The sequence below is a fragment of the Marmota marmota genome, unplaced genomic scaffold (assembly GCF_001458135.2).
Source record: "Marmota marmota marmota unplaced genomic scaffold, marMar, whole genome shotgun sequence".
In the NCBI taxonomy this organism is placed as follows: Eukaryota; Metazoa; Chordata; class Mammalia; order Rodentia; family Sciuridae; genus Marmota; species Marmota marmota.
Genome location: NW_025999932.1, coordinates 2,986,633 through 3,130,128, shown reverse-complemented (window position 1 = coordinate 3,130,128; position 143,496 = coordinate 2,986,633). Strand labels below are relative to the sequence as shown.

General features: G+C 49.4%; 5 long non-coding RNA genes across 7 annotated transcripts; 1 reads left to right on the top strand and 4 right to left on the bottom strand.

The window, feature by feature from the left end:
* Positions 1-59,862: 59,862 nt before the first annotated feature.
* On the bottom strand, positions 59,863-75,020 carry LOC125616031. 3 transcript variants are annotated; one of them, XR_007346635.1, is made up of 5 exons: positions 72,406-75,020; positions 68,130-71,015; positions 67,716-67,892; positions 66,182-66,185; positions 59,863-65,220 (listed from the first exon to the last, which is right to left on the bottom strand). It is a non-coding gene; the product is annotated as an uncharacterized LOC125616031 (long non-coding RNA). The 3 variants fall into 3 exon arrangements; XR_007346636.1 differs by having other exon boundaries at positions 68,130-72,491; positions 72,584-75,020; XR_007346634.1 differs by having other exon boundaries at positions 68,130-75,020.
* A 1,338-nt stretch (positions 75,021-76,358) lies between these two features.
* On the bottom strand, positions 76,359-81,671 carry LOC107140902. Its single transcript, XR_001503349.2, has 2 exons — positions 78,062-81,671; positions 76,359-77,781 (listed from the first exon to the last, which is right to left on the bottom strand). It is a non-coding gene; the product is annotated as an uncharacterized LOC107140902 (long non-coding RNA).
* A 9,908-nt stretch (positions 81,672-91,579) lies between these two features.
* On the top strand, positions 91,580-92,903 carry LOC125616030. The gene is made up of 2 exons (XR_007346633.1): positions 91,580-91,665; positions 91,962-92,903. It is a non-coding gene; the product is annotated as an uncharacterized LOC125616030 (long non-coding RNA).
* Positions 92,904-93,076: 173 nt separating this feature from the next.
* LOC125610350 lies at positions 93,077-97,119 on the bottom strand. Its single transcript, XR_001503347.2, has 2 exons — positions 95,580-97,119; positions 93,077-94,199 (listed from the first exon to the last, which is right to left on the bottom strand). It is a non-coding gene; the product is annotated as an uncharacterized LOC125610350 (long non-coding RNA).
* Positions 97,120-111,394: 14,275 nt separating this feature from the next.
* LOC107140901 lies at positions 111,395-122,054 on the bottom strand. The gene is made up of 3 exons (XR_001503345.2): positions 121,896-122,054; positions 114,208-114,372; positions 111,395-113,909 (listed from the first exon to the last, which is right to left on the bottom strand). It is a non-coding gene; the product is annotated as an uncharacterized LOC107140901 (long non-coding RNA).
* Between the last annotated feature and the right edge of the window lie 21,442 nt (positions 122,055-143,496).

Below are 143,496 nucleotides of genomic sequence, written 5' to 3'. Positions count from 1 at the left end.
AGTCATCAGCAGCAATCCCACCACGAGTCCTCAAAATGGTGCCCCCGTCAGATGTGCCCTGGGTGGCCAAAACCTCCCCTACAGAGCCACCGTGATGCTCTTCATCAAGACCCTTGAGCACTCTGTTCCCCCCACATCTTTGCTCAAATGTCACTGTGGGTGAGGACCCACCTGGTCAACTGGACTGCACACATTGTCCACCCCCACCCCACATTTCCTCCTTTATCTCCTTTCTTTGTCCCCCTAGATGTTGTCACAACATATTTTGTTTCTTTTATTTGTTTAGTGTCTGTCACTCCTCCTCCATTGATAAAGTAAGCCCTGCTTCTGTCTCTGTTTTTTGTGATTTGCCTGCATGTGATTTGCCCTCATGTCGGCAGGGACACCTTAGCCATGTCTCGGCTTTGGCAGCCCCTCTCTCCCGTTCCTTCAGTCTAACTCCCAAGTGCCAAAATGACCTAGTCACTCTACACCATGAAAACCTGCAGCTGTCATGGACAGAGTACAGTCGGAAGCCAACCACACGACCAGTCCTGTTGGCCTCAACTTCGGCCTCCCCTTCTGCAACCCGCGCTGCCAACCACGGCACAGTGGGACAGTCTCCTTTTCTCTGCCTGGGATGCGCTCATCCTGTCCTCACAGGTGCATGTGCTGTACCCTCACATCTCCCTGCACATGTCAGCTCTTAGACAAGGTCTTCCTGATGTCCCTGCAGGGTGGTTCGCCTCTCCCTGGGCTTCCAATACGTCCTTCCTACTGCCACAAAATGCCTCCACACACCTGTAAGGCGGTGGCCTGCATCCAGGGCTCTCAGGTGTGGTCTCATTAAGGGCCTCCAGGGTCGTGGTCCCAGTGGCTGTGTGTCTTGCAGCGTGGGCTGCCTGTGCAGCACTGCCCACAGAGAGGCACGGAGCGAGTGCTTGTTGAGGACAGGAAGGAACCATACTTAGCGTATGATCCGGTTTCATGGATTTTGATGAAATCAACATTATCATAGCGCTGTGACTCTCAAACCGTGTTGTGGTGCAGGGTGACCACAGAGTAATCCATGTATTTGAGGGAAATGCAGACCTCTGTTGGCCACTCATTGCCTGTTGAGGTGATTCAGTCTCAACCCTGGATCATGGTACACATGGCTCAAGGACATCAGATCTTAGTGAAGCTGAATCTTTGGCTGTTCCCGTGGCAAAAGCAAGTCTTACATGAGCATTCATGTGAGTAGGAAAACGAAGGCATCGTATTCAAAGTGACCCAAGGGTTGACAACTTGTACAGGGTGCAGGACTCTTAGTAAGTGATTTTGGTTATTTAAGAGTGAAAAAATGTCTTTTCTTTCAATGTATCTGTATGTATTCTTTTGTCAAATAATTACAAAGTGTTAGAATATATAAATACTTAAAATATGTAAGCCTAATGGCTTAAAAAAATATCAAATATAAATAAGTATTAAATAAGTGTCAGGATATATATGCTTAAGATTTGTTTAAACCTATTGCTCAATAAATACTAAGTGTAAGTGAGTAGCCAATGAGTACCGTGTCAGGCATGTCTTTTGGCCTGGGTATTCTAGGGAAAACCGCTGAGACAACTGAGGGCTTCAGGAGAAGAGAAAGTTGGGGAGCTCTTCCCCAGAGAGAGGACGGCTGCAGCCTCAACCAGAGATGCTGTTTCCTGCAGATGTCAGCACCAGACATGGATCCATTGAACTTCCCTGGTGAGGACCCGGGGTTTTCACAACCAGTGGATAGCTTCACACTGACGCACAGGGCGACAGCTCTCAGGAGCACGGCCAGAGCGCATCCCCCGGCTGGGCAAGGGCACAGCCGTCAACAGGCTCCCGGGCAGGGAGAGAGACTGCGGAGTGCAGGAGAGAGAGGAGGAAGGAAGGGAGAAGGAGAGAGAGGAAGAGAGAGAGAGGAAAAGAGAAGGAGGAGGAGAAGGAGATGGGGGAGAGAGATAAATACTGAGAGAGAGGAAGAACCGTAACAGGGTAAGCTGATATAAATATTTAACAATAGAGTTTCTTTTCTTTATAAAATAAACACCAGATTATTATAAAAATGATTACTACTTAAATATACCAACATCCTGAAACAAACTTTTCCTACATGAAAATAAAAATTTAAATGCTTTTTATATATACTGCCAAAATAACATCAATTACCTTTAAAGTAAAAGAGGAATAAAATTGTACTTTCAGTATTATAAATAACATCGATTGAAAATGCAAAATGAATAAAAGTCAAAGTATTTATGTAGATGATAAACATGATGGATTTTTTAAACTTTTTCTTTTTTCTTTTTCTTTTTCTCTTCATTAATGAAGATCAAGTTATACACATTTATGGAAAACCTGACTTAAAACTTTTGCAATATTTTAATCATGAGTAATCATTTAGCAATAATCATTTAAAGGCGGTACCTAAGGAACATAAAACAGGAAACAGTTTGTCATTTGAAGTGTTTCACTTTCACAAAGAAATTATGGGTTTTGTTGTTAGGACCAGAAACAAGTGTTCCGTGACAATCCAACTTACTAAAGAAATGCGTGGTCTACGCCAACACTGTCCCCTGAAAACTCTGCTGTGGCCCATGACCCTCCCTATCTGGCCAGCAGTGGCTGCCAGAGGAACTCTTAGAAGATGAAGAGGGAGCTTGGGGCAGCACTGCCCGCCTCCCAGGGAGAGCCAGGGGCCGTGAGTCCCTTAGGGCACTGCAGGGAGTCCTTCCAGACTGCTGAACAACACAGCGCTCCGAACAGGAGCTGATTCCGAGAGCTGGTCTACAGGGTGCTTCAAGGGAAGGAGCGGCTCTGCAGCACACAGCCCAGGTTCCCCGGGGATCAGCGGGGTCAGTGAAAGGTGTGGAGAGGCAGTGGTTAGGACAGCTCATGGGAAGGCTGGGGCCTGTTGGGGGCTCAGGAAGTGCTGAAATTGCAGGAGAACCAGCCTGTGGTTCATGCAGGGATGGAGCAGAGCCTGGTTGAGTCCTGGCTGAGTTCGGGGTCTGCCTTTCTCCTGCTCCATTATCCCAGGATAAAACTCCTGGCCTTTGGGCAAGTGAGGGGGGTTTTCTGAGCTTTGCTTTTCTAGGCCAAAGCAGGTGAGTCGTGCAGAAGCAGGCACGCTGGGCGTGGGCGCTGGGGCTCCTGTGGCCTGTGGCCCAACAGTCCCCGCGGTGCAGTGGACCCACCAGCTACAGGAAGGCTGTTTTCTGCACCAGGTCTGGCCTCTGCCACCTCTCTGGGGAGGCTCCAGGGAGCTGCTCCTTCCTCTGATGTCCTGGTGGCCGTAGTTGGCTGACTTCTGCTGGTGAACGCAGCAGTAGCTGCCTGAGGAGGCTAACTGCGTCCAGACGTTAAAACAACATTCGAGTTTTCCTCACAGTGGACATTTTCTTTGTTTATTCATCAACCACAGTCAGAATGTGGCTGGCCTGATGCAGCCTGGCTCTGACCATTGTCAAAATCGACACCCATTACCCAGACCAACCAATCGCATCAAGGCGGTCTTTGAGCCACAAGCTATTCTGAATTATTGGGATGATTTACTAAAGTTACCAAGACCCTGCTGGTTAGTATTTTTAGGGGAATAGGCTCCCCTAAACTAGTAAGTAGTTGTTTAGCATTAACTAACCTGTCTTACCAGATCTAGCACAAACTTAGCAACCTGGAGACTCGCCTTTGAATTGAATAAGATGCCTTCTGGTCAGATGACCTTAAAACATCTCTTAATCATTCAAAGTCTCAATTTTCCACCTGGAAGACAAAACCAATGTTTCCCAAGGCTCCCTTGCTGAGAATTTGAACACCTTAGAATCCCTGCCCAGAATGTTGCACTAGATCCCTTGACGTCCTCCGTCCTCTGCAGCTTGGCATCTCCCTGTCATTCTGTGCCATCTTCTCCAGTCTTATTGCAAAGCATTTCTGTGCTAGGTAGTATGTTCAGAGGGTTTTTCTCTTATTACTATGCAAATTAGAGATAACAAACTAGTAGCCGAATTAATTCCCAAATCAGAGTCTGCAAAATACAAAGCAATAATATCGGTTCCAGTGTTGAGGAGCGGTATGGCAGGTACTCAGGAGCTACGTAGAGTGTGTAGGGTGCAGATCACACAGAGGGACGTGAGCCTATCAGTGCACATTGAGAGACCACTAGAGACGTCCCCAGTGAAGTCCAGAGGAGAACTTCCACAGGGAAGGCTGCCCTCTTTAGTTTTGGCTGCCCTTCAGCACACTCTCTCTGTCTAACTTACCTGTCCTGGCACCGAGAGGTGGCCTTGGGAAGGAGGGCCCACTGGACTGAGTCGGAGGGAGCTGGCCTGGTGTCCAAGGGCACAATGGATGGGTCTCCCTCCCTGGCTGCCCACCAGGTGATCTATCTTCAGTTTCATTAGATGACTTGATTAAATCAAGCAGCTGGGTGCATCTGAACAGGAGAAAAACTCTTCTTTAATATTCCAAGTAGTTTTACCTATTTTAAGTTAACTTCATAAATTTAATTTGAGTTTGGATTTATTTGTGAGATATGTCTTGATTGAGTTTATGACCTGTTATTTATTTGCTTTTTTAGGCGCTATCTTGTTCCTGTTGGTCATCTTTGTTTCTGCCCAGGGCTTCTGAAGACACGCCCCTTCCTCTCTGTGGTCTTCAGGGGATGCTTCGCCAGGCAGTGGCCACAGTCGGGGCCAGGCTCGTCCACACTCAAGCCCCACAGACACTGCAGCAGTTTCCCTTCCACCCCTTTCATCTGGGTGCAGCCAAGCTGTGCACAGGCCTCCTGTCCTGCCCCCTGCCCTGCCCCCCCATGTCCAGCTTCAGACCTTACTGGGCTGTTTTTGGTTGAATAGTTTCAAATTAAATATGTTCATGAGGCAAACAATGCCAATGAGTTCAAAAAGGATAATGAGTCTCTTGGCAGCTCCCTGCTCTGCCCTCAGCCCTCCTAAACCCAGGCTCTCCCTCCTGGAGGCAATGTCTGACACAGTTCTCCAGAAATTTCCTTTGGGTATGCAGACAGGTATAGGTGTATTCCCACAAATGGGATAATATTTTAGATATTATCTATATCTTGGAACTTTCCCTTAACATACGCCAAAGGGGTTCCTATAAAGACTCATACAGATTCATCAATTTGTCTATAACGGGGACAGGGTATTCCTTAGCTGCACCATAATTTATTCAGCCAATCTGATGAACACATGGGGTGCTCCCTTTCCGGTCTCCATATTTATGTGTTTTCTATACTGGGAAACGCTCAGATTCTCAGTGTTGCAGTTGGACGAGCTCCACTACAGCAGAGCCCAGGAGCCCTCGCATGGAGTTGCAGATCACCTCCAGGGCGTCAAGTCCTTTAGGAGCTGACCTTTTCACCATGGGTCAGCTCTGCCTGCTCTGTGACTTTAAATACGTGTGAGCACGTCGTGCATGTGGCGTCTTTTGCCCTGCATAGTGTTGTGTTGCTAGGAGAGTCATCCTGGGGTCCAGCTAGTTTTATTTTTATGTAATGAGAGACTGTATGCTGTCACACGCACACACCACACTATGCTGTCTGCTCTCCTGGTTGGCTAGTGCGTTGTTCCCGGACCCAGGCCGTCCTGTGTGAGGTGACTGAGAACATTCTAGATGAGTCTTGGTGCAGCTATAGGCTTCATTTCTCTTGGTAGAATGCTAAGGTCACAGAGAGGGCGTGTGTTCCATTTTTTAAGTAACTACCAAGCCATTTTCCCCAGGGCTGCACCAGCCCGTGCTCATGCCAGCGATGCACGTGGTTCAGTCAGCCAACGTCCCCAGGCTCACTCACCGCTGACGGTCCTTTTGGTTTTAGCTATTTTAGTGGTTGGGAGGTGGTATTTCATTTATGAAGCAGAAAAGTGGTGATTCTGGAAAACTCTTATACATGATCACTTAGATAACACACCTGTAGACATCTTCAGCATTCAGGCCAAGACTCTCCAGACCCCTGTCTCCCACACCTGCAGAGTAGCCCAGCCTGCAGAGAACCGTGTGGCGCACCGCCAGTCTCCTACTTTTTTATATGACCTGGCATCTTGATCCTCCCAAGGTTCGTCTTGAAATCTGCCCCAAGGGGCCCTGGAGTGGCCCTTCTGCTGGGATGTGTTCTGTCCCAGGCTGTGACTTAGTGCCCCACGTGTGCTGGGAGAGGCTTCTCCGTGGCACAGCATCAAGCTGTGATGCTTGAGGCTTCTGCAGCTCACGGCCCCCCAGAGCTGTTCTTTCCCAGGTGCTGGAAGTCCCTTCCTGCCCACTCAGCGTAGTGTTGGGCCAAAGGTGGGAGAGGACTGCGTTTTTCCAGATGTCACTGCCCAGCCTCCTCTTCCCAGTGCCCTGCCCCAGCCCCGCCATTTCAGCAGACTCCAACCCCCCACTGGGACTCCAGTTCCCTACCCTGGGTCCACAAAGACCACTGGGCAGAAAGCTGGGGCTATCTGGGGCTACCCTGGGGCCAACTGAGCTCTCCTTCTCTCTGGGAACACAGCCCTCTACCTCCAGGGACCTGATGTATCCTGTGCAGTTTTATAGTCATATGAAGGGGCCACCTGAGTAGCTGCTATTCACCATGGCTGAAGTCACCAAAACAAATATTGTGGACCTGTGTATAGCTATCTACTGATACCCCAATTTTCTCTAATCCCAAATTCTGAAATCTGCTCCAAATTCTAAACTTTCTAAGCACCGACATGTTGCCACAAGTGGAACATTCTATACCTGATCTCATGTGACTGGTCGGTCATGACACAGGCTTGCTAAGAATATTGAATAAAATTCAATCCAGGCTATGTGTGGGACATATATATGAAACAACGTAAATGAGTTTCTTATTTAGACATGATGGCACCCTCAACATACTGATTATGGACATGTAAATATTTGAAAATCTGGAAATACTTCTGGTCTCAAGCATTTCAGAAAAGTGATTCTCAATCTGTGCTTATTAAAAATTATAACAGTAAGTTGATATGTACAGCTTTTAAAATTTGTCTTCTAACTACACTATGTTGCTTTTACTATGCCCTGGCACACTTCAACTGTAAGTAGGCAATTTAAGTAATACATTTACAATATTAAAAGGCATGCATTCACAATAGCTAAACTGTGGAACCAACCTAGATGTCCTTCAGTAGATGAATGGATAAATAAACTGTGGAATATATACACAATGGAATATTACTCAGCAATAAAAGAGAATAAAATCATGGCATTTGCAGGTAAATGGATGGAGTTGGAGAATATAATGCTAAGTGAAGTTAACCAATTTCAAAACACCAAATGCCGAACGTTTTCTCTGATATAAGGAAGCTGATTCATAGTGGGTTTTGGAGTGGGAGCATGGGAGGAATAGATGAACTCTAGATAGGGCAGAGGAGTGGGATGGAAAGACAGTGGAATGAGATGGACATCATTACCCTATGTATGAAGACACAAATGGTGTGAATATATTTTGTGTACAAACAGAGATATGAAAAACTGTACTCTATATGTGTAATATGAATTGTAATACATTCTGCTGTCATATATAACAAATTAGAATTCTAAAAAAAGACATACGTGTGCATTGTACAGTGTTTTTCCCAGGGACTAAAGTAAAAAATAGAAATATTTCTCCTAGATCAATATTCATCACCTTTAGAAGAAAACAATATTAACAGCTTTCTTATGTAAATTTCCACTGTATAAACACCTCATACATATGTTTCTCCCTTTCTTGTATTTTCTAAGACAAATGGAAATAAATTCTTTGCATTGTGCAGTTTTTACTAATAAACTGCAATGAATAAATTTCCATGTTAGCACAAACATATCTAACCCATTTTTAAAATAGTCTAAATGCGTAATATTTCTACATGTGCTGTACTTTAATTAGCTCCCTATTGACGGACATTTATGTTGTGCCTATTTTCTCTCAGTATTTCAAATAATCCCACCTAGAAAAATCCCTGTACAAGCCCTTCTGCAGATGATAATATGCTTTTAAAGAAAATTTCCAAAAGTAAAATCGGTAGATCAAAATAAATGTGAATTTTATTTTGTTAGATATTTGATAGGTATTGCCACAGGAGAATCTCCAAGGAGATTCACCAGCCCCCACACAGCCAGCAGCAGGTGAGACCACCTGTGGGCACATCCTCTGCGGGCTGGGCCAGCCCAGCAGGCAGTAGAGTCCAGTGTGCTGAATAGGCTGGGGCTTGGAGGGCAGGAGCCTGGGCAAGGGGCAGCTGGGCAGTGAGATCCAGCAGCGGCTGGCTGCAGGGTGGTGTCTGGTTGGGGTGAGGGCGCTCCTCCTTCTCTTCCTACCGCCATAGATTCCAGCTGCTGGTTCACGTCCTTTAACCCTTTAACAACATACTCTGGTGGGCCATGCTCGGCTGGGAGCTCCTGAGGAGGTCACTGAACTGTGGTGAGTGAATCTGAGCAAGAACCTCATCAATGTGGTACACCCCAAGGAGCCGTCTCCAAAGTTGTGTGGGTTTTGCTGTTTGTTACAGTTTTATTTTGACGAATTTCGTTCTCAATATTCTTAAATCATGGCGTGTGTCGGGGGGGGGGGTTGGGGGGGTGGGTGTGTACTCCATTACACCAGTGTTTCTGCTCACTATTATAAAATGTCTTTAGCATTTGGGTCAGGTCCTTTCTAATAAATCTGATGCAGACCCCTGGTCCTCAGTCTTCGCTGTCCCTCTTGTCACCACACAGTCCTAAGCCAACTTCGTCTCCAAGTCTTGGCAGTGCAGGGAGGTGCTGGCACAGGGAGTGTGACACCATGTGTAACTTCACACTGGAAAGTCCTGCTCTTCGTTGTGAACAAATGGCACCTCAAAGGGCTTTGTATTTGTGTGGCTTCTTCGGAGCTGACTCCTCCTGCTGCGGGATCTGAGTAAGAACGGACTCCCAGGGACTCCTCGGCAGGTTTCTTCCCAGGCTCAGTCTTGGCAGCTCTGGGATCTGGGGCAGTGCCACATGAACTTACGTGAGACCAAGTCTCAGTCAGAGGCTGCCTCCCACCTCTCGGCTGAGTCTTGGGCTTTGGATACCTTATTTGGAGCCAGTATAATCAACCTTCACATGATGTCAGAGGCAGAAACACTGTAACTGTCCCCAAGCTCCTGGTACGCAGTTGCCAAGGCCTGGGAACCGAAGCTGGAATGCTGGTGCAATCGTGGCTTCCAGAAAGGCAGTGGCGCAAAGGCCAGCTGCCCTGTGCTCAAATCCAAGACCTCACCTCATCCACAGGAGTGACGGGGACGCCAGATGTGACTCCCTCCTATGAACAGTTCCCCTTTGGTGAATTCTTAAGTCGCCTCCTGGCCCCCAGTGCACTCGGTAATTGTGACCTTCTCACAGTTACCATGGAAAGAATTTCTAGATTATAAATAATGACAATGTGCGTCTCCTAGTTACCAAGCATGTTTATAAAACGAATTCCAAAGGTACATGACATTTAATTCCAGCCTATTTTTAGAAACCAAAGGATAATAAAAGAAAATATCTTTTTATTTTCAGAAGAAAAAGAATTTTAACATTTTTCCAAATCTAGTTATAGAGCAGTTGATCTATATGGCTATTAGGAAAAAAACTGGTTTTTAGTAATATACTGTCCTTGAGCATTTAAAGAAAGCACTTATAAAAATGTAGACTTGGGTGTTAAACCAACCATTATGCTTGAGTTACAACCATCATGTTCTAAGTTAGAGTCATAAAAATTACTTTGGAAATAAAAATATAGAATGTCCCTTTCGAATCCTTGTCAGACACATAAATTGGAAGGACCATTATGCCTTCTATTTCGCAAAATATTTTTATAAAGAAAGTCATTATTTCTGATCAAGAAATTTTGGAAATAAAGGTCACCTCTATTGGTTTACCAAGAAGTGAAGTGGGGGTGAGGATTCCAAGGAATATATTTAAAAAGAAAGCCACGGAACAGACTTGGAATCATATTTTAATGTGCTGCAAAAATACCAGTTCAAAAAAGATATGAGAGCAGGGGGGGAGGGGGGGCAGGAACATTTACCTCCCGCCTGGCGCTGCGTTCTCTCCTGCTGCTGTTCCAGGGCCCAAGGCAGGACAGTCCTTCTGCGCAGCTGCGGCACCTCATCATTGGGAAAGAGTCTCCTCTCTGAACCTTAAACCACGTCCTACCTCTGATCCTCTGAAACATGAGACTCAAGAACTTAATAACTTGGCCTCTAGTATTGAGAGTCTTCCTACGTGTATGTAGCCTATCCTACGTACCTTTGCAGTTCTTCTCGTCGAATTTCAACAAATATTCATTCCACACCATATTTGTTTCCTGTGCTGCTGTTGCCACCGGCCACCGGTGCAGTGGCTTCAGACAATGCGGTGTATTCGCTTGCCGGTCCTGAATCCGAAGTCTGACTGGTCTCCTGGGCTGAAGTCGTGGTACCGGCTGGGAAGCATTCTTTTTTTTGGGGGGGTGGGGGTTCCAGGAGAATTGTTCCCTGTCCTTTCATCTTAACTCATTAGCCCAAAGGCGACAGCAGCAAACCGAGTCCTTCTCACATCACCCCTCCCTCTCCCACCCCAAGTCCCCTCAGACTTCTCCCCCGCCTCCCTCTGCCCCCTACACAGGCCTGCCCTTGGCACTGGTCCCTCCTGGGTGACGCAGGACAGTCTCGCACCTCATGGTGGCCAGCGTCATCCCATCTGCAGAGGCCTCTGCTGGGAAGGTAGCTCACACACAGGCCAGGGGTGAGCAGTGGACACCTTTGGGAGGGGGTGATTCTGCTCACGGGTGATGGCTTCTCTCTCAGCAAACATTTCTTGAATATCTGCTACCTGCTTCGCAAAGGGCTGAGCAGATGGCAAGAAGCATAATAGGTCCCCACACCGAAATAGCTCAAATGTCCATGAATAAAAGGCATCTATACGGGGAACCTGCCGCTGGGCATGGTCTCACTTGTTGAAACTGAAACACCCGGAGATCCCCCCCTTCCACTCACCCTTCATCCATGTTTCAATAAGAAACTGCAACTTAGCTGGGCACACCCTCATCCCAGCTGCCGGAAGGCTGAGGCAGGAGGAACACAATTCCAGGCCAGCCTCGGCCCTTAGTGAGCGCCTCTCTTCAGCCCCCTTCCTTTCTCTTCCTGCTTCTGTGGCGGGCTCACCTCTCACTTCTTGAACTTCGTGTCTTTTCAAACCTTCTCTCCACCAGTGGCCATCCCTCTCCCTCTGTGACGGGTAGTGGCATGGGAATGTGGCAGCAAGTGGTGGTGGATGCAGACAGATGGTCATCAGGTGTCTGGGCACAGTGGGGACAGGTACCCCAGGGCTAGATCGTGGGCCTCCTCCTTCCTAGTTTTTTCTATGCATTGCCATTTTGTTCTTTCCTTCTAAATCTATAGGAAGCCACACTGTCATGAAATTAAGAGTTATTTTCAACCAAGTCTGATAATGACATGAATTAGTTTAATTAATGGCAGGCAACTCATGATCCACACTCCAGCTCCATATTAGCTTCCTAGCTAGGGATAAATTAATATGAATTTTATAATGGTGCTGGTCAGAGGCCAGAGGTAGCTCCGGAGGAGGCGGCTGCCGCCATTGCATGCCCAGACGAGGCCGCGAGCTCTGACGTACAGCTGGGGCAGACCTGGAAGCTGACCCTTAGTGAAAAGGACATCACCCTGGAATTCTAAGAATTCAAAGTCAATTACCAGACTCCTGTGGAGGTGGGAGTCGTGGGAAAGGCATGATCCTTACATGTCAGGGCAAAGACATGCCACATTTGCCAAATGACCAAAGATTAGAGTCATCACCTAGAGCCACTCGGACCACAGGGCAAGGCCCGCGGAGGGGGCCTGAAGAACAGAGGCTGGACCTGGGGTAGCACAGACCCGGCCCCAGAGGCAGAGCAGCCACCTGGGCTGGATGGACGCCTCAGTCTGGGTGCCCGCGATTCTGTGAGGGGAAGCCCGAGCGGCCCTGGGTCACTCTAGGGCAGCTTTTCCATTTAAGCATTATGTCTTTGTGAATGCACCAGTTTTGGGCCTCAGCATCCCTTACCTCCTTAAACAGCTCCCCCGAAAAATCTTATCTCTGTGGGTGGTGTCTTGTGACATTCATTGTACTGGAAATTAGAGCTTAACGTTTTGATATGTGTTAATTTATCTATGATTGGTCAAGAAACTCATCACATGGCATTGAAAAATAGCATGTATTTATTTAAGAACAACTCAAAAACCAAAACACCGTGGAGAAAATGCCATGCTGTGCATTTTTGGAAAATCTGTCAAGTGTCTGGTTTCTCAAGGGAACAGGGTTCTCCTCTCTGCTCCCCAGTGCCAAGGTACTCACAGCCAGTGGAAAACCAACCCTGTGCCCTTGTCGGGCAGGAAAGTAGGGACCAGGGTTGGCTTAGGCTAGCACAGCCCCTGGAGAACTGCATCTGGGCCTTGGCAGGCCCAAATCCAGGGACACGTGAAGAGGTAAGAGCTTGCTTTCTTCTAAGGAGAGCTGGCTGGAGCTAGGAGGGAGCAGCTCAGAGGATTCCAGAAGGGCACGGCTGATATTGCAAGGAGCTCATAACGAGAAAACTGCAAACGCTGAGCCCTGAGAAGTCAGGGGACGGATCTCTTCACACCAGCCTCTGTCTAGATGGTTCAAAGAAAGCCCTCCCACACCGGGACTACACAACACCCATCAGCATGGAACACTGTTTCAAGTGTTAGTTTCAGCCATGAGGGTCCCAGGAGCCAAGATCTTCATTCCAAGGCCAATCTTTTAGCATTCACCAAATGTACTATTTCAGTACAAGTTAAACGTTTCAATAAAGAAACTGCAGTTCAGCTGGGCACAGTGGTGCATACCTGTCATCCCAGCTGCAGGAGGCTGAGGCAGGAGGATTGCAAGTTCCAGACCAGCCTTGCTCACTTAGTGAGAGCCCCTCAAAATTTAAAAAAGAAAGAAAGAATGAGACCTCAGCCTGGAGCCAGTTCACCTATTTATTTTTGTGTCCTGCTTATGTTTGGATTTATGCTTCAGTTGAGGCTGACTTTTGTAAATATGTTTATAGAACTCTGTAGTTCTTTATTATTTATAATTCAGGCTGAAAATTTGTGCCCCTGTCCCCAGGTATTGGATGCAAACAAGGCACTTTCAGCTTGAAAGAGTAATGGCAAATAGTTCCGGAGGCTTATTAGTGTTTTATTGTGGGCATAATTCTTCTTTCCAATCTACCCTGTGATTATCTATTCAGAGGAAGCACTTAGTCTCCACTTAAAACATAGGCAGACTTTCCATTAACATCCGCTAAGGCTGTGAGCAAAGCCACAGGAGCCCTTGCGAGCACAGTGCAGATGCCCCGAGGCGTGACACATGCAGCTGTGGCCACCCCAGTTAATGCAATAAGAAAAACCCACTTTTTTCCTGAATAATCAATTGCAAAAATCATTTTTGTACTATAAATGTGTGTGGCAGAATGGAAAGTTTCTGTTGCTGAAGAAGAGAGGGAGAAAAGGAAAAAAAAGTCAGCAAACAAAGAACAGAACCCCAGTCTCAGCTAAAAATGGCCCTTTACGCACCAAGGTCCATCTGCGGCCACTTAGGAATGATGAATTTTTCACAGACCCCACAGTGGAAGAGGGCAGCCTTGCCCTTTTGAAGTCAACAGCACAAGGATACCCACTTTCTCCAATCAGAGGGCACTTTGATCAGCTGTCAGCAGTCGGGCTGGACACGGCAAGGCCCAGAGCAGAGGTGGGTTTGCACAAATAATTCATGGAAGACTCGAGACCCATCATCAATTAAACAGTGGTTTGGGCTTATGTTTCCTATACTCACCCAGGAGGTATAGAACCATGTTCCGCATCACGGTTCTGGGAAAATTGTCCCTGAAGTTGCTGAGTTCATTAAGTTAAATCCTATAGGCCCTGCTGAATTTTTGTTGAGAAAATTATTATCATCGTCGTCACTTCTAAAGCTTTGATGCCTCTGATTTTGATGCCTGTTCTCTACACAGCCGCCCCTCCCTGTGCCCACAAAGACAAGAGGTTTCACCCTAGGAGGTGGGTGTGGTTGCCAGGAGAAGTGCCACTTGATCTCATGCTACAGGGACCACGATGGCCGGTGACCCCAACGGCTGCTGAATCCACCATCGCAATTCCTCGGCAGCGACATTCCCCACAGGATGTCCCCAAGTGGCCACTGAATACCTCAAGCTCTTCCCATAAAGCTGCAAGGGTCCTCCACTGAGCCTCACTGGCCTCCTGTGGTGTGAGGCCACCACGCCCAGCCCTCTTGCGTGCCCTCTCCTTCCACAGGTGTCACCGGGCCTCAGTCTGAAGCTCTCCCCTGTAACTTGGGCCACTCCAACCAATCTCCTGCACGTCCAATCCTGTCTTGGAATCGGTCTAGACAGACCTGAAAGAGTCCGTTTTCTTCCTGTAAGTTCACGGAAACACATCTCACTTGAACAGAATGGAAAGTCTCTGCTGAATGTTAAAAGCTAGAATATAAAGGTTCAAAATATGAATTATACGATTTCCCATGAGTGAAATTTATCATAGTCTAATAAGTGCCTTTAAAATCTAGGTGATGAGAACTTGTAAAAATTATAATCCATGTTTGGAATAAAATGTGTCGTCTCAGGGCGTGGGATGGGCCGAGCCACAGATCAGACTTGGCTCCACCAGGATGGCTCTGGGGACCTTTTCCGTAAGCACAGTTTCATAGTTTTCACCAGATAGTCCCCATCGTGTAAGAAGAGTGACGGGCCAAGCTAGGGTTTGAAGGCCTCCTGGGAAGGGGCAAGTGGTGTGGTACCTGGTCGGGAGCCTCTAAGAGAAAGACTGAAAGACACGGATAGGGAGGTCCAGGCCAGATACAAGAAGGCGTCTGTGGGGGTCCCAGGGCAAGCAAAGCTTCTTGTGGGACATGAATGCCACCAGAGGCTACTCTCCATAGAAGAAAGGCCGGACTGCTGTGTAGACAGAAAGACTCAGCAGGTGAGGTCAACCATCCTCTACCACAGGGCACACCAGGGCAGAGTAGCAACGAGGTGGGAACTGATACATGGAGCCCAGCAGCAAATGCGTCCTGTCTCTACAGCTGTTTCCCACTCTGCCAAGAGGACTCAGTCTCATGGCCCCACGGAACACAGCTGAGCCCCCAAGAGGCCAGCAAGTTGGGAGGAAGCCACCCAGTTTCGTGGTGGCAAGTTGGTTCCCTTGGAAGGGACAGGTTTCCTGGCTGTGAGTTCCCCTTTCCTATTTTGTGCAATCCACCAACATCGCTCTTCAAGATTTGCAGAAGTTCAGTCATCTGCCAGGTGCAGTGGCACACACCTATAACCCCAGTGACTCAGGAGGCTGAGGCAGGAGGATCACAAGTTCAAAGCCAGCCTCAGAAATTTATCCAGGCCCTAAGTAACTTAATGAGACACTGTCTCAAAATAAAAGATAAATAAATAAAAAGGGCTGGGATGGGCTTGGGTTGTACCTCAGTGGCAGAGCACTTGCCTCCCAAGTGTGAGGCCCTGGGTTTGATCCTCAGCACCACATAAAAATAAATAAATAAAAATAAAGATATTGTGTCCATAAAAAAAGGTGGGGAGGGGAGGCTGGGGATGTGGCTCAGTGGTGAAACATCCCTGGGTTCAATCCCTGGTTTCCAAAAAAACAGAACAAGTTCAGTCCTCTGACTGGTGTTTGATGGGCATTTGGTTAGAGAAGGGCAGGGGGAGTGGCCACGTGATCTGGGGTCCCCTTATTCTCACCACATCATGCAAAGCTGTTGGCCTACAGGGCCAACAGCAGTATTTTGAAGCCAGAGGTAAGGAACAAACTTGTGAGGCTCTGTGGCAGGTAGGGTTCCCCTCATATACCATGCACCCCAGGTCAATGCCCGTACAGGGTGGTGTGCAGCACTGTGCCCAGCGGGTGAATTTCATGGAGGGTGTGCACAAACGGGAATGTCCTCATTCCGCACTCACTCCTAGTGGCTCACCTGGAGAAATCCATTCCTCCCAGCCCTGAAACTCAACACCCCATCAAGAGGTGGAATGCTTCCCCCAGGGGACACAGCAAGTCCCCTGAGGTTGTTCATGTGCTTCCAGCTCGGGAACTTCAAGTTCCTTGTCGAGTCCCTTATCAGGCGAGGAAAAAGTCGACCCTCCTGGCAAAGTGAGTTGGCCAGGATCATCAGCTGCCACAGAAGGGGGCAGCAGAAAATGGACTTGCTACCCAGGTGGCGCACGGGGCCCATCTGAATCTGACGGTAGCTGGACAAACTCTCAGGTTGAAAAAGGAGTGCTCACAGGTGGGGCAGAGCCCTCAGGGGCGGCCCGTGAGGGAGACCAGGCTGGGAGGCGCTTGCATCATTTGAAGCCCTCTGCCCGCTGTCATGGTCTGCACTGTACAGTGACAGTGACCACAGGTTTCCAAACAGGACCCAGCAAGACTCTTGGAGGAGCCTCCAGGGCTGAGCTGCAGACCCATGTGACATAAGGAGTGGACCTGTGGGTGGCAGGTCTGCCCTCTAGGACAGGGGTGCTGCCAGAAGTGTTCCTGGCCAAGTTCCTCTCAGGAAAAGGTCGTGGCTAAAGGTGGGGGAGGACACCAGGGCCCAACAGGCCTGCCTTCAGGAAGACTGCTTAAGGGATCGTGGACCTGGAAACCAAGAGAGAGCTGTGCTGGCCCCTCCTCCTGAGAGCCTTGGTGCCCCTCTGAGGGCATCTGTGTGTCTGTTTGGGCACCTGTCCAGAGCATGCTGATGTCGTCCTCCAGCAACCCCACAAACTGCTCCTTCCCGCCTCCCACCTCTGTGGCCCTGCTCCCTGCAGCCAGACTATGTCAACAGCTGGTCCCAATGGCTTCCCCTGCTGTGAGGGCAAGAGGGTGACCTCCAGGTGACCTGCAGGTCGGAGGCCTGGCTCAAGGAGCACTGGGTAGGGTAGCCCAATCCCCTACCTGGGCCTCACCTGCTGAGCCCCTGGACCTGAAGCTCTCTCTTTCAGCCTCAGCAGTGTCCCTCTCTCAGATCACCTTCTGGAATGTTCTTTCTTCCTTGCCCTTCACCTAGCCACGCTCCACTCAGACTTCAGCTGGAGTTATAGTTGGTTGGTACCTTTTCTGAATCCCACAGAAGTGAAATCCCCTATAAAGAAGGTGCCCTGTGACCTGAGTGACCTCACATCGGTCTGGCATCTGGCCCCCCAACCTGTAGCCCACTCCTAGATGGGTTTATACCTTCCTCATCCTTCAGTTTCCAAAAGCCTCACCGTAATGCACCATACTGTGCCTCATGGGAATCAGCTATGTTAAATGCACATTTATTTAAAAACCCCATATCCTTAGAGAAGCTGAAGAATCACGAAGGCAACGATATAGCCATCACGTTCCTCATTGAACTGGCATGTGGTAGAGTCTTTGGCACATTGTAGATGCTCAACAAAGATTTTTTAAAGGAGGAGAGACTGAATGCAAAATGCTGGCGCTGAGACATCATCCCACAGACAGCATGCAATCAGCTTGTGCTACCACCTACTATTTGTGACACTTAACTAGTCCCAACAGCATGGAATGCTATCCTTTTAACAGCATTTTAACAGAGATGAGAATGTTGCAGGTCTTGCTTTGATTTGCATCTCTGGTAACTAGGAAGACAGACTTTCCTCCCTGCTCTTCCTATTCCATTGTGAAGTTTCCATTCAAACCCGAGATCTTTCATTTATTGTGTCTTTTAAATGTTATTATGTCTGGGAATATATTAACTTATTATAGGCATCGGCCCTCTATCTGGTTACTTGATGTAAATGTCTACTTATTGGTTGTTGTTTGTCCTCTTCTCTATGGTTAATATTTTATGGTCAGAAATCATAATCCATTTCTGTTATGAACTGAATATTTATATCCCTTAAAATTTGTATTTTGAAGTCCTAATCCCTTGAGTGACAGTATCAGGAGGGGACCTTTTGGGTGACTAGGTCATGAGGGTGGAGCCCTTGTGAATGGGATAAGACACAGGAACGCTTAACACTTCACGTCTCTGCTCTGTGCCAAGCAACAGACGACAGGTCCCCACAGACCAGGGAGCAGCTCCTCCAGGGAGCCCCATGGCCGCACCTTCGTCCCGGTGTCCAGCCTACAGAATTGTGGGAAAGACCGTTTTCAAGCCACAGTCTGTGGTGGTTCATCACAGTAGCCTGAACTAACGGAGATGATTTCTTTCTTAATTTCATCTTTCTTTTGCCACTTTTTTCAAAAGTTATAAAAATATTTTTTAAAAAGAATGTCTTCTGGTTTTTTAATAAGTTTTTGGTTTTTAATTCTTAGCCAAAGTTTCTTTTGGAATATGATATATAATGTGAATTTTAATAGTTTTCTCCCCATTCTCTCTTGCTACATAATAAACTTTTTAAAGTAACCAGTTAAGGATGAACTCAGTCCAGTTCATTGTAGTTCAGAATTGCTATGCACACACAGAGAACAGAGATGTTTTGTGTATACCAGCAGCATCAAGAGGAGGACAGGAGCATGATGGGACAGTCCCTGGGAATGCAGGAAGGGGCACGCACTCTTGTATCTCACTGGATTAGGTATGCATGTGACCACCTGTGGACCTGAGTGCCCCCTGTGCTCAAGACTGCAAGAAGTCCTTTATGGAACACGTTCTCCAGGCCACAAGAGGGTAGCATGAGGTTTATGTGAATGGTGCATGGATCTGGGGCAGCTCTTCCTCACACACAGAACAGTCACCCTACCACATGCAAGTATGAGGATGCAAGGATGAGCAGGGTTTGCCCTTTGACATTGATAGCACTGAAAGACAACTCTCAGTCAGGTACAGATAGACTGAGGGCTAGTGAGAAAGGGAACTGTAAATATGAAAACACACGTTTCTCCTCATCTGGACATCACGTGCAAGTCAACGATGACAACAGTCGTCTGACATTCTTAAGTCACATCTTTTCATTTATAGTTTTCTTTATATTTGCTGAGATCTTCCAGGACTCTCATGGATGCAGCCTGTGAGGACTTAACTTAAAGGAAGGCACATGGGTCTGGGTTGTGGTTCATGCTTATGAACACGTGCAAACCTGGGCCAAAGGGACACCAATCCTCACTCATTGATGATCGGACAGAATGAAAATGTTGGCTCGGAGCTGTTTGCAAGGTTGTATGTTAAAAACAGATGGGGGCCAGGAGCAAGGCAAGGCCACACGGACAGCGCTCCTACTGAGGATGCAGCTCTCTCTGCAGCAAGTGTCCACCTGCTCAGACCAGCCCGAGCCTCCACACAAGCTGGGGCTTTCCGCCAAGGGCATTGATGAGCCATATGCCATTGAGGAGTGCCTTCCTACGGCTGACTTGTGATCATTAGTTTCCCAAAGCCTCCAATAAGCCTCATTTGTATTCTTTCTTTTTCTCAGGGAACAAAGTAGATCTCAGCCCACTTCTTTTCTTGTATTTGAACTAATGATTAGGTCTCTCATTTGTTTTATTGCTTTCATTCTTGAAAGAAAAAATGATGACTGTATCCATGAGATATTTCAGCACAGAAAGAAGATGAGAACTCTCCAGGAGTCGCCATGCACCCGTGTAACTCCCCTTTCAGCCACTGGATTAGGTTTAGCTTCCCTGCATATTAACATCGCCACTTCCTTCTAAAAACATAGTTGTTCTGTTTTCTTTGTTCTGTTTTCTTGGTTCAACTGACCTTGTACTTTACATGTGATGGTGAATTCATTTGCATAGAGTTACAAAATGTCAGAATGGTAAATGAGAATAAAAACAGTGAAAAGAAAAAATTCAGTATTTGTTTGCTTTTTTTTTAAGATTTAAAAATATTGTTGAGCCACTAGTACATTAACAACCAGAAGGTCAAACCCAAATATTGAATCCTGCTTTTAAAAAAAGTCCTCAGGTTTTCCTTCCCCCTTTCTAAAGTCCATATTATTCATCCAAAAGATCTGTGTCTACTACCAGTCACCATAACAGCAGTATCATCTTGAACAAATCAGATAGAAATTTCTGACTCTTGGTTTTAGATCCTCAGCATGGAATCAGCCATATATTTCCATCCAATGTTCTGTTTCACAGATGGGAGGATCTTAGCATCTTTCTTATTTTCCCTCCCCCAGACATTTTTGAGAAAATTTTAATAGTGCATAAAATTGAAATAAGGTACAAATAACTTGAGACCAAGGGTATCGCCATGTTTAAAGTCCAGTTAAGCTGGGCCACTGGGCAAGTGTTCAGGACATTGTGGTGACTTCCTTGCTTCCACAAAAGGGAGAAAGCAATTTCATTTCGAACTTTCAAATCACAGTTAATGCTGAAGCAAGCAACTTCTTTTTGTTTGTTTTATTTTTTAAGAAAGTAAAACCTGTGAGACCCACTCACATGTTACCAAATATCATGACCTCCTTGGAGATCAGGCATTTGTGCACTTGAGGAGACTTTGCCAAACCCCACAGAGCTAGGTTCATCATGGTTTCCACAAGAACCACAAGAGCAAGGTCAGGAGGGGGAGGGTGGTGGCCTTGGGGGTCGCCCATGGGAAAGGCAGCCTCTCTCCCAAGGCCCAGGGAGGAGGCGAGCCTTTGCACACAACTCCATGGGACTGTCAGACTCAAAGCCAACCTCAGGCTCAGCTGTCGAAAGAAGACAGGACAGAAGCAGAGTGAGGAGGAGGGCCTCTCTGGAGTGGAGGGCACAACTGGAGAGAGCACAGCCCTTGGCTACAGGTGGGCCAGGACCAGGGCTCCTGCCCAGGATAGGCCCTGGCTCCGGAGCACCAGACGGACAGAGGACGCAAGCCCTGTGCCTGGGAGCGGGGAACCTTCTGTGGGTCTCCCAGGCACCAGAGCCCCAGACATGAAAGGAAAGAGTGTTTCCAAACCCAGCTTTCCTGGAGTGAACACCACCCTCCAGCCCTGGGCTCGGGCCTGAAGAGGACTGCCCCAGGTGACCTTGGTGACTACTGGCAGTGTGTGGAATGTGGCTGAGGCTGGGAAAGAACCAGAAGTTGCTAAATGTGGCCCCTACGTGAGACAGACACATGCTCAGCTTCTAACTGACTCAAGTGCGTTGAGGACAGACGTCCACCCAGCCAGAGCAGACGTCCAGAGCAGCCACCTCGGCCTGTGCTGGAACTGGCCCAGGTCATCCAAGGAGCCCTGGACATGGACCCAGCTGGTGTGTCTGGATCACGAGGGAGAAACATGGAGGCTGGGGAGGGAGGCCGGAATGTGACAGGTGTTCTGAGCTGTTTTCCCCACAGTTGATGCCAGATCTCTGCAGAAAGAGCCAAGAGTGAGGGGAGAAGGTTAAAGGGGCCCCTGGTGGCACGGCAGGGCAGGACACCTTCATGATCTGGAGTCCTGGTGCCCTTCCCACCCCTCAGCTTTGAAACCCTCTCTCTTCCCAGTGTAGCCTCCTCTATCCCAGGTGATTTTTTTTTTAATTAAAGTCCATTAACATACATTTTGGTGATAACAGATTGAGACGTTTACAATAAATATAATTACAAACGTAAGGTCTTTTGCAAAGCAAGAATGGAAAGCACCAATGAGCCAATTCACTCCTGCCGTGAATAAATAGAGAACTGTGAGCTGGAAGACCCTCACTCACATGAGAACAGTGTTGAAATAGAATTAAAATCTCCGCAGTAACTTGGTGCACTGTTTTCCCAGAAAAGCACTTTCTTTGCTGAAGGTCGCCTCTTTGCCGATCTTTCAGAAGGTGAACAACCCTGGCACCCCAGGTTTCTGGCCTCAATATTCCCCTTGTAAAGGAGCCTGTTCAGCGGGTGCGTGTGACATCATTTCTTAATTTCTGTGGCCTGATATTTGCTTTCCTGTTGACCTGTCCTTGTATTTCCCACTTGGGACCCCCACCCAAGGCCTTCTCCTGCACAGCACTGCAAGGGGAGGTGCTCAGGAAGAGGGCTTCTGTGGTCTCCTTGCTCTGGCCACCCTGAGCATGCCTGTGGTGCCCGGTGTGGGTCTGTCCAGTCCCACTGCATCTGGCTTTATTCTTCTCCAACCCAGCAGCCACGCCCATCTACAGGATCTGATCAGATGACTACAGGCTTCCAAGACAGGGACTCGGGCATGTATGGGGTGATGGCCTTTGAGGATCCATCACAAGGTCAATTTGTGTGAGATGCTGGCATTCAGGCAGCTGGCCATGTTAAGGGGTAGGCGGAAGGTCAGGCAATGGGGACAAGGAAACAGCACATTCAGTGATGAGGCATTGCCGTTTGTATCCACCTTCATGTGTCAACGCCTCAACTGCAGCAGCTGGAGGCCCAGGTGAAGATCCGGTCGAGCCAGTGACCACAGAGCAGTTTAGGGAGTCGGAAGAAGGAACGGACCGGAGCTGCAGTGCTAAGCCACACTGTCGTTTAGTCCAGACACAGAATAAAATGACGCTGATGGAGCAGGGTGGGGTGAGACAGAGAAGCGCAGCCTCACCAGGGTATGCCAGGCTCCAGCCTGACACCAGCACCTTCTGGTTCCGCATCAGAAGGGATCATCTGGATGGGCCAAGGTGCTGACCTGTCTCTTCGTTTTTCTGATTTTGCCTGAGTGGTCAGGTTCCCTGGGAGACCAGTGGCCCAGCTTTTGGTAGAGGGTTAGCACAACATACCACGGGCATTGTCTTGAAGCCTCTTGGTTTATATAGCCTCTTTTTTCATGTTTTTAACAAATATGTGTTGTGCCAAGCACTGTGCTTTATGTGGGAGATGGAGAGCGAGATCCTGGCGCTGCAGAGACCTGGGTCAACAGACCTGTCTTCAGCCGGCAGGAATGGATTTCCTTCATGTCCCCATCTGGACACCAGGAAGGCTCCTCGCTCTGCGGTCTGTGCATGGCTCTCTCGATGCCCAGCCTTGCCCATTGGTTGATGGTTTCATGGTCTTGGGCTGCAGAATCCCTCTGGTTCCTCGTCTACACATTTGGGAAAACGATCCTAAACTCTCAGGGTTAACCAATTTGGAATTTCAAAGGACTTGAAAATCTCTTTCGTGGTTTTCCATATCATTATACCAGCAGTGGATTGATAGCTCATGTGCAGTTTTGTTAATTATAACCAATAAGCTATTTGTCCTTTGTTACATTCACCACTGAGAATCTTTAGTCTTAATTAAATTCACTGTTAAGTGCCACGTGTTTCGCTCGTGAGGTTTTCCTTTCTATACCCAGGACTCCTCAGCATAGACAAGGCTGTTTCCACACGCCTGCTCCCAAAACACAGTGATTTTTCGTTTTTTTGTGGGTTTTTTTTGAGTTATCTGAATATTTCATATTAGCTCAACACAGAGGAAGGCAAATTTGCTTCAGAATGAGAGAGGGTGGTGGAGAGAGAATGAGAGAAGGAAGAGAGAGAGAGGGAGGATGTGAAGACAGTGCATTTAAACGCTCTGCACAGAAGCTGGGAGGCTAGTAGTGGACTTGTGAATATATATTGTTCAATGTACTCCTGTGTGTTAAAGATGAACAGAGTGATGAATAAAACAGTATAATAAAATTCATGGAGCCAAATATATATCTATTCTCTGTACACAGAAACATAAGCACCGTGAAGATGGTTCCTGAGCTATAGTAAGTAACAAGTTACACCACTGAGCTATTTTAAAGTAGTACTTTGTTTATAATAATGTCTTTTAATAATCCCAAATTTCTAATAAAAGCAAAATAAATCACCCACCTGGGATATCTATTATTACCAAATTCCCTGTGCTCGGAACCAAATCATTCTTAATTGCATGTTAAAATCTTAACTATATGAAAAGATCTTTCCAGAGAGTATTTTCCTAAGTTTACTAATTAGACCTATTTTTCTCATGATCCACAAGACTAAAATTTATTTAATCAGTGAAGCCAAAGCCTCATCTCCTTATGATGTGTGAATAGGGCTGTTCCCTTCTCTTAGACTGAAATGAGACCCACTTTTAACCAGCAATCCCCTGGCTCTTCCATTCCACTAAGACACGCATGATTTCCTCTGTAGCAGGCCCGGAATCCCAGGAGCAAGTCCCACGCCTGTTTTCTTATTTTTAAATGAATTTTACTTACTTATAAAATACTCAAAAGGGCAAGTGACAACCTCCTCCTAACACAGCCAGCACTTCTGTGCGTCCTGATGAGCACCTCATAAACATCACAACTCGGGGTGCAGGGTGAAGGGGGGCACAGGGTGAAGGGGACAGTCCCCAGCCAGCGACCTGTGCAGCAGCAGGAGGTGGCAAAACACTGACTCTGAGGAAGGAGGCGGACTCCAGCTTCCCCTCCCCTCCTCACTGATGACCCCACCATGTCCCCCCATCAGAGAAGAGAAGGCAACTCCGCCACCCCAAGACATGCAGGTCTGTGAAGGAGAGGACATTGCTGTGCAGGGCAGAACTCCTGGAGGCAGGAGGCCCTGTGACCTGAGGTGGGGACAGTGGACACTGCTGGCCCTGGAGAAGCAGAGGAGAGGTTTCCAGGGGAAGAAAACCAGACGCCAAGGTTTTCATGACATACAGCATGTGCTCTGGGGGACACTGGCCCCCGGCCCCCACCTGGGGTGTGGTAAGGGCAGCAGCCTTCACAGTGCTGCCGAACCCATCATTGGCCCAGAGCCAAGTGAGCCAGTCAGCACGCACATCTGGAGTGCCCATGGGGCCAACGGGAAGGGTCAGGGTGTACTTGCCCATCTCCAGCAAGCAGGAATCTTAGTGCAGCCCTGGGGGCTCTGATTATGGTGGCCAGAGCCAGGGTGCCCCAGGCAAGGACAAAAGCCAAAGAGAAGGAATGAGCAGCCTGGGCAGCCCAGAGACCCCACAGAGGCTGGGGAGGCTTGAGCTGCCTGGGCACATGTCTGGCAGATGGTTTGTGTTCAGCCAAGGGGAATGTGGGCACAGGGCAGACCAGGAGACCAAGTCCTGCAGCCAGTCATGAGTTCTTCACAGTGGGGTTAAGTAACCCAGGACAGCAAGGCCCTACTGAGAGCAAAATTAGAGCATCTGCCCCATGCCACGGCTTTGACCCTTCAGCGAAGAGCCACTTTGTGGAGCTGCATGATGAAGGCCCTCATTGCCACTGTCTTGGGTGTGTGTATGTGTGTGTGTATGTGTCTGTATTCCTGAACGTATCTTTGCACATTGATCTGAGACGCAGTTAAGGGACTTGCAAACAGTTTGATCCTTCAGGTTTTGCTTCTAGGCTCTGTTGCTTGGTGCCACAGCAACCATTAGTCCTGGGCTGAGCCTGCCGCTGCTGAAGCAGCATCCTGCACAATCTGCTGGGGCGCCACAGAGCACAGGCATTTCCTCTGTGGCTGGTGGGAATCTGTGACATTCCTGGGCTGTGTGAGCTCTAGGGACTATTCCTCCTGGCTGTTTTGAATAGTTCTTTCCCCAGCACAGGGTAATTTCCTTGTGTACATTCAGGTGAAGACCCAGGGGGGACTCTGTAGTCTCCAGAGTTCCCTCTCTGTGGCTCTCTCCTGCCTGGAGACCTCCCAGGAGGCACAAGCACCTGGTCTCTGTGGATTCTCAGTTCCATCTCCTCAACTCAGGGACTCGGGGCCTTCCTCCTGGGAATCCTCCCCCACCCCTGCATTGCAGCCTGGAGACTCACCTGGCAGGAAGTGTTGGCCACGACAGAGCTTGTGCTGTCTGTTTCCATCTCTGAGGATCGTTGTCCCATGCAGGGTGAAGACCAGTGCTTTGTACTTTCACCTGAGTGTTTCAGAGGTTTCAGGTAGGTGGGAAATCTAGGCCCTGCAACTTCATTTTGGTTAGAAAAAGAATGGGAATAACCAAGACCTGCTTTCCTAAAATTATGAAGACCCTTAGGTAAGTGTAAGGAGAAACAGGACGGAACAGCAAGTCAGTCAAAACCGTGTCCAACATGACAGAGAAGCAAGTTCAAACAGAGGAGTGGCTACTGTGTGTGAGGTGAGCAGAGGGCCAGGCTCTGTTCAAAGCCTTTGCAATTTGTTTTTCTTCTCTCTCTAAAATATCCTTTTAGTTACCTACTTTCAAAACCCTCATTTAGTAGCTGAGAAAACTAAGACCCAGAAAAAATTTGATAAATGGCCCAAGAAACAATAATTTGCCAGAGCTGGAGTTGAACTGAGGACATCTGACTTTGGGATTGTGCAGAAACACTTCAAAAGGAGCTCAGACCAAAGCAGAAGCATCGGGCCATCAAGCAAGAGAAGGACTGTGGATGGGACTGATGTCACAGCTGCAGGTTGTCTTGTGGCTCACCACAGCCTGTGTCCCCCCAAGGCCAGAGAGGCTAGGAAGAGGAGCTCCCACTGTGGCATGCTCAGGCCCACGACACAGCCCTCTCCTGCACCACACTGCTGTCACTTCTCTGAGGTCAGCCCAGGCTCCCTCTCTCCTGGCCCTAAAGAGCTCCGATGTTTTAAACAAGGAAAACAACAGCTTAAAGCATCCTCTCTTCCTAGTGTCTTGTGTGACGCTCAGCACACCTGTCTGCACACGCCCCACTATGTAGATGCCCAGGCTGATAAACACCACCCGCCGTGCACCTTACACAGCCGTGCAGCCAGAATAAGCTTTGTAGATGGCTGAGCGCGGGCCCTCCGGCCTTTCAGCACCCGAAGTGGCTCTCTTGAAGGTGGAGTGATGGTCATTTTCCACCAGGGTGATGGCACGGTGAGGCTCTTCTGGCTTTGGGTTTGAAGGCTCCGCAGACCCCAGGCTGGAGCTCTGAGCTCACCCAGCCTTGGTCCCTGCCTCTGCCTCAGCCGCCACCCAGCAAAGGCCTCCTCAGCCTCATGCCTTCCAAGGTGTCTGCCAGCCTCACTTCTGTGTCCCCATCCCTGGGCTTGATGTCAGAGACCTTTGCTGAAGTCATTGCACGGCTTTGCAGCCGCACATGGACATCAGAAGGGAAAGTAGAACTGGGAGCCTATGGTTTATGGGGCAAAAGAGAATAAGCTAAAGGTCTCCAGGTGAAAACCAGTGGCAAGGCTTTGGGACACACTCCCAGGTCAGAGAATGTCCCTGTCGGGCAGCCGTGGAGGCCCTGCCCACTAACAAGCAGCCCAGGTCTCAGAGGCTATGGCAGCACGAGTTTACTTCTGGCTCATGGAGCATCTGCTCGGAGACAGTCTGTGTCACTTTACATTGATGTACAATGACAGGTCAGCCACCAAAGTGGGTGTCAGACTTAAGGTTCCCCAATTCCCCTGTCAGAAGGGCACTTGAGCCGCATGACTAGGCCTGACATCCATGGGCACAGAAGCAGCAGCACCTCCCTTGGGAGAAAGGATGGACAATAAAATCTGCCACAGACCTCAAGTGGCAGAGCCAGCTGCAGCCCCCACAGCCTTGCCCAGAGGGAAGCCTAGGTGTAGATCAGTTTCCAGAACTGGCTCTGGGGCTGCCCCATCAGGGTTCAGACTATGGGAAACAGCTTCTGACACCAGGGGCCGTGCAGACAGCAGAGGGAGGACTCCGTTCCTGCTGGGCAAATCGCCATGCGGCCCAAGTTATTCAGAGGGGCCTCTCAGGAGAAAGCTCACCCCGCCCTGCCTTGTTCTTGGAAAGCAGGAGTGAAACTCAGAGCACAGATGCCAGTCAGCTAAAAGGACCAAAGACAAAGGGGCTGGCTTCAGAGACTTGGGCAAAGACATCCCTCAGGTGAAAGGCCTCCCAGCCCTGGGGGGACCAGGTGAAGTGCAGCTTAATCGTCTCATGTAAGAAGCAGATTACCTTATTCACGTAAGGATATTTTAGATAAAATAAAGGTAATTGCTGAGCCCATAGCCAACACCCAGGAGAGGAGCTCTCTGAGTCGGTAGCCAGCATAAAAGCTTTGTTTCCCTCTTCAGAATGTGAGACTGGAGGTCAATTTAGCCACAGAATTAGAGCAGTCATCGGCAAAGAAAATGACTCAACGGAACCGAGGAAAGGCTGACTTGGAGAAGAACCAGACGGTGTGGTAATGTCGGGAACACCGCACTGGAATGTTCTGACGGTGCTCGTGGCTGGGGCAGGCCACCGTGACCATGGTTCAGAACTCCCTGAGCCACGAGCACCAGACTCGGGCTGGCTGACCTTCAGGTCCAGAAACCACTGCTGCCTGGAAAGCCTTCCCACCGAAGTAGGTCATGCCTCGAAGGGCCAGGGGGACGGCTGCTGTAACTGCACGCGGGTTACAGGTCATCACAGACGGTGTCCTGGCACCTCTCCATGTGTTGAACAAATTGTTTTGATGATATTACTGTGTGTCATACTAACGAGAGAAAATCAGGAATCGCCTCTCCCATCTTCCTCCCTCCCTCTCCCTCTCTCTCTCTCTGTCTCTCTGATATCAGGTGCAAATTAGTGCAATACTTTAGAAACACAGATCAGGGAGAGGATCAGTCAGGAGTCTAGGGTACACTGCTCACCAGCACACACCCTCGGCTCCACATACCCACACGCAGCCGTCTCCACCAATTGTCTGAAGCTTAAAGCCGAGCTAAATGGAGAGGGTGGTAACAATGTGATCAAGAGACACCGTCATACTTCATGAAATTCACAGCATGAATCCCACTGGGGATTGTAATGGGAGGAGACCACCAACGGCCATTCGTGGGAGACAACTGTGTTGACAGAAGGGCACAAGACACCAGGTGAGGGAGCAATGACCCATGAAGGAGGAAGCCCAAGAGAGCAGGACCAGAGGGAGCCGCTCTCCGGGTGTCAAAGACAACGAAGTGTACTCTCAAAACAGGTCACTCTACTTGAGGTCCAAGGCCACCAGGGATTGTTCAAAAGTGGTTTGGGAAGAGTCACGAGGGAGGCAGCCTGGACAGTTCCATTCTAATGTCAAAGCACCCCAAGGGCGTTGCCAGGCAGGGTGCCAAGGCTGTGCTGCCTGCCCAGGCCTTATGGAGCCCCTGCGGAGCTCTGAGATCTCCTGCATCAGCAACCCCAGAGAAGAACTAACTGCATAGTCCACCGTGAATCCTCCTGCATGAGCATGTTCACACACACACACACACACACACACACACACACCACTCAAACAAAAGCTTAAGTCGCGCCTCTCTCTACCACATGTGACATTTGCTGGTTTCTACTCTAGTCTTCTGTCCATCCCATCCCATTATCCCATACCTGACTGCCCACTCAGACACACCCCCGTTAGCCCTCCACATGGGGTGGAGGCCTTGGTCCTCAGGAGACAGGAGACAAAGAAGAGGAGGCCTACCTTCCATGCACTTAGGCTCCAAAGAACTGCAGGTCTCAGGAGGGAAGAAAAAGAAAGAAGTGGAGGTGAGCGGGGTGCTGGGGGGAGGGCCTGCCCCCCGTGGGATCCTGTACCAACCCTGCAGCTGACGGACACGGTAAAGTCTGCCTCTCTACAAAGCCCCAGTTTGTAGGTACTAACAGCAGCCAAGGGCTCATTGCACAGGATGGGGTTGTGGCAGCCAGAGGGCAGGTAAGAGGAGAGGGACAGGCTTCTCTCCCTCCCTAGCTCCCTTATCTCTGGGCCACTTGGGAACACACTGCAGATACTGCTGGAAGCACACATGGAGTTTCTCAGGTTCCCCGTGGAGGCCAGGATTCCATGCTTCCTCCAGGACAGTCCCTGAGGTGGCAGGATGAAGATGGGGCAGTGCCATGGAGCTTGTCAGGGGCTTTCTGGGTGGAGGAAAGGAGGCCTCCTGCCCACTCACTTCCGTGGCTTCCCTACCCACTCTCCAAGGAGGGAGTGTCCATGGGCCCTGTGCACCTGGCGGGAGCATCACAGGCCCAGGGGCTTTCCTGGCCTCCTGAGCTCGGCCTGGCTTTTCCAACGTTCACAAGATACACAGAAGGAAGGGCAGTCGCCCTGAAGTCTGCAGAGGACACTGAGCACCCCACTGTCTCTGCAGCCTCCTGGGCACGCAGGGCCGCTTGCCACTCTCCCTCACAGGCCTGTGTCCTCGCCTCTCCCCACTTCCAGCTGACCTGGCATTGTACCCAGAGTCGGATCCCTGGGCCATTTTCTGCTTAGTATTCCATCCAGGTCTCTGCTTGGTCACTTCCCCTCCCGGTGGAGAACGCTCCTCAGAGAGAAGAGAGAGGGAGGCAGGGACCGCCTGGGAAAGGAGGCTGATGGAGAGCTCATCCCTCCCAGCTCGGCTTGGGCCAACCTGTTCTCTCTGCAGCATGAGCAAAGGCAAAGAGGAGGTGATTTTTTTTTAGCCACACAGATTCCAAAACAAATTTGCAGAACTCCTGGCCACAAATCCATAATGGAGTCAGCCACATCCTCTCCTCTGTAAGGAGTAGGGCTCAGGATTTTCCATTTCTAAAATGCTTCTCAAAGTAGATGATTCAAAGAACACTTTAATAAGATTAAAGGTTGATTTGCAAATGCAGGTTAGACACACTCAAATGTGCGATCCCTTGCACTGATAGAACTAAGCAAATTCTAGAAATAAAACCATTAGACTAGTGATTAAATAAGAATCCATTTTATGGAGATGCTGTGATGCTAAGCATGGAATTTCACGTAGATTCAAGTCACAACAGGGGAAAGATGTCAGTAGCTCCTTCTCATAAAGAGGAAATAGCCAAAGAGGCAGCTCCTCTGGAAACACAGGCAGTGTGGCAGATTCAGGAGGTGTCCCCAGTGTCTGCATGTCCTGTGAAGATGCTTCCTCACAGAACCGACTCCCAGACACTGAGGAGCTCAGAAAAGAGTCATGCTCTTATTGACCTGTGATTATCATCCTGTAAGGTGGCTTTGTGAACATAGTGAGTTAAGCATTGAGCTATCAAGAGCAGCCAGGTACTATTCCCCGGAAAAGAGCACATGAAAATGCAAAAGGAGTCACTTCAATGAAGTCCCCAAGCCAAAGGACCCAACTAGCTCTGAGGCTTAGGGAAAACCCCTGCACTCACAGACAGGGGCAGCGCTGCAGGTGTGAGCAAGCATCCCTCCTGGTGGGGACTGGTCGCCAGGTCCCGGCCAGCTGGTCCTGCTGAAGGGCACAGGGTCCCTCTGCTTAGCACCATTTTGGTGGGAGAGGGAAGCTGACTGGATTTTTCCATTTGTTTGCAACATTAGGGGTTAAATGAGGGAGATGGATGTGCTTTACTTGTGGGGAAAGTCAAACAACCCGGTGGGTTTCTCATCCCTTTCTCCCGCCATAGACTTTGATGTCAAAAATATGATCAATCTCCAAACAGTTCTGATAACAGCACACACACTTAGAAGGTTCAGTTTATAAGAAATAGATGTGTAGTCTTTTGAGGAAGAGAAAAGGGAAGTGTCTGATTTCCCTGGGATTATGTGGTCGGCACTGGATCCTTTCCCTCGGGAGCGTGCGTTCCCATCCCTGGGAGTTGCCTGTAAAATAGCTCCGCACAGGGGTCAAGTGCTGCCGACTCAGCACACTTCCCAGCCACCAGACCCTCTGCAGCCGTTACATGTCCTTTAAGATCAGACACCGAGAGACAGTCTTTAGGGTCTCACGGGGCACACAACCCAGAGCCACGTGGGCTCTGCCGGGATTATCTTAAAGCAATCCATCCACTTTGCTCCCCAGTCCCCCACCGGGGTTCAACGCAGCTAGGGGGATCCAAGGCTCTGCCATAGTGTTCTTTCTTCTCAGGGCCGTTAGGAAACGCTCTGGCTGAGTCTTCAGTCACCTTAGGTCTCCGAGGCTCCCACTTGGCCAGAGACCCTGGGCCCCTGCCTCACAGGTGTGGAGCATGCCGGGAGTGAGCTCTGTCACAGGGATGGACACCTCTGCACATTTAACCTGTCTCCAAAGGATGGAAAATGTGGAGACCCTTTAACTGGACATGAGCCCAGGTGTCTGAGATTCCCAAACCTATGACTTCCTTCAGCTTGCTCCTCCCTGCGGAGTCCCACCTGGAGCCAGTGCCTCGCACATCCTATGGGTCCATATCTGCTGGAAGAATAAAGACGTGGATGGATGCAAAAGTATTTTTATAGAAACTGCTCTTTGTTTATTCATCTTCTATGTGAAATTCTTTATTGTGAAATGAAACATACAAATAGGAAACACCCAAACAAAGGTCTAGCTGGGCGAGCCATGAGGAACTCTCGCGGGTCAGGTGAAGAGCTACTACCTTGACACGCTCCCTGGAAGCACTCCCCTGGTCTCTCCCTGCTAGTTCGCCTTTCCCTGGCTGAAGTTTGTGGTAGTTGCCTCTGGGCACTTCTTTATGGTTCAGTCTCCGGAGGGTACTTCCTTAGAAGGTACCTGTAGGTTTGCCCATTAAGAGGATTTTTTAAAAACCACATTTATCTTCAAAGTCTCTTAATCTGCACCACTTTCCACGTTGCTGTATTTACTTACTATGGGTCTGCGGGAGGGTGGGGACCCTGGGTCACTGGTCACTGCTCTTTGTGCAGCATGGCTCCGTTGTTTGCTTCAAGTCCCCTCAGATGGATGGATGGCCGTTTCCAGACCTGATCAGACCCGAGCTGAATGTCCACAACAAGCACACAACTGTAACATTTCATCACTTAGGGTGGTAGCTGCTGTCCATGTGTGAAGTCCAGGTCTATCCTTCACTGGGGCAGCAGAATGAACACTTCTTAATCCTGTCACTTTTTAATTAACTGGAATAATGTTAAAAGGAGAAATTTTCTCTCATTGCTCTCTTAGTTTTTAGTGCTATCTTTTATATTTAAAAAACCATGACAAATGCCTAATTTTCTCTTTACATTTGCCTAATTTTCAAGACACTGAATAAATGAATTATTTGATTATCTGCAAAGTGCAACCAGCTGGGTTTTTTCTTAATACTATAATTAACTCATGAATTTGACCCTGATCACTGCTTTTCAGATCATTATAATTCCTTTTTTTAAATATTTTTATTAGTTATTAATGGACCTTTATTTATTTATTGGCTTACATGTGGTGCTAGGAATAGAACCCAGGGCCTCACACATGCTAGGCAAGCGCTCTACCACTGAGCCACAGCCCTAGCCCCGTTATAAATTTTTTTGAAGCTCAAATAGTCCCATGTTTGACCATAGGGGTCTTTTTCAATTGATTCCTAAGTCTTGAAGTGACTCTGATCTTTGACAATCTTCTTGCTATGTCAGGATGCTCCAACTCTGTTCTTTCCATGGGAAATGGTAATTCAAGGACTCAGACTTGGCATTAGGGACATTCATTGCTCTCTGGATGGTCACTGCTGTTAGGTTATTCCAGGAGGAAGATCTAGGTAAAACAGGTAGGTAGGTAGATGATACATAGACAGACAGACACATAGATACTTACTTTGATATTTAAAGATGAATTCTACTTGAGAGCTTACCAATGTCTGCAGTTTAAATGCTGGTCTACAGGATTTGCATTTAACCTCTATGTTAAACCTGTCTCTTTCATGCTAAGAATTCCAAGCACACACAGATGATGATGCATTTAAAATATCCCATAACTACTCCTGCTTTCCCACATGACCCAAGTTTCAGAACAGCAATACTAAACTACCACCACCAAATCTGGATCAAAAATAGCTAAAATGTGTATCTGTACCCACATTCTCTTCCTGCAGTTTATCTGCATTTTTCACGCCATATTGCAATTTCATATGAAGCTCTCTTCTTTATTCTGCACTTCGTCTTGTTTCTATCTGTAATTAAACACTTATTTTTCCCTACTAGAACTATGTCCATTTCTTCTGTAGTTGTTCTGGTTTTCTGAAGATTGTTATCTAGTGGACTCTGTGGGCAGAATCAGAGAAGGAAATCTAGATTTTTAATAGTCCATAATAACTTGTGCTTTGATTACTTGATGGACAGTCGTTTTGGTAGATATAAAACCCTTCTCTCACATCTCCCACCTTGAGGGTTTTAAGCATATTGCTCCATTTTCTTCTGGCATAAATTATTGCTGTTTGAAAAATAAATCTGACAACCATCTCATTTCTTCCTGTGTAAGCCATTCCTTGTTTTCCAGATGCTCAAAGAACTGAACTTTTTTCCTCCAAGAGTTAGATAATTTTACTGGGATATGTCTTAATTTTGTTGATTCTAGTGGTATTCTAAAGTTCATGGAGTGCTATTTCAACTTACAGATTTGAAATAGACTTGAAATTCGTTTTTAATCGCAAACAAGTTTTTATCTATCCTAACTTTCAGTGTTTGTTACTGTCCCTTGCTTTAGACCCACAACTCAGAGACTCCTATTAGCACACTTTGGTCATCTCTGTCAGTCCTCGGCACTGGTAAATTTCATTCTTTCCTTTATCTTCGTTTCTTCTGTGATTTTCTCCTCCTTACCCTCCCTCTCTGTGTAAATTGTGGTCATTCAGGCTTGTGCTCTTTTTAGTTTAGTCTTTATGTCTTGAACTTTTATTTCATATTTGTAATTATTTCTTGAATTCTTCCACCTCCTTTATGAATTTTTATGATTCTGACTGATGTTCTTTGATGCCTTGTATCATTTTCTTAAACCCTTTATCTTATTTTGCAACTGTGCTTCCCAGTTTGGTTTCCTGTTTCTGTAAGGATCACTCTTTTTTACTTGAAGTAACTTGTGTGGAGTTGGGTCTCCATACTTTGCTGTTACTCCTTTAGTGTGGATTCACTTTTTCTGAATTTTTAGAAGGGTGCTTGCTTTGGATGATTGGTCTAACTTGTAAAACTCCCCTTCTGGTGTTCTGGGCAGTATTTAAGAATGAAGCTGCTTGCTCTGTTTGTTGGGGGTGGTGGACCAGGGGTTAGGACCAGAGGCATTTAACTGCTGAGTCACACTGCGGTCCTTTTATTTTTTATTTTGAGACAGGGTCTCACTAAAGTTGCTTAGGGCCTTGTTAAGTTGCTGAAGCTGATCTCAAACTTGTGATCCTCCTGCCTCAGCCTCCAGAGTCACTAGGATTTCAGGCTGCACCCCTGCTCCCAGCTCAGCTTACCTTTTGACCCTTGGTATCTCTGCCTCCCTGCACTTCAGTCTACACCCTCCTTCTTCCCTTTCTATTGCCATTATCCTTCTCAGTGAGGTTCCTCTGTTTCAGTGTTTTCTCAACCAGGGGCCTGGGAGGATGCTCCTGAGGACCAGCTCCAGGAGTTCACAGCTCTGGATCCAGACTCTCCAGTAACCTCGTGCCACAGGCCTCCTGCACCCAGAGTAGAAGGGTCTCCACCCTGCCGGTCCTTCCTGGTTGACATGCCTCCTTGCCTCTGTCGGGAGCTCTTGGGGGCTCCTTCTTCCTTTCTCCCTAGTGCTTTCTGACACTCCTTCTCACATAGATGTCGGCAACGTGCAGGTTTTGTGGATGTTGAGGGATCCTCCTGCGACTGGTATTTGGGTTTAGAGAGGACAACTTATGCATTTGAATGTACAGTTGTTGATGGTTTTGGGGGGAAGTAAAGGGCTTTAATTGCTGCTTTTATATAAGGGTTCCGGGACGATCCAATCCCATACGGACTCCACCAAACATCTTCCAGAATTCCTGATGACCATTTCCAGATTCCAATTCATCCAGATTCTAGATTCTTTTAGGGGTAAGGGACTCAATACAAAACTTTGCTTTCATGTACCTTAGTAAGCTTCATATACACAGTTCAATGACTATGAACTACATCATATCTATTTTAGGTGGTGGAAACTTAGAATTGAAAAAAAAAATTTAGAGGTTCATTAGTCTGATATTTTCATTTTATAGCCCTGAAATTTGTTTTGAGTATTTTTTTCTGAATATGTCATTTCTCAATTTTTTTAGCGCTTTTATTAATAAAGGATTTTCAAAAGTATAATGTGATCAATTTACCACCTTTTGAGGTTTCTGAGTTTTGGGTGATTATATAGAAGCTTTCTTCTGAGTTACTGAGAAAGACGTCTTTGTGTGAACCTGGATTATTTGTGTGTTCACAGGGGTTTATTTTTGTTGTTGTGTTTAGCATTAAAGTGTTTAATCCATCTGAAAGTTATTGCAGTGTTGGCAATGAGCAAGGAAATTTCACTTTCTTGTTTTTGCTGAAGATAATAACCATCTGCAGTGGTTCCAACACCACGTATTAAATAATCAAATCGGCGGTTCCCAAATAGTTATAGATGCCATCTTTATAATGTGTTAAATTCTTGTATACAAAACTCTGTAATTTATTTAATTTTTCCTGGGAACATCCCTCATAAGCAAGGTAACTGACCTCATAAGCGAGGTACTGTGTCGGATTTGGGGTGCTAAATAGAAATACTTGTATGTAGCTACAATCTACATATTCCTAGCTTATAAACCTTTTGTTAAATTGGAAATTGATGCAGATTTGTTTTTATAATGAAGCCTTCTAAGCCTCAATGGTGATAAATTTTTTTTCTTACTACTTTCATATAAAAATTGCATTGATAGAACTTCCACTAGAGGCATCCTGGTATTCCAAAAATAAATCACCCTGCTTCTTCATAGGGTGTTATTTTTTACCATAAATTTAGATTTTATAAGCTAATATTTTATTTTGCCTTTTTGCAACATAATCTGTGAATAAGATTAATCTAGACTTCTTTTAAAAATTGGAATCCCTTTTCTAGGCTTTCACATTTAAACAGTATCTGGGTGTGGAGCTTCCCCCGCACACCTCTCCCAGCCTCTGCGTTTCAGGTGAGTGCTCTGTAGCTTTAGTAACCTCTAAGATGATTTATCTGCTTTGTTTGTTCTTGTTACCTGCCATCTGTTTTGTAGCTGTTAGGATCATCTTGATTCTCAAATTTTTGTGCATATGCTTGATCAAAACATCTTCTTCTTTTTTTTTTTAAAGAGAGAGAGAGAAAGAATTTTATTATTTTTATTTTTTAGTTTTCAGCAAACACAACAACTTTGTTTGTATGTGGCCCTGAGGATGGAACCCGGGCCGCATGCATGCCAGGCGAGTGTGCTACCACTTGAGCCACATCCCCAGCCCATCAAAACATCTTCTATGTGATAATATTTTTACTTATTTTACTAATCATTTCAATATTTGTGCATGGATGCTGTAGCTATTTTACTCCTATAATTAAGTTAGCTTCCAGTGTATTCACATTTAAATTTTTCCCGTTTTTATTCAACAATTATTTCTCTGATTGATGAATTTCTATGTGTATTTATTAGTACCCTTCATCTGCAACTATTAGGTGGATATTTTTTCTTTTCTAATTTATTCAGTTATGTATGTATTTCTTTGGTTTACACTCTTCTTATTCACAAATATAGATATTTAAAGCTATTAATTAACTTCTAAGTACAGATTCTGATGGGTAATATTTCATTATCATTATTTGTCCTCATCATAAAAATCCAGTTTTTACCTTGGAGTTCAAAATTGTCATTTTATGTTTTAATATATATAAATAATTACACATGGTGATATTTTTTTGTAGGTTCAAAGATCAAGTTGTGATTCAGTTCTCCTGTGAGCAGGGCAATGATCACATGTCATCAATAGTTCTGAAAACACTGATGGATAAGATGGGAAAACTGCTCCTGGCCCACACGTCCCTCTCCCTCCCTCTCTTCTCTTCTTCTCACTCTTTTGAGTAAATGTTTAAATGATTTTCAATTCTAGACCAATGACATTTTAAAGCAGAGTAACTCTTTGAGATGTTTGTACAAAAAAACAAAAAGGAAAAGAATTGCTGTTATTTACTACATACTAACTTTTTAAAATCTGATGGGCTTACATACTTTGTACATAAAATTTTAAATTATCAGCAATGACTGTGCCGTGAACTTGCCATGGTATCTTGTGTGTCCATCACCAGCCCAATGGTTCTGTGGCCCAGAACTGGCTTCCTTTCATCTGCAGACTCTGCTCATAGCCAGAAGACCAACCAGAGCTGATGATGCTCATCAAGGAGAAGTGAACATAATGGCAAGCTGTTTTCCTTTGCTGAGATAAACTATTTGACTTGGAAACTGAGGTGTGCTGTTTAGTTACCTGTTAACCTGCCCCAGGAGAGGAAGGGTGCTCTCAGAAGACCACAGATTGTTCTGCTGAAGTGAAACACGGTGAAACATGTAATGTTTCCAACAGATGCATGGTCAGATGGGGGGCATATGGATGGAGGGGGACCCAGGGACCCAGCGGGGAGCAGAGGGTCCCAGGGCTGGACTCTGTGGTCCATGCTCTCACCCTGCACACACTTCTCTTCCAGAAGTCTGCTCCCAGTCCCAGCACCCCACCAGGTTCCTCTACATCTAGACTGTCTTAAGGCTGCATGAAGTGGAGTGACAGTGGTGTATCCCAGGCCCCTGCAGGAGGCTCAGCCGCAGCAGCACCTCAGTTAGCTGCTGCACTCTGGGCACCTTGCCTGCGTGCCCCCCCAGGTCCCATGACCACTCTCCAGGATAGTTATTTTATTATCCTAATTTTATAGATGAAGGAATGATAGATATTTATTATACTAAGTATTTCATACACATTGTCATTTAAATCCTACAGCAACACCAAGAGGCAGGTAGTTTAATTTTCTGCCTTTCACAAAGAAGGAAATGGACACAGAGATTATAACTTGGCTCATTTCATGGATGGAAGATAGAAAGCTGGGACCCAAGTCCAGTTAGATCTAAACACCTCCAAAGAGTCCCCTCAATTGAATTCTGTTACAAGATCCTTGCACTGGAGTTTGCTCTACTCGTTGGTCACACAATTCTAAGTGTCAGTGATGGGGGTGAGGAAGAGACCCCGCTTTGCGTTAAGACTGCTCCTTCACGCCCGCTGAAGCAGCCCCCCGGGAATGCCATGGACGCTGGATGTCCCGTTGATCTCCCACTGTCGGGGCTCTGTTCTTTTACTCTACAATGTCTCAACTGCAGAAAACATTGTTCTGACCTGTTTTCTCCCATCAGCACTGTGAACTTCTGAGTTCTCTCGTCGAGTTTCCTGACTGCCAGCCATCCCAGAGGGCATCTCCTGGCATGGGTCTTCCCCAGCTGTAGGGACGCCAACGTAATGCACAGAACCAGAGAACCACGCTGCTGTGATGGGTACATCCGTCAGGCAGCAGTATTGAAAGCATCAGGTGAAGGGTGTCAAGACTTTAGAACAATTGGCCCAGAAAATAGCATTGATTTAGTTACAAGCAAGGAAAATATCCACAACCAAGCAAGAGAGGACAGGAAGGGGGCTGAGCAAACAGCATGCCCGGGCGGTCCCTAAGGTAACTCCCATGGAATTAGGGGGAGGAAGGCGAATCCCACAGCTCTCCAAGGTCAGTGTCTACCCTTTTTCCTGCAGTTCGTTCATAGTGTGCCCAGGGAGGCCCCAGCATGTCCTCAGTAATTCATACAACCCGAGCTCCGCATTTAACCTCTGGTTTCCTCATCTGTAAAGACGGAGATTGGACCAGCTGGTCTTAGGGCCCCTTCCACCTCCTTAATTGGATGGAATTGGTACTGAAAGTCACTAGACCCCCTACACACACACTGCGTGTCTGGTGGCACTGTCCCCTTTATTCTGCACGGCAGAGCCTAAGGCACGGCTGAGGCCCTGGGCGAGCATCTGCTCAGCTGTGCCCTTCCAACACTCCAGTCCACAGACGCGGGGGACCTCACAGGCTCTCTGTCGAGGAGGCAGAACAGACCAAGCAGAAGGCCCTTGGTCTCACAGTAGGACTGCCATTCTCTCCCAACAGTGACCACGTGCAGTCAGGGCTGCAGCCAGTGGCCCTCCCCATCCCGGTGCGCCTCCTTCCCTCTCCTGGGAAGCGGTGTCTCTGTCAGGTGGGAAGCCACTCCTCTCCTGGTGTCGTGGTGCGCGGCCTGGTTGCCAGGGATCGCTTAGCAACAGATCCCAGCCTTCTGCCAGCTTTCCCTTCCTGCCGACAACCTGGATTTCACACAGCTGTGTTTTCTAGAAAGCTCTGTGGCCCGGGTGGGGGTGGCGAAGGGACGCCTCATGACAGACACACAAGGACTCTGGCACTGGCTGCCCCTGCTCGAGAGTCCTGGGAAACTGTAGGTGAGGGCCTGGCGCTCCACACAACTTACTCTTAATCATTGGCTATTAGTAGGCAATCAGTCAGTGTTCCCTAGAGAAGCTGATGACATGCGCCAGGCTCTTGTGAAGAGACGTCAAGTCCACCTAGCCACAGACGTAAAAACTGACAGTAACTCACACCAGTGGGCAGGGGTGGTGCATGAGGAGGTTCGCCCCCCCAATCCCCTACCCCCTGTAAAAAGGGAAGCCACATTGCTGTTTTGGAGAAACCTTCATTTCAAGGACGTGGGTCGGTCCCATGGGTGAAGGGTAAACTACGGCATCCAACAGGTTGTTTTAACTTAGCTCCTCACTGTCCTTACTTGTGCCCAGTGAGGGCAGGAGGCGAATATTGTCACAAAGTAGAGCAGCATCCCTGTCACAAATGTCCCTCATTTGACTACTTCCCTCCTTTGACTGTGGCCCTCATGAAATCATCTGACACATGTGACTCATCCTAATAGTGTCTAGTCACACAATGACCTCATGTACAGTGGACATGAGAGTCACTCCTGCGGAGGACCGCACTGCTTCTCATTTATTATTCTACCGACACACCATCACAATTAACATAATTAACATATAATAATGCCATTAAGTCCCTTCCTTGACATGACAGTTGATTGATTTCCTCCTCTTTCTTCATGAGATTATTATGTAGCGATAAGGAAGGTGACACTGCAGACAATACCTGGGGGTGGGCCTGAACTAACCGCAGGAGAATTGGTACAAAACCCTGCACCAGTTTCCACGATTCCTCACACCAGCCTTCAAATAAATGAACTGTATTTCCTCAGGTAAATTTGCAGATCAATTAAATTTTTTTCACACTTCTTTTCTGAATTAATGTGGGACTAAATTATGAAATGGCTTATTTCACGTTCAGACGGTGGGCAACTTCCCGTTAATTGGTGGATGGAGCGCGGCAGCCAGCTGACAGCTTGAAGAGCGCAGGGCACAGCCAGCCTGGGATAACCATTGAGTCCACCTGTACCTGCACAGGGTCCTGTACTCCACCTGCACCTCTACTCCACCTGCACTTGCACCTGTGCAGGGTCCTGTACTCCACCTGCACCTGCGCAGGGTCCTCTACTCCCCTGCACCTGCTCAGCCTCCTTTACTCCACCTGCACCTGGGCAGAGTCCTCTACTCCCACCTGCACCTCTTCAGCATCCTTTACTCCACCTGAACTTATGCAGTGTCCTTTACCCCACCTGCACCTGTTCAGCATCCTTTACTCCACCTGCACCTTCGAAGGGTCCTCTACTCCACCTGCACCTGCGCAGCATCCTTTACCCCAACTGCAACTATGCAGCATCCTTTACTCCACCTGCTCAGCGTCCTTTACTCCACCTGCACCTGCACAGGGTCCTCTACCCCACGTGCACCTGTGCAGGGTCCTTTACCCCACCTGCATCTGCAGCATCCTCTGCTCCACCTGCACCTGCACCTGCGCAGCATCCTTTACCTGCTGAACTTTAGACAGAGAGCTTGTGTCCTGGAGCAGAGGTTCCACTCAGTCAGGAAGGAGGGGTGCTGGCACTCCCACAGCGTGTGGGGGAGTGAACTCGGGTGACATCAGGGTGTCCAGGGGTGACAAGAAGGTGAAGAGCCACCTCAGCACTGCCCCACCACTGCGGAGGGCGCTCTGCGCGTGCCATCTGCAGGCTTCCAGAACGTGCCTCCTGGAGGCTTCCAGAATGTGCCTAGAGGAGGCTGTGTTCACGGTCATTGGCTTTAGCTCTGCAGCGCCTGAGCTGTGGGCGTGCTGGCTCCTACACGATCCCGAGGTATCCCGCTCACGTGAGGTGACACGGAGCGCAATGTCCTTTTCCTCTTTTTCTTTTAAAAACAGACAATGGCAAGAGTTCCTCCTCCACACCTTTCGAGGAACGGATCGCATTGTGAGGTACCGGGCTGACTGGGCAGCGTCGGTTTCCGTTTCCGCCCTGCGCTGGGGGTAAGGTCTCAACCTCGCTGCTCAGGTTTAGTAATGAGGTCTTTCTGGGTGTTTATTTCACATGTCAGCACTGAAGCAAAGAGCACTTAGCAGGAAGGAAGATGCTCAAAGCCGGGAAGGCCCCAGGGCCCCCCACTAGGCACAGGCAGTGGCCAAGGAGGCTGCAGGGGGGTGCACCTGCACAGGGTCCTCTACTCCCCTGCACCTACACAGGGTCCTCTACTCCACCTGCACGGCTCAGTGTCCTGAGCAGGTGCAGGTGGAGTAGAGGACCCTGAGGACCAACTGTCCTCCTGGGTCTCTCCCACTCCCCACGCCTGAGCAACAACTGGCCTGTGCAATTCCCACACATTTTTAAAATAAAGATAAGAATGAAGAGAAGAGAGAGAAAAGAGAAAGTTTCTCTCGTTATCTCACATGCACACATACACACCCTTTAACAGAATCCAGCCCACTAATCAAGCCCAAGTGGCTCAAATAGTTTCAATATGGAATGTTCCAGCTTGTCCAGTGGGAGGCTAGGCACAGGGCAGTACCATCCTGGGAAGGGGGTGTCTCCAGGATGGAAGCTGCTCTGCTCCCTTTATGACTGTGGAGGGCTGCGAGTGGCTTAGGGTGTGGACTTTGGAGTCAGGTCAAGGTGGGGAACCCAGCTCTGACATTCCCCACTATGTGGATCTGGAACTTCCCTGACCCCTTCAGTGTTTTCAAACCTGAGTCACCTCCCAGGGTCTCTGGGACCCTTACAGAGACAAAGTACCCATGGCCTCGTATGCAGGCCTAGGACAGTGCCCACTGGGCTGACGGCAGCTCCTTTTGTTCCACATCCTTGTTTGGACACAGGCTCTGGCCTTACCAGCTCGGACAGAAACTGGGCTGACTGTCTCGATTGTCTCACTTAAAGTCACTTTAATCTAGAAACATGATTAAAATTAAAAATTAAAAAGCAGTGTGCAACCACTATGGAAAGGAGTATGAAGATTCCTCAGAAAACTTAGAATGGAACCACCATTTGACCCAGCTATCCCACTCCTTGGTTTATACCCAAAGGACTTAAAATCAGCACACTACAGGGACACAGCCACATCAATGTTTATAGCAGCTGAATTCACAGTAGCCAGACTGTGGAACCAACCTAGATGTCCCTCAATAGATGAATGGTTAAAGAAACTGTGGATATATACTCAATGGAAAATTACTCCGCTTTAAAGAATAATGAAATTATGGCATTTGCCAGTAAATGGGTGGAGTTGGAGAATATCATGCTAAGTGAAATAAGCCAATCCCACAGAACCAGAGGCCAAATGTTTTCTCCAATATGTGGATGCTAGTTCACAGTAAGGTGGGGGCACTAGGAAAGAATAGCATTACCTTAGATTAGGTAGAGGAAAGTGATGGGAGGGGAGGGGAGGGGATGTGGGGATAGGAAAGATAGTAGAATGAAACAGACATTATTACTGCATATATATATATGTGACTGCATGACCAACATGATTCTGTACACTCAGAAAAGTGAGAAATTATATCCCATCTATGTATGATATATGAAAGTGCATAAATACTGTCATGAATAACTCATAAAAACAAATTTAAAAATTTTTTTAAAAAGCAGTGTGGAATGGGAGGGTCACATACCCATGTTTGCCTGTCAGTTCTTATTGTCTGTAGTGTTCTGAGTTAGCACTAGCCACACCACCTGGAGAGGAAGCACAGGCCGGGCTCCCATGGGCCTCTGTGCCCCTGTTTCCATCAGCCTTGTTCTGCATGGCTCTGTTGCAGACCCCTTGATTATCACGTAGTGTCAGCCCACCAATGTTGAACCCACAGCCCAAAGCACTTAACTTAGCCCGCACAGAGTTCGCCTAGCGCACTGGTCTTGTGAGTGTCTCACAGCCTTCTCGGGCCTAGGAGCCTGAGGCACCAATGCAGCCCCACCCATGCAGGCCATTTTAAATACCATGTCACCATGAGAAAGCACAGACCTTGTGAAATGTGGCCCTCACAGAGCCTGGAGAGGGCTCCTTAGTATTACCAAAGCTGAGACAAGCAGGAGAAGCACCGGTCCCACCACAGATGGAAATGCCAATGTGGGGCATCTCAAATATTCACCCACACTCTACCCAAGTCCACAAGGCACCAGGAGTCTAGAATTTGAGTTTACAAGTGAATTTTAGTGAGCAGGAAAATTTGCAAAAACATTGAGAGTCAATGCCTGTGACTCTTACAGCATGTACTCCAATGACAATCACAGAAGCCGTAGGACAGCCTAACAGAGCTGTACCCAGACAACCTAGGTGTCTGTTGGCCCAGAGAGCTGCTGCCCATGTGGACCTGGGCTCATGGACAAAGGCCACTGTTATGGTGTGGATGTGAGGTGTCTCCAAAAGCTCATGTGTGAGACAATGCAAAAAGGTTTAGAGGAGAAATGACAGGGTTATGAGAGCTTTAACCCAATCATTGAATTAATCCCCTGGCGGATTAGCTGAGTGGTAACTGAGTGGCAGGTGGGGTGTGGATGGAGGAGGTGGGCACTGGGGACATGCCTTTGTGCATATATTTTGTATCTGGTGAGTGGTGTCTCTGTTTCCTGAGATCCTGTGAGCTGCTTCCCTCCACCACACTCTTCCACCATGATTCTGCCTCACCTCCAGCCCTGAGGAATGGAGCCTGCTCTCTATGGATTGAGACTTCTGAAACTATGAGCCCTCAAATAAACATTTCCTCCCCTAAAATTGTTCTGGCCAGATCTTTTAGTCACAGCAGCAAAAAAGAAACCTGAAACAGCCACATGTTGGAAGCGTGAGAACAGAAGTCCCTTCAGCACACAGGGCTGACTTCAGCTTACACTGAGGTTCCAGATCGCTAGGACCCATACAAACAGTAGCTGAATTCCGACATGCTTGCAGCTCTTCAGGATGCGCTGTGAGGTGCTCACAAGAAGAAGATCCAGTTTCCGAGTTGCTGAGCTCAGGGCTGGGGTCCCACACTAGCTCTCACACCAGGATGCCTGGGGCTCATGCTCCTCCCACAGCAGGCTCGGAAGACTGGGGACCCAGCTGTGGGCTCTGAGAAGCAGGGGCAGCCGCAGCCTGGAGGCCACAGGGGTTTGTGGAGACCCATCATCCCCTCTCCGTCCTGCTGAGCAAGGGTGGTGTACCCTCACATGGGGCTTCTGGACAGTGAGATGTAAACTTCCCAGGCTCTGGCTTCCAAGCACCCTCCCTGCTCAATACACAGCCCTTGGAGAGTCTGGAAGATGCTGCCCCAGGGTCATTTGCTAGGGGCACTAGCAAGTGCTGAGGAAGGAAGGCCATCCAGGCTGAGGGTCCTAGATGCCAGAGCCCCATGCAGAGATTTGACAGGGGTTTAAGGTAGAGAAATGGAACTTCAGCAATTTTTCATGGACTATTTGTGGGACAGGAGCTGAGGACCAAGTTGTAGCCAGGGCAGTCCTGATTCTGCAGGGAGGTATAATTAACAGAGACTCGGACTTTCTATCAGCAACTGTGAATTAGATCCAGAGATAAAGCTGGAAGTCCCAGGCACAGTGGTTTGTGCTGGAGGAGAGGGTCTGGGAAGACTCTCTTCATTATGGTTTAGATATTAGGTGTCCCCAAAAGCTCCTGTATGAGAAATGCAAGAACAGTTCAGAGGTGAATGACTGGGTTATGAGCGCCTTAACTGGGTGGTCGCGCAGGGTGTAGTTGAAGGATGTGGGTCACTGAGGATGTGCCCTTGGGGTTTATATTTTGTCCTTGGTGAGTGAAGCACCCCCTCTTCTCTCTCTCTCTCTCTCTCTCTCTCTCTCTCTCTCTCTCTCTCTCCTTCCTGGCACCATGTTCTCAGCTGCTTTCCTTCTCCACACTCCTCTGCCATGATGTTCCGCCTCATCCCAGACCCTGAAGAATGGAACGGCCATCTTTGAAACCATGAGCCTCCAAAGAAAGTTTTCCACCTCTAAAACTGTTCTTGTCAGGTCTTTTGGTCACAGCAAGGGAAAAGCTGGATGAACCAGACTCAGAGCTGAAGAGGTGAATAGAGTGGAGGTGGGTGGATTCAAGGCTGGGGGAACAGGCGCTGTTCAGCCTTCAGTGAAGACTGTGAACTCCCAGAGCGAGGGGCCCTGTGCTTCTGAAGCCAGCCCATCAGACCAACTCCGCTACCACTGCTTTCTGTTTGATCAACAATCCAGCAGTCTTACTGGATTTGCGCTCCCTAATTCCCATGGACAAAATTATCCAAGGTGGATCCTGAAGAGCAGGAAAGAAGGGAGGTGCATTTGGCCAGGAAATGACCCAGGCGGATCCATGTTGCTCTCCTGAGGATTCATAAGGCCACCTTGATGAAGTGCAGCGTCGTGTTGACGAGTTCACTGACCAACGGGATCGATAGATATCATCCAAGAGTTCTTGACAGAGTCATCCACAGTGTTTCAGAGTCGTCCCAATCAAGATTTGCTCCACCAGGTGTCTGAAGCGAGAGGAAGTCTGGACATTTTTCCTGGCTCCACAAACACACTTCATTTCTGTAGGGCTCACACAGAAGCTGGGAAGAAGGCGATTGTTAAATGCTCATCTGATCCACAAAAGTCGGATGAGTGACAGGCCACAGCTGGGGCAAGATGTTCCTGAAATTGGTCCACTCGATACGCCTGTGCCGGATAATCTCTTTTCATTTCATTTCTCATTTTTCAGAAGACTGAGATAGTCTTCTGCCATTGAAAGCAAAGGATGTTTAACAAGATCCGAGTAAGATTTGCTTGTGTTCAGGAGTGCTACAGAGATGACCTCGGCCAGCTTTCTGCAAAAGGTTCCCTGTCCCACTGTGGAAAGGGTTAGATAAGGCTCAGAGAGGGAGCTCAATGGCTGGCATACCACCTCCTCATGCAGAGTGGCAAAGCCAGTCCTTTGCACCAGACACCTGCACAGGAGTTTAGGCACTTCATCACTAAGTGACAACATTGCACCCATGTGGCGCATCATTACTAAGGGACAACATTGCACCAGTGTTTTGTTTCTGCTTGTTTAGCTTTTTTTTTTTTTTTTTGGTCATCACTCATATTTGGTCTGTCAAAATTTATTGGTGCATCTCTATGTTCAGAGCTATGAAAATACAGTGCAGTATGAAGTCATGACAGCAACAAGAAAGTATAGATCTGGGACAAAGATTTCAATCAACAAGAGATTTTTACTCATTTGACTTAGTGAAGTCCAATGCTTTCCAAGAAATACTGGACTTTAATGGCTAATTCTGAACCAGTTGTGGTTGTTTTCTAAGTTTCTAATCTAGGCCTGTGGAAATCTGCCTTGACTTGGAGGAAGAAAAGGGTTAAGGCCAGCCAGTGGAGAGCCCTGCAGGAGGACAGACTATCCAGAGGTGGGGAGGTGACCTTGCTCACAGGCCTCAATGCTGGCCTGACCTCTGCACACTCCCAGAGCCTCCTGAGGCAGGTGGGTACCAGAAGACCGTCCACTAGTGAAAATGCTTCCCAGGAAGCAGGAAGGGAAAAGGTTGCAACAACCTTTTCCTAGCAAAAGGGCAACTTAGGTCCAAACCACACCCCTCTGTCTTCTACTTTTTAAACCAATGTGTGACTTATTCCCCTGCATCCTGGACTTGGACTGTGACATTCTTTGTAGCCTCCCGGTGGAGTGGTTCCTCCCATCACCACCTAAGCATCCCTAATCCCAGAGAACTGTCTGGAGCTGCTCACCTGAGCTTTCTTTAACATTCCATTCTTCTCCTGAGGAAGATGTTAAAGATTATTTCTCTTCCAAATGAGAACCTGTAACATATCTCCTGGCATCTTGTGAGATTTGGAGAGAGAAAGTAGTATAATAATTAGCATTGCAAAAATTTCCGTTCTCATTTCTATTTATTAAGCAAATGTTCTTGGAAAGGACCTTAAATTATAATTTATATGTTACATATACATATATATTCTTAGAATTCTACTCAGATTTTTTGCATAATTTTAAGCCTTAAAATGCTTACATTTGCATTTAAAGCTACTCTTCTGATTAATAGAACCAGAAAAAAATAATCAAATCATGAACAACTTAAATATAGAATTTTGAACATACATGCCCATTTTTTTCCTTTTTATTTTCCTAAACTATGGTTTGGCCTGGAGCCTTAAAGATTTGAGGAAATGAAACAAATTTAAATTGCAAAATATCTTATATCTTGATGTCTTAGTCTCTTTGTTCTTTATCCCTTCTGGGCCCTTGGTCTCACAATTTCTCTCATTCTCTCAGAGGGCAGCCCTGGAAGGGACACCTAGGAGAAAAAGGTAATAGCCTTGGGCTGGCCCCTGGAGGAAAGGGAAGGAGGACACCCTGACTACGAGGGACAGGGACCAGCCCCTGGGAAGTCAGGGAACATGCTTCACGCTGGTCAAGGATGCCTAGCAAAATGCATCTTCTGATTTCAACCTTTGTCGAAACCCTGTAAAGTGTACCCTACCTTATGAGCAAACATTTCAGGAGGCAAAGCACAGAGTAGAGGTTCTCAGTGTGGATCCTGGGACCAACGGCATCGCATGGCTTGAGGGGAGTTCCCAGTTCTGACAAAGGGTCAAGGGACCCAGCTAGGGAGGGAGAGAAGATGAAAACTGCATTTTAACAAATGTCTGATAGTTCTGGTTTTCACTCAACCAGAGACTGGATTTAATTATATAATAAGGAAAATGCAGCATAAAGAGACTCCAGCATGTAGCTTAGGGAACAAAACTGGAAGCTTCGACGTGCAGCGTGGAGCAGGGACACTGGGTTTCAGGCCTGGTCCTGAGCAGGGAGCTGCAGGCAGACTGTGCAGGGATTGGCTGAGCCTTTCGGTTCTAAAACCAACATGGAAAAGCCCCTGGGGGCCAGCTGGACCTCAGGGACTATCTGAGGCGGGGTGGCCGTCACCCACATTCCTGGATGAATTTTCTCCTTGACCGCTAATTCTCAACTGGAAACGAAGGAGCTATGTGAAAAGAAGAGGGAGGAAGTGGGTGATTCCTTCTCATTTATTTGGAATAGTAAACGCCCTCAGGAGGAGTGGGAAAGGGCTCGCGGTACCAGTGGCAGGGACCTGCCCTGAAAAGGCAGGGCTGGCCGAGGGCTCTCTGAGTTCCCCACTGTTCCTGCGACACTGCCACCTGGCTTCAGAATAGCCCCGGGAATCTCAGGGGGGCAGGCAGCTCCAGGTAGAGCAAGCATTTCCCAGTCCCCGGCTGCTCCGTCCACCCCGAGACCCAGCTCTCTTCTTTACGTTCCCTCTCCCCTGTCCCCCGGGGCACCACCTTCCTCTGGTTTTCCTTCCATTTCTCTGATGCTCCTTTTAACCCTCTGCCCCGTCTTCAGGGCTCCTCGAAGCCCTTCCCTTCACTCCTGGCTCTCTGCAGTGTCCTGCCTCGTGACATGGATGTGGTCAGGTTCCCACCTGTGCGCATGTCATGCTGCCCTCTGAGGTATGGACTCTTTCCCACCCCATTTCACGTCACCGGAGCACCCTCCTCTTCTCCTCACCTTGCCCCCTCTCTCCTGTGGCCTGTTGGTGAGGTGCCCGTCTCCCCAGTAATGCACCCTCCATTCCTTGGTTTTCCTGACACCAGCTGCGGTTGGCATGCAGTCGGCATGCGGTCGCCTCCATGGGTGTATGTGCTGGAGACTTGGTCCCCATGTGTCATGTGTCATGTGTCATGGGGGCTTTAAGAGGTGGGACCCAGTGGGAGGTGGGTAGGTCATTGTGGGCCTCTCCCTCAGAAGGGTTAGTGCTGGTCTCCTAGGTTCATTCTCATGTGCCACAGTCCGGCTGCAGCAAAATAACCGGGGGGTGACGAACAACTTGTGTACGTTGATAGAGCAGGAGTGGGAGCCGTTTTTTGTAGGACAGGAGGGGTATATATACATTCCACACAGCTTATCTAATTAACATAAACTAGATACAGCAGTCAACCAATAAGGAAGGAATCTCCACACTTAATGGCTCGCTGGCGTTACTTCATAAACCACTCCCTCTGGCAAAATGCCAGGCGCCATCCTGACTTGTTTACAGACCTTAACACTCATGAGAGTGAGTTGTTCCAAAAGAACAGCCTGGCCCCCGAATCTTTCTGTCTCCCTCTTGTACCGTGTCATCTCTCCCTCTTGCAAGTGTTCCTACCACAATGCCCTCCCCATGTTGTGACAATGCCATGGGGACCTCGCCAGATGCCAAACAGATGGGGCTGCCCAGTCTTAGACCTTCAGCCTCCAAACTGTGAGCTAAAGTAGCCTGTTCTTTGTAAGTACCTGGCTCCAGGGATTGTCTAATAGCCACAAAGTGAACTAATGCAGCTCCCCTGTGCAGATCTCCAGGTCTGCCCTTGCTTTCCTGAACATCAACCATTGATCTCTAATTCCACCCTTGTCCAAGCCACCGTGGACTCTCACTGGCAATGCTGGCCTGGTTGTTCCACTCACTCCTGCTGGACTCAACTCTACACCACAGACAGACAGGGCTCTAGAAAAAAAGACCAATTTGGTTGTGTCTCACCCTTTAGAGCCATAGGATACCCTTCCAGGCTCAAGTTCCCGCATCTGTAGCTGCTAGGCCTGGCTGCCTGGGCTCTGCTGCTTCTGAGCCTCCCTTTAAGGGGCTCTCTTCTCCCATAGACTCCAGGTTCTGGGAGTGCCCCCCCTGCCATGCAGGGCACGGGCATGCTCTTCCCTCTGCCTGGACTCATCTTTCTTTCTTTGCCTGGCTGACTCTTCATGCATGTTTAAACTCAGATAAAATATCACTTCCTTAGAGCATCCTTTGCTAGTCATCATGCAAAGCCAGCTTCCCCGTGATGGACTCTTCTAGAAGCCATCCTGCAGCCCTGGATGTCCTCCTTCTTACCATGTTTGCACAGTTCTTCTTATTTGTGTAGTTTTCGATTGTCTTGCTCAGGACATTGGAAGCTCTTTGGGGACAAGGACCAAAGTTGTTTGGCCTTGATTAGGGTGGCTGCAGACCACCTTCCCCCACTGGAGCTCACAGTGATTCATGGCAGGGAGGACACAAGAGACACAGCACCCAGGTAGGAAATGTCATGGGAACAGACTCTGCCCACCTCCTCAAGGTTTCTCCACGCCGGCTCCAGGCATGCCCAGGTCAAATGCTGACTCCTTCACCCAGACGGGCAATGACATCAGACTTGGAGGGAGGCCTGGGAGCTGACCGGGCCACAGGGACTTCTGCTGCTGCCGGCATTGGCCCTCGGGTCATCGTGTCTGAGAGTTTCCTATCTGCTCCTGGATGCCGTCAGCCCACGGTTTTCATCTTCTGTGCCGGGCTTGTCCTATTTGATGTTATACCAGCTACAGAGACAGCCAGGGTAGGTCTCCTCTCCACGTCTTTGAGAAAAGTTGTGTAAGTTTGATGTCTATGTGAGTCTGAGGTCTCTTTGTGGGAAGATCTAGAAATATCCGTTGAGTGTGTTGAATACTTATGACCAGCCTTCTAATTCAAACACAGAGAGTCTGTCTCCCAGTTTCAAAGGCCAGTTTGGGTACGATCTGCTATATTTGTCCATTTGTTCAGTTTTTAAAGACCGTCTCCTCTGCTCAGGCTCCCTTCCAGGTCCGGTTCTGAGCACTTTGCCCACCTATTTCTCTTGTGGCCACAGGGTTCTTCTGTGGTCTCTTCAGGAGCCAGTTTTGACATTTGTTGGATCTTGTCTCTCTTTCATTCCTGTCTGCTCTAGACTTCATTTTATCCTTCCTTCAACTTTCTGGTGCTTTGCTTTTTGTGACTCTAAGTGGAAAGAATAATTTGCTACTGTTTCATTCGTTTTATTTTCTAACACGTGTTCTCAGTTTCCTTTAATACAATGAATGCTCTGCATTCCCCCTTGAGCTTTGCATTACCTTCACATATTTTGGCGAGTGGAATTTTCATCATTATTTAGTTGTATTATTTTCATTTGTATTTTTAGTTTTTTCTTCAATGGGCGTTTGACATACGAATTAGAAGTTTAAAAAAATGTCTGAATATATGCATTTTTAAAGGATGTCTTTCTTTTATTGGTTTACAATTTGATCACATTGTCATCAAAGAATGTAGCCTGCTCTGATTTAATTCCTTAAAATTCATTTAGACTTATTTTGTGACACAGTACATGATATTTATGTAGATTTTCTTTGTAGTAATGAAAATAATGGCTCTCAAATTATTGAGCAGTTTTCATTGTGTGCCCATTAAATCCAGCTTGTTAATTGTATGGTTGAAATACTTTTATCTATACTAAATGTTTTCTGCCTGAACTATCAATCTCCACCCAAGTTTTATAAATATATTCAACTCTATTAATGGATTTGCCTATATTTCCATATACTTCTGTCATTTTTAAGAATATTTTGTGACTATTTTATTACATCCATAAATATTTAGGCTTTTTATGACCTTCTGGGCAATTTAAACTTAAATCAAGATATAATGACCTTCTTTATCTGTAATAATGGTTTTGCCTTTTGGCCTTTTTCTCTGCTATTAATATTCTTCTGCAAGATTCCCTTGGTTTCTATTTGCCAGGCGTACATTTTTTTCAGTTAATTACTTGAGCATTTCTACGCTCCCAGGCTTAGACTCTTGCAAAGGACAAAAAATTTGATTTTTTTAATTCCCATTTGGAAACCTTTATCTTTTACCCTGAAAATTTATTTCTCATCATTATTAGGACATTTGGACTTATTTCCACCACCTTGTTTGGTACTTTGTACTTCTGTTTTCTATGTCATGTTTGTTTATCTCTTTTACAAATTGACTGCATATGCAGGTGCACACATACAAACTACATGTTTCCAATTAGGACTGTGAGTCCGAAGTTGCTCAGTAGGCCCCTGCTCATGGAGAAGGTGGTGGCGTTAGGACTCTGTCTCAGGTCTGTCTCTTGGGTCCGCAGTCTCTTCCCCCTAGTTTCAGCCAGGTACATTTGAGATCCAGTTGCCATTCCAGAGACCAGTGTCCGTGTAGACCGCCCACTCCCCCAGTTCCCCAGGTGGCTGCTCCTCTCCTTGCTGCTTTCCATGCCTTCTGAGGCAAAGGCCCCCGGTGCCTGAGCAGTGGCTCACATTCTTCCAGTTTTTGCCCTTCCAATCCCCACCCTCCCTCAGGAGAGGCTGTTCGGCCAGCACAGCCGCTTAGATGGACATTTCCTTTCTCACTTTCTTTTGTGGGTATCTTTGGTTTGTTTTGTTGTGATTACTTCTGAGGGTTTTGTGGTCACTCTCTTCTCTCACTCCCACTGTCTCCATTTTCATGGTCAGTTTTACTCTAATTTTTGTACCATCTGAAGTATTTGAGAACAGAAATAAGTCACTGTGGCTTCTGCTTGTTCTCACTCACAGTGACTGTTTTCTTACTGCCTGCATTTCTGTGTGTGTGTGTGTGTGTGTGTGTGTGTGTAGCAGCAGGCATCTTTACAGTAATTTATTCAGCATGAGGACACTTTAGGAAACCTCATCTATTCTTCTTCTTCCATCACGAAATCTTGCAAAGTTCTGCTTTTCTGTAAAATGGGGGCTTTGTCAATTGGACTCCCTTCAATTTGTAGCTCAGCTTCTATGAAATGACTTGAAGCGGTTAGTGCTGAATGTGATGGGGTGTGTGTGTGTGTGTGTGTGTGTGTGCACGTGTGCGTGTGCAGAGACGGAGCTGCAGTGGTGGCAATACTTTAGTGCCCCCCTCACCCACCCAGGGAGAGCTGGGTGAGTCGGAGTGGTGCTGCTGGCCTGCCAAGGACGCCGGCCGTGCTGGGCATCCCTTTGTCATCTGCCTCTTTGTCATCCATCACTGATGGTGATCCCAGTTGTCCATTGTTGCTCTATGACTTGACCTTCCAATGTACTTGGCAGGGCGTACCCACCTCCTTCCTCAGGTAGCTTCTGCCTTTGTCTGTCAAGGCTCTGACTCCAAGGGTGTTCATTCAACATCCTTGGATACAAATGTATCCTTGAAAGACACAAGGTACAAAGGAGATCTGAAGCTACACAAATAGTCCTGTGCGGCAGATTCCATTTTTTCCATTCAATGCTGCCTTGAGGTCTTTCCATGATACTAAATTTTGCCTCTTGCGATGACATAGAATTGAACCATGTTCTCCCCACATTGCTTGTTTCTAGGTTTCTTCCAACTCTCTCCTGCCATAAACAATGCTGTGCATATACCTAATGGACCTGCTGGGTCTCTCTGAGTCACAGAATAGATGCACGCTTGCCTTTAGTAACTACTGCAGAATGCTCTGCCTGACTCCTCCCCTAGGGGGAATGAGTCCACCCATTTTCCAATTTTATAGCTAGTTGCAAGAAGATGGTCCAGATTTGGACCAAGTAGGCATAGTGAGAAAAGGATCAGGATCTAATTTGAAAGTAGATGCCAAGGTGTTTTGCGGTGGAATCCACAAGGATGTGAGAGAACAGGAGGAGCAGAGGCCACACCAACTGCTGAACGTGAGCAGCAGGGCTGGGGCCACCTGAATGGCACAGCTGCCTGAGCAGGAGCCTGGGAGTCAGGAGAAAGGACCAGGGCTCTTGAGTGGTGGGCTGGGTGTCCAGTTAGAGCCTCATGAGAGCAGGGAACAGCCAGCACATATGTAGCCTGAACCTCATGGGAGATGCCTGTGCTGGAGACAGAGCTCTGGGGCATGTCCACAAACAGGTGGTGACAAAAACCACAATGTGGATGAGATCCCCACATGCAGGAAAGCAGGAGAGGAGGGGGCAGATCCTGAGCCCTTGCATCTTACAAAATGATAAGGTTGGACAAGGGGAGGAAGCAGCAGAGGATGTAAGTAGGTCAGCCACCGATGGAAGGAAGACCAGTGAGGTGCAGAACCCTGGAAGAGAAAGGCAGAAGCTACACCCAGGGGGTGGGCGAACCTGCCAAGCACCTCGGCAGGTCCATAGAGAACCGTACTCTATATCTGGGCTCACTGGAAGGAGGCTGCCAGTAACCTGGGGGGGGGAGTGGCCGGGGGGCCACACCACCAACGCTGGACGGATTTGAGAAGCAGTAGCAACTGACCCACACAACATCTGTGAAGAGCATTTGTTTGCCAAGGAGATCAGAGAAGTATTCAGACACAGGAGAGGGCCTGGATTTGGATTTATTAAGAAAACTCATCACTTACAGATGTCATTCAGAAGTGGTCCAGGGCAGGAAAAAACAGATGACACAGAGGGAGGAGAGAATGGTGAGGACAGTGACCTAGAGCTGCCAGTGTGCCTGAGAGCTAAGGCAGGTGGAGACATGGCCCTGGACAGGAGCAGAGAGAGCTCACCTCCAGTAACAGGTGGGAGGCAGGGTGCTCAGCCGCCAGGTGGGGACGTGGGCTGAGCAGTGATGGAAGCACATGGGTACACACGATGACCAGGGGGCTGTGAGCGAGGAGGGGGACCTCACTGGAGGCGTGGGCAGAGAAGGGCAAGTGCGAAACTCCCCTACATGAGGAAAATGCAAATGGAGCCAGTGCAGCTGGCGTGGAGGCCTCCGTGAGGTCCATGCCCACTAAGTCAGCGAGGGCCCATGTGACTGCTGGATTTTCTCCAGCCAAGTTTCAGCTGAACTGATTCAGACATGCATTGGGCGGAGAGCTCCAATTAACCTGTGGCTTAGACAAGTGGACATCACAAGGCAAGGCAGGGACATGGAGGTCAAATGCACTCAAGAGCATCATGACCACGGGCTGTGGATTTGTGCGAGGACCTCATGGGCCGTGGAACCATGCAGACTCCACATGATCAACGATGTGCTTTGAGGTGGAAACAGCACTAGGGAAAGGAAGGTGGGACGTGGAGGGGCTGGCTAGGTGTGGGACTGGAGAATTGGACTCAAGGTCAATGGTATTTGTTGGTAATGACAAGGTGGGCTGTGACCTTGGGGGAGAAGGCTGTCATCAGGCCTGGGAGGAGACCAGTGGAGGGCGGGTGAGCACTCTCCCAGACTCTAGTCAGGCAGGGCCGGGCTGCCCTGTGGTTCTCCTGACCTGGGGCTCTCGGGGAACCTTCCTTCTTTCTTGAGTGAGAACTCTGTTCTTGAGAGTGTGTTGGAAAAGGCTGGACCTTGTGTCTGGGGAAGACTTTGACTCCCGTTCTGAATTCTTCACTGGTGTCACCTGCTAATTTTTCTGTCACCTCTGGTGATCCCTTTTAAGCTTTTATGATTGTTTTCCAGAAATTTATCATTTTGGTTAATATGTAAAAGGTATCGTGATTGTTCCCGATAGTATTTTACTCGTTTATCCAGTTACATCAATAGTATTGCATCTTCTCAGCCTTCCTGGTTCCTAATAAATGCAGCCAGCACCATCAATTTTTCCTGTGTACAATGGTAGAAGTCTCCCACAAACTTTGACATGTAGCACCCTCATTTTTATAAGCATTTCTCAAGTTCACTTCCTATTCCTTTGTCAGCACAAGGCTTGTTTATGCAGTTTTGCTTGTTTTCTCGTGTATGGTATTTCAAACATCCTCTTGTTATTTGGTTACAATGTTATTGGACTATGGTCCCAGAACCTTGTCCAGGACCCGTTTGTGACTCAGAATTCACGGAGGTTTCCTCGGGATCTGACACAGCCCATTTCCACGACTTTCATGTGTTCTTAGAGGAATGGAGTTTCTCTTTATTGGATTATGGATGCACCTGCTGCCACTAGTTTCTGTTTTGTCAATGTGATATGTAATCAGTATTGTCCCCTTTGAGACCTGTATGATCATGTGTCTTGTATTTTTTGTTACTTACCAAGTAATTACCATCTGAATTTTCTTATTGATTTATATTTGGTAGCATGTCTTTCTTAACCCCCTTCATTTAAATATATACAGCATATATTTGTTTGTGATGTGTCTCTTTATGACAAACTCTTGCTGAAGCTTTGCTTCTGTTCATCATCAACCAATTCTGAGACTGTCCTTGGTAAGCTTAGCATGTTTATATTAACTAGTGTTACTAATCCTTGTATTGTGTTTTATTTACTACACTTCATTTTAACTTTTTTCCTCCTTATTTCTAACTAGGTAGAGATTTTTCTCCTGGCTGGCTTAAAAAGCTATTCATTCTGCTTTTAGCTCTCTCTCGTTATCTTATTAAGACCTACAGTTTCACTTTTCTTCTTAATCCATGTCCATCCCTCTCCCGGACTCAACCATCTTCCTGGCTCACGTGGTCTTTCCCAGCAACCTCTGAGCCTGCTGCCCACTGGGCTGCCAATCACGTGCTGTCACCTGGAGTCTGTTTGGGATTCCTGTGGCTGTGCTGCTCTCTTGTCCTTGGTGGCTGTGTTTTGGTTTAGGTCACTGCCTGTAGAGAATGCGGGCATGTGTTTACTTACTCTTGTCCCCACATGTCCTGGTGTGTCCCTGGATTTCTTTCATTGCTGGTGGGCTCCTGTGCTCCCTGTATGCTTTTAGAGAGGAATAAACATTGCGTGACCCTTCACATCACAGAATGTGCTTCTTCATTCTCATACCTAATGTCAGTAGCACGGGCCAAGGCTGATACGTGGCTGTGTCTTCCTCTGTCTCCTTGGGAGCATGGATGGGGTCCATTCCTGAGTTGCCTGCTGCTGCCTGCTCTCCCACCCCTGAGTTGAAGCTCACAGGTGAGGGCTGCTTCTCTCGGGAACCCTCTGCGCTTGCCTTTGTTTCTGGTGTTCTAACATGGTGTGAGTTACCCCTTACCTGCTCTGCTTGGCATGCCACTAGCCAGCCTTCTCAGTCTTAAACTCTCTTTAATGCTAGAAGATTTTCTGGGTCATTGTTTAAGAAAATATACCTTCCCCTCTGCTTATTTCTCAACCTACTAAGTTTCTCACGTTAAGAAGATTAATCTTCTTAACTTTGCTCTTGAACTTTTCCATCACTTTATCCCTAGCTGGAGTATTTGGAGACTCCTCTCCTGGTTTTCCCATGGAGCTTGTTCTACTAGAGTCATTCAGCAGTGCTCAGCCACGGAGCCGCCTCTCCTGCCTCCCAGCCCTTCCTCTGTGCTGTTTGCCAGCCATCCTGGGGTCTGTGTAGGATAGTTCCCTGGGCTTTACGTGGCGACAGCCTCTTCTACCTGCCCCTTACCTCTTTGAGTTTAACTGTGGGCTGCAGACCTGCACTTCCTGCTGACCTGAAGCATTATTGCTCATGAGCACCTGCGATTTCCAGTGAGATGCCTCTTTCTTGCTTAGAGATTTTACAGATCCTTGGAGTTTTGTCTCTTCTTAGGTGCCCTCTCTCAACAGGTGCCACTTTGGGAAATATGATAATGTATCCTGTTTTCTCTCTTTCCCTCATTTGGTCTGTAAATAGCCATTTTATCTAGTATAAATTAATATATGTGTGTGCACAATATCAATCATATATATGCCATATCACTTATATATATAAAATCATTTATACACATGTGTACATGTATGTACAATGTCAAATAGATATTATACCATATCAACTTTATATATAAATCAATTATATCCATATATGTGTATCATGTGTGCGATCAATCATAGATCTCCCGCACATTAAATGTATATGAATCAGTTACACACTTACGTGTGTGTGGGTACAACTGCCTTTCTCAGGGGAAGCTCGTGGCCACTGAGAGTGCTGGATCAGACAGAACACAGAGGGAGGACCAATAGTCCAACAATTGCTGTAGCCACTTTGAGTATCCAGCCTACGTGTTAGCTTTAAGTAAGAGACAAACTAGGGAACAGAAACAGCAAAAGCAACCAGGAGAGAGTCACCCCAGCTGGACCCCAGCCCCGTGTGCGCTGCCGTTGCTGGCACTGCCCTACCAGCTTCTCCAAGGGCTGATCGCTCCACTTACGTGAGGAGCAATGGGAGCACAGAGAGGTGGGGTAACTTCCAAGGGCAGTCCAGCCAACGCGTGACTGATTCCGGACCTTGCATAATCTAAAAAGTGGAGGGCATGTAGACATGGAACTTTCTGGAAATTCTGAAGCTGTGAGAATGTCTTGTCTTCCCCTCACCAGGAGGCACATGTTGATGGAAGCCAAACTACCGGCCCTCTTGACTGCGCGGCCGTCCTTGCCGACCCTGCATCAGCGAGCTCTAACGTAAGGAAAGCAGCCACGTCGCTTTCACGTCGATTGTTCGCCTCTGTTTCTCTTAGATTCAGGAGAAAGTCATGGAGGAGCTCAGGGAAATAAAGAGAAACAGTCCTGGTTGTAGCATTGACTCAATCTCAACTAGCAAACTCCTTCACCCTATAGCAGCGCCAGCTTTTCCTGGAGAGTGGCTTTCCCACCTCACGCGGCGAGTGGTCTGCCTTAGGCTGCAGCACAGGTGCAGGGTGGTGCGTGGGAAGCCCCGGGCATGCTGACCTGGATGTGGATGTGGCTGTGTGACCCTGGAGACCACGTCTCCCCTAGTCTTCTTCATCAGTCACACACCAAAGGTGACAATGCCAGCTTCCTCGGACAGTGAGGTGAAATGCCTGGGAAAGATTTAAGGCAAAATCAGTTGCCCTTTCCTCTCTGTTTCCACATAATCTTGCTCATGTCTGCGCCAGAGGGGATTAGAGTGATCCACATTTATCTTCTTAAATTCACAACTCTAGTGTCTGCAGCAGTGCCAGTTCCAAACGTAGTTGATGCATGAACAACGAAGACTGTGGGTGAGAATTTCAGCACACCTTTGAGGGAGACATAGTTCAACCCATGATAGGAGGCTGGAGAGTATACTCACGATGCAGTGTTGTGTTTATGTTTTTAGCACATTTTGCATGTCTATCTGTGCAGGTCTGTGCTAGGTATTGAAATTCAGCAGGAGGTAGTCAGTACCTGCCTCAGTCCAGTTGGGAAAGACACACAACCACATTGACCATCTATAACTACATGATCACAACTGTTACACACTTACTAATGAGAAAATGGGGGGGGGAGGTCCTGGAAGTCTTCCTGGGGAGGGACACTTCTGTGTCTTCAAAGATGAGTCAGAGTCCACTGTGGGGGATGGTGTTCCTTGATTAATGCTGGGTCTACCTTGCAGGCCAGAGGGGATGGGATTCCAAGTCCCTGAGGTAGGTGCGCAGTATCAGAGATTGCTCAGAGAGCCTGGGGTTAGAAACAACGAGGAGGTACAGGAAGCCCAGCCTGCCACTGTCCCATGTACCTGTGCTTCTCAAACTCACCATGACTCAGCACCTGACACTCAGCTACGAGCCTGCAGAGCCCTCATTCGGGCAGCCTGGGCCTCTGTGTGGCTTCTGTGAAAACCTCTCGCCCACCACGTCATGGTGAAGACCCAGGAACCCTGCAAGAACTTCAAGAGGGGGCTGGAGGGGGCAGCTCTCTGGCCCCAGGAGCAGCATCCCTGGGAGGGAGTGCTGATCCTCACCTGTGCTCAGGCCAGTCCCTCGTCCGTCTCCTTCAGGGGCTCTCTGGAATGCCCTGCCATCGGGCTTTTCCTCCTCTTAGCTGAGAAATTCTTCGATGGTGCAGAACTAGCATTTGGAAGCATAGGCTTAGTTCCGCCCTTTGTGGCCTGTGTCTGTGGCTCGGCGGAGCCCCAGGCTAGAGCCGGAGCACAGGGCCCCCGTGGCACCCCAGACACGCATAGTAGGCCAGAGCCACAGGGCCACATGGTTCCAGATTCTGCACACAAAGCCAAGCAGTGGGACCCCCTGGCTTTTTCCTTCCTACTGGATACAGCTGGTCTGTGACAGTGGGGGAAACCAAGCCGCCTCAACTGAATGCCAAGCCACCTCAACTTAATAGGACAACTTAGTTGTCCCTATCTGTTCCCCAAATCGACCTCTTTGTGTAGGGAAGCCAACCCCAGGGCTTGGCCATCCTGAGCCCCACCCCGTCCACAGGTAGGAATCCCCCTGGGTGCTGTCTCATGGTGCCCCTTGCAACATCAGGAGCTGGAATGTGGCTGACAAATCAGACCCACCAGGTACGCGACCGCTTCACCTCTCCCTGCCGAGTCACTTCACATTCACCGTCAGTCATCTCGCTCCCAGCGAGAATCATCCCACCACTTCCAGCACCCGTCTCTCTGATGGAAGTTCCCGGGCCCGTGTCCATGGGTTTTCGCGGCTTTTGCCTGGCTGCCAGGTGATTGACCCAACCTGCAGTGGACGTGGACGAGCCATTCCCAAGAGGCCCTTAGAGAACCAAGTGGTGTCCCTCAAACCAACCTGAACTGCTTGGGTTTCAGCCCCTGTTTCCAGCTCCTGTTGCCAGAGGAGCCTGGAGGAGCCCTGGGCTGCACTGCACACGGCAAGCCAGGTCACCCTGCCTGCCTTAGCACCTGCTGCGTGCGGAAGCCGATGGCCTTGCCCAGAAACATCCACACTATACAGGGCGCAGGTGAGCAGTCAGAACAGCAAGGTCACCCAAGCCCAAAGCAGGGCACCAACTTTCAACCAGAGTCAGAGCTGGTTGCTACAACCTGTGTGCACTATGGACGGCCAGCTACAGAAAGGGGGACTGTGACCTTCTACGTTCGTGCTATATTTGCATTTTTCAAATCTCAATTTCTTGTCTCGTGCACCCTGATCAAGGCTGGGTCTCACGTCCACCTTCATGTCTGTCCCTCTCCTGCCTTCCTTCCTCAGGGCTGGCCTTCCTCGCTGCGTTTTTCCAGGTAATTATTTTCCATCCGTTTATTTTTAGACTTAGTGGCACTCGGTGGCAGTTTGATTTTGTGTTCTGTTTCCTTTCTTGGGCTCTTCTTTATCTCTTTCCCTTCCTGAATTTCTCTGAAACAGCCACTGTTCCTCCCACGCCTTCCAGGCTGGGAGTTCCATCACCTCCGCCAAGGCAGCCACTCCTTCCGGCCCTCTGCCTGGCCGCCCTCTTCCCCGCCCATCATCTGTCGGCCCTTGGCTGATTCTTACTCATTTTTGCTTCCTCCATTGAAGGACTTTGCCCTTAAAGTCCCTTCCTCAGCCCCGCTCTCCTGACTCCCTGGGCAACGGGCTTTAGAGGATTGCACATCGTCTTGATTTCCTGGCTACAGCATAAGCTCCCTGAGGTCAGGCACTGCCTTAGCCCACATGCCTAGCATGATTCCTGGACAAACTAGCCTTAAGGAAGAGTTGGCTGACCAGGTAGTCAGCTAGGGAATCCAGCAGCCCACAGATCCTTGATTCCTGGGAAGGAAGCAGTCTCTGCTGTAAGGGCTTCATCTCTGTGGAGCCTCAGCTTTTCTTGTGCCTGAAGTCAGCTCGTGGCCAATCTCCATGCCAGTTTCAGATTGGCCGTGGCCAGGGTGGTCCTGCATGGTGGCACAGCCTGGGTCAGACCATGAGCGAGACTGGGGTCTCTGAGCTCTGTGGGTTCTGGCTCTGTGTTTGGCTATTGGGGTGCTTACCTGTCCTTACCGCCTTCCCTGCCAGGTGAAGGGGAACAGCTGCGATTGTCCTTGACAATGGAAGTCCACAGTTCTGATTCCTACCAGAACCCAGGCAGATCATCAAGCGGGCCACGCTGCTTCAATGTTCCACAAAACTGCATTGATGGGTATTTTAAAACTTAGCCTCCTGAAACTTAGTATGTAGAAGTCCCCATAATTTCACACTTACTTTTTTGAGGACCCATAGGAGCATTCTACTCACATATAAAAGTTAGAGCACATGTGCACCTCTTATCTGGCTATTTACTACTGTCTGTTTAATGTTCTCCCACTGTGAATAGTGTGCAGATGCTCCTTGACCTTACAATCGTGAGCCCATCGTGAGATATATTTAATGCATTCAGCCAACCAAACTTCGTAGCTTAACCCAGCCTAACCGTAACACACTGAGAACACTTGCATTAGACCAAGTTGGGCGAATTCCTCCAAGGCAAAACCTGCTGCATAATGAAGTGCTGAAGAGCCCATGTATTCCTTTAATGTTGTACTAAGAGTGAAAACAATGGGACCCCTGGTGTGCTTTACACCATCATTAAGCAGAATAATCATTGATCAAAACTTGAGAGGTCGGGACTGCCTGTGTTCATCTTTTACTTGGCTGCTGGGAAGCCAGAGCAAAGCATGCTGCCCATGCCCACCTAGATGATTCACAGAGCATCTACTGACCTCTATGTGAGATGACATCTCTGAATATGTCACCATGATGCGTCTGAAAGCTGAGACTCCTGTTGTGGCTGCTCTGTCATATGGACTTACCCATCAGACCCTGGGCTGGGGAGAGTGTCCAAGTGCCTGCTGCGCCTTGGATGCCACAGTAGGGAGGCTCTGAGGATAGAGTCAAGTCCACCCTGGGCCTGTCTTGCCAACTCCCCTCTTCCCTACTTGTTAAACTAACAGATGACCTCGTAGTGGTCAGCCATGCTGTCAAGAACCTCTGCCTTTCTCCTGACCAGTATTTTCATGCCTGGAAATGGTCATTTTCCCCATGAGAAAAGGGACATTCTGCTGGGCATCTATGGCCAGTTTGTGACTTGCACAGAGCCATGCAGTTGGTCAGGGGCTGTTCAGTCATTGATGGTGAAGGACACTTCTGGAGGGAGTGGAACCAGTTCAGATCACAGCTTCTCCATTCCCTCTGAGCCGGACCTCTCACGCAGTGTCTTTCTACCTCCGTTTCCTCAGCAGTGAACGTGAAACCATGGCGGGTGGCCGTGAAGTCCAATGGGAGTGCAGGATGGCAGCCGGAGCCTAGTGGATGTTTGTCCAAAAGATCAGTGAGCCGGGATCTGAGTCTGGGGACTTTTACTGCAGACATGGTGCCCCTTTCCATTAAACCACATGCCCAGCAAGGCAGTCCAAGTCCACAGTAGCTCAGAAGGAAGCCTGGCCAGTCTTAACAAGCCACTGCTGAGGTGCCAAAGAGACTCTTCCACCCAGCGCCAAGTCTCGCCAGAGCCTGCGGTCTTCACAGACCCTTAGGTTGCCTCTCTGAGTGGGAAAGTGTCTGCCAAACAGTGATGTCCACCAAAAGAGGGGAAAATGGCCAGGCACGATAGCACAAGCCTATAATCCCAGTGGTTTGGGAGGCTGAGCCAGGAGCATCACAAGTTCAAAGCTAGCCTCAGCAACAGTGAGGTGCTAAGCAACTCAGTGAGACCCTGTCTCTAAATAAAATCCAAAGTAGGGCCAGGGTGTGGCTCAGTAGCTGAATGCCCCTGAGTTCAATCCCTAGTACATCTCCCACTCCCTCACCCCCCCAAAAAGGGGTAAAGCAAGAAGCCCTGGCCCCGGGCATCAAGCTCTTCCCTCCCAACCTGCTGGCTGAGTGTCTTCTGGAACTGGCAAGAGACTATCCTCCTTGTCCACCATGGCGCTGTACCTGGGTGGTGCCATACCACTGCAGCTCTTCCCGTGACTCAAGGACCTGAGCTGCGCAGAACTGTTCTCACTTCGAATAGAACACTCACTTTAGGAGCTTTTAAGTCTAAAAGCAAAACAATTTGTATTTGTTGAAAACATAATGTCACCTGTAATTGATGGGGTCACCCTGGCTCCAGAGGTGGAAACCACGTGTTTTGATGCTGGAATTCCAGTTCCTGAGATGAAGAATGCATTTACCTTTAAACTTTGGCTTTTGCATGGTAAAGGTCATTGCCAGTGACTAAACACTTTCTTTTCATTATGTTTTCAATAAGTGTCATTTACCATCAAGTGACAAGAGAAAGGTGGTAACCGGAACCCGCTTTTAAGTCATGGCCTGAGAGTTGGGGTGTCAGCCTGGTTACCACAGTTTCTCTTAGTGCCTTTCTCCATGCCGTAATTGGACCCTCCTGATGCAGTTTTTAAAGACGGACTTTTAAAAATCACTCAAAAGCCTTTCCCCCCATCTTTACATGCATTCAAAAATAAGAATTTACATTGTAAGCTGGGGCGGTCAGGAAACAAATGTTCCCGCATGATTTGTATGAAATACAGCAAAACAAAATGACGCTCATGTTTTTTGGATGGTCATGTCCCAGCAAAAGTCACCTTTCACCTGTGTGTGTGGAACTTGACAGAGAGCACAGGACAAGCAATTTTCTTATTTAATTGGTCTTTTAAAACTTTCTCTCTGCTTTGTGGCAGCCTGGCCTATGTAAGGCGCACGCTCTGAGCCGATTCGCCGGCGGGGGCTTTCCCAAGGAGCACCTGAGAGCGCCAGTGGACGGAACGTGTGGTGAGCGGCTTCACGGCCACCCAGGCCAGGAGCAGCCCTCCTGGTTCACAGTGGCCGGGGCTCAGGGAGCCTCCATAAAGAAGGTGGCTGCCTGCGTCACAGTTGAGAGGGCAGCAAAATTCTGACAGAAATCGATGAGAAGAGCAAGTGCATCCAGCAAGCAAAGAAGCCGAGCGAAGGCACATCTAGAAGGTGGCCCAAGGTAGTCAGCCGGTTCGCAGGTGGTCCTTCTCTTCCTCTATGTGCAGAAGAGAAGGGAGAAAGCTCGTAAAGAAGTAATGACTTAAGGCCCAAAGGAGATGTCAGGCTTAATTGCAGGGCTCTTAACTAACCCGCAAGGGGTGTGGACTGATGGTGGACAGGGGGCCCTCAGAGGCGTCGTGCCGTTGGCTTGTTGAGCTGAGGAGTCCTGATGGGTGCTGTGCTTCAGGTAGTACCTGGGTGAGCGTGCTGGTCTACATGAGAGGCACGACAGATGAGGTCAGGGCAGCTGGGACAGTCCATAATGAGCAAGAGGGGCAGCCAGCCTGGGCCAGGAGAGGGGCTGCCCTGCTCCCGGCAAAGCAGCCCGGAGGGGGCAGGAGCTCAGGGAGAAGAGACCCCAGGCTCAGTGACAACGCAAGTGCCCCAGAACAGGGACCGCCACGTGAGGGAAACCCCACAGGTGAGCAGGCTCGCCCTTGCTGGAAGGTTCTGGTGCCTTGCCCCCAGGGCAGGAGTCCCTTGGTCAGGCCTACCCTCCCCTGCCCCCAAGAAGGGCACCCACCCGCCCAGTGGTCTTCCTGACCTCCCTCGGCCCCGTCCTGAGGTCATCGATGTCCCCCTCGTGCTTTCTGTGCCTCTGGATCTTCTCCTCCTCCTGTGTTTCCAGTTGCCTTTTAAAGACCACTGAGCTTCTGCTACCAGCGCACCTGTCTGTCGGCCTTCATCAGAGATCCATCCTTGTCTCCCCGCCCCTCAGAGGCAGGTTTGGCCCACGCCCTTTGGCTCTGCTCCCCTCATTTGTGAGGTCCTCTTCCATGGGCCCAGGAGCCGGAGCCCTTCCTCTAATTTTTCCTCAGTGGTTTTTCAGTGATTGCATGAAAATTCTCCAAGGCTGGTGGCAATTCCCTCAGTGACCAGGACTGAGTCACTACTTGAGTGCAGTAGTGTTATTTGTTGAATTATTGCAGGAGAAAAGTGCTGAGGAAATATTCTACCTCTCTCTAGAGTTCATGAGCTGAAGACAATTTTCCTCTGCATTTTTACCTCCAATTGGGGAATTGAAACATAGAAATTCAGAATGTGGCTATTGATAATCTGGGAGGAATTTTTTTTTTTTAATTAAGAAGACAGTATCTAAATATTTGCAAATATGCAAATGTGGCGGCAGTTCATGTGACATGGACTAGCTTCCCAGGCACGGATACTAGGAAGCTGAGCAAAGATCTGTCCGGTCTTTCCTAACAGGAAGGAAAATACTGTCTTCAGTCTTAGCTTCAGGAATATAAACTCTCCGGCTTTCAGAACTGCCACCAGGCCATGACCAGGCGTCCCTGTTCTGTGTGGCTCTGGATTCCCTTTACCATTGGGCAGTCTTGTGAGAGGGACAGTGAATGCTCCAGGACGCACGTCGGTCGCAGCAGGGCAGCGGGGAAGGCTCTGCTGGTGGTAGGCCCTGCCGCTGGGCTGGAACCGGCAGGCATCCCCGGCACGGCTGCCCGCCGCCTGTGTGCTCCCGGCTGGGAGCACGGCAAGCTGGGAGGCGGCATGTCTCTGCAGTGGTGCGCTGAGGCAGGAGGGGGGAGTTGGTGACGAAGGAAGAGGAAAGAGGCTTGGCGGGGGGCTTCCTGGAGCAGAAGAGACGGGATGTGGCTGGGTGCCGGAGGGCAGGATGGTCTCAGAGGAGCTGAGCACGCAGCAAGGTGGGCGGTGGACCCAGACGCCAACCCAGTGTCCAGGTGCTACGGAGCCCCACTGAGGTCAAAGTCCTGCGTCCAAACAATACCAAAACTCACACGCATCCTCTGTTACTCTTGCCCACCCCGCCTGCTGTTCATCTTGTCATGCCATCTGTGACGCCACCTTATTTTGGTCTACAGCAGACATCACTGGCAGAGGTCTTCCTGCCGGGACGGCCCCCACCCCTGGGTGGCTCCATGGCTTCTGTGCCCACCTGGATGTGGTGACACTGGGCCTGATGTTGTGCCCCCAGGGAGACCACAGCCCTGTGTCCAGCACAGCAAGCCGGGGAAGCTGGCGTCTGTGAGCAGTGAAGGGGCTGCTCATCCTCCGGGTGCTGACGCTCCACAGGGAAGGGCACCTTTGTGGTCACCACTCCCACCTCACGGCCACTCATCCCCATTCACCAATTAACAGGGCTTTTCACGGGGCTCTTCCCAACACAAAACGCCCCACGCTTTGACTTAATTCTTAGTTCACAAGAAGTTTTGTTCTTCATCCCCAAATGGTGACCCTAAAGTCATCCTCTAGTAAGACATTTTTCACTTGGTGGTTTGAATGAAAGTCGAGCTGAAGCAGGGATATTCCGAGGTGAACTGACTGGACTGTGAGGGCTGTGACCTGGCAGTCCATCCTGGTTGGGAGGGACTGATGGGTGGCTCTTGTGGGCAGGTGGGGCATGACTGGAGGAGGTGGCCACTGGGGCGAGCCCCGGAAGGGGCATCTTCCAGGAGGCCCCCTCCTTCTCTGGCCGCCCTGAGCAGAGCAGCCTTCCCCCACCTGCCCTCCCACCTGGAGCTGCCGCATCCTGGATCCAGAGCCATGGAGTCGGCCTTCTGTGGACTGAGACCTCTGAACCATGAGCCAAAATGAACTCTCTCTCCTCCAACTTGTTCTTGTCAGGTATTCTGGTCACGGTCGTGAAAAGTTCACCAAGACAAAAGCAGACAAGTCCTCCAGCATTTCTCACTCAAGATTAAAAAAAAAAAAAAAAGACCACTTAGAGAGTTCTGCATCAGATTCATCTTTTTTTTTTTAGTTGTAGGTGGACACAATACCTTTTATTTATTTTTATGTGGTGCCAAGGATCAAACTCAGTGCTTCACAAGTGCTAGGCGAGCGCTCTACCACTGTGCCCCAGCCCCAGCCCTGCATCAGACCCATCTTAAGCCCAATTATTGTAATGACAAATTCATCAAGGCTTACCTCGAGAAAATATACCAACAGCATGATGAGAACTGGCGATTTCTCTATTTTTATCAAGGAACAAACACTATTGCTGCCGAATGCCATATCCCTTGAAGATGCTGGCAGCTGGAAGTTTGCTGGGGCCCCTTCGGCTGTGGCTCTCAACATGCCCTCCTTGACCTAACGTGAGCGAGAGTGTGAGTCAGGACGGAAGGAAGTGCAGAGGGCGGATGGATGGCAGGAGCTCTGGGGGGCCACCGGCCAGGGAGCCAGTGTCCATCCCTCCTCCAGGAGCCGGGTGTGAAGAGGGCACTGGGGTTAAAGAGCCCATTCAGCTCCTGCCTGGTGCCTCTGTGGGAAGCCACGCGGCCTCTCCACAGCCCTGAACTGGAAGTGCTCATGGTGCCCGCAGCTGTACACAGCTGGAGGAGGAGGAAGGCCAGCCTGCTTCACCACTCACTCTTCCACCCACAGGCAGTCAGGGCCCAGAGCCCTGGTGGTGTGGCACAACAGTGTGGGACAGACTGCAGACACCAGGACTCCAGTGACCTGAGCCACACCTGGAAACGGGCCCAGGAGATGCACCTGCTTCAAGTGACATGCATCCCCTTGGCTCCCCTGCTGCTGGGGATCTCACTGAACATTCCCAGTGCAAGGTGAGCTTTGGAAACTAAAGTTGTTAAAGACAAGAAAACTTGATTGTGGAGCTGCGAACACGGCTGCCATGATTCTAAAATGGTGAGTCATGAAATGAAAGAGGGGAGAGTTATTAAAAGCTGGCTTCTTGGTTTCTTCTGCCAAAGCTACATTTTTTTTAAAAAAAAATATTTTGTTTATATTTTAGCTGTTGTTGGACACACACCTTTATTTCACTTGTTTATTTTTGTATGTGGTGCTGAGGATCAAACCGAGGGTCCCACACGTGCGAGGCGAGTGCTCTACCGCTGAGCCACAACCCCAGCCCAAAAGCTACATTTTGTCTATAAAACAAATCAAAGTGTTTATGTGGAACCAAGAGGCTACTTGGTCATTGTCACCTCTTCCAAACCTTCAATCCTGAGAGCGGCTTAAAAGACCAAATTGGAAATGGAAGAGCTGACATGGTCTTGGCCTCACTGCCCACCCTGTCATCCGCGCTCTCTTTACTGAGCGGGGACCACCGGGCGTGGGTTAAACTCCTGACCCTGCTGGCAGCCCTTCCCCACCACGTTGTCCTGCCTCCTGCAGTGACACACCACACCTTACCACGCCTGTTAGTGTTCTGCTCTCATCCATATTCTAAGCTTCCAAAGGGCAAAATGACGTATTTAGAGAAATGCAAGTGTTTTCTCCACCCCCTTCATCTGCGTCCACAATGAGATGTGCAGAGGACTCATGGCTGCTCTTGTCAGTGTGCCAGAGGGGGAAGGGGCTTGGGCTCACACTGCCCTCTCTGTCCATATATGTATGATGTATAGGTACCCCCTACTGAGCACCCTGTCCATACCGCAGTGGGAGGAAACTGTCTTGATGGGCTACACTCTTGAGCCAGGTACTAGTGGTGGGCAGGTGACTGTCCCAATAGAACAAGCCACCATTAGCCTCACATTTGTTCCTCTATTCCCTGAAATTGTTCTGGAAGGTGGTATATTAGTCAGCTTTCCATTACTGTAACAAATATCTGAACTACTCAACTTAAAAAGAAGAAATGTTATTGGGGCCTATAGTTTCAGGTATTCCCATCTATTATTAATTGTTCCTTTTGTTTTGGGGCCCGTGGTGAGACAGCACCTTGGCAGCCACACAAGGTGGGTCAGGCTGTTCACCTCATATGGCCACAAGGCAGAGAGAGGAGGAGACCAGAACCCCTAATCCCATTCCAGGGCAGCCCCCAAAGACTTCCCACTAGGCCCTTCCCCTTAAAGGTTCTTCCACCTCCCAGTGAGCCACACTGAGGACCAAGGTTTCAACATGCAGGGCCTGGGGACATTCCAGATGCAATATCACAGGTGGCGTGTTCTGGCAGTGTTTTACAGATGAGATCTGCAGTGCACAGAATGTGTTTGGCCTCTTACCACTTATTCCCTCTGTGGCCAGAAGGTGGGGAGGAGGCACAGGAAGCAGAGGCTCGCTTAGGTCTCCCTCCTTGCTCATCGTTGTGGGTTCACCAGGTGTCAGGGGACATCCCGGGCTTGCCCCACTGCTTGAAAAACATCATCTCGTCTCATTTTCAGCTGCACACATTTGTGCCTGAAGCAACCTCTGCAGGGGTCATGCCAGGAAAGAAGGGTGAGGAGCACCCTAACACCAAAGCCACCCAACATGGATGGGATCTTAGATGCAGCAAATCCTGTCAATGTGAAGATCTGTGCGGAAGTTGCAAATGTCAGAAAGTGGCACGTCCCTGTAGGAGGGGTCCTGGGCAGCAGAGCAGGTGCGGCTGCTCAGTGGGTCCGGAATTCAGTAGGACAGGAAGATCCGCCGTCCAACATGGTGCCTGAAGGCCCAGAAACTCAGTGAGAGACTAGGTCTCATGTCATGTGACTTCTACACAGAAAGGAAAAGGAAACAGCACATTCTCTACTGACGTGTTTAAGCAGAGTCCATACCTAAAATTCCCGTCCTCTGAGTTCCTCTCCAGGGGAAACTCTGTCCTGGAGTCCCTCTACATTCCCCTTAAGGAGGGGCGGCAGGCTTGACCAACACTGGCCCATCTCCAAGGTCAAGCTAAGAGGCTCCTCTCTGTGAGTTCAGCAGAACTCCTCCTGGTGGACCCAAGCACCCCTGCATGGCTCCAGTGTCACAGGCTACGTTGTCTTCTGGCTTGGGTGACACATGCCACATGGGTCTTGTTAGTCCTTCTCTCACGAGGCTGGGGTTCTCAGAGGGTAGGACTGTGACTGATGCACTTTCACAGCCCAACACCTGTCCCAAAGTCAGAAATAGGGGACGTGGATGAGAGGACCACTGATGGCCACCAAGGCTGCCTTGCCCTGGAATGCACCACCACAGGAGGCACCTCAACTTTAAATATTTCTTGCATCCTGCAACATATGATATTGTTAAGGTCATTTACGTTTTGTGTTACTTCTGTGTTTTCCCTCACAGCACAAATGATGCCTATAAAAGGAGACCCACGGATTAAGATACAAACATCTTCCATAGACTTTTCCTCTTGATCCTCTTTCAGAACACTTAGCATATTGGACTGCAATTGAAATGTACAGATTTGTCCTCCCAGAGGTGAATTTCATGGTGCAGATGAGGTTCCCTTTGCTATGACTGGGGCCCTTGCGGAGCTCTGATGTCACCTGAGGGCTCAGGCAGTGCTGGAAGGATGAGGTCAAGCTCCCTCCCCCTGCTCCATCCCCATGTGGGATGAGTGGTGCCCATTCTCAGACAACCTTTGTTTCTGTGGACCTGCCCTCCTCCTGCCTCTTCCTCATTCTGCTCTCAGCCTGTGTGCAACTTGGGAAATTTCCAAGGTGAAGCACTAAACCTGAAAGAATGGAAGAGCACCTGTGCCCAGAGCACTTCCTCTGGGGGTGGCGGGTCCTAAGTCTCGGGAACCTGTGCCTCTTTCCAGTTCTTGTCAGTGGGACATGTGCTGCTCTGCACCACAAACGCATCTGACCTTTTTTGCTGGAAGATAAATCTAGACGCACAGCAATCAAATTGGGTGTCACATGGTCTCTCAGTCTGTTTGTGCTGCTGTAACAAAATACCACAGGTCGGGTAATTTACAAGAATGCAAACGTGTCTCTCATGGAACTGGAGGCTGAAGTCTGAGACCCAGGCAGCAGCAGCCCTCAACGCCTCGCCAACTCTCAGAGACCCCACCTCTTAATCCTATCGCATTGTCCATGCCTGAAACTTGGAAGGGACCCATTCAGATCCTAACGTGTGCTTGCCTTTAGTTATTTATATGTGTGTGAGAAACTTTATAGAAAGATCATGTGTCCAGGCTCTCACTGAGCAGGTTCAATTTCATTTTTTAACAGATTCCTTTATTTAAATTTACTTCCTCATATAGCTAGAAACTCTAGAGGAAGTTTATATACAGACACACACATACAAAACCTATGAAAATAATTATGTATTCATGTATATATATCCATCCTACACAGGATCAAATACAGGAAAACCAAACCCCCTGAGATTTTCCTACAGAGAAGCAAGTAAAGAAGACCAATTTGTGGGCATCGCTAACCTAGCATTGAGTCAGGAGTTGATGGCCACGGTGCTCAGACGCCACCAGATCCTCTCGGCCCCCACCAGATCCTCTTGGCCCCCACCGGATCCTCTCGGCCCCTACCTGGTTTGCCGGCTTTCTCGGCTTTCTGGCGTCTCTGGCTGGTCGGCTGTTGCTCTCCACCTTCGACAGCACACGTGAGATGGTTTCTTGGGTGAAAATATGCAGTGACTCAGGTCGCAGCACCAACTCTGAAATCACCCTGTCCCCTGTCCCCCGCCGGTACCTCTTCTCTTTTCACCTTTGACTGTTCTCCCGTCACACGGGGTCACCGACATGTTCCAAAGACGGGGCTCTTCCCGTCCAGCCTGGTCTCTCCCCAGGTCCCCCTTCTCTTTTCCTCAGCCTTCTCCTTCCTTCCCCGTCAGTCTGCGAGGCAGGGCCTGGGCATGCTCAGCCAAGACTCCCTGAGCAGGGGAGGCAAGCCGCAGGGGCACTGCGGGTGGAGAGGCCACCCGGGGAGCACGGCTACCTACATTCAGGTAGAAAAAGAGGAAGTGAAATAATAGGGAGCAGTAGGTCCAAGGACAGATGGGAAAGCAGGCGTGGGAAGCCGTGGACACCGGAGAGGGGGCCCAGCACCGTGCAACGGCCAATGCTCTGCTCCCTTGCCCGCCCCCAGGCCAGGACTTCTCTGGTTGGAAGTCTGTTGGATTCAGTCCCTGAATAGTTCGTTACCAAGCTGGCTGCAGACACTGGACAGAGCAGAGCCCGAAGGACAGAGGCCGGCAGGGAAGAGGGGGGAAAGCGCACCGAGGACTCTGAGAACACGAAAGGCCTTCCCAAGCAGCTTCAGCCCAAGCCGCGGCTAGGAGTCAGAGGCAGAGGGTGCGGAAGGCTTGTCCACCCAGCTTCCCACCAAGGGAAACGTGAGAGCTGCTTGGAGGTGACTCTGCGAGACAGAGACACACCCGGGGCCTGCGGGGAAGCTCCTGTGGAGGGCGCAACAGCCAGCAAGAGGAAAAGGGACGATCGGACGACCTGGCACCCCCCGGGCAGATGGCTGAGGGGCCATCTGTGGAGTGGCGGGGGTTTAGATGGGAACCTGGGGTCAGAAAGCTTTGGGTGCTGTCTCCGTGAGAGCACCCAGGAGCCTTCAGACCCAGGCTGTGCCCATCGAGCGTCGCTGCTGGATTCTGTACCTGCCCAAAGTGAGTCCACGGTGGCTCGCCAACTCAGACAGAGCCCACCACTCCCGATGATCTCCTTGCCGAAGAAGTACTTTGTCCAAGGAAGTGTGTGTGTGTGTGTGTGTGTGTGTGTGTGTTGTAACAGGACTTCATTAGATAAACCTCCTCACCTTCCAAACCCTCTCCCAAAAGAAAACACAAAAATGGGCCAGAGGCAAAGTTCCTGTTTGATGGAAAGGTCTGGTGATCTTCCCGTGAAACAGTGGGGCTGAAAGCATTTCCGCAACCCTGAGACCGGCCAGGCGCAAACACGTGCAGCCAAAGACCTCCCCTCCCTCCCCGTGCTGAGAGCTTTCCTCTAAGACCTTGGAGTTCCTCAGGAAAATAAAAGACGCAGTCTACCAAAAAGAATCAGAGAATTCTCGAGAAATCTATCCCAAGCAAACATGCTGGATGGTTCAGTTATGCTTATCAGAGTTGCTAGAAAAGCTGCTTTCTAGGGTCACTTTGAAGAACCTTCCTCCATGGGCACAAAGCAAACTTGAGAGAGTAGACTTAGTTGTCTATTTCTGGACCTTTGACCTGAAGTTCCAAAGACCTCTGCAAGCCCTTCTGCATGTGACAGTCTTAAGCATTGGGCTATCACTGCTTTTGGCTTCAAACTATTTTCAAGCTCTATAAATAGAAGGTATTGATGTTTTTAAAAAGGCTGGTTTTCAGTCTCTGGCATTTTCTCCTCTGAAAGGCTGAGTTCCAGGGTGTGTGTTTGTGCCGACAACTACAACTGCCCTTCCCCCGGGACCTCCTTCCATTCCCTCAAAAGAATAAACACAAGAGCCGTGTATCCTGCATCTGAAGTGGGGGCTCTTGAAAACCTTCTCCCGTTTATTTTAGAACCCTCTTTTCTTTCCTCCCCAGGGCAGGGTTGGGCTCCCGCACTGAGCTGCGTTTTGCAATATCACATAAGGTTTAAGAGCAGCGCAGGCCCAGAGGGGACAGAGGGTCTCGCATGGTGAGAACCAGGGCACAGGACCCGCTTCCTCCTGTCCCCCTGCCACCATGTGCTGCTGCCCAGCCTTTAGGAGGATTTATCAGCATGCATGGACACACGCACACCCACAGGGGGCGTAAACCCCCATTAGCAGTCACTATACAAAGAGGGAATTCCACGTGCTTACATGCAGGTCTGACTCCACTTCTCCACTTCAGCAATCTCACCTGCACTGAGCAGACCCGACCCTCTCCCTTCCCAGTCTGACTTTAGACCCCCAGAACCTTCTCTGGGTGACTGTCTCCAGTCTGAGGCCTGCCGACCTTCTCCAACATTCCTCCCACCCCGTCTAGAATGTTCCCCTGTAAAGCAGGGTGCCGGGGAGGGTTCTGAAGTGGTTACCTCCAGGGTCCACTTGAGAACACCTCTTCCTAGGGGGCAGTGCCGAGGAGCTCCGAAGTTGGCATCAGAGATGCAACAATCATACCTTTTCTCAAATGCAGATACGAAAGATAAATACAAGATGACATTTGCAAATGACATCTATGGTCAAAAAAGGGGAGGGCACTACCCACCCCCCTTTTCTCCATCCTCTCCAGATGCCCCCCTCCCCCGCCCGGCCATCTGTACTGGCGCCCAAGCCGCCTTCTCCATTAACAAAGCCCCACCTATTGATTCTGCTTTAATTTGCCCACCCTGCCCCCCACCTTTTGCCCCCAGAAAACACAATCCCCGATGGTAATGGCTTTGTCTACAGGGGTGTGGTCTGAAAAGGCACAGTCGCCTTTCTGGGGAGGGTTTCCAATGGCACAGGTTTTCAGATGTTCACTCGGGTTACAAATCAGGAAGAAAATTAAGAGTCTGTCCCTTCCGATGTCTTTTCAGCAGTTTCCGGAACCCACAGTGGAAGGAATTCAACTCAGATCGTATTTAGCCCAAGAAAATAGCAACGCCTTCCCCTGAAGGTGGAGCTGATTAGCACACAGTGTACCTCATCCGACAATCAGTACCTTATTAAAAAATTAATGCCTGTGAAATGAGGTTTTGATACAAAGCTGCTTGGCTGTGACTTTTTTGGTTTTAAAAACATTAATCTCTTCAATAATTCATCTTTTATTTCTTTAGCCTTACTAAATATTAAACAGGTTAAAGTTAAATATTTGAAAACTAAACCCAGGCTGGAGTTTCAGAGAGGGTGCACCCCACGCCGCCCGGGTCCCTGCCTCTGCCCGTTTTCTGAGGTGCAGATTGGCATGTTTCTGGGTGTGGAGTGCACAATTCTTCCCTGGGAAGGTGCCCTCCATGCAGGTAAGGCTTCCAAGCACGTGTCCTCACCTCTGAGCTCCCGACGACCTTACAGAAGTTTACTTGTGAGTAACAACCAAATTGGGAATTCTGGAACACAGAAGGAGATGTGCACTTTATTGGTGACCTAGGTGCACCCAGTGCAGACAGGAGGGGCCAGCTGGCAGTCACCAGCTGTGGGCAGCTCAGGCAGCCACAGATCAACCCTTGGCCTTTGTTCTCCAGCCCCCACCACAGCCATCACCATGTGACCCTCGTACTCTGAGAAAGGGCTCCCTCGCCTGTGAATAATCTGCATAATTTCTCTAAGTTGATCTGAGCCAAGAGACTTAAATTCCTCTCTCCTCTGGTCCCCCGACAGCACACATCTTTTAATTGTTAGCAGTACTGTTTCCAGCAGATAGAGAAATTAATGTTATAAGGCAATCTCGGGACACAACTTCCAACATACTTTTTAGCCAGGTTTTATGCGGCTCCTCACCTGCGTGGGGCTGTCAGGGTTAGTGATGATCATAGATTATGGAGCTGAACAAACTTCTTTTTTCTTTGAAATGGTACATGCACACTGATTGAGAGACGTGAGTCGCTTCCAAGCAAACATTATTGGCTTTTAATGTCCATCTCCTCAGAAAGGAGTGTTTATTCTAAAGTGGACTTCTTGACCCGCTTCAAAAACCAACTCCAAAGAACTAGTTGCCCAAGGGCAAACCACACCCTGGTCACAATTCTGAACCCAGAAACCAAGCAATAGTTTAACTTATGAGAAGAGAGCCAACTATGGCATCTCAATGTGACTTGCTCAGCAATGCCCTTCAACAAGCTCATCCTGGGAAACAAGTGGGACTGATGGGCAGCTTCTGCACCAGGGTCTGGCCACTGCTGAGCCTGCAGCCCTGCCCAGGCCCCTCTCGTCCTGTGATGGGCCCCCAGCAGCTCGCAGCCCTCGCACCTTCACTCTGTAACTAGCAGAGAGGTTTCTGGCGACAGCCGAGCACGTATGTCACAGGGTAGAGTAAGCTGTAAACAGAGACTGGACTGGAAATACAATGAAAATGCTAATTGGCGACACAGATTCCACTTTCATGTTTTATTAATGACATCTGCACCGTATTTGTAAAACAATTTGCATAATACGCTAATTCTCCAAAGAGGAGGGGCAGAGCTCAGCAGTGCACGTGGGATCAGCACTTTCTCTGCAGATGCCACAGCCACATAAGCCTTCAAATTTGCTTTTAGAACTGCCCAGTGTGAGGCTTGGGCTACATTTAGAAGCCAGTCAAGATTAAGTTTTTAAATCTACTTTTTTGGGATATAGACTCATTAGTAAATATTCATGGTGACTTCGGACCTGGTAGTGTCAGAGCCTTGTCTTAAAAAATTAGGAAAGATTCGATAGCAAACGAGGTGCACATGAAATGAAATGCAGGGGGGCTTGGAACCCGCAAGGCAGTTGGAATCTGGTTGCTGGGACTTCCATAGGACTTGCTGAGTTTCTAATATTTCTATTCATTAATTTCTGCTCTGGCAATTTTTCGTATAATGCCACATCATGACCCTCTTTCTTAAGCAGAGAGACATGACAAAATCATTCTAGAGCTTTCAAGGAGTCAATGTAAGTTGAGTGACAGGCTAAGGAAGCCAGAGTAGCTCCCAGATGCACCAGGCAGCCGGAGGAAACGCCAGCTGGGCAGATCTCGAGAGGTACTGTCTCGGCTTTTTATCTAAGAGATGGTGGGTTAACTCACGTACATGGTTTTGTGCTGCTCGACCAATCCTATAGTAAGTTACCCTTTATTTAACATTAATGAATACTTGTCACATAAGCGTGGACATTTTGATATTAAAAAAATAAATAGATTTCAGTTCTCCCTGTTCCTCGTCCACTGCCAGCTCGTGGGTTATTTGTAAATCACTATGTGACTTCCAAGCCCGGGGTCTGCATCGACTCCGTAGGCCTTCAACACAGCAAAGCAAGCTTTCTGCAGAGTACTCGTTCCTAGGCCCAGGAACATCCTAGGGATTGGAAAATCATGGCTTTAAAACGAGGATCATAAGGGAAAATAGAGACCCTCTGAATTTTTTGACTTTGAATTCTGGAAGATGCTACATAAGGAATCGGGACAACATTCAAAAGGGACCAAATGCATCAGAAGGACAACTAAAACCTCTTAGAATGACGTTTTTGTGCTTCACTACTTCCTTCTCTATCCTAAGGGTCCCATGTCCTCCCAGGAGCAGTGATGGACAGCGGGAGGAGCAGGGGTTTCTTCAGCACAGGATCTGGTGAACTGACCACCAGAGGTGCCAGATGGCCCCAGGTCATTCTTGCCTGGACTTTGACATCAGGCTGACTCCAGGCCTCTCCGAATCCCACTGCGGACCTGCTCCTGCAGGTCCTGGCGCGTCACCCATTGCAGGCATCGCTGTGTTCCTTGGATGAATACACTCAGACCCCCACTGTCTGTGAGGCCCTGGGCTCTCCAGCCCTCCTATGCACAGAGCCTGCCTCTCTGACAGGTAGGGAAATCCATTTGTCTCTGCACCTTACTCCCCAACTGCAGGCTTTGAGCCCTGATTAGTGAGTATTCCTTGCCTTGGACAGTTTGGCTTTTCTTCCTATGAAAAAAGGAACAGAAAGGGGCTGCTCAGGATTTGGGCATCACTTGTGCAAGGATGATACTTGTCCAGGGGAACTCCAGCCCAGCTTTCTTACCTGCTCAGACACCCGCATCCTTACCTGGCAGAACCAGTAAGCACTGCCCCAGCTATAGGAGGCCTGGCAGTTCTTCCAACAGCAGGATGAAAGCTGTCATTGAACAGTTCAAGAAACATTGAGTTCTTCAAATGCCCTCCCTGAGGATTCCCTTGGAAACAAAGTAAGAGTCTGACCCATGCCAGCTGGGAAGACCATGTGTGCCTCCACCGGGGTCCTCCCAGACAACGGAGTGTCCAGCACAGGAGTCAAAACCCAGGCCTCCCTCTCAATATTCTAAAAAGTTTGAGCCAAACTACATACTAAGAAATGAAAAATGACCTATCCTCTACCCAAGTAAAAGCATACTTAAAATTGCAAAGTAACCTAAAGGTGCACAGGTCTACATGTCTGCAGATTACCTAGAGGGTGTTAGATGAGTAATAAATAATTACATGTCATGTCATATATTCTGTACAACATTTTCTTGACTTTTGGAATATTTACTAATTAAGGTTCTATAATATAACTCTTTTCACATAATCTCTGTTCTACTGACAAAGTAAGCAATTATGTTTAGATCACTGTAGTTTTGGGACATCTGTAGGAATTTTTTGGTTATTTTAGTTTGGAAAATATCACATTGCTTAAGCAATCAAAATTGGGATTATTAATCAAATTCTCAAGGCAATTTGCAAGTTTGAAAATAACCCATGAGTTTAAACACTGTTGTGAAGTCATGTAGGATGAGCCATGATCATTGCAGAAAATATAAAGATATTTTAGTTTCATCATACAATGCGGATGAGCTTTTTTTCAGTTAAATCTATAGCTGAATCCACAAATTTTTTTTTATTCCTCTTTCAAACTTTTCACTCCAGGGGAATTTTAGAGTAAACCAGAATTGAAAGTATATCGCTCATGGTCAGAACAGTCTGCATATCAATTCATTTGTAACAACCCTTCTTCATGATAGTTCTGCAAAATTCAAATCCCAATAACAGATAACAAAATTAACATCAAAATCTTCAAACAAGCTGATTTGTGCTTTTGAAAAATCAATAAAACCCATCACTTTTAATAAGAATTTGCAATTTTGTGTTCAATATCCACTGAATTCCCATGTAAAGAATTCCTATCAGGGCTGGGGTTGTGGCTCAGGGGTACAGTGCTTGCCTCCCATGTGTGGGGCACTGAGTTTGATCCTCAGCACCACATAAATAAATAAAATGAAGATATTGTGTCCACCTATAACTAATTTGTTAAAATTCATATCATACTTCAAGAGTGTAACATCTAGACCTACATACAGGCAGATTGAAGATCCACCTGACTGATTTAAGGTTTCAACATGCTCCTGGTCCACCTTGTGTAACTGTTGTGAAATCTGTGCTAATTCACAAAGACCTTTGGAACAAAAATTAGAACATGAGGAGAAGGGGAAAATGTGGGCGCGCAGCATCGTGGGGAAGTGATACCTCATTATGCAAGGGTCTGCTGCAGTGTGCTCGCTGAGAAGAAGGGTTTGACAAGATAATTAATCTGTCTCTCCTCTTACCTAAGTGTCTCCGCCTCGGATCCCCTCACCTCTGAGAAGCAGCATCCCTCTCCAGGGCTGGCAGCAGCACAACTCCAAACCTTCGCACAATTAGTCGCTTCCCTGACAAAGACATGCCCCAGACACAGAGAGGGGTTCCTGGGGACCTTCATGGTGCTACTTTGACAAGGTATTGGGGTTGTGGGTGGAGCTGGAGCTGTGCTGACCCCAAGAAGTGGAGCAGAACGGGCCCTGGAGAACTCAGGGCAGGGGCTTGTTTGCAAGGGTCCGGCCGCATCTTTGTGTGCCAGCCAGCGAGCACCATGGCCTGGCCCGCGAAGGGCCAGCTCAGGGGCTGTTGGATGCCCGATGGAGGACCACATGAAGCAGAATAAACAAAGAGAAGAAGAGTGTGGGGTCCAGCAGGAAGCAGACATGCACACCAACAGCTGGCAGCAGGTTTGGTGTTCACACTCAATTGGGTACACGCAGAAAAGAAAAGTATCAAAATCTGCCACAGAAGGAGCCCTTTCCCCCAGCTCAGGCCACCCATTTTTCACCTGGAGAAACCCACAGGAGCTCCCCTGCTCTGCCTGGCTCCTGCTGCCACACTTAAGGCACAGTTATGATGACCGTCAACTCTTCCATGTTTGGATAACAATTTGAGGTTTTCCCTCTGAAACCTCAATACTTCCTTTGCAACCCAAAACAGAAATACCAGAAGATACCAGAAAGGCAGGCCGTCCTTTTGGAATTTCCAGCTGAAAACAGGAAGGCAGCACCATTGCCTGGCATGAGCCAATTGCTGGGCGCCTGGAGCTGGCCATGGCCCCAAGAGCCACCAGGGCTCTGCTCCTTACACCCTAACCCCAGAGTTGAAGGTAGACAGAACAGAGGGAGAATTCAGCTCAAGGAACGAAACTGAGATCCACCAGACAAAGGAGGTGGAGTCAGAGAGAGCAGTTTTCACCCTCCCACAAAAGACACAAATGAAGATGGCTATTCACAAAGCTCCTGACCCAGAGAGGGCTCAAACCCCAGACACAGTGGAGCGGGAGAAGGGTCGCTGGTGACGCCCTGAGACAGCCGGAGACTGATGGAAGCACAGAGAAAAGGCAGAGGCCGTGGGCACCAGCTACCTGCAGGAGCCACATTGTCCCGGGGCCTGCTTCCCAGAGGACATGGGCGCCTCTTGTCCCTGAGCTGGACATCACCCATTCCCTCAGGGGAACCCAGGAGAGGGACAGGCAGCCGCACATCTGCCCCCCACCCAAGAAGCAGCCACACTGACAACACACAGCTCATCCAGAAAGAACATGGTGAGGTAACATGGTGCTTGACCTACATCTCAGACCAGGAGGACCTGACAGACACACCTAGAACATTCCATGCAACCACAGAAGAACACAACTTTTTCCCAAGTGCACATGGAACAATCTTCAAGATGGATCACAAGTTTGAGCACAAAATGAGTCACAGCAAATTTTAAAATGTTGAAGTCATTCTCTGAACACAGTGGTATGAAACTAGAAATCAATAATAGAAAGAATTAAGGTAAATTCACAACTACATGGAAGTTGAACAGTATACCCCCCAAAAATAATAATAATCAAAGAATAAAAAATTAAGCTGGGCACAGTGGTGCACACCTGTAATCCCAGCAGCTCAGGAGGCTGTGACAGGAGGATCGCCAGTTCAAAGCCAGCTTCAGCATAAGTGAGGTGCTCAGTAACTCAGTGAGACCCTGTCTCTAAGTAAAATACAAAATAGGGCTGGGATGTGGCTCAGTGGTTGAGTGCCCCTGAGTCCAATCCCTGATGCCAAAAAAAAATTTTTTTTTTAAAAATTAAAAATATCTTAAAACAAGCAGAACTAGACAGACAACATACCAAAACTTATGGAATGCAACAGAAACAGGTCTGAGGAAAAGTGAGCAGCAATCAAGACACTCAAAACAAGAAAGATGCTAAATAAGCAACCTAAGCTTACGCCTCAAGGTAACAGGAAAAGAAGAACATAAGCCTAAAGTTAATAGAAGAGAGAAACAAGGAGCAGAGCAGAAATGAGTGAAATGGAGACCAAGAAAAACAGCAGGAAAGACCAACAAAACCCAGAGTGGGTTTTTTGAAAAGATGATCAAAGTTAATAAAACTTTGGCTAGACTAACCAAGAAAAAAAATACAATAGACTCAAATAAAATCAGAAACGAGACAGGAGACACTACAAGTGTCATACCATATACAAAACTGCAGAGGACGCTGAGGCTCCTGTGAGCTATTATCATATGCCAACACTCTGGATGGCCTAGAGGCCGCGAGTGTACCCACTGAATCACAAGGAAATAGCTCTGTGAGCATGTGAGGGACATGCAGGACTGGGGAGGCCCCAGTGGAGGCCAGCCCAGACACAGTGGCTTTCTTGCTGACCTCCACGAAGCATTCAGCAAAGAGTAATGCATCCTTCTCAAACGGTAATACTCATTCACAAGGTCACATTCCCTAGTACCAAAGCCAGAAAAGGGCACCATCGGAAAAGAAAAGGTCCTCATGAGCACAGAAGCAAAAACCCTCATGCAAACACCAGCAAACCAAGTGCAAGAGCTCATGGGAAGGACCAGTCACCACGCTCAGGGGGACTGCTCCCCAGGATACAAGCATTGTTCAATACACGTGGGGTGAACATGGGCTATGCCACATGGACAGAATGATGGACAAAGACCATGAGACCATCTCTAGATGCAGACCTTTTACAAAATCCCATATCCTCTCAAGATAAAACCCTGAGAAAGCAGGCATAAAAAGGGTTCACCTCAACAAAGTGAGGGCCATATCTGATCGACCCACAGCTGGCACCACACCCCACATGGAGAGCTGACAGCTTTTCCCCCAAGATTAGAACAGCACAGGATGCCCACCTTCGCCACTCCTATGCCACATGGTACTAGAGGGTGGCTGGAGCACTTAGGCAGGGGGAGGAGTAAAGGGCATCCACACTGGAAGCGAAGAAAGGAAACTGTCCCCATTGGAGTAGATAGATGGGAGGTCAGATGGGCACACACTTACACACACACATTGACACACCATCCATAACCAGACACACACACACACACACACACACACCCCGACACACAGGTTCATAACCAGATACATACACACGTAGATATAGAAATAGATAAACAGACATGTAGACTTCTTGATTTTACATATGTAAACCAAAAACCCATTGGAACTAATAGACAGATTTAGTACTTTTAGGGTTCAAAATTAACTTGAAAAAAATCAGTAATATTTCTATGCACTAACAACAATCTGAAAAAGAAACCAGGAAACAACTGCATTCATAGTAGCTCTACAAGAAAAAAAAATCTTAGGAATAAATTTAACTAAACAAGGAGGTGAATAATATAGATACTGATGACAATAAACATTAATGAAAAAATTGAAGACACAAATAAACAGAAAGACAAGGCTTGCTCAAGGGTTGGAAGAACAAATACGGTTTAACTGTCCACATTGCCTAAAGGAATCTACAGATTCCATGCAATCTCTACAGAGATTCCGGTGGCATTCTTTGCAGAAATAGAAAAAAATTCCTAAAATTCATGTCAAACCATACAATACCTAGAATAATCAAAGAAATTTTAGGTAAAAAGAACAAAACTAGATGAAGCAGACTACCTGACTTCAAAACATATTATGAAGCCATAGTGATCAAAACAGCATGGTACCAGCATAAAAACAGGCACAGACCAACGCAACAGCACAGAGTCCAAAAATAAATCCTCACGCTTATAATCAACTGATTTTTCACCAAGGTACCAAAAACACAAAATGGGGAAAGAACAATCATTCTGATAAATACTGTTGGGACAACTCTGTATCCACTTAGAAATTAATGAACTTGGACCTTTATTTCATACCATATACAAAAATTAACAGAAAATAGAAGACTTAAATTTAAGACTTGACTTAACAGCTGACTGTAAACCTGCTAGAATGAATCCTAGAGGAAATGCTCAGAGGCATTGGTAGGTAATGATTTCCTGGAGAGACCCCAAAGCACAGACATAAAAAGCAGAGAGAGACAAATAGAGATATACCAAACTAAGAAGTTCTGCACAGCAAAGAAAAAAAATCAGGAAAGCAAAGAAGCAACCTGCAGAGAACATGGAAATATTCCCCAATTGTACATCTGGCAGAGGTTAATATCTAAACTATATAAGGACCTCAAACACCCAATAGTGAGAAACAACCTGGTTTTTAAAATGGGAAAGGATCTGGACAGACTTTTCTCAGAAGAAAGAAACCAGTAAGCCAACAGATACAGGAAGAAATTCTTCACATCTCCAATCATCAGGGAAATGCAAGTTAAAACCACAATAAAATATTAGCTCACACTGTTCTGACTACTAGTAGCAAAATGAGGGCTGAGCCGAGCATGGTGGCACACGCCTGTGACCCCAGCAGCTCGCGAGTATGAGGCAGGGGGATGGCAAGTTCAAAGCCAGCCGCAGCAACTTAGCGAGGCTCTGTCTCAAAACAAAAACTATAAAAGGGCTGGGGATGTGACTGGATGGTTATGAACCTGTGGGTTCAATCCCTGGTACCAAGAAAAAAAAGGAACTGATAACAACAGGCATTGGCCATGAAGGAAGGTTGCACCCAGTTGATGGGGATTATATAATATATAATAAATATATTATATAAAAACAACTTTGGAAAACAGTATGGACCATCATCATCAAACCATAAAAGAGAATCACCACACACTGTAGCAAACCCACTCTGGAGTGTATCCAGAAGGAATGAAACCACTGTGCAGAGACATTGGTCCCCTGGTGCTCACCACAGCTCTAGTCACAGCCAAGGTATGGAACACCAAGTGTCATGCGCCAGGCAAGTGCATAAGAAAATGTGTTGTGTATGTACAGCAGCACCATCCAGCCTCGGAAAGGAAGGAAATCCATCATTTGTCACAGCATGGATGAACCTGGAGGACATCATGTCATCTGAAATAAGCCAGAAAATCAAGAATTGCATGACCTCACTAACAAATTTAGAGAAACCAAAAGGAAGAGCAGTTACGAGAAGCTATTATGGTGGGTGTGGGAGAGATGTTGTCCTGAGGATGCAAACTTTCAGTGAAATGGGAGAAATAAGTTCAAGAAATCTTCTGTGCAATGTGGTTGAAAATAATATGCTGCGTACTTGAAGACGGCTAAGACAGTAAATGTCAGCTGTTCTCTCCACAAAAAAAAAACAGGCATGAATAATGCCTAACTCCAATAGCTTCATTTAGCCATTGTACAATATACACATGTGTCAAAATGGGTTGTGCTTCTAAATCATGCAATTTTTCTTGCCAAAAAAAAAAAGAAAGAAAGAAAAAGAAAAAGTGATACTAGAAAAGGGCGAATGAGAGTTCCAGCTGTCTCTCTAGAAAAATTAAGAAAAGAACTAAAATGATTTGTGAAAACAGAAAGTGGCTACCAGAATGGCACGCGGCCAGTCCAGAGGCTTGCAGGAGCCAGGCGCGTGATCATGTGCCCGTGTTTGTCCCCCCCTGTGCTCAGCCCCGTGGGAAGGGACCGGGCGCTGCTCCTCCCTTTGTTCCCAGGGTTCATCTTGAGCCTGGAAACAACAGACGTGAAAGCAATGTCTGCAAGGGACAGTCCCGAGGCCTCGCATGTTGGGAGGCATCGCACTGTCACAGAAACCACCACGGCACCCTGGGCTCAAGCAGTCGCCCCCGCTTTGTGCCAGATAGGAGAGTTCACTCAGATTCACTTGGCAGGGTTTGGGGACCCGGGCACAGGATCCACCCATGCCTTGGACCCACATCACCTGCATGTTGAAATTTCCGATGCCATGTGTTAGGTTAGGATCTGAAAACTGGACCTTGAAGCAGAAACAGTTCCGAGTATTATTGCCAAAGAGTAGAGGAGGTTTCCGGGCACAACCACCGGTTGTACCTATTATCAAAAACAAGACCGCTTTGATGGATAACAAAGCAAATATACCTGATGTATTTTCTCCAACATCTGAGTGATAAACATCAAACAGACCCACAGACAGGCGGTTCGGTCCGGGCTGTGGGATTTCTCCTGCGTGCTAGGGGGTCTTTTGCAGTTAACCCTTCTGTCACTCACCTCTGGAGTCAGGAGGCTCAGGGCCGCTTGAGCCTCCTGTGCACTTTACTCAGGGCCCCACGTGGGGTCCTCACTCAATAAGTGCAGGAGGAAACAGGAGGGGGGAGATGGGGAGGGAAGAAGAGCAGCAGGAACCGGGTGGGAGGGGGCTGCCCCTCCCCCACCGCGCTGGCCGACCCCTGCTCTGGGGTGTTCAGAGCTAAAACATTCTCCACCACCCACGTTCCACCGTGTGCACGACCAGGAACACGCTGGACTATGGCCCTGGGCCTTTCCCTGTTCCTGCTCCCTGGGCCTGCGGACAGGCGGGGCCTGCATCACGGGTGCTCCAGGTGGCAGGACAGTGGCCACTCGCAGGGCAGCCCGGCTCTGGGAGGAGCACTTCATTCTCCACAGAACACAGGCCCACGCTCTGCCCCAGACCCTGGCTGCTTTCTGAGAAAAGCCCTGGCTCTGCCTCAGCCAGCCCATCACAGGGGGGCCTTCCGTGGGTTGCCTAGTGCTCCACAGGAAGAACTGTTCTTCCTGACTTATCTGGCGGCCAAGGTCTGTGTCTGTTCCTAATCTGCAACGGGAATGACCCGTCTTCCATGTTAATGAGGGCCATCCTTATCTCCTGCCATCCAGCCGCCACCCAAAGCGAGTTTCAACGGAGCACTTGAGGAGGACCCTCCAAGGGGACGCTCTGCCCACGCATCCCAGGCCCATCTCAGACCGAATCACTGGCCAGCAAAATTAACATTTTAATGAAATTGTACCTCAACGTCATATCTGATTTTCACTACAGAAGGCTCCAAGCTGTATGCTAATGACTACGGCTCAAGGCTGCAGTGAGACTGTCAGTGGAGTCCCCTGGCCAGCAGGAGCCTGTGGCCTCTCCCGGGGCGGGCGTCACTGTGTGCTTCCCTGCACGTGGAGTGGCTGCGTCCCTGGGCTGTACTCGGCTTCAGCCTCGCGTCATTCATGCTTTCTGTGGCTGCGTCCTTTCATTTGGCAAGTTTGTTATTTTTCTTGTCTTATTTATAAGACGCCTTAACTGTCCTGGGGGCGGGGGGGAAGAAATGTACATTTTTTTTAGTCAGTTTATTGTAATATAAGGAAGATGGTTTAGGGCCACTTGGTGGGACCTTTGGCATTTCCCGTCACCATTGCTGCTGATCAGGACGATCCCTGCGCACCCCAGTGTGGTTCTGGCCTCCAGTTGCTCACCTCCCATCGCTCACCACGGGGGAGGCTGATCCCACAGGACAACACAGCATCCCACATCTGCTGCTTTTATCAATTGCTTTCTCTTTCTTCTGCCATTTTTTCAAATCCAATGAAGGCGCCTATGTGAGTCCTCTGGCTCAGACAGTGTCCCCCTCCAGCCCTCCCTCCCTGAGCTGGGGACTGGCTCCCCCCCATGGCTCTCATTGCCTCTTCCCGCTGACGGCTCCCACCCGTCCTGCCCTTGCAGTCTCAGGTTCCAGAACCCACTGGACTCGACCGCTCTGCCCCTGCAGGGAGACTCCTGAGTGAAGGCAGGACAAGTCAGGGCCACAACATGTGTCAGAGCACCTGCTGTCCTCAAGGAGGGTGGACAGTCAGAGAACGGAGGACCAGGAACCTGGGGAGGAAGGCTGTGCTGAGGTCAGGACCAGGGAGCTTCCTCACCTGTGCGTGGATGCTCTGGCCCTTCCCTGGCCCACAGCTTCTGTTCCTGGAAATGGGCATCATGACCAGACGGGTGTGAGGTCCCCTTGCTCCCTTGACACTGTGGCTGAGGACCTGTGGTGGGGGATGAGCATTGGGCAGCGGCCTGGCCTCTGATGCTGCGTACCATTGGCTGTCCCATCCTCTCGGGTGCCAACCAAGGGGACAGCACTGTCTTCTCACTCTGGAGTTCTTCTTGAATTACCTGCATGACTTCAGGTGCATGAGTGGCTATGCATTGACACATGTGAAGCCATCACCATCATCAGGAGGAGAACCTCCCCCCAGCATGTCTTCCCCCTCTGCAGTACCTCTTAGTACCTGTGGTCAGCCTCAGTACCTCTTAGAACCTGTGGGCAGCCTCCACGCTGACCCTTAGGCAGGTGCAGATCTGATTTAGCTCTACAGAGAGATTCCCTCTGCCCACATGCTACATGAGTCATGTGATCATACCGTGAGCTCTTGGGGTCGGCCTCTCATGGGGCTTAGTTGCTTGGGATTCACCCAGGAGGTCACGACATCAACGGTCCTCTTCTTTCCTTGCCAAATGGTCTTGCACTGGCTGGACTGCGGTTTGTCCACTCACCTTTGATGGAATTTCAGGTTGTTTCCAGACTTTGGATTTATAGATTAACCTGCTGAAAACACTTCCCATGCATGTCCTTGTATGTGCACGTATTTATGGTTCTTCTATGACCAAGAATAGAATCGTCTGGGTAAGCGTCCTCAGTGCATTTGAAACACCGTGTTCTGATGGATCCATACATGTTAGTTACGCCAGGTTGGCTGGTAATGGTGTTCAAATCTTATACATATTTATCCATGTCCTGACCACATCTTCTAACTGTTACTGAAAGGCAGGTATGGAAATCTCTGATCTCACGGGGATTTTTCTGCTTCTCACGTCTCCGTCTCCTTGTGCGTTACAAACTCTTTGGGTACATATCTTTAGGATCATTACTTTCCATTGTTGAATTGACCCCCTTATTGTGCAGATATGTCCTCCTTCTTTAACTCCATAGGGGTTTTCTTACTGAAATGCTGAAGGTGCCCCTGGAATGTAGCTAAGTCAGGGTCAGCCATGTCACGATTGCAGCCGCTGTCAAGCTTGGGAAGCGCACACACCCTGTACAGATGTCAAAGTGTAACTGTCTGTGCCGTGCGTCTCAGAATCGAGAGCTGCGATATCATCCAGTGCTGCGAAGCTAACTGGCCCTGCAGTAGTTTCCAGGGAGAATCTCCCAGAGCAGTCTCTGGCCGGTCCTTACTTCACCTGGGAGTGTCTGTTTAAATAGTCAGATTCCAGTTGTACCCTGGAGTGACCTGGAAACGTGGAGTCCCAGCTGGGCCACAGCACGGGGCCTGAGGAGTGGGGAGCCTGCACTCGCCCAGGGGAAGGTGCAGCCAGCCCAGCTCCGTCGGCCCCTCCCACATGGATGTTCTCCCTGGGTGTGTTCTGCTAAAGATGTCCAGCGCCCTCTGCATGCCCTCCTCTCTACACAGAGGTCCACAGCTCTTCAGAGGGTCCGAGTCCCCAGTGAAGCCAGTCTCCCTCTCAGAACTGCCTCCCATTCTCATGCTCAGTGAACAAGCATCAGTATGTGCATACACACGCACGCACCAGCACACACCAGCACACGCGGTTCCTCTGAGGTGCATCAGGTGCCACAGGAAGCCATTTGATCCCCAGTCCTGCCTCACCCCTCTCCCAGTGCCCTGTCCTGCCACTTCCCATCCTAGTTCCCAGATGAGCTCGGCTCCGTCATTTTGAATTCTAATCCCAGGAGTCATCCCTTTTCCTTTAGTGGATTCACACCAAGAATACACTTGGCTGTACCTTTAAACCTAGAAGACGCTTCTCATGCTCTAGAACGGGACCCACCCTGCTTACCCAGTGCCACTGTCCGGCTGCAGAACAGGGCGCTCTCCAGCCGCAGGAGAGGTGGCCTGCTGCCCTGCTCCGAGACACAGGCCTTATTTTAGGAACTGCTCTTTCTCTAGTCGCAGTCCTTGTGCTCAGCACATGTCCTGAAGTGAGGATGCCCCCTCCTACCTGCCACCAGGCACACCTGTCTCAGCTCGCCCTTCTCTTGTGCTGGCCACCGAGACCCCGTTGCCTATGCAGCATGCCCCGTGCTCTGGCTGCTGCTGCTGCTCAGCAGCCCACCCTTGGGGAACCCAGGCCTGGAGCTGCTGTCTGGTCACCTGGTCCCCAGTGCCCTGGATGCACACCATGAGGGGCTCAGCTGCAGCCTCACAGGCCACCTGGCCCTTGGGCCTATGCTGGCAGCCGTGGGGTGTCATGCTAGCTCTGGGGGAGGGGATATTGATCTTCCTGCTCTGGAAGAGCATTGTTTCTGGGAAAGGAGCCTGGATTCTCGGCAGAGTGTAACCAGAGGACTGTTGCCCCATAAACAAAGTCTTTCCTGCCCCACCTAACGGGCTCGTCCAAAGTCACCCGTGCCCCAGAGCTGCAGCAGCAATCAGCCCAGGGACCCGCCCTCTGCGGCTCACTGGGATGCTGGCCTCAGCCACTTCCTCCCCAGGACCTTGCAGTCACTCCATATCACACAGGGAAGGGACTTGCCTGTACCCTCACCAACAGATCTCAGTCATAAGAGACAGTGAAACAGCTCTGTTTGAAAACTCAGTGTGTACAGAGGATGGTTGTCATTTCATGTCCTTGACCTTAATTATGCCGTGCATGCAGATGAGGCAAAACAGAGCATGTGTTTTCTAATCACTTAAAAAATCCAGGTGGTCAAGGGGACAATTCATCCTTTCTAGGTTTCTACCAGGCCAGTCTAGGCAGATGTTTGTGGGACCCTCTGTAAGATGCTAATGGAATAACTCAGAATGTGCTCAGGTCTTTTCTGAAGGTCATTGTGTGTTTTTAGCATTACCCCAAAATTGGGAGACATTTATTGGTCGACCCATCTCAAACTTGAGAAACCTTCCTGGTTTTGGTTTTGAAATGATTTTGTCTAAAGCTTGAGGCACTTATTTTCCTTTTGCTTGACTAGGTCCTCCTGGACTCTTAAGTCAGCCAGTTTTTACAAGTGGACCGATGTCCCCAGAGCAGGACTTGTAAGCAGAGCCTGGGCTCTCTGGGCCTCTCCCAAAGGAGGAGCTTTTCCTAGATGGGAGACCTTCAGACGGGGACGTATTTTCAATGTGTGTCCTCAGAGTGAAGCCGGTGGCTGCTCGGGGCTGCTCTGACTTCTTTCTCATGAGGAAGAGGAAGGAAGGCCATCCTTCATAAAGGAGGCTGCCAGGTCCCAGGGCTTCTCTCAGGCCCACGATGTCCACTAACCATAAAGCCTTGGGATTACAGAACATCACCACTAGCTCAGACGAACGAAGAACTCACTCAGGGCTCTTCTTTTACATTAAGGGTGATTTTTCCATTTATCACGTTTATTTCTGTGAGAGTTAACAAAAGCTCTTTACTTGAAGCCTTAATCAGTGTTTGATGTTTTCAGCATGTTGAATAATTTTTGTTATCTTTGCTTTGAATTATTGAAAAGAAAAGAAGAAGAAAAACACAGATGAGTCAGCTGGACTAGCTTCTTCCTGGAAGTTTATGCTGAATTCCTGGTCCTCGGGGACCATCTGTGCCCCAGTATCCCACATACCTGTTTACAAAAACAGCTTCTGCTCTATCAAAACAAGAGTTTATGATTCACTTTCAGACTTTGTTCTTTCCACTGGCTTGTTTGTTCAGGAAAACAGATTTCTGAGACTTGCACACACAGCAGGTCCTGGGCCCGTTTTCTCTCCCAGGTCCTGCAGATGACATGCCTTTGGCTCATAAAACATACCTTCCATGTAAGTGGAGGATACTCAGGGTCCTGGGACTGGGTTCAGAGACACCTATCGCTTCTGGGGAAAGCACAGGTGTGCATAGCGCGCAGGCAGCATAGACGGGAGCCTCTGCACCCCCTGCCTGGAGAGGGGCCAGGGTGCTCCTAGGCGCCTCACACTTGCCCAGACCCTCTCCTGTCGCTCTTCTCTACTCTGCACCTTGCGGGTTTCTGGCTTCTGACTGGCCGCCTGCTGCTCCCCTCCTCATCCGAGGTCCTGCCTTCTGCTCTGGCTAGAACTAGTGTCCCCTTGTCTCCCAGAACACTGGACCTGGCTGGGGCCTTCCCGGGTCAGCCTTACCCTGCAAATCAAGTCTAACTACAGAAGAGCTTCTCCCTCCCTCTCCAAATACCGAAAGAAAGGGAGAAAAGCCAATGCCCCTGGAGGCCCGTGGTGCTGGCCTCCCGCAGGGTCCTGGGAAGGGCGTCTGCAGCTCCTTCCCCTTCACAGGGGCAGTGGGGAGCATAGCGGACGCTGGCAGGTGGTGAGGTCCCCGTGCTCACATCCAGGGTGTTGCAGCCTCTGGTGGCCCTGGCACCGCCCTGCCACCTTGCCCATCTGCCCCGCCACGGGCCTCAGGTTGAACTTGAGCTTTGGCCCACACTGGGCAGGAGAAAGAAAACTAAGGAAACCAGAACCGCCTTTGTCTTCCGTGAGTGGGGCCTCCCTGTGCGGCAGACCAGGCAGAGACAGGCAATCCAGCAACTCGGCAAAGCCAGGGCCCTGCTCGGCCAGGCCCTGGCCCTCCGGGTACTTCCTTCAACGTCCCTCACCCTGCAGGTCGAAGTGCTGACCATGAAACCTGCTGATCAGGAAGCAAAACAGAAAGCACTGGAAACCTGGCTCCCGGTGGTCCCTTGCCACTGCTCCTGTAAAGTCCCCTCAGGCCCACATGGCACCACATGAATCATTGACACCTGGGCTTCCTCTCCGGCCACTTGAGGGTCAAATAGGACAGACCTGGGTGTCACTGGATGCACCCCTGTGCTCCTCCGTCCCTCCTGCCCTCCTCAGTGCTCCTTTTGGGTCTCGATGCTTGACCCTCCTGACACCTGGCTCTGGACTCTGTGTGTCCCCTTCAGCACAGGCGTGGTCTCTCTCCGTCCCTCTGCTTTGTGTTTCCCCGTCCCTATCTCTACTCCCCCATCCTCAGTTCTCTGTATAAATAAAATCAAGAAATTAAATAAAATGATATTTCAGAAGGACTGAGTCCAGTTGACCTAAATTAGAAATTAAAACATTTTAAAACATATCCATCATTTTGTGACTAGAGAGTGAAGGACAGGACTGTACTTCTTACACAACCTTCTAATAGGACAAAATAACACATGGCTTTCTGCCAAAGACCCTCAGTCTGAAAATAAGTCTATTCTGAGACAGCAGAGTGGTTTTTTAATACACAGACACATACACACAAAAAGAGCGGGGGAGAAGGAGGAGAGACAGAGGGAGGGAGGGGACCCGGAGAGGACCAGAAGAGCCACTCAGCCTTAAATGCTTGGGTATGTAATGGAGGACGCTCATCACGACACAACGGAAGGCCTGCCAGAGGGCTTGATCTGGATTTCAAACCCGGCTCCCGGACCCCAGGTCACACACTGTGCCTTGGTGAGCTGAGGTGGAGTCCTAGAGTCAACCCTGTCAACACGCACTCCAGGGAGCTCGAGACAGTTGATTGCAGGGTAGTAAAATTGACTTCAAACCTAGTTTTTACATTCCATTCACAGGAGGAGATTTAGAAAGAAGAGTGCCTGATATTGGTTGAAATCCAGACTCCAGTCCTGATTCAAGTCTCCTAGTGATTCTGATATTCAGCCGGGCTCAGAGCTGTATCTGAAGGATATCAACTTTGGGCTAAGAAAATCAGGACTGCAATCACTGTGCAAGCAAAGAGCTGTGTGACCCAAACACAAGAGGAAGCCTCTCTGGGCCTCTGTACTCTTGTTTCCAACTAGAGTTTACTCATTTCCACCCCAAGCATTGAAGCAGTGGGCTTTTGACTTGGCTTCACATACCGTCGGAGGGGAGGTTCTTAGCCACCCGGACTGAAACAGCTCCGAGCAGCAGGCTCTGCATCAGTGTGTCTGCAAAGCTTCCCAGGCCAGTGGAGAACCTTGGAGGACGACATGTGACCAGGAGAGCCCCCTTAGTATTCCACTTCTGATCCCAGAGAGCGTGGCTGGCGTGCCAGGGTGCTGTCCAGCTGGGAAGGGCATCTGGCTCTGCACGGTGGTGTCTTTTGTGTGCCACAGCCCTGTGGGGTGGGTTCTCCACCTTCTGGAGGCATCTCCGTGGTTCCCGTGGCCGCTGAGTTGTTCGTTGCCCATGTGCACAGAAAAGATGAGGCGCATCAGACAGCGTGCCCCTCGGTGCCACGGCAGCATGGCCCCCAGGACTTGAGGCGGCCAGTTGTGCTGCTGGAGTGCGGCTGCCCCAGAGGCAAGGGGTGGGGGAGGAAAGGCACATGCAGGAGGGACAAGCAAGTTTCTCCTGGGAGCCTGAGGAGAGGGGAAAAGCAGAAAGTCACTTTGGTATCCCTGAGGGGGAACTGAGACCGCCGCCATGTCTTCAAAAGCTCCCGGGTGGAAACGAATGGTCAGTTAGGAGGGTCGTAAACCCTCCTCTGGTCTCCTGTTGGACCGTGACTCTTCCTGGGGGAGTTGTGACACTGACGTTCTCCATCTTTCCATCCATGAAATAGGGGTCTTGTTTGTTTCGGTTGTGTCTGACTGTGAGTCAGTGCACATCAGTACAAACCATCACCCGGCCCAGAACCAACAAGGTCTCCAAACCGCATGTGAGCTGAAAGACGGTGCCCACTGAGGCCATCTATTCATCAGCAGAAGGAGAGAGTCTTCTGCTGTCTCCACTCCTTATGCAGAAAACCACGCTCTTTGTGTATTTCTACAAAGAGAGTTCCGTGTCAATTTTGCGATCGCTGCCCACCATAATAATTAAGTAGCTAAAAGCTGTGTGCAAGATTTTTTTCTCCTTGAGGATCAGAACAGCGATAATGAAACAGGGCCAGCAATCCTGCTTTAATGAAATGGAGAGTCTAATCCACCACATTTGGTAAAGATGTTAAATCACAGAAAGCAATAAACTGTTCACATATCAATAAAATGCGACTCTTTATGTTCTTATTATGTAGAGCAGCAGGCCGGGCTCCCTGCAGAAGGCAGCTGGCTATCTGATGGCACTGCAGCGCCTCACAGTCCCCTTGTTTATGAAAAGCCTGTTCACTGTGCCACCCGACTCTATCTACAGCACGTTCAGTTGTGAAACAATTTGCACTGAAAATACATGTTTATGGGAAATTGGGGGAAAGGTGAGCTTGAGGCGTGGAAGGGGGATGACTGCAGGAGGTGGGGACCGACCACCCCTTCAGCCACCCTCGCACGTCTGCATTCACCCAGAAGCTGTTTTATTTTAAAACCAATTTAAAAAGTCGATAATCATTAAATATGCAAAGAAGCGTGTGGCCTGCCTCGCTGCATTTGGTCTGGCACCGTGCATTTTGGTCGAGTGCAGATTCTCTTGCTTGCTTGCTGCATCTGTGGAAACCAGGATGGTGCTGAAGCCCATCACACTGGATCCCAGAACCACGGTGCTTTTCCTGCCCTCCATGCAGCAGTTGGTGCTATGACACCAAGACCCAAGGCGGCCCATTCCTCTCGGGCCCTGGAGCAGCCTGATGCAGGGCCAGCTCCTGGGCCGGGGTTCCCCACTTCTGGGCTTCTCCCTGCCAGCCTTGGGCTTCCTCCCCCGTCCAGTCCCACGGCCCTCCCTGGACAATCCTTCCCACGGTTTCCTCTGCTGTGGCAGCCCCACACCTTGGCAGCCACCTCCCCTGCCACTCCCCCTTGACCAGATCTCACCTTGCTCACTCCACCTGACACCGGGACATGCTGATGTGGCCCTGAGCTTCCCTCTGCACCTCCCCCTGGGCCCCTGCCTGCCTGTGGGATGAGGAGGACTAGCTGGGAATCTGGCAAGGTGACCTTCTCTGAGGGCATGTCCTGTGGGAACACGTGACCTCATGCTGGCCAGGACACCGCTGGGCACAGAGCAGCAGTGGCTGGCGCCTGGCCTGGGGAGCCGCTCATTCATCGCCCGACGTCTCTATCTGGTGCGGATCCTGGAACACTACTCTTAAGCAAACACCCGGGAGGCGCTGACTCCTCTGTTATTTACTCTGCCTTTCCATGATCTCAATGGGACACAGAAGGGTGGAGACGGAAGGCCTGGCAAACAAGCATTTGCCACCATCTACGCACAAGGGGACAACCGTGAGGGATGTTGTTTTGTTCTCAAAGGGAGGCACGTCATTGACACGACACAGTCCATCTGTGGGAGCCCAGAGTCACTTAGAATTTTCCACTTGGCAAAGCGTGCCCGGTAGGCCTATCTCAAGAGGGCAGAGGCAGGAGGGCTTGGGTCAGAGGCCTGGCTCACTGCCCGGTCTCACCACTGGACCTTGAGATCTTGGGCAAGTCCTTGACCTGTCCCGAGCCTCGACCTCATCCACAGTTGAGGAATACTAACAGACCTGGCACCTACTTTGTTGAATTGTTCTGTGTTTAAAGTGAGATCTTATTTCCTGAAGGCAAAAGTCTGAAAATCCCAGGAAGGCCACCCAAAGCTGTCAATCAGCAGCCTGCTTCTCAAGATGACGGGCTGACAGTCCCAACACTGCAGGTCGCTGTTAACCTGCTGTTAATATCAGCCTGAGGCTGACGGCCGCTCGACCATTAGATTTTCTGAAACCTGATGAGATCAAAACTTATTCTGAAAGTTTAAGTCCACAAATAAAAGGGCAGCAAGCCTTCCAAATTGTCTTAGACCCACCTGTGCCGATCCCAGCCCCGCATCCTCCTGCTCAGCCGATTTAGTTAGCTACAAATACAAACAGCTGCCCTCGAAATAAGTGCAGGTTCCCAGGAGAGGCTGCCAAAGGGAACAACAGAGAAGGAAGAGGATGTGGGGTTCTCCACCGTGTTTACTGAAGTCAGACCGACACCCTCCACGCCCCAGGACAGCAGGCAAAGCCAGGGTAGGCGACACGGCGAGCAACAGAATGTTCTTCTAGTGAACCATCATTTCATTATTCCCACAGAAGGTGGGAAGGGTCCAGGCTCAGACAGGTATCTGTCCGTCTCTCCTGTGTCTTTAAGAATGAGCTGGACTGGGTCAGCAGGAGCAGTGCACAGTGCTCCAGTGGCAGGGGACTCCTGGAGCTGGCTTCCCGTCCTTTTCCCTCACACACCCGGGACTCTGCAGGACAGAGCTGAATGTCCTTTACAAATGTGAACTCGAGGCCAGGAGTGCTTCCACGCTGACCCACCAGCCAACCCACCCCGGGCAGCGAGACCAGCGCTGGGCCATGCTTCTTGGCAACACTCCTTCATCTCTGCTCAGAGTCCCTGGAACCCATCTTAAAACAATTCCCTTGGGAGGGTGTGACACTCTTTTTCAATTTCCAGATTGAACAAAACCCCAAGGTTCAGGTAGGTTTGGGGTTTGGAGGTAATTAAGCGCCTTAGTGCCAGTTTAGTACATGTGGTCAGTTCCAAAGCTGAATGACAGGGCTTGACAGTGTCGGAGGAGACACAGTTGTACTGTGAAGGGATGCCCTGGGTCAGGACTCTGGAAAGGACCGAGTGACAGGTTTCATGGACAGCAGCGTTCTCGTGGATGCTTTGGTAGCTTCCCAAAGTCACTCCCTTGGGGGTTGAGAGCTGAGCCCCATTCCTCTGCCCCATTCCACTGCCGTGCATCTTACTGAATGATAGTGCTGGTCTTTTTTACAGCATGTAGCAGTGGAATAGTATCTGACCTACCACCACCGAGCTCACAGCACACATGGAATCAGGATGGGGCTGCAAAGGAAAGAAATTCCTCCCCCAGTGGAGCAATCTCCGACACAGAGGTGATGGTGACTGAAGGAAGGGACACCCAGGGAACTGGGAGAGCAGTCCTCTGCGTGGGTCTGTGAGGGCATTTGGAGGAGATGGCAGTGGTCATTGGCCCAGGTGGGGAAGTCCAGCTCCACAGGGGGCAAGTTCCATCCTCCAGCTGGGGCTGAGAGAGGACCAAATGCAGGATTTCCTCTCTCCCCCGGAGCTGGGTGCTCTTCGCCCCCTGCCCTAGGACATCAAAGGACTGAGGAGTACACCAGCCTTCCCAGCCTCAGGCTTCCAGGGGCACTGGACACACTTCCAGCCTCCAGGGTCTCCAGTCTGCAGCAACCTGTTGTGGGACGATTTCCCCCACAAATACCCTTTCAGAGCTATCCATCCGTCCATCCCTCCACCCATCCCTCCACTTCCTCATCCCTTGGGTTCACCTCTGAAACCCTGACCAACCCACAGACCTAGTGGGGAAGTTCTATGGCTGCTGAGAACTTAGTGGAGAATGTGGAACCACAAGTGTCTTTCCCCAGAGGACCCTGCCTCCTCACATGGCCCTGGGAGGACAGGGATGCTCCTTGGGAACAACTGGGGAGACACGTGTGGGATGACCCTTGTGAAGTAACGGGAAGGCCCGTGTGTCATTGTGACCACTGCCTGATAGGGAGGAAAATTTTGACCATGGACCGCACGGCCATTAATTCAAGTAATGAACAATTTCACGGTCGAATATTGTATTAGAATATTTGTTTTTAACTCTGGCTGATATCTGCCAAATTGATAGTTCATTTAGAATCCCATTTTGTGAATTGAGAGTATTTACTGGACCTCTTAGAGGAGCCCCGATAGCCATTATTCAAAAAAAAATAGTCGAGGTCTATCATGAGAGAGGCGCCTTAGGAAGAAGCCACGGAGACACACCCAGAAATGGAGTCCTAGGCCAACGTGACAGGAGCTGGACAGGCTCATCCTGGAGGACGAAGACCGGGCTTGAGCTGCTGTGGAAGCAGCGTGGGGTGGGTAAGAACCCCCTGCCTCAAATCTGGCTGGTGGCAGGAAAGGACAAGGGGAAGCAGAAAGAGACTGTCAAAGTGACGGAAGGATAGAACCTGGCCTGTGCTGCCTCTGAGCAGAAGCAAATCACTGCCATCCGTTCTCTGCGACCATGACGCAGGAGGGAATTGTCTAGATGAGGCTGGGTGTGAGAGAGTGTGGCTCTGGGTTCAGGTCACACTCAAGACATGGGCGGGGGGAGGGGTAGCTCTGCTCCACGGGTGACAATAAGCCACCCTCCCCCTAAAAGAAAGGTGAGCTAAGAGTCTCGTTTAGAAAGCCTACCTAAATTGACAGCTCTCACAGAATACACTGGAATTAAGGGTAAAGATAGAATCTTCCCTCAGATTTGAAAAACAAGCTCCTATTCACATTTTCTATTTTCCCATTGACATGAAAATTGTCTGAGAAAGTGGAAGAGATCCCAGGGGTGCTGGTTCCCACCCAGGGCTCTCTCTGCCTCCTCTTTTCATTTTTGGTGGCTGCGTGTCCATGTGCGAGCACACGTGTGCTCACGTGCGTCTATGGGTCCATGGGGGCTTTCCCTCTGACCAGCACCAGGAGAGTGCAGGCCTGCGTGCGCCGTCCAATACCAGACCCGCCTTCCTCTTGGAACGTGGAAGACTTACCTCATGAAATGTGGCAGCCACGTCAGGTGCCTGTGAGCCATCTCCCCTCGGATAGTTGCGCCCAGAAAGGAAAAAGAGCATGAAGAATAGGTTCCCCTCGGGGCTCGCTGAGAGTTGAGGACGTGCCGAGGCTGCTTGAGAGGGAAGTGCACATTCAGGTGCACGGAGGCCTCTGTTGTCCGTCTGTTTGGAAAGGCAAATTGCATTTGACTCACTGAGGATCGCTTAGTGTGCAAAACACAGGAAACGCCAACTGTATACCTGCCGACTCTATCCCAGGGTTCGTTGACCCTCACACACCTTATTGCCTGGGAACAATCTGCACTGGTAGAGGGCTGCCTCTCACTTCCCATGGCCCAAGAGATGCAGGGGGAAGGGGTGGCTCTTTTTCAGCTCTGACAGCATCTTTCAAGTAGCTAGCCATCTGGGGTAGGTATAATGGGGAGTTCAACGTGCCAAGCTGACCGGGCCATGGGATGCCCAGAAATTCAGCCAACCGGGGGACGTCCTAACTGGGTGTGTGGACGAGTGAGCAGAGAGCGTGGCTCTCCACGTGTGGGTGGGCCTCTGCGATCAACTGAGGCAAGAGAGGCGGCCTCCTGCCTGGTGAGGAGCGGGACAGCAGTGGTTGCATGTCCTTAGTCTCCCCATCCCCACCCTGCAGCCTTCACCCTGGAACACAGGCTCTCCGCCCTGGTGCTCGGCCTGCAGCCTCAGACTGGACCCCGCAGGCCCCCCGGGCCTCCTGCTAGCCACTGCAGAAACTGGGAGCCCTTGGCCTCCACAGCACCGTGCCAGTTCCTCACTGTGACTCTGGGTGGGGGCTTGGGGGCGAGTCCTGTGGGCTCTGCCTCTCTGGGGAATCCTGACCAACACGAGAGGTGCCTGGTTATTCAGCCTGTTTGTCTCCATTTCCTCATCTGTACGATGGGAATAACACGCCATGGAGTTATTCAGGCGCCTACATGAGGTCATGTGTTGCTTGCTGGTTGCACCACACAGCATCAGGTATTAGGGATATTAGGGTTCCACCACGCCCACCTTTTCCCACCACTGCGTGCCCGTCACCACCAGCTTTCTGTCACTCTGTCCCTGGTGCTAACATTTACCAAGGGAACAGCAGTGTCGGGAGGTGAGGAAGAGCAGGGTGCCAGATAGAAGGGCATGGGAAGGAACGTTAGATGCGGCAGACGGGTGTGGCTTCCCGATTCTTTAGGATTCCCTTCTCGGTGGCGAATCAAGCCACTCACCAGGACCCTCACACACACCCATCTGCACACCAGTCTAAGGTGGAATCATTTTTCTTTAGTTTTTCCAGAGCAGTTTGGAAACAGGTGGTTCCCCATGAAGCCTGTGCAGGGTGGGCCCTCAACACTTCCCAGGGCTGCGGGAGGGGCCCTTTCCTGCAGATCCCCTGTTGTCTGTCTGTCCGACTTTTCTAATGGTCCTAGGTCAGGCACTCCAGCCAGGTCCTAGCGAACACAAAGGGACATGGAGACCTCAGTAAATGCACCTTCTCTGCCCTCTGAGCAAGCTGTCTTTTGTTGTAAAAGTACATTCCTATCCAGGGACAGTGCAAGGCACCCATGAGGAAAGCAGTGGAGAAAACAAGGAGGAACGGGGCAGCTCGAGAGGCCATGAAGCCAGAGCAGGGGCGACACCGGGCGTGGGGGTCGATGGGAAGAGCATACATTGGTGTCGGCTATGGCAGCAGGAGGGCTGCCGGAGAGGCAGGGTCGGCCCGGCTTCTCCGCTTCTGAAATGTTCCCATGCCTACATCTTAACAGCCAATTTGGATTTCACTGCTCTCAAGCGAATCTCCCGATGGGACTATCACTCATTAATATGCTACACCTTGCTCCATAACGAAATCAACTGGGAAAAACTCAATTTGCTGCCAATGATATGAGAGTCAGAGCCTCAGTGAAAGTCCAAGATGTGCGAATAACGGCTGAGCACGCCCAGAGGACGTCCATTACGCACCTGCCTGACACAGGGCTGCCCAAACCTCGCCCGGCGGCACGGCACACCTGCGCCCATTCATCATTCCGTGTCAAATGTCCTTTCCAATGCCCTGGTTAGTTGGGTGCAAGCCTGAATGTGTGACACCTACAGATCTCCTTAACCAGAACAGTCCTTTCATCGCTGATACGTGAAATATAAATAAGATGGGTGGTGTTTCTGGCATGGGTTTATTGGTTTTGGATGGTTCCAGCTCCTTCGGAGGTCATTTCCGGAGTAATCATGTCTGAAACAGTGGTTTGCCATTCACAGGTCTCCGCAGTTGGCATTGCTGTAATGACTACCTGGGATCAAAGGAAAGGTCCTTCTGGTTCTAGTCAATGCCTGAATACCCTTCAGCAAACACACGCACACACCCCTTTACTACTCCCCCCAACTGGCCAGCAGCAAAGGAAGTGACTTCCAGAACCGAGCACAGACAAGCTTCCCGCCTCCAGGTGAGCCGGCGCTGGTCAACCTGAGGCCACTCCTGGCTTCGGAGGCCTGCTGCCCTGGGAGGAGAGAGCCTGGAAGTGCGCCCTGTTGCAACACAGGCTTTGTGTCACTCGGCCCACGGAGAATGTGACGGAGAGTTAAGCTCAGCACTGAAGTGAACCCAGACCCTCGCATCTTGCCTCCGTAGAGCGGGAGGGAGAACAGGAGGGCTTGCAACACACTCGAAGTCACAGGGCCTTTTAGTTAGCTTTTTCACTGCTGTGACCAAAACACTCGACAAGAACAATATTAAGTAGGAGAAGTTTATTTGGGGCTCACAGTTTTAAAGGTCTCAGTCCATCCATGGCCGACCCCGTTCCTGGGGGGCCCCAGGTGAAGCAGACATCATGGTGGAAGTATGTGGTGGCGGAAAGGGGCTGGGCACGTGGCACCAGGAAGCAGAGAGGGCGACTCTCCAGGGATAAAATAATATGCCCCAAGTCACGCCCCCACTGACCCACCCTGTCCTCCCCCCACCTGCCCAGCTACCACCCAGTTAATCCACATGGCGGACGAAAGCCCTGATCAGGTTGCGGCTCCCATAACCCAATCCTTCCTCCTCTGAGCTCTCCTGCACTGTCTCACCCAGGAGCTTTCTGGGGACACCTCATATCTAAACCATCGCACAAGTTAAAGTAGATCAAAGTCGGGACAAACACCTCAAGGGCCACACGTGGTGAGAATATGACACAGTCGTTGGTTTAGAAGAGAATAAAAAGAGGAAAGAGGAAGAAACGAGTAAGTTATGAAACGTGAGGCTCTTGTTGGCTTTTTAAAGTATCTCTGTAAACAAGCTGAGGAGCGAGAGCCAGCCTGTGCGTGGTCCCGCAGGCCTGCAGACTGGCTGGTGGACCTCGCCAGCTTCCTAGGCAAGAGTCTCACATCGCAGGTGAAGAGCTTCAGCTTCCCAATGTTGCCCTGGCTTTTCAGCTGACCCTCTTAAATACAGGAGGGGCTCAGGGACTTGTATCAAAATGAATCCCAAAGCTACCCAGAAGGAGACCACCCATGTAGGAAGGGCAGGAAGGTGACCTCGGCTCCCGTGGTGGGTGTGTAGTCCTTCACGCTGTTCTCATCACACTTGGACTTGCTGAATGCCCTGTACGCTGAGCCAGAGCCCACGTCTCTCAGGATGGCTTCTCCTCTCCCTCACGGGCTGACCACAGCGCGCCACACTCAGCTGGATTCTGGAAAGGAGTCCGGCGAAGCACACAACCTGTCGAGATGGAGAACGTTGCCTTGCTTTCTCTCCACAGTCAAGAACAGCTCCCAAACATTGGCAAGATGCTGGTTTCCAGCAGCATGCTCTGCTGTATTGAAAGTGGGTCTCATGTTACAGCTTCCTTGAGCATTTTCCACACGGATGAAGACTCTTCCCTCCAGACCAGCCAAGGTCGGCACCATACGTAGAGGGAAAAGCTGGTTTCCGAGTAAGTGCTTCTTGAGCTAAGAAGCCACAGTACTGGGACAGCACCAGAAGCAGATGGAACCTCTCTCGTCCTTTCTGTCTCCCAAGGCTCTTGTCACTCGCCCTTTCCAGCCTCCCCACTCCAGGGGGAGCAAGCTGGTCTGGGATTTGGCCATCCCAGCAGCCAGCGCGGAAACTGGTGTGTCTTCCACACCTCCTGTTTCCTCCTTATCTTTCCAAGACACACACACACACACACACACTCACGCACACTCACACACACTCACACTCGCACACACACTCACACACACTCACACTCGCACACACACTCACGCACACTCACACACACACTCGCACACACACACGCACACACACACACTCACACACACATGCACACCATCTTTTCCTCCTGGGATAAAATATGTCCTCTACATACAAATAGTGAGACCTGGGCAGCAGGCTGAACCTTCTCAGCCTCCGTCTCCTGGGAAGCTTCGTCCTGGCCCCTGGCCTCCTGCTCCCCTCTGGCTTGCCCCCAGGGCTCAGGCACGTCCAGGAGCTCCACTGTCTTGTCTGCTACTCTTCACACATTTCCTTTCCTCTATTTTTACTTCTCTATTTAGTGAACCTTTTTATTTCCTCCTAGTCTCTCTCTCTCTTTTTATTTTAAGTTAGCTTTTAAGAATATAGTGTCAGTGCAGAGAAGAACACAAGTCATGAGGTCCCCAAGAGCTGAGGGAACATGTGCATGCCACCAGAGCTCATGTGGAGGAGCAGGGAGCCATGAGCAGCACCCAGACACCCCCGCACGCAGGCCGGAGCTCGCCTCTGTTCTGTGGGGTCCCAAGTGGGTTGAACTTGCCTGCATTGTGGGGACTGCGCCCTTGGGAGCTCCGTGCTCCTCACCAGTGCTCCTCACCCAGTGCGGGATTGGTGAGCCTCCCTGTCTGCCACATGGACTTCTGAAAAGGGCCAGATAGTGAGGATTTTCACCACACAGAGTCTCAGTGCTGACAGTGAGTGCAAGAAGCAGCCCAGATGATAAGGAACCCAATATTCACTGCTAGGTTCTAATAAAACTTTTTATGTGCACTGCAGTTTGAGTTTTATATGATTTTCACGATATAAAATATTATTTTTAAAAATTTTTGTTTACATTAAAAATGTAATGACCTCTCTGACTTTGTGGATTTGGCCTGCAGGATGGAGTTTGCAGACTCAGACCGTGTACTCTTTGGTTGTATGAACACATCATGAATCATATATGCATTTTGTTCTTAATGAATGTTTTGTTTCCATTTCTAATCCAGAAAAAAATTTTTCATTTAAAATGGATGTGTGCAAAAACAGTGGTAATGATAATCCTATGTTGAAAATAAACTGAAAACCATCAATGTTGAAGGAAAAATTGGTGTTTAGGGATAAAAACTTAATTTTTTTCTTAATCAACATCTAGTATGTTTAAAGACCTAAAAATGTTCTTCGTAAAATCCACAAAATTGCCTATCATTTAACTTCCCCAATATTCTGCTGTGTCTTGAGTGTGAGTATTTCACCCCAAAAGATAGAGAAGAAAACACTCTGATCCATTGTTTTCTAATCCTGGATAAGTTCCGCCCTCCATGTGCCCCTGTATTGCCTTGGTTTCAAGCCACCTGTCTGTCCTACAGCCTCAGGGAGCAATCTGTGATCTCAGCATCACCCTCCAGGGTCAACATGTCTCGGTGCCAAGAACTTAGGATTCAGCTTACAAGGAAACAGCAATAGGAAATCGGGATTTCCGGTACAGATACACAATTTCCCTTTTTTCAAAGCAGCTACCTCCCACTGGCATGGAAGGGCTGGCGGGGTAGGGAGGAAGACGGGGAGAGCTCGTCACGCATTCGTCATTCACTCTCCAGTGAGGGCCTCTGTGCCGACTGTCCTGTCGGGCGTGGTGGGTCGCACTGCTGGGGCAGCACGCTGCTGTCCCTGGGGATGGGACCTAAGAGCCTCTGGAGCCGGGAGAGGGATGTGGCCAGGCAGGAGTGAGGGGCAGGTGGAGCACCGCCCCGCCCCGCGACAGTCCCGCTGGGAGGACTGGTGGCGACCGCACAGAGCCTTCGCAGAGGCCACCAGGCTTGGCTTTGGGGAATGGACAGGACCACACAATGGGGACAGGAGTTTGGGGGATAAAATGCTCTTAAGAGCAAAAGGAATTGTTGAGCCCAAGAGCAAGGGTGGAGTGGGGAGCATCAGAGCCTCCGCGTGGAAGGAGGCGCCAGACAGGCGGGGGAGACGGCGGGTTGGTGAGGCCAGCGCTGGCGGATCCGGAAGGTCGGGAGTTGAGAAGCAGTGTTAGCAATGGTGGGAATAAAGTCAGGCTAAGGATGAGTGGGCGAGAAAACCTGATGGTAAGTCAGTAAACCCAAAGCCAAGAAAATAAATACAGCTGTGACGTGGTAAGATTTCCACAGCTAGGAAAATAGAATCTCACAGATGTGAGGTGTATGCATGCTCAGCTCGTGTTTTTAGGTGTGTGGGAATGGTCACGTGTGGCCTTTCCTGCCAGACACGGAATCTGGGGAGGGGGCTGATTCTAGTGGCAAAAGGAGTTTGGATTTAACTTATTTAAACATGCGCACAAATTCACATATCATATTTCCAAAGGGAATTTTATAGTCTAAGGCAAGGGGAGAAAAACTAGGATCCCCAGGCAAGTCCTGCCGCGCAGGTGTTTTATGATACAGTCTTGTTGGAGCTCAGCTCACCCCTCATCTACAGGTGGCTCTGGCCGAGTCTTCACTGCAGCAGCATAACTGAGGCCACATGCCCACAAGCCTGAGATGTTTACTATCTGGAACTCAGAGGAAGAGTGCAGACTGTGGTCAAAGGTTGTGTGGGGAGATGAGGACGGCCCCAAACTGACCTGTGTGAATGCACAGGGAGGACAGGACTGTCCATCCCATGGTGGACAGGACAGATGCACAGGCTGCCTGAGAAGCACCCCAGGGTAAACGTGGATGTGAGATGGTGGTCTTCTTACTAGAGAAGACCACTAGAGAAGACCCGCTTCTCTACCAGCCGAGGACAGGACAGGAGCAAGCCCAGGGCTCAGGAAAACTCGGCAGAGCGTGACGGAGCTCCTCAGTCAGCCCATCCAGTGGTCCCGTCTCCCCTCCCCCACCTTCCCTCTGAGTGCCACCTAACTCCAGGTCCTGGCACACCTGCCCTTCTGCAGGGAGAGCTTCCTGCCATCAGGAGAGGGGAGACCTGTGCAGTGTAGTGGTGAGAAGCTCTCAGCGACCATCCCTGTGTGTCTGGACCTGCTCTGGGAACTTCGCAGGTGTTTATTGGCCAACCCCCATCCACCCGTGACATGCTGGCTCACAGAGGGGCAGAAGCCAGGTGTGGTGTGTGGTCCAGGCCAGGGGGCAGGAGGGCCACTTCCCCAGGCCATCACCCCACCCCTGCCCTCCCCCTTTTGCTTGTGCCCATGTGCCATACCAGTAGTGCTGCCTGGGTTCCTGCTCATCAGTCCCCAGCATCTCAGGTCACGTCACACGGCAGACGCTCAGTGGGATGCAGAGAGGTGCCGGGTGACTGGGGACCCCTTGACACACTGAGGCAGCCGTAAGGGAAACAAAACAAGACAAGACTGGAGGGCCCACATGTGTCTTGGCCAGTGCCCGGGGCAAAATGTGTAGTGTGCATTTGGGGTTGGTAAAGCCAACCGTACAAACCACATCGAGTCTTCACCTGGTGGACTTATGATGAGAATATAGCAACAGATGAGCATAAATTATTAAGAAGAAGCAGGTTTACCAACTGGAATGGGTTGGATTGTGTCCCCCAAGAAGACATGTTAAAATCTTAAAACCCCCAGTACCGGTGAATGCAACTTTATTTAGAAATAGGGCCTTTGCAAATGTCATTAGGTTAAGATGAGGTCCTTGGAGCAAGTCTTAGTCGAGTGTGTTGAGTGTCCTTGTACATGGAGGGAAGTGACCAGGGGGAGCATCTTGTGGTGGCAGGCAGCCCCCACTGAAGGTCAGGAAGCTCTCTGCCCAGAGGCTCAAGACACGTGGCCTTGACTTGGGATTCTGGGCTGCAGAACCCAGTTCGTGGTGCTTCCTTACAACAGCCCCAGGAGACTCAGACCCTGTGGAGAAGACAGGACCTGGGGGCTGGGAGGTGGGATGTGTTTGGCAGGACCCAGGAAAAGACCCAGGTCGTGGACATGGGAAAGCCCTGTCAGAGACCCATGGCCGACGACAGGGAAGACCAAGTGTGATGCTGTGGTCCCCCCTTGGCAGATAGAGAAAGGGCTGGGGACGTCAGCTCTCTGCACCTGTCAGCTCGCCACCTCAGCAGAGGGGGGAGTCCAGAGCCGGATCCAACACTGGTGACTTCCGCAGGACCTCTGGGGGCATGTCTGGGCGAGTGCCCGCCCCAGGGCTCCTTCCTGCAGCAGGGCCATAACAGAAGTGCTTCCGGTGGGAACCCCTCGAAGCCCTTCAGACCTGTATTTCCAAGAGGAGAGGGAGAGAACAAGGTTCTGGGATCTGAAAAGCACAGGGAAGAGCCGTCCTAGACGCACGGTCAGAACACACTCTGGGGGACAGCGGGTGCTTCCTGCCCTCTGTGGCCTCAGTTCCTCTCCTTCCCGTTCCTCAACCACGTCACTATCCTCGGAGACCATGATGTCCTGGAGTGCTGTGCCCGGTTGTGTTGTGCGTGGAAACAGTGCACTGGCCGCAGCGATGGGGATGGGGGGACTGTGGGGCTCTTCTGAGCAGAAACCACATCTCAAGCTGTCTGCAGGCAGGGCGGCTGGAGCTCTGTCTGTACTGAGCTCTGTCACCTGGGCCCACTCCTTTCCACTTTCATAATTTCATAAGTCACTGAAACCTCCCTGGCTTCTGGTTGGGCCCCAGGCTTCCTGACTTCAAAGGCTTCTCTGCATGCACCAAGGGCCTAATTCTCCCCTTTTGTACCAAAAGGGGGCAAATAACTCAGCCCGCACAGGGGTTGCCTTCTCCTGAGGAAGGAAAAAACCTTTTCCTTATGTGATTTGCAAAGTGTGACTCAACCCAATTCTTACAATTAAGCTTCAGAAGTGTTTTTTGGTACAGCAAAAAGAAGTACTGGAAAATATTTGAGCAATCTTCCCAGTCGGCCACTCGGGACCGCCCTGTGCACTTGGCTGTGTATGTCCTAGCACATCTGTGGAAAAGAGTCCTTTTAGATATATATATATATATATATATATATATATATATATATCTGTCTNTATATATATATATATATATATATATATATATATATATATATAGTGACACTTTTAGTCTTAGGCTCCTTTGAAGATACAGCAGTGTTATTTTTTCAAAATGGCTTGGCGGTCTTTCTGTTTGGGTGATGGGCACAGCCCACCACTCTCTCGTCCTTAGGAGAACAGAAACTGTGGGTGGAGGAAGGCTATCCCCACATAGCACCTCCTGAGATGAGTATGCACAGAGTCATCTGCTGAGCAGAGAATGGCTGAGCGCCACGTGCAGTGCCCAGGGTGCCTTCAGTCCTGGGGCACACGTTGCCAGCTGCGGTGCAGACGTGATGTGTGTCCCCAATTTTACTCATATTACAAGAAAACTCCTCAAAACTGAGCCTTCACTGTCACCCTGATGTCTGATGACAGACACCTCATTTCAAACGATGTGCCCTCCGTGTTCCCTGAGCCCTGTGACAAGCCTGTTTGTCAAACGTATGGAACACTTTTGTTTATGATAACTTGTGGTTAATCATTCACTGAGGACACGAGTCCTTTGTACCTATTATTGTCAACCATTTGTTTGGACTGTGTTTGACCCTTTGTACCCAAGTGGTCTGTGCTGGAACCTTCTGAAAACAAACCACCCGGTGGCTATATGGGTAGGGACTGAAATCTCAGGGCCCTGTCCCTGCCCTGGCCCGCTCTGTCAGAGGGAAGAGTCAAAGCCACAATCCAGTAGCAACAGCAGAAGCCCCGTCACTCTGAGATAAACAGATTAATGCCGGGCTAGATGTAGGATTCTGAAAGGCAATTTAACAGGTGTTTTTAAAATGGATGGCCATCCTAACCAAAAGGGTCACGTGGAAGGCATGCAAAATAAAAAATTATCAGGCTGACATCAGATTGCACTCCTCTGCTCTGTACGTGACAATCAAAGTCCTTCCCAGCACCATGCAGGGGAGTATGTTCCCACACCCGAAGGCCCCGTGACCCGAGGACCTCAGCTTCCAAACAACAACCTGGTTCAAAGGAAGAACAGTGAGTCACTGCACCTCAGGTGACCATTCACCCACAGACACCTCTCAGATGAGCGGCTGTCTCCGTGACAAGCTCTCCTTGTTCGCTCGTTCAGACAATAAAGGTTTAATGTGAGGTTGCCGAGTGAGGTACCTGGCAAACATCGGCTGGGGTGACCCAAGACCTCCAGGGATGCATAAGCTACACTGGGCATAAACATGCCCACGTCCATGTGCAGGCCACACGACTGACGCAGACGGCCACTGCCCAGAGTTCAGACCAGGGCTTGTGCCCGCAGAGTTCAGGGCCATTTCACAGACCAGCAGAGTGGCAGGGAAGGAATGGGGAGTAAGATCCCTGCAGGATGGAAATGCCAGAGAGGATTAGAGGCAGTAAGGCGCTTGCTCTCTCTCTCTTTTGTTAGTACTGAAGATTGAAACCAGGGATTCTTTACCATTGAGCCACAAGCCCACATTTTTTACTTTGAGACAATCTTACTAAGTTGCTGAGGGTGGTCTTGAACTTGAGATCCTCCTGCCTCAGCCTCCATGGTCACTGGGATTACAGGTGTGCACCACCACAATGTGATATTGACCGATACTATAACATTTTCACATTTGAACTTCTGAATTTCCCTCTGAGAGATCTCACAATTTAATTTCTTACTTAATTTCAGAGTATGCGAATCTATGGAAATACACCAGTCAAGAAGTCTTGGAAACTTTAAAATTCCTTTGGTTTGCCTGAGCTCTGACTTGGCCAAGAGATGCTGATGGGGATGGTAGTGAGTGTGACCCTCCCTGGCCATTCCTAAGGCCATCCAGTGACGACCTTCTGGCCCCTTACAGCAACAGATTATCAGACTTAAATAGCTCTCCACCAAGGCAATAGGATGAGAGAGTGGAAATCTGATTTTTGCTAAAAAAAAAAAATATTTGAAATGTCCATCAATGAAGAGCTTCAATGTTCAGGAACATCGTTCCACTGGGTCCTCCCTCACCTCTGCAAACAATATACGATTCTCCTGTGTTACCCGATGGGCAAAATGGAAACACACACACGCGCACACATTATCACGCATTATCTGTTTCTCTGGAGAATCAGTTTAACTGGGCTTGAGAAGAAAACCAAAAAAGGCTGATGAAAAGCCCGTGCTGCCTCAGCAATCCCTCATTCCTGTAAAAATATTTATAACCGCATCATGTAACTGAGAACCAGGTTTCACTCCCAAACAGTCACTCGTCAGGAAACTCTGCTCTCAAGTTTGGCTTCATGCTGTGGTCACAGGTTAAAGTTCTTGCTATCACTGATCACTGCGGACTTAGGAAATTAAGAACCCTTTGGGATATTTTCTTTACATAAACCCAACCACAAATATGCTTAGCTATTTCCTTCACTAAAAATGCTTTGGAATTTCCATGCTTGTGTTGAAAGGGAAGGAAAAGGCTGTCTTTAGAAGTGGGGGTCCCAGCTCTAACTGCGCTTTTCCATGGTCAGCAGGTCACATTCGGATGACCTCACGTACCCCTCAGGAGACACGTATCGAGCGCACGCTGCATTCCAGGATGGCTGCCTGTTGAAATTGTATTATCTCAGAGATGAAGGGACACTTATTTTGTTTCTGGTGGGAGAGATCCCCTCAAAAAGGGACAGCTATAAAATGATGATGCATTTAATCCTCTCCTCAACTAACACAAGCGCTGAGTCCGGGAAATACAAAGGAGAATGCTTCCCCATGAAGTCTTGCCCAAAAGGCCCCTCATCCAAACCAGGCCTTATGCTGTGTAACTGTATAAGCATCGACATTATCACTACCCAAAATCTGTTTAAATAAGACCATCTGCAAAAGTATTGCAAAACTTCTTTTATGGTTCTGATTCATCTTATGGATGATTCTCTTCAGATGTTTGAAAACATAAGATTCTAACACTTGTGAAAAAATAACTCTGATTGCTTTGTTGTCTTTGATTATCTTAAAATTTTGCTTTATTTTAATCTAAAGGCTAAAAACATCTCAAAACAACAAGTTCAATCTTGATCACTTATGGGACAAAGGTTTGAACAACCTAAGAGCTCGGTAAAAACTTCATTAAATATAATTCACATACCATAAGATTTATTGCTTTAAAGTGTGCAATTCAGTCACTTTAGCTTATTCACAGAATTGTAAAGCCATTGCCACTCTCTATTATCATCCCCAAATAAAACACATCCACAGATCACCCTCGTTTCCCTCCACACCCTCATTCTCTCAGCAACCACTAATTGACTTTCTGCCTTTGGATTTGTGTATCCTGGGCATTGGGATATAAACAGAAGCACAATTTGTGGCCGCTTGTTGTTCCTTCTTTCACATAGCATAATAATGTCAAGGTTCGTCCCTACTGGAACATGAAACAGAATTGCACCCTTTCACAAAATATCCAATAAGCATTCTATTGCACAAACACACTGTGTTTTGTTTATCCATCCATCTGCTGATGAACATTTGAGTTACTCCCAATTTGGTTATTATAAAGCTGATAAGAACATTTGTGTGCAGGTTTTGATGTAGACACCATTTTCAATTCTCATGAGCATAAATCTAGCTGTAGAATTACTGGTCACACGGTAACTCTGGGCCTGACATTTGGAGGAATTATCAACTCTTTTCCAAAGTGGCTGCACCATTTTACAGTCCCACCCATGAAGGACAGGGGTTCCCCCCATGAAGGACAGGGGTTCCAATTTCTGCACATCCACACAAGCCGTTGCTTCAGAAAGATTTCTGTACCTGCATGAATGTTCAGGAACATTCTGAGATAATACAATTTCAACAGGCAGCCGTTCTGGAATACAGCGTGCACTCGATATGGGTCTCATGAGGGGTACGTGAGGTCATCAGAATGTGACCTGCTGACCATGGTCTATGGAAAAGTGCAATTAGAGCTGGGACCCCCACTTCTAAACGTCTTGAAAAACGTCTTGATTCTAGGAATTCACTTCAAAGAACATGATGAAAACACACCATGCCAGTCTCACGGGGGAAGGCAAGGAACGAAACCTCTTTTTATCCCAACAGCTTCTTCTTGATCACTGCCCCATCTGTGCACCAGGTCCTGCAGCACTGTACTCTCACCACGGCATGCGGACCCTCAGACCTCTCCTGAGTGCCTGGAGGAGCATCGTTTGGGGCCTTCAATGACATCCCTGACACAGGCAAGGAATATGGTTTCAGACCTTGAGAAACCACACGATACACGTCCTCAGGGCTGTGACGGAGAAGAGCTTACCACACACCCGTCTCATGGTCTGATGGGATATTCTAAATGGAATTTTATCTTTACTTAGGATTGCTGTGTACCTCCTGTGAAGTCTGTATGCAGATAGAGGTTTTGTTTTGTTTTGTTTTTATTTTGTTCTGTTTTACTGCTAATGACCAAATAGTTTCCTTAGGCATATTTCATGGAAAAAATTAAGATGATGCTGGGCAGTGGCGCACACCTGTAATCCCAGTGACTCAGGAGGCTGAGGCAGGAGTACTGAAAGTTCAAGGCTAGACTCAGCAACTCAGTGAGGCCCTAAGCAACTTAGGAAGACTGAGTCTCAATATCCAAAGTGAAAAGGGCTGGAGATGTGGCTCAGTGGTTAAGCGCCCCTGGGTTCAATCCTTAATACAAAAAATATATATATATATATTAAAAGGTTTAGAGTCACAGCTTGCTCCCCAAGGATCATTAGAAACAACAAACCCAATGAGTCCCAAGAATTCTTTATCTGAATGTCATATTCAATATCTTTCCCCTTTTAAAGTTAGGGAATATTGCTTGTGACACTAAAATACCTTAAATTCTATCCAAATTCTGTACTGTGAAGATTTACATTGTGGAGAGCTCAGCTTTACCCACTGCAGAGAGAAGCACAAGTGGGCAGAATGTGTGGTTCTAGACAGAAGGCCTGTGTGAATGCAGACCAGGTCTTAGGAGATTGCAGGAGGGTCCTAGGCGAATCACCTTGGGGAGCTGAGCCCATGTTGTTCTCAGTGGCTGTTAACTTGCACACACATGTGCTATCACACAAATGCTCACACACACATGCACACATGATCCATGTATTCTACTCCTGTAATTCAGGAGCTAGACCCAGGGAGCTTTGCAGGTCCTGGCTCGTTTTTATCCTTCAAAACTGTCTGCTAAATAGTCGACAGTATCTGCTAAAGTCACCGGATCTCACGACACTCAGCCTATCCGTTCTCCGTGTCCACACCTTTTAACTCGGATTGTTCTGGGCCAGAGCTGATGGCTCTTCCTCAGGAACAGAAAAGGAGCCAGTGGAAGGAGGTTCCAGTCCCTCTCTGGGGTCTTCTGTTTGTGACTGTCTCCTGGTGCTGGCCGACGTCTTCACACTGGACATGACTAACCCGCTGTGCACCTCCCTCTTGCTAAGGGCCCTGGAGGCCGTGGCTGAGTCTGGTGAAAGATCACAAGAAGCCCCTTATTGCCTGAAGTTCACTGTTAGAATTGGGGAATCTTTACACGTGACCTCAACTTGCCCAGGCCACCTTCTACAAGAAAGCAAACTGGGAATGTCATGTGTCAGCAGCTTTGTGAAGACCTGCTTTCTCTAGAAGGTAAACAGGAGGGCAAGCCCCGGATCTGGATCACCCTTGTGTCCCTAGTGCCTACCAAAGACAAGTGTTTGATAAATGTGTAACTACTGATGACTGTCATCCTCCACACACTTGTGAAAAACAAGAATTCTGCTTACGCTCTGGTGCAGTGCGGGCTCCATGTGGTCGAATCATGCAGGTGACAGGGACCCCCTCCCATGGCTCTTCAGAGGGCTTGTGTGTCTGTGTGCACATGCGCACTGCCCGGCACTTAACGGGTGCTGTGTACTTCCTTGGGGTTGCTTTTAGTTTAAGGAAATGATCTGTGTGAAATAAAGATGTTTCCACCAAGTTTTAGTCAAATGGGGTTGATATACAAAAGAGTATTAAAAATTCAAACATATTTACCTTGCACATGAATGCAAATGACTTTAACATAGGCTGAACATTTAGCTTATTTAAAATAAATTATTAATTGAGTTGGTAACCAAAGTTCAAACAAATGCGTGACCATGAAGTGACTAGTCATTCTCTGTCCCTCTTGGCTAGACATCAGCAGATGGACCAGAGGCTGCGCTCACAGGCTCTGCCTGTGCCGGCTTCCATGTGATGACGTGATCCATCACTGGAGAGTGTGTCTTGGCCTAAGTTCGATGTTTCTCCACAATTTTCCTGTTGAACATGGGGATGTACACTCCGGAGGCTCTCCATAAATATTAAGCGAACCAATAATTGGGAAAAAACCACATGCCTTTTTTTAAAACCCAGGCCTTTGTGAGGTTTTAACTTGATGACACTACCATGTAAAATTTAATAAGAAGAAAATATAATCTATGGTGAATTACTTTTCATTTTAAACTTCACTTTAAGGTTTGTTCCAATCAAAAACTTTACAGGTTTCAGATGATTTATATTTTTACCTTTTAATGAAATCTAGAAAAACATCCAAATTCCAGCATCTCTCTAATTTCCTCTTTCTCAGATCTCTTATTCCATGTGTCCATTTGACCTGGCTGTATCCTGCTCTACCTGACTCAGGTAGCTGGTGAGTATGTCCATGGCAGTGCACGGGAAGATTCAGCTGAGTGCAGATTTTTCAAAAGGCCTCGTTCATAAGTAGTCAGTGGAACAGCGGGTGTGTCCTTCTCAACCCGCATGGGCAGTTTGCCTTCAGTCCGTTGGCCACCATGAGGGCACTGCACAGAGGAGTGGGTAGAGCAAAGCCAGGCACCTGCAATGGCCAGCCAGGGGCCTCCCCTCAGAGCCCCGGCTCGAGGGCCATGTTGTCCTAGTAGAACACACAGCTGTTTTTCTACACAGCTGGTCACCATGATTTAGTGTGCACAAATCAAGACCTTTACTTACCTAAGAACAAATCTATGCATGGAAGAGTGTTTTCAGAAAAAGAGACTCAAAACTTCCAAAGTTGTTACCTCAATGCAGTGCTTTAGCCAACTTCCCATACAACAAGATGAACCACTTCTGGCACGGTAAGAATTGCTGTCATGTGGGAAAGTCTCAAGGCAAGCAATCTCCTGCGATTTTTCTTTCTGGATTGAAGAGAACCTAGGTGAAGCCCTGGCCACCGAGTTCCAACAGCACGGGGCGTTTCCTCCGAAGAGGGATTGTTTATTTGCATTATTTGAAAATAGAAATGTTTTCATGCCTTTCCCTGACCCACGCCAAAAAGAAACGACTCTAACAAGCTGTGGACAAGGGACACGTTCCACAGATGAAGGCTTGCGAAGGGGGCTCCCGCGACACTCCGCCACAGGTGCTCAGGAAGCCCGGCGGCCTTCCCAGCTCCTCTCTGCGTGCTATTTATGTATTCTCATTTGCATGAACCTACTCTAAGGTTTTGCCCGGTTGATTTTTCAAGTTAATGATAGGGCACTTGGGGAAAGATTAATGTCAGGAATGCAGAGGTTCAGCAAATTGCTGAGGGTCCCCCACACAATTAATCTCTCCTTCCTAATCCCAAAGTGCGAGGATGAATGAGAGGAAGCGCGATGATGTCGCTGGTGCAACGCTGCAGGAGTGTGGGGCCAGCTCTGCAAGCCACGGCAAGCTCCTGCCCCTGGAAGGATCTATAAATCACTCCCTGCCCCCGTGTCGTGCTTTCCTGCCCAGCCGTCTCCCGTTGGGTGGTCATCATCTGGGTGGCAGCCCTGTAAGAAGGACTCTGGACCAGCTGAGACAGCATCTCAATTAAGGCAGCCGCCAAACTCTGGATGCCATGGATGCCGCTAATACCATCTCCTTATTTCCGCTTTGTCATCCTGAGCTGCAGAAATTCTTTCCAGCAAGGTGCCCTGTGCATCAAATGTGTCTTCCCTCGAGGACGTGCTGTGTCATAGACAAGGGCCATACTCTCAATGGCTGCCTGGTGTGGCCCAGAATCAGCAGGGAGACGGGAGGCAGGTCTCCACTGCACCCCTCTTAAGCCCTTCACTCCTGAGCCCCGAGGCTCTGGGGAGCGGGGGGGAGAGGGACGGCTCTGCCCCTGGAGGAGAGGTGTGGCATATCGCGGGCAAGAGAGTGCTCTGCATGGCGAGGGCCTTGCCAGTCCGCAGCCTGCTCACCTGCCTCTTGAGCACCGCCACCCTCTTCTCCAGGAAGTTTTCTAAGCCTATCCTGAGCATGCCCTGACCCCCTCTATAAAATATTAGCCCAGATTTGTGACCTCGCTCAGGAATAGGACCACAGACATGGTCACTGTGCTCCCCTCCCCTCCACCGGGGGAGCCTGGCACTAGCTTAACCACAGGCCTCCTGAACCAGGTGGGCAGGACCTGTCCAGCCACAGAGCCCTGTGCCCAGTGCCCTGACCCCCTGTGTCCAGCAGCCTCCCTCTCTCTGATGGGCTCCGATGGGCTGGGCTGTGGGCGGGCAACTCGGAGACGAGCCTGGATTATAGAACACAAATAGGAACTTTGCTTTTTGAGAACAAAACAAAACAAATAAAAACACATTTTCCCTGTCACTCTAGGTCCATGGCAATCTGGAGGGGACATGCACTGTTCAGGGCTGAGCCACCTGGCTTCAAGACTAGCCAGGGCCAGGAAGCAGGAGTCCTGGGAATGCAGCTGCCATGCTGGGCTCTCAGGAGTGACTGACCTGATGGCAGCTGTCGCAGGGAACCTGGGCCCCAGAAGTCGGGGCGCGGCTGCCCAGGCTCAGGAGAGCAGACCCCTGATGGCAGCCCTCCTGCAAATGGGCTCATCTGTGGCTTATGACACGGATGCCGCTAATACCGTCTCCTTATTTCCGCTCTGTCATCCTGAGCTGCAGAAATTCTTTCCAGCAAGGTGCCCTGTGCATCAAATGTGTCTTCATGTGCTCAGCATGTGGACAGACAAGCCCAGTTTGAGGGACCTTACCCCTCACAGGAATTAGAGGGCTGTCCCTGTCACCGATGTGGACCAAACTGCTGAAGAGCGCCCCCCACAACTAATGTCCCCTTCCTGTTCCACAGTCCTTCTTATAGTCTCTGTCACCTGGGAGGTTCTGGACAGGGGTCGAGGCCCCATGCAGCCTCCCATGGTCTGGTAGATGGATCTGTGACTCTCTGAGTCCATCGGGGCTGCTGTAAGCACCTTGAGCCTGGGCACTCTGTCGGAGCGGAGATGTGTTTCTCCCAGTTCCAGGGGAGCTTGGGGGGCGGGACTCCAACAGCAGGTGCCGCAGGCAGGCTCAGGGTCTGATGAGGCCTGCTCTCTGCTCTCTGACAGAGCCCTGGGGGCTGTGCCCACTGGGGCAGGAGGAACAGAAGGGTGGAAAGAGGCCTAGCTAGTTCCTGCCAACCCTTGTGACCTGATCACTTCCCCAAACCTCTTGCTCCCACTACAAGGGAGGCAGCTCAACATGAATTGGGGGACACCATGACAGGCTCAACCAGGACTTGCCTTCTGCCGCACCCCGCATCTGCCCAGCACGCTGTTGCACGCGTTAGACTCCAGGTCAGGGGGAGGGGTCAGCACTGGACAAAATCCCATTGTGAGCCTGTGGCCTCTCCCAGTGCTGCTCCCGGGGACCACCCAGCTCTGCGCGGGGGCTGAGAGCCACATGTTGACGTCAGTCACGTGTGTTTATGTCTGTGCCTGAGTCTAAACCATCAACTCCAGGACCCGAGGCCCTTGGGAAGGCTTTCATCCCATCCCCTGCTCCACAGCCCAGATAGAAAACGACCTTGAAATTCCAAAGCCTCTTTGTTGTTCCAGGGAAGAAAAAACACAGGTGAGAGAGGGGGCTGCTGGGGCTGGACCTTCTCCTTGTCCTTACATAAGAGCGGCTTGTTGATCCCCTCGGAGTTCAGCGTGAGCCTTAGGTGGAGTGCCAAGCTCACCCATTCAGGCAGACAGGACCAGCTGCCATACAGCTGCATACAGCCCTGTCCCTAAACACACTCTGACAGTCTCGGGTGGAAGTGGCTTCAGGGCCGCTGTGTATTGGTGTCATGGTTGCCAGCAGACAAGGGCTTGGTCAGGCCACATGGCCCCCATACAGAGCACTGCACAGGTCCTGTGTTTGCATGTGCTAGGGAGGGGTACTGGATCATTATGAAACTGACCCCCACGAGGTAAGTGTGTGACCCTCGCACACAAAGGAAGAGAAAATGGTCCACAACAGGACCACGTGCACACTACCTTTCTCTGGGGTCCCAGACACCTTAGGGGGTGAAGAAAAACAGAACTACAGCCAATTATAAAAAATAGTCCTTTCTCAGAGGCTCGGGAGACTAAGGAGGGAGGATCACAAATTCAAAGCCAAACTCAGCAACTTAGCGAGGCACTAAAAAACTCAGTGAGATCCTGTCTCTAAATAAAATATCAAAAGGACTAAGGATATGGCCCATTGGTTGAGTGTCCCTGAGTTTAATCCCTGGTATCAAAAAATCAAAAAAAAAATCAGTCCTTTCACTTCTGACCTCTGATACCCACCAGCATTTGGGTTGCCAAGTGCATCTTTCCAAGTAATACAAAGGAGACCAAGATGCCAATATCACCACCAACCCAAGTGCCAGGAGAACAGCCTCCTCATTAAGCCCCAGCCCCAACCCCAAGTGCCAGCCCCAGCCAACTGGATCCTGATCCAAGCAGAGCAGAACAGAGTCTTCTCAGGACTGGTGTTAAACACAGAGGCCGAGGCCACGAGAGCCAGAGTCACAGAGTCCATCCTCATTATTCCTGGATAACGTGTCTGCAAATACACCTTCTCATTAAATCACAAGTCAAAGTCACAACAAATTGAAAGACTTCCGCTGGCTTTTGTTCTTGATTCTGGAGTTGAACGGCCTCAGAATAAGAAGATGTTCAGGGAATTCAGGCCTGTGAAGTCGACAGACAGCATTTATGGACAGAGAACATAAGTGGCACCAGACTCCTCAATGGGTTATGACTCAGTGTTTGATTGAATCAACAGGCCATAGGGGCTGGCTGAGCCTGCCACTGTGAGGGAGGCCAGTTCATGAGCACACTCCTATGGGCACACACAGCTGGCCCCCGTACCAAGCCAGGTCACAGCTGACCACACTTGGAATTAAGCAGGAGACCTCCCCAGGCACAAACTGGATTTAATTTAACGAGGCACTTTCTCCTTCCCTCAAGGATGTGTGCAGAGCAACAAGCCAAGTCACTTAGATGCCGGTGCTCCCAGCAGGCCCACCAAGGCGCCTCCCCGCCTTGCTCAGCCCCCGCACTGCGCACCAGAGCCTCCTGCACCTTTCAGCTACCATGTCTTGGGTTCTTGTGCTTTTCAGTGGTGATTTCACTGTTTTGAATGGCCCAAGCACCATGCTAACATACTACCCAATTTTCCTAAGCGGATAAGCCTCCACTGTCCACTCCCAAGCCAGGTAAAACAGAGTGTGTTGGAGAGGCTTCGTTCAGACCTAAGACAAGGTACTATTGTCCTTGAGGTCCGTGTTTATGCATCAACAGTTCATGGGACATAAGGTGTCTTTCAGCAGAAACATGGATAAAACAAATCTGTCGATCATTCGATGAAAACGTGGCCAGAGGCACACAGGAGCGGATTCTCCACTTCCTCATGAAGCAATAGTTCAGTATTTGACAATTCAGTGTTTGAGGCAAGTTAATAAAATGTTGTATCTGTGAATGATGAGAATCAGCTATAGACTGGTCCAGGCAGGTAGAAGCCCAGAACTTGACCTTCAGAGAGCAGCAAGAAGGTGGTGATGAGATGTCTGCAGGAGAACTTCCTCATCGTTGTCCCCCCTGCAGCCTGGTTGTGCATCCTGGCTGGTCCCTTCGAGGTCCCTGCACCCAACCAACCACTGTGCATGGGGACTCACGCAAGCGTGGACGCTTCTCTGTTCCCCGCATACAGGTTCTGTTGATGGAAACTACCCCGAAGTAACCAGCAAACTCCTCATAAGATGATTCACAAACTGAGTCATGCATGAAATATAAACAGATATTAGACCATGACAGTTATTTTCATCCTTGGCCCTGACACAATGCAAGAGAAATTATCAGATAAAGTTTTAGATCCTGGTCCACAATGTAATGACCTGTGTTTCCATGCACTGAGTTTCTAGTTACCATGAATTTCCTTGAGAGAACTCTTCCTTCCTTCCTTCCTTCCTTCCTTCCTTCCTTCCTTCCTTCCTTCCTTCCTTCGGGAAGGACTAGAAGGGCACTATTTTAAAGTCTCCCTATAGTTGCCCACTAAAGAAATGTCTCCTCCCTTTTATGCTTTACTACAGCCAAAAACATAAATCTTGAGAACAAGTTGAACTCCCTCTGCCACAACACACCAATTCAAAGCCAAAGGTCACCTGACATCAGAGTTAATAGACAGCATTTTGATTAGACAGTTTTACGAGAAACACAAACTTATTTGGCTTTGCAAAGCTACTTTCATTTCTTTGCTCTTCAGGATAATTTGTGCGTTATATGAAAGATCAAAGCAAATCAGGAAAGATCAAAAAAAAAATCTAACATATCTCCCCATTTATTTACCTGCTGTGATTGAGAAGTTAATCATTGCTACAATTTATAGAAGGACCACTCTCCCGACTGTGTCAGGTAGGATCGCTGATGCACTTGACATCTTGTAAGGTTATTATCACGAGCTCCATTTACGAGAGGAAACCGAGGCAGCACACAGATTTGAGGCGTAGACCCAACCCACAAAGCTGGTGCTACAACCCCTCTGCTTAACTTCAGAGCCCAGCTCTTTCACTTGCCTGTCGTCGTGGACAAGGGGAGCATAGCTCCCACAAACCAAGAATAACCAGCATGTGGCATTGCCCACACGTCGACAACACCACCACCATCCCACACAACCGTGGCACCCACCTGAGACTAGCAAACTGACCTCTTCATTTCAAGGACATTCACCCTTGTCTTCCCAACAGCAGGGTGCCTGGGATGCCACTGGGGCTGGCCTCACCTGGGCCCAGTCCTGAAGGGCCTCTGCACTGCCCCCAACCCTCCTCTCCCTGGAGTCGGCTCCACCCCACAGGCGGTGGCTCTTAGGCAGTGGAGAGTGAATCTGGAGAGCCCAGTGTCACCTGCTTCAACCTGGCTGATGTGCAGTAAATAGAGACAAGCCTTTCTTGTCTTCCAGAATATGTCACACTTCACACACACTTTAACAAGCACGAGGCTTGACTAATGTGCAAAGTACAAGAAAAAAACACACAACTGGGAATATTGTCCTCCACGGTAAATTTGGCATTTTCTGTTAAGAGCACTTCTAGTACAGATATATGGTGTGCTCATGTGTGTGACCCACTGACTGTCACTGTGGCACCAGTGACATCCAACACATGGCAGAGGTTTTGATACAACCTAATGATGTCCACACTGAACTCTATTCACAGGATCTTGTCCACTCCAGCCCACAGGGACGTCCTCCTCGGTTTTCCACTTCACGAATTGTGTGTGTGTTGGTGCTCAAGGTATAAATGAGATAAATTCAATGGCCTTACTCTGCAGGGAAAACCCAAACGGGAGCCAATGCCTGCTCGTCAGTCTTCACCATCCCTCTCCACGCCCCCAACACCCCCACCCCGCTCTGGGATCTCCTCGGGTCGGCTGTGTAAACTGTGTAAACACAGTTCTTACAAAACACTGTGACTAAGTGCCCTTACTCATTTCTGTTTGTCAGGGAACACCAGCTCCAAAATACACTCTGCCCTCGCTGCAGTGACAGACAAACCCCATTTTTCCTCCTTAGATCTCACCCAGGGGGCAACCCGGCGCCTCCCTTAATCCCAGCCCATTGTCCTGGAGGGGAACAGAGTTGCCTCTGACAACAGATCGAGGCAGCATCCCCCAGAATTAGGAATTCCCTCACAACTTCCACCCACTCTGTCCTTTATCTCTCAATGAAACACAATGTCATAAAGCGATTGTGTCAATGGCTTTCTAGAATTGCTCTAACTGAAACTTGAGCTTTAGCCTCTGAACTTGATGTTGCGAAACTTCACTAGTAATACAGTTCAGCCCTCTATTCCTAACTGTCCACACCAATTTCTGTTGCCCTCAGGCAGGAAAAAGCTGTCTTACATGAAAGTTACTCAAAGTTCCCAGCACAAAGACAGCAATTTCCACATACACTTTCTGTTTATCAGCTTACACTAAAGCTAGAAAAATTTCTGGCTGGTTTTCCCCTTATTTCTCTCCTCTTGTTTTATTCTCTTGGTCCCTGAACAAATGCCGAATCATGTCCAGGAAACGTGGCTGTGTGCGCCTTGGAACCACTCGGTTCCCTGGCTGCCCACCTGGAACTCTCCTCAGCACATCACAGCTCTGTTCCCTTTACAATGTGGGCTGGGGACCAGCCTTTTCCATGCTACTGACACAGTCTGTATGTTACTACATTTAGATGTGTTCTGGAGTGGTGCGAAATGGAGAAAGTGCCAGCAAAATAAGTAGAGAAAGGCGAATGGTATTTGTGGCCTGGCTTCACGGAGGCAGGCAGAGAGCAGTGACTGTTTACCACCTCACTAAGGTGGAAAGGCCTGGGAGACCTCAGAGGAAGTTGGGGCGAAGTCAGCTCTGCCAAAACCCAGTTCTCAGTTCCAAGGAACCCTGGGGAGGCTGAAGGGGAGAACTCCAGCCAGATCCTCGCATCTCAGCTTTTGTATTTCTTTGTCTGAACTTCCTCACTTGTGAGATACGATACCATCTTCCTACTTAATGGTATTATAAAATGATCATTGAAACATGGTAAATTTGAATTATCTGTGCACAACTTGAGTCTCCAGTAAATAGTGGAGGAAGGGGAGGTGGCAATCCGAAGGCACCCATAGGATAATTGCACCAGAAGCCATCATCAGCGGGTGTTTGGGAGGCACAAATCATTCCATGGACAACTTGATTGCTTTCTTGATGGAATTGCAAGATTTACAGATGAAAGAGACGTCTCGGATGATGGTTGCAATACATTTGATACAGTGTTGTGCAAAACCCCACTTGCAAAATATGTTTGTGTACATTAGGAGTGTCATGGGAACAAAGAGCCAGAGATGGAGCAGGGAAAGACCAGGAGCAGATGGCTGTGCCCCTGGCTCTAAACCCAGCTCACAGCAACAACCACCTTTTCTTAGGGGTTTAAAACTCTGCTGAAATTCAGCAGTCGGAGGTAACGAAACATGTCAACCCTGTTGAATATTTGAAATTTCTGACACTGCAAAATATCTTTGGGACTCTGGATCGACCCATTTCTTAAGCAAAAGTTAAGAGATGCATAAAGCTCCGGTGATGTCAGGAGCAGGGTAAGTGCCATCAGGATGGCGGAAGCCTGTGTTAGAGGCACTCGTAAAACTGACGATTGAAGGCAGCGCAGGCCAAGGACGCCGAGGTACAGGCAGAAGTCAAGAAACCTCACTGTCCATCAGTGATGCCCGGTCCCTAGTAGCAGTGAGGCTGTCAGTGGGGAAGTGACTCAGGATGGGTCCACTGTATGCACCCCCCACAGTGAGCTCCCACAGTGGGCCGTGGTACAGACGCAAAGAGCCATGTGCTGAGAAACAGGACTCGCCCGGCTGCCTTGGGGGCTCCCACCGAAAACAGCTGTGCATTGCAAATTCTGAGCAAAATAACCTCCAATTTAGAACTCCACACGAGGTCAAGTGCAAGGAGAAATAATGAGATTTTAAGTACTGTGAGGGCCAGGGCGTGGAAGTCTACGGAAAGAGGGGAAAGCAAATCACCAGCTTTAGTTACGAGGGTTTTATAAGAAAGGACACGTCAAGTGTGGCCCCTGGCCCTGCTGGGTGTGCCGACAGAGGGGTGCTCCTGACCCACCCACCCACCCCGCCTGGCGCTGGAAGTGCAGGTGAGGCGGTGAGAGGAGGTGACCACCAATCATAGCAGGAAGAAAATTGGACCTGCCTTAGGTGACGGAGGACTAATCAGACTGGAGACGTGCAGCAGGTGGCGAGAGCGAGGCCGCCAGGCTCCCTGGAGTGGGAGCTAAGTCCCTGTGGCTGGCTTCCGTCGCTTGCCTTCATGTCCCTCCAACGCTACTTAAACACGCGTGTGTTGTTTGGATAAAAGCAAATATTTAAAACAGGCAGGCCCACCTCATCAGGCAGAGGGAGAGATGGGATGGAGAGCGAGCCAGAAACAGACCCAGGGCGGAGGACCGTGTCAGGAGGGCCTGTTGAGGGCGCTCCAGGCCCCGCACTGACCCCGCTGAAGGCCAAATCCCACTGTGGACGCTGGTTCTGACAGACAAGGTGGAACCCACGCTAGCTTCAAGCTTTGCCTCCTGGGAAACAAGGGTGTCCGTTTCTTTCTACGTATTTTTTTTCCAGAAATTCTAACCTGTGAGTAGTGAAAACTCTGTGATCGTAGGTAACTCTCTGTGGGACTCGCCTGGTGCCAGACGACCCGCTGAGCACCTGCTGCGAGTTCCTGCCCTCTGTCCTTCCGTCATCACCGCAGACCCGAGTAGCCCCCGCTGCCCCAGGTGGAAGCCCTGGCTGGGTGTCCCAGACACTAGGGGCTCGCTCTGACGTTCCCCTCCCCACGCCTGTCCTTGACGCAGCAGGAGCCAGGATTCCTGGGAGACCTGGCAAAGGATGTGGGCCCACTTTGTGGCCCCCCAGGGGAAGGAAGCCCCTGTGTGGGAGAGACATACGTCAGTGCCCTTGCCTTCAGGGCAGGGTCGCTCGGTGGATTCCCAGGTGGACTCAGCCTAGGAGATCAGCGATGAACCAATGCGTGAAGGAAAGGTGGTCCACGCACACCAGGGAACAGCTGGACTTTTAAAAAAAGGAAAGAAAGAAAGAAAAAGGGAAAATCATTCCCAATGGCATGGACAACATCAGTTATGTGAGAAGGAGGCTGAGAGAAACGCACACTCTCCTCCTCGTGTGGAATCTAAGGGCAGGAACCTAGAAGCCAGGGGAGAAGGTAGATGGTTCCTGGGGTTGGGGGCAGGGCGTGGACAAAGGCCAGACATTGGTTAACACGGACATTAATCCACAAGTCAGGTTCCTTAACAATGATACATTGTAGGTTTCAAATAGCTGAAAGTGATTATTTCACTGTTCTCACAACAGACAAGAAGTCTTTGCAGTGACGTGCTAACTGGCCTGAGGTGCTCACTCCCAGCGCACACCTGAAGGAAACATCACGTTGTGCCCCCAAACCGTATACGAGTGTCACTATTGATCAGTTAAAAACAAAGCTTTAAAAAAAGAAGACACACTGTCTACGCGGGAGCACGGCAGTCCTCTGCTGAAGCAGGTGAGCACAGGACCCCTGCAGGAGGACAGGCGTGGAGGACCGGGCCCAGCATTCAGGTCCCCCATCCTGAGGCCCAGTCAGCTCTCACTCGACGATATGCGGTCAATCGAGTTTCTGCCACTTGCAACAAAGGGCGAAGGCAGCATCCTTGATGCAAACAGGGAAGTTCACGGGGAGCCTTTATCTTGTCCTGGAGACTAGATAATGAGTTTGTTCTTGGACACATGTAGGTAGAGATGCCCAAAGAAGGAGTGAATTCATACAGCAGCCCTTGGCTAAGATAGAGAAGAATCGATGATGTGAAAGGGAAATTAAATCTTAGGATGGATACTTGCACTAAGCAAGAGTGGGAGTGGGGTGTTCCTGGGGTTGTTCAGGCTCTCTGACCAGCAGTCAGGTTTTCCCAGACCTCAGCCATGTGCAAGTTCCCAGTTAGCTCAGTAACATTCATATATGCCTGATAAATTTTCTTAATTGTACTAATGCTTAAGAAGAAACTACCAGCCAATTTTCCTTATCAATGGAGATTTTATTTAATTAGCAAATTTAATCCAGTAGCATAGTCAATGAATAATACAACATCTCCAAGTAAAATTGATTCCAAGAATTCAAGAATAGTTTAATATTAGGGATTGTATTAATACCTTTCAACACATTTTGAAGAATAATGACTTGAAAATAATTGTAAGATGATATTAATTTTAAAATATAGTCACTCTCTATGGAAAATAATTCCATTTTAATGCAAAAGCAATGCATATTTATATATGAAAAAGTCAGGACAATAAAACATTCTGGTTATTCTCTTTCCCTCATGGTGGAGAGATTACAAAATATTTCTGCCTTTTCCATTATAATTTCATGTGTTTTCCAAATTTTCTGCAATAAAATAGGTATTAATATCAGAAAACAATGATGTGACATTAAAGTTTCACTCTGTCATTAACCAGGAAAATCCAACATGGCACTCTGGTGTAAGGGGCCTCATGACTGCCCCCCTTTGCTATCTGGTCCCCTCTAGCAGTTTCATAAAAGGATGATAAGGACAAGAAATGTCACACTCTAGCTTCATGATCTTTCTCAAAATTTTTCCCCAACTTCCTTATTTGATCCTTCAGGATGTAAGATTACTGTTTTTGTCTCTATCAAAGTTACACTTGGAATACACAAACGTGTTACTGTAACTTAAATTTTGTGATGAATGAGGGAGCCATCTTAACTTAGGAAGCCACGTGGTCAGAATGTGGCCATGTTTCAGTTTCTAACAGGTATCCAGTCACACTGTAGCCCTTTCCCCTGCCCTTCACTATCTTAAAGTAGCTAATTGCATAGAGGGAACCCAGGACTCTTCCTATCAGAGGAAGGGGCAGTACTTCAGTGAGGATTAAAGGAGGCAGACTGCAGCCCAGCTGTGCTTGCTGGCCAGATGACCCCTGGGGGCATACCCTTCTGCAGAGGTATGTGCCAACCCACTTCTAAGCATGTATTTGATTACTTGGAATACTTCAGTATTTCTAACAACAATGTGTATCAAATCAAGTGCTCTCATTTTTTTTAATTTTTTAATATTTTTTTACTTGTAGTTGAATACAATACCTTTATTTTATTTTTGTAAAATTTTTTTGTGGAGCTGAGGATCAAACCCAGAGCCTCGCACGTGCTAGGCAAGTACTCTACTGCTGAGCCACACCCCAGCCTCCCAGTGCTCTCATTTTAATACCAGCTTCTCCATTGCCCACACTAAACATCCCTACCTGACAAAACAGAAATCTTCATTTTTTTCAACTTCTATGGTCCCGAAATCTCCCCATACAATTTGAAATTGAATTAATAATGATTTGTAATTTTTCTCAGTTATCAGTGCATGTTGATCCTATCTCCAAACCTGTTTCTGCATAGAAAAGCACAAATTTTCCTTGTTCTCATTTATTGTGGTGTGTGTGTGTGTGTGTGAGTGTGTGTGTGTGTGTGTGTGTGTGTGAGAGAGAGAGAGAGAGAGAGAGAGAGAGAGAGAGTGTGTGTGTGTGTGTGTTGTAGCTTGATAACAGCACATTCCCTAATCCAGTATGAAACAGATAAAACAGAGAGGACACTGGCTGACAGCTGTCCAGGAGGAAGGGTACTCTATAGGAAAAAACGCCCGGCCCGACACGTGGGTCTCCACCACAGCAGGACCTACAGCAAAGACCAGATCTAGAAGAGAAGGCAGCACAAAGCACACGCACCTACAGTAAAGTTAAAGAGGCTTCTTAAAAAAAAAAAAATCACAATGTGACTGGACCTTCTTGCCCTCCCTTGTGGACTGCAGGGGGTTGGGAGTCACAGCAGGGATGCAGGGGCCCTTGGTAAGGACAGTCTGAAGCAGCAGAGGAAAGCCTGTGACATTGTCCACTTTGCAGGCCGGCAGCAAATACTTGGCCCACAGAAAAACCAAGGGCCTGCTCTATTCTTCAGCAGAAAACTACACCCCAACAGACTGTGCGTTGGGTTTTCTTCCACCAAGACGCCTGTTCTGTGCATTAGTTGTTCCATTGTCTTTGATGTTTGGGCCACCTAACCTGTACCACGAGGATCAGGGTCTTTCTGTGAGCCCGAGGCTTAGCAGGTGAGACTCGGGGCTCCTCCTTTCACATTCTGCTCACTCCGACACATCGGTCACCTTCCTGCGTGTGTTGAGCCCCCAGTGCCACGCCCCATCTCCAGCACTCCTGCATGTGCCAGAAGAGACCTCGAGTCTGCAATGCCCCTGACACCCTCTTTCCCCCATTGCCTGTCTGCTGTCAGATCACAAGGAACGTCTCAGCACAAAGTAAAACGTACAGCATGAAAACCAAGCTGTTAAAAACCAGCTGGCCTCAAATATAATCCCAAAATGTGATTTTTCTATGCCAAAAAAATCCTTAAAATCTGATCCTTAAATCGTATCACCCACCCTGAGGTTCATTGTTCGGGTTCCTCTGAGTCATTAAATATCAAGGCCATTTTCTGGAATCTTTAAAATTCGGTCACATCCCAGAGCAGCCCAATGTTAGCTTCTAAGTTAAACGTTTTCACGTAGTCACGTCATTCGCACACAGAGTGTCCATACGGTTCAGATTCTGAGAAAAAGTGAACGTCTGGCTCATTCCTCTCTCCAACTCTCCCTCTTTCCTCCTTTCTTTCTGACAAAGGCCAGATTGCTTAACTGAGGCAGATGGTAAGTGGCCGACTTACAGTTTACTGAGTTATCTTCAGAAGGCTCCTGGACTCTGTTGGCCCTGGGTCACTCACTCTGAAAACGAGAAAAGTGCCCCCAAATCCGGGTGACCATGGACAGGAAGAAATAAGTCACTGTTTCCGGGAAGCCCTGTCTCCTAATAGTTGGCTGGATGGACGGACATGTAGTCAGTCGATGCTTCCTGAACAGCAGGCCGCGGGCCCCGAGCACCCGCTGGCCGGGAAACACCAGGAGTCGGTAGGAGGCACAGGGAAGGCGTGCCCTCTGGAGTCCCCGACTGGCCCTGCTGACACATTGATCGCCAGCTCCTGGGCCTCCAGAACTGTGAGAAAATAAATTTCTGCTGTTCCGAGCTCCCAGTGTGTGGTCCCAGCGCCACCCGAGAAGGAGCACAGGAGGACTACAGTGCCGCTGGCCGCCAGGCAGCTGCAGGAGGAGGCGGGGAGGTGGGATCTCCTGGGTGCCCCAGAGGGACCAGGCACTGGCACGGCCTCTGCCTGTGTGGTGGCTACTGCACTGTCCCTTCCACCTGCCGCTCAGCCAGTGTCCTCACCGCCCTGGCCTGCACAACCAGACACCCGCCGCCACCGCCCAGACTTGGACTGAGGAGCTGTCCCTTCCCTTGGTCCATCCTTCCAAGTCTGGCACAGGCCCCAGGCCAGGGGAGGCTCTGCTGCAGAACACCACACAGCCCTCCACTGACTCCTCAGTCACCGCCCTCCCCGTCTCACAGAGGAGGCTGCTGAGTGCCCAGGAGGGGAAGCAGCTTGCCTGGGGCCAGCTGGAAGCTGGACGATTGGACCACATCAGGATCTCAGCTCCACGCCAGCCTCATTTCCATCTGCATGGTCGCCGTTGCACTCTGGCCTCCTCCACAGCAAAAGCACATTCTCTTCCTCTTTAGCACGTGGCTCTTGGGTGACCCTAATAGTGATTCAGCTCCTGCGTCCTCCTTAATCAGGGGAGGGGCATTAGGTCCATCACGCCTGCCACTTGTCTTTTGTGATCCCAAATTATAATTCATTGCCCATGATTTCATCTGCGGCAGCAGAACTGATCCTCGCTGCGTATCTGACCCGTCACTGGTCATGTCCAATATCATTGATTTAGACGTTGACCCTAATATCTATCAGGGCTTCTTCACCTTGATGGTTTGTTTGGATTTATAAATTGATTATTTTGATAGTTTTAGTCGTGCTAATAAACTTTTCTCATGGAGTGAAAGCAGGGTCACTGTAATTCCATTAGCAAGCCCACGTCTAATGGACCTCGTTGAGTCCTGTGCAACCGGCAGTATCCAATGATATATGGTTACTGAGAAGCTGTGAGCTTGAATTCTGATTTATAATAATTTTATAGTCTGTTATTTGCAGACTTTGTAATGTTCCGGCAGTTAAACACAAATCCATAATCTACAGCAGGAGGATTTAGCATTTCTAACCTCCCCAGTGTGGGACAGGACGGTTGCTGGAGTCGCTGGCCTCAGACCTGGGTAGGTCTCCACTGGGGACGAGTCTGCGACTTTCACTTAGGTGTAAGCCCGTTCAAGTCAACGACAAGGGCAGGTGTCATACACCGCCAACCAGTGTCTTTTCTTCCTCCGTCCTTCTCCAGAAGTTCTCTTGACCATTTGCTTCGTGGATGATTCATTGAACCCAGTGGAGTCTCAGAGAGAGGCTCCGAGCACTGAGGGAAAAGTGAGTTACCGTCCCATCGTCCGCATCGTCTCCTGCAGTAATGCCTCTGCACCTGCTCGCTTCCTGGTTCTTCAAGACTGTCCGCTTTGAACATGGACAGGTTTTCAGTTTGCCTTTGGCTTGCATAAACTGTCTCGAGCTTTACTTCACGAACGTTTATTAACCATGAAGCTTCTGGGTGTTCACGAGGACACAAAGACTTAGAAATGAAACCCCTGCCCTTGAGGAGCTCCCAGTTGAGTCAGTAAGTAACACATAAGGAAATGGTTTAGATTTGTTGAGGGCCACAGCCGAGTCGGGATGACGCATGGCATTTTTGCCAGAAGTAGTGGTTGAGAGGTGACGCCAGCTAGTTCTCGCGGAGTTCCCCTTGAGTTCCAGTTGAGCTCTCGCGGGGATTCCTGGAGAGTTCCCATTGGTTGGGGAAGTGCCGGAGGAGGGATATTTCCGGCTGCTGGTTCCTGGTCGAGCCTCGTGTGGTTCGGGAGAGTTCCCGGGGAGCGTGTGTGGAGTGTGCTGGTGGAGTTCAGAAATAAAGTTTGTTCCTGCTTCGGTGGCTCGTGATTTGTGCCCAGCCAGACTGCGGCATAGATTCATGTGTAGTGAGTCAAGAGTGGGTTCCACTGTAAATAAGTATGGCTGAATAAAACAGAAATTATTCAGCAGTCCAAGGCTGACATAGTGGATCTGCCACTCGTACTTCTCCTAGTTCACCACTCCCTAGTTCATCACTCCCTTAGCCTCATGTTCCAAAAGAGTTGCCAAACCTTCAGTAATCATAGCAGAATGGAAGAAAGACTGTGAACAAGTATGAAGGGCATCCACAGCTATCTTTTCATAAAATCTGTTAGCGGATACCTCTGGTTGTATTTCCCCGACCAAAACAAACTTATGACCACATTTGCAAAATGTAACCTTTCTAATGGACAGCCACTGGCCCAGATAAAAATGAGGGATTCTATTTCTATAAAAGACAAAAAAAAAAATAGACAATGGGACACAACTCTTGGATGGAACCATACAAAATTGCTGATATTTGGCTTGTCTACAGAAGAGTGAGTTTCACACAGCTCACTCTAAGAATGATCACAGCCCACTGCAGGATGAGGTTTTCTGAGGGAGCTGCCCGGAGCTCCGAGAGGCTCCTGACTGGGCACCAGGGGAGCCCCATTCCTAGACCGAGAGGCAGCAGGCACGCCAGCACAGGGACAGATTGCTCGACTGTGGCAGTTTGAGGGACCTTAAGCACTTGCTCTTCCTGAGGTTTGCAATGCATGGAAAGAAATGGTTGGAAAGATCAGTGGAACCAGCCCTAGAAGTTTCTAAATGCCCAGCACAAGGCTGGGACTTGGTCCTGTAATAAAAAAAGATGCAACAAATTTATATTTATTATTTAATATACTTTAAAAGATAAGTGAAGTCTGCATTTTAACTTTATGTTAACTTCCAGCAAGTTTCTTTTAAAACATCTGTAAATGGAGCATCGACTTACAGGTGAGGCTGTGCTAGCTGGTCTTATTTCCAGCCTGTTTCCCTACCCCATTTTAGCAGAGAAGGTTTGTACAGAAAGGAATGGCCACTAACCCTTTTCTTCCTCAGCTACCAGTAGGATCTTCTGACCAACAGGGAGCAGTCCTTGCCGGCACTCCTCAGGCTGGTGAGGATTTTCCCCCATGCCCAGCTCCAGTGGCTGGAGGAGTCAGGGAGGCTGCATGGAGGCCCACATGGAGGCCCACATGAATGCCTGAGAGCCAGTGCCACATCAGGCAGCATGAAGGCTCAGACCTCAACTAGGGCAACCTGCCAGCCCCAGGCGGTCACACAGCCAGGCTTAACCTCTCGGCTTGTCTGAGCACTGTCTGCCCTTCCACCTATTTATTGCACGTTGAACTCTGTCCATCCCCCCAAAAAAGGGACTCCACTCAAGGAGATGTGCTGGGCCTTAGATTCAGCTCTATCTGCAGCTCCCAGAAGAGCACTTGGCTCCTGGCAACCATGGCAACACCCCTCACTGGGAGGCTTGTTCCCTGTGTTTCCTAGTCAGTTCCTCTCGCCGGTGGAGGAAGGTCCTGCTAACTGAGTCAGAGCCCTCCCAATGGATCGCAGGAACCCTGGGCTGTGTGGTGTCTGGACACTCGTCCTTGACTCTCCCAACAGTTGTGTCCATTTCTGTTTACAGCACCTGAAATTGCACAGCCACAACTAGGTCCCTCCAGTGCAACCCCTCTGCTCCCTCTCTGTCATCTCCCCACCCTCCCCTCCCTCCTCACACCACCTTTCCATGTCCATATATTTTTTTTGATACTGGGGATTGAACTCAAGGACACTCAACCACTGAACCCCATCCCAGCCCTGTTTTGTATTTTGTTTAGAGACAGAGTCTCACTGAGTTGCTTAGTGCCTCACCTTTGCGAAGGCTGGCTTTGAACTCGTGATCCTCCTGCCTCAGCCTCCTGAGCCACTGGGATGACAGGCATGTGGCCTGTGTCCACAACTTCTGTTGCTCTTTGCCCAACAGTTGGCTGCCCCTTGTTACATTTATCACCTTTTCTGCTGCTGGTTTGAGTCCAGCTCCTGGGCTACGCTCTAAGCTCTCGGCCCCGTCTGGTTTCCCCGTGCTGTCCCCAGGGACCTGGCAGGAGTGGCACACAGTGGAAGGAACTGAAAGACAAGGAGCTGCGCGTGTGGGGCCGGCTCTACCCCAGGATCCAACGTCCAAGACCAGGTGGTGACGCTCAGGAATTCTTTGGTAGAATGGCCTCCTGGGCTGGTTTTTATTTGGGAAATCATTCGCTTTGCCATGAGAATTCAGGGCGAAGGAAGGAGAAGAGGACAGAAGGACCCTGAGGTGCGAAGGCAGCCCCCAGCTGCCCCTCAACGTTTTCCTCTGCAAATGTGACCGCTTGGCCACCGGTAACCCAGGGGTCTCGTGGACATGCCACTTTCCTTCTGGAAGCGTTGACAGCAGCAGCTTCAGCGGGAGGACACCCCCAAGGTGAGCAAGAAGCCGGGGAGGCTCAGGGAGTCAGTGTGCTCGTGGGTCTAACCCGGGGCCTGTGTCAACAGAACCCGCGGTTCACAGGCCTATGTATCTTTAATATCCAAGACCACAGGAAGTGTCTCGTGCGGCTGTTACCAGTGATACCGCCATGCACGCCCTCTGGCTCCTTCTAAAGTCCATGTCTTTTAACCCCTGATGTAAAGGACAGTGGTCTAATTGCCAAGGCAGAATGGTCTAGTTAATCAGGAATTAATCAGTCAGGAAAAGAGGTAAGCAAGGCACTACTTGGCACTCACAATGCCAAGGATCAGGTCTTCCAAAGAGCCCTGTTCCTCAGCCCCAGAGGTAGGGGACACAGGCCATAGGCAGCTGGGGACACCCAGTCTGCAACGTGAAGGGGACGCAGGGACACGGCGGGTCCATTGGAGTCTATTTACCTGGAGGTACAGACCTGAAGGCACAACTGAATTCTTCACTTACAAGCACCCAGTGTCCACTGTGGGTGGGACACCTGCGGAGGCTGAGAGGGGCATTCCTCAGGTTAGTGAGCAAGGGCTGGGGGTCAGAGGTGAACAGGAATGCTTCTTGCTGCCCGGAGCAGTGAGGACAGGAGGAGGACCCCAGGACGTGTGAGCGGGCACATGAGTTTCCATACACAAGCCCTGGTAGCTACTCAGGGGGCGGGAAACGCTCAGGCAGCAGTCGATGCTGGTCCACAAATGACTGGCTGGGTGGGAGCTGCTTGTGGCATGTCCCTTACTCAACGTGTGGACACTCAGCTGCCTCGTTCTCCTGGGCAAGAGTAAAATAGCCCACATTCAACACTTTCTCCATAACGAGTCTCCTTTGCAGTTAAAATGCACACTGAGGTCACAGCTGCGTCTACACGGGGCGTCTGCAGTAGGCTTTGGTCCGCCAAACAGTCCACCCGCTACAGTGTGTGCCCCAAAGCCATCAGTGGTCAGTTTCCGTCCTTCAGAACGCAGCGGGAAACAACCCATCCCAGGACCATCAGCCTCTGCTCGCCTCTGGGGAGCATCCAGATGCCTCAGAGCTTCAAAAGGGACATCCCAGAACAGAACCCCGCTGCCCCTACAGGTCAGTCTCCTCCTGCCCCTCACACACTCCCTGCTTCAGCCAGCCTCCGGCCTCCAAGCACAATTTCCACATTTCCATAATCCACGCCCTTTCTCAGGCCTGTTCCAACCCCACCTTCCACGAGGAATCAATTTCTGCACGTCCTCCCTCCTTGAACAAACCATGCCCATGACGTCCCCCTCCTCTGGATTCCCACGGCAGCCATCATCTAAATAATTTATTCCTCAGTTAATCATGTATGTACTGCATTAAGATAATTGTCTGCCTGGCTGGGAGCTCATCTCTAACTGCACGTGATCATGCCCTGCTCTCCTGTTGGAGCCGGAGCTCCTTGAGGCACATCTGATGTGCACCCTGGAATCTGTGAGAGAGGGCAGTTCACAACACGGGCATGGCTCAGCCCTGTGATCTCTTCCAGGTCTAAGGCCCGAGGAGGCTGCCTTTGCTCCAGGCCCGGGGAGGCGCACATTCTCCTGTGCCTCCTTTCTGGTCCTCTTTCTGGCAAGTGTTGGCCGTAGTAACAGACTCGCCTGGAGAGGCTGCATCCTCAGTGATGAGTGCAGACGCAGATTTCTTGGCCGAAGCCGAGATGCGCATGACGGTGATGGAAAGGCCATATGTTGGGGAAATACACCAAGCGATTGTTTTCCTTTGTTTTCCTTCTGAACCTTTATTTAAAGGTCTCTTCAAAAAGATAAATGTTGTTACTCACTCGCTTTGTATTTCAAATTGCTTGAGGTTTTATTGTCTTCCTCTGCCTGTGTGGTCTTTTTACACCAGTCCCAGGGCGTTGAACAACAGGGGCTACCATGCTGCCAAGAGTACGCCAGGGCTGGAACCGATTCTGTTTTCTCTCTTCCAGATGAGAAGGCCAGGGAGGGGAGGGGACTGCAGACAGCGGGCAGGTCAAGGCTGCCTTGCCTTCTGGGTGAATCTTTGGGTTGGAGTGAGAGGGGCTTTCCTTGCCTCTGCTCCCCAACTCCCAGGGATGGGGCAATGGTGTGTATTTGCTAGGTGTCCAACACAGAGCTCCCAGGAAGGATTTCAGAAGGACCCCCAGGTCTCGGCTGGCCGTCCCTCAACCCTCTTATTGTGCAGAGAGGCATGCCTTCCTCCACACGGTGAGGTCTCATGGACCCTTGCCTGACCCACCCTGTGGTGGTCAACCGCGTGAGCTCCAAGGGCAGCTGGGGAAGCACAGACCCTCCAAGGGGCCATCCTTTTATCAGTGCCCTGAGGTCAGTCTCCCTGGGCAGCTTTGATCGTTTCCCCAAGAAAGTGTGACTTCCCAAGTGTGACTTTTTATTGTGCCTACTAATTACACAGAACGGTGGGTTTCACATGGCACACTTTACGTATGTCAGTATACAACTGGATCAACTTCACTCCCCAGCACCTCCCCACTCTCCCCTCTTCCCTCCCCTGAACCCCATTTTTTTTCATCAGCCTTTTCCCTGTTGTGACCAAAAGACCCAACGAGAGCAATGTTAAAGAGGAGAAGTTCATGTGGGGCTCACAGTTTCAGAGGTCTCAGTGCATAGATGGCAGGTTCCATTCCTCGGGGCGGCAGGTGAGGCAGATGGCAGATAGTGTGGTGCGGGAAGCAGTTTCAGCTCACATGATGAGCACAGGGAGACTCCACTATCCAGATACTGAATATACCCCAAAGGCACAGCCCTGATGCCCACCTCCTCCAGCCAGACCCCACCTGCCTTCAATCACTGTCCAGTTAATCCCATGGGGGCGGGGGGGTGGTTAACTCACTGATTGGCTTAAGGCTGTCATAACCCCATCGTTTTACCTCGGAATGTTCTTGCATTGTCTCACACACGAGCTTTTGGGGACACCTCACATCCAAACCATCACACCCTTCCTCTATTCTTCTGGTCTCCCTTCTAATTTCATGGAATTTTTGTTTTGTTTTGCTGGTTTTTCCTTCTTGCTTCTACATATGAGAAAAAATATATAATACTTTTCTTTTGCATCTGAATTATTTTGCTCAAAATTATGGTCTCCACAAATTTTTATTGCACGCACGTCAGAGAGAGCACTAATCTCTGGGATATATAAAGAACTCAAAAATCTTAACACCAAAAAAATGAATAACCCAATCAATAAATGGCCAAGGAACTGAACAGACACTTTTCAGAAGAGGATATACAATCAATCAACAAATATATGGAAAAATGTTCAACATCTCTAGCAATTAGAGAAATGCAAATCAAAACTACTATATGAGTTCATCTTACTCCAGTCAGAATGGCAGCTATTGAGAATACAAACAACAATAAATGTTGGTGAGGATGTGGGGAAAAGGCACACTCATACACTGCTGGGGGGACTGCAAATTGGTGCAGCCAATCTGGAAAGCAGTGTGGAGATTGCTTGGAAAACTGGGAATGGAGCCAGCATTTGACCCAGTTATCCCACCCCTCCGTCTATACCCAAAGGACTTAAAAACAGCCTACTACAGGGACACAGCCACATCAATGTTTATAGCAGCACAATTCACAATAGCTAAACTGTGGAACCAACGTAGATGCCCTTCAATAGATGAGTGGATAAAGAAACTGTGGTACATGTACACAATGGAATATTACTCAGCAATAAAAGAGAATAAAATCATGGCATTTGCAGGTAAATGGATGGAGTTGAAGAATATACTAAGTGAAGTAAGCCAATTCCAAAAAACCAAATGCCAGATATTTTCTTTGATATAAGGATGCTGATTCATAATGGGGGTCGGGGGAGCATGGGAGGAAAAGATGAAAAGATAGGGCAAAGGGGAGGGAGGGGAAGTGAGGGGAGCATGGGATTAGGAAAGACGGTGGAATGAGATGGACATCATTACCCTAAGTACATGTATGAAAACATGAATGGTGTGACTCTACTTTGTGTACTACCAGACACATGAAAAATTGTTCTCTACTAGTATGATATGAGTTGAATTGCATTCTGCTGTCATATATAAAAAATCAGAATAAATAAAATAAAAAAATTAAAAAAATTTTATGGTTTCCAGTTCCATCCATTTTCCTGAAAATGCCATAATTTTATCCTCCTTTATCATAAAATGAAACTACACTGTGTTGATATACCACTTCCCTTTATCCATTTACCTGTTAATGGACACCTACTGAGTCCATACATTGAACTGAGCTGCTATAAACATGGTATGCACACATCTCTAAAATAGTCTGACTTCTATGATTTGGGATAAAAACCAAGGAGTGGAATGTCTGTATCATATGTAGATCTGTGTTTAGCTTTTGGAGACCTTCCACGAGTATTTCCATGCAATTTCCATGGTAGCTGCACTAACCTGCCAACAGTGGATGAGAGCCTCTTCTCCCTGACCCAACCTTTGTTGTTATTTGTGTTCTTGGTTACTCCCATTCTAACTGCAGGGAGACAGAATCTCAACAAAGTTTTGATTTGTGTCTCCCCGGACATTTTTTCATGTAGTTTTTGACAATTGGTATTTCTTCTTTTGAGAAGTATCTGTTTGATTCTTCTGACCATTTGTTGGCTGGGTTATTTCTGTTTTTAATATTGAGTTTTTTGAGTTCTTTCTATATTCTGGATATTAGAGCTCCTTCAAAAGAGTAGCTGGCAGAGATTGTCTCCAGCTCTGCAGGTTGTCTCTGTGGTCTGTTAACTCTTTCCTCTGCTGTGCAGAAGCTTTTTAATTTGATGCCATCCACTTATTTATTTCCTGAGCTACAGGGTTCGCAGGAAGTTGTTGCCTGGTCCTTTATGTTGAAGTTTCCTTTATTTTTCCTTCTAGCAGTTCTAAGTCTCTGGTCTTATATTTAGGTATTTGGTCCATTTTGAACCTACTTTTGTGCGGGGTGAGAAATAAGGATCTAGTCTCATTCTTCTGCATTCAAGTATCTAGTTGTTCCCAGCACCACTTGTGAAAACGGCTGTCTTGTCTCCGATGTATGTTTTGGGACCCTTTGCCAAGGATCAGATGACTGTGCCGTGTGAGCTTGTCTGTGTCTCTATCCCATGCAGATAGCATGCTGGAGACATGGCCATACGTGACTTCAGTTGAGCTGCAGAGCCACGGTAATTAAAGCATAGGGCATCCGCATCAAAAAAGACATAGAGGCCAGTGGCACAGGACACAGAGCAAACCCCACTCGCCTCTGTGTTGCAGACCTTCCCAGCAGCCTGTGCAGTCAGTGCCAAGGATGCCAGTGGTGCAACCTGCTCCTGCAAACATCAAAACAATATTTTCTTCTTCTTTTTTTGGATCCGCTTGGTTTGATTACGTAACTCAGCACCTGAAAACACTTTCTCCATGTGTCTGTTCCTCCAATTCAAGTCCTTCAGCGTCTCCATGAGCCCCTCCATGAGTGAATGAGAGGACCGCTCGTGGCCTGACACCCACGGCCCTTCTCTGTCTGGGAAAGAGGAATGTGGAAAGGAGACCATGGCCCGTCCACACCTCTGCACCTACAGAACGCAAAGTAGTGTCTGGCAACTCCCGAAAGCTTCCCCTCTAAGGTGCTGTGTTTATGAAAAGGAAGATCCATTAACACTAAAATAATTGTGAATGTAGCTTGTCTTGCTTGACTGTAATTGTATGTGATCAATACATTTCTGGGAAAAAATCAATTCATTAGAAACTGTAATCGCTTCCTATTGATTCCACACGGAGGAATCTTGACCATGAGGAGAGGGTCAAACATATCTGTGGGCACTAGGAGGGTCCTGGAAAGACCTTCTGGGGTGTGTCCTCTGCTGAAATCTTGCCACAAGGGCAGCAACCAGGTGACAGGTGGCCCCAAAGCAGAGCTCTGTGCAGCAGGAAACGGCCAGTGGGCCCTGTGTGCTACACCAGACTGCAGACAGAGTTGAGGTTCTGAAACCAGAGTCCCCAGCTTACCTTCCAAAGGCCTCCCGCCCCCCGGGCTGAGATGACGTCTGTGGAAGCAAATGGTGCAGCACAGCAAGTAAAACCTCGCAATCACCCAAAGACACCTTGGGCAGGTTTTCCCCAAGAGAGGAGATCCTGGAGACAGAGAAATTAAATTAATTTTGTCTTTTGTGGATGAGCATGCGGGGGAGGGGGGGTGCAGCCCTTCTGCACACAGAGCAGCCTCTGGGGACCCAGGGATACAGAGGTGGCAGGAGCAGGACTGGCCCCTGGCAGAGGCAGGGGAGTGGTATTGCAGGGCCTGGAGCCCCTGGGTGTGTCTATCCCTGCCTGGAGGGAGCCCACTTTCTAAAGCAGGGCCACCTACTGAGTGGACCTTTACCTACATCTGGGGACAGTGAGCTGGCCGGTGCCAGACGTCCCTAAAGGGAAGCACAGAATATATACTGTGTCACTATCTCTGCTGTCACCTGTTTGTCTGCCTGAGCTAAGAAAAAGAATTGTCCCCAGTCTGGACAACCTCACTAAGCCTGTTGGCCCCTGACCAGCCAGCACCCTGGCTCACGCTGGCTGCCACAAACCACTGTGCCCACAGAAGTATGCCTGAGCCCTGCAAGCTCTGCCTCACAGCTGGGCCCCAGGACCACCAGGCCCCAGCCCCACAGCCCTCAGTACACCAGACCCCGACACCACAGCCCTCGGCACACCAGGCCCAGCCCTGGCCCCACAGCTCTCTGCACACGAGGCCCCAGGACCCCACAGCCCTTTCCACACCAGGCCCCAGGCCACACAGCCCTCCACACACCAGGCCCCAACCCTGGCCCCACAGCCCTCCACACACCAGGCCCCAAACATGGCCACACAGCCCTCCACACACCAGGCCCAGCCCTGGCCCCATAGCCCTCCACACACCAGGCCCAGCCCTGGCCCCACAGCCCTCCACACACCAGGCCCCTGGCCCCACAGCCCTCCGCACACCAGGCCCAGCCCTGGCCCCACAGCTGTTCCTACCCTCTTGCTTCCTAACCCTAGCCCTTTGCCTCTGGTCCTGTGCTCTCCCTCCTCGTCTAGTTCCCGGGGCACCTGGAGGAAGGCCACCCTCCTTCTGTAGCTCACAGGCCTCGTCTGGGGAGCCTCTAGACTCTTGTTTCAGTTTCCTGGAGACCCAAAGTGCCATCGACTGGGCAGCTTCTAGATGCCAGAGATCTGCCATCCAGCAGTGGGCAGGCCACCTCCCTCCCAGGCCTCCTCATTTCTCCCAGCTGGTGGCCTTGCTCATGGTCCTGCACGCCCCTGGCTTCTGGACACACCACTCCAGCCTCAGCCCCTCTTCTCCCCTCTCCAGTGCCCAGTTTCCCTTTTACACAGTGCCCTGCAGTCCTCTGGCCACACTGGGCCCTGGAAATGCCCACTACCTTCTCCACCTCCGTGGTACCCTGCAGGCTGCTGTCCTGGCCACCTCCTCGCCCCTCTTTGTCCAACTCAAATGGCACTGCACAGGTCCTTGTGTTTTATTAATTGAGGGTTTTCCTGTTGTTTTCTCTCCTTCCCCACCTGGAATAGCTTCTCCATGGAGCAGACACTCTGTGGGGCTCTGTGTTACAAGGTGTGGCCTGCAGGTGAGGGGCTCCTTCATTTGGTTTGGGGGTCAATCCACGGTCAACCACTGCATCATGGTTGGCCCGGCAGAGAAGAAGCAGGCTGCAGTGCAGGCCACCCTCGTTGGCACAGGAACGTCTCACGCTTCCTGGTTGCCTGGGTGCTCTCTCTGCACCAGGGGCCTCTGGGGAGCCTGTTCAGACATCTCCCACCACCCAGGAAACTTCACCACCGTGGATACAGTGTGTGTGTGTGTGTGTACACCGTGGTCATTCAACAGGCCACAGACTACGGCATAATCCAAGGGCGTTGCCTCCTGCCAAGAATCATCAGCCTCCTCGGGACAAAATCTCCACTTTGGGGAAAGTGCACTGAACACAAGGAGCAAGCTCCCCATTCTGTGCTTGAGAAAAGGGGCATAAGGTTCGACGTGTCTCGGAAACTCACTTTCCTCTGTCCAGGGAGGAGTCCTGACCATGACCTTCTGACCCACAGCTTTGTGACACCCCTGCATGCCCTCCAGTGCCCAGTGCCTCCCTCCCCTAGGGACAGAGGGTTCCGAGTGCTGGCTGCCTGACCGCGGTGCTGTCCGGACTCTGGCTGGGACTGAACAGGGACACAGAGGACAGGCAGACAGGCTGAACGGGTGCCCAGGACAGGTGACTCCTATATAGCATGCTGGGAAGGAAATTCACCGTGCGACACATTGATCAAAGAATAATTAAGTACCTTGGAAGTCGTGAGCTAGTGAGTAAATACACATTATTTTTTACACAGACACCCACAGAGTCCCCGCACCTCAGAGGGGAAACTTCCTGGCTTTCTTTTTGCCAAAGAAAGCAGGTCCTGCTCAGTGGTCTGCATGACGAAGCCAGCCTGGCCGGACAGTGTCCTCCTGCCCGCCCAGCTACCCGTGCTCAGCTGATGTGATGCTCCGCTCTGGGCTTGGCACCAGTGTTCACTCGTGGACAGATGCCAGGCCAGCAGATGGCCGTAACCACAAGCATATGTCCAGTAGCAGGTATGCGCACTGCACGCGATCATTAATCAGAATCGTCGGACTTTTGTGGGTCACAGTCGTGGCTCTCACAGCCCATCCTCACGTGAGGGTGACGGGATGCACCACCTTGACCTGTGCCCACGCTGCCTCAGCTCCAGGGGCCAGGCGGAGCCCCTCCCAGCTGTGGAAGCCCTCCCAGTCTGTGGCTCCCAGTCTGTGGCTCAGACACGCCCGGCGTGGTGAGGAGGTTCCTCCTGGGACCACTCTTCCCAGCAGACACCTACAGCTCGGGGTGGACACTGCTGCTCTGCCCCTTCCTGGCCACTTCCATGCCCCATGGCCTCGTCCTCCCATGGAGGTGCTCTTTCTGGGCACCCCAGGCACTCCCACAGGCTGCACCCAATCCCACGTAGCCTGGGACACCCCTCACTCTTCCTCGCCACCAGCGAGTCTTGTATTTTGAATCCTCCTGTCATGAAAACAAACTGGCCCAAATGGCAGGTTCCCTTCCTCGGTTGGCCCTGCTCATTCCAGGGGCACTTCGGCTGCTCTGCATGGACACTGACGAGATCACCAAATCCCAGCAAGACACCTGAGCATCGGGCTCTCCTCCTTTGACTGCGGCAAACCCAGCCCCCAGGGAGTCCCCACCCCAGCGCTTGTTCAGGAGAAAGAAGACAGAGTCCTGGCTGACCTCGCAGGCCGGAGCAGAGTGCAGACCCCTCACTGACCCGTGACCCTCAGCAGTGTCTCTTTCCAGCACTGGGCACAGAGCTGGGCACGTAGAGGCTGCCCGGTAAACGTTTTCTGGATAAATGAAGGGGTAAAACTCTCAAAGCTACCTGGGTGTCCCTTAGAGTACTCAGGGTGACAGTTTCTACTTGTGTACAAAACCCAGAAATGGACCAGGGGTGAGGACCATGCCTCATCAGTGGACTTTCCCACCACTCAATATGAGACCAATGGCTTTAGAGTTTGACTCCATCGTGTCTCCACAGCTGAACGCTGGGCATCACAAGCCAGGCTGGGCTTAAAGAGCAAGGAATTCTGGAGGAACCCACACGTGGGACTCCCTGGGGGAGTGCACAGCCACGGCCTGAGTCGCAGGATGAGGCTGCTGGGCTGGGAGCTGGGGTCGGTAGGACCCTGCTTTCCGTCTTCTGATGCGCGATCTCCCTGGAGGAAGAGTGGAAGGGTCATGTCTTGGTTCAGAGCACCACTG